Source organism: Rattus norvegicus, chromosome 11 (assembly GCF_036323735.1).
Source record: "Rattus norvegicus strain BN/NHsdMcwi chromosome 11, GRCr8, whole genome shotgun sequence".
Classification (NCBI taxonomy): domain Eukaryota; kingdom Metazoa; phylum Chordata; class Mammalia; order Rodentia; family Muridae; genus Rattus; species Rattus norvegicus.
The window spans coordinates 11,061,259-11,205,437 of NC_086029.1; positions in this window are offsets into that span (position 1 = coordinate 11,061,259).

The following is a 144,179-nucleotide window of genomic DNA, read 5'->3' on the forward strand; positions in this document are numbered from 1 at the left end:
CTCTTGTAATATGTGTATTTTTAAAGATTTATAAAAATTTGGTGAGCCGAATCTGAGTAACATGGTGAATTCGGTTAGTTCCCAATAGGCCGCAGTAGTAATAAGTGGACTGTTCGGGATATAGAAAAATTTTCACGAATGGAATCAAAATTTCTAGGCGAATTCAGTGAGTTCCCAATGGGACATGCTTGTATGAGTTTGCTTTTCATTATCGAGCAACATTTTAAGGAACGGAATCCAAGTATCATGGTGAATTGAGTAGGTTCCCAATAGGATTCGCATGTAATAAGCTTGTTATTCAAGATAGAGCAACGTTTTAACGAACTGAAACACTGTTTCTTTGTGAATTCAGTTAGTTCCTAGTAGCCTGCTCTTGTAATATGTGTACTTTTAAAGATTTATAAAAATTTGGTGAGCCGAATCTGAGTAACATGGTGAATTCGGTTAGTTCCCAATAGGACGCAGTAGTAATAAGTGGACTGATCGGGATATAGAAAAATTTTCACGAATGGAATCAAAATTTCTAGGCGAATTCAGTGAGTTCCCAATGGGACATGCTTGTATGAGTTTGCTTTTCATTATCGAGCAACATTTTAAGGAACGGAATCCAAGTATCATGGTGAATTGAATAGGTTCCCAATAGGATTCGCATGTAATAAGCTTGTTATTCAAGATAGAGCAACGTTTTAACGAACTGAAACACTGTTTCTTTGTGAATTCAGTTAGTTCCTAGTAGCCTGCTCTTGTAATATGTGTACTTTTAAAGATTTATAAAAATTTGGTGAGCCGAATCTGAGTAACATGGTGAATTCGGTTAGTTCCCAATAGGCCGCAGTAGTTATAAGTGGACTGTTCGGGATATAGAAAAATTTTCACGAATGGATTCAAAATTTCTAGGCGAATTCAGTGAGTTCCCAATGGGACATGCTTGTATGAGTTTGCTTTTCATTATCGAGCAACATTTTAAGGAACAGAATCCAAGTATCATGGTGAATTGAGTAGGTTCCCAATAGGATTCGCATGTAATAAGCTTGTTATTCAATATAGAGCAACGTTTTAACGAACTGAAACACTGTTTCTTTGTGAATTCAGTTAGTTCCTAGTAGCCTGCTCTTGTAATATGTGTACTTTTAAAGATTTATAAAAATTTGGTGAGCCGAATCTTAGTAACATGGTGAATTCGGTTAGTTCCCAATAGGCCGCAGTAGTAATAAGTGGACTGTTCGGGATATAGAAAAATTTTCACGAATGGAATCATCATTTCTAGTCGAATTCAGTGAGTTCCCAATGGGACATGCTTGTATGAGTTTGCTTTTCTTTATCGAGCAACATTTTAAGGAACGGAATCCAAGTATCATGGTGAATTGAATAGGTTCCCAATAGGATTCGCATGTAATCAGCTTGTTATTCAAGATAGAGCAACGTTTTAACGAACTGAAACACTGTTTCCTTGTGAATTCAGTTAGTTCCTAGTAGCCTGCTCTTGTAATATGTGTACTTTTAAAGATTTATAAAAATTTGGTGAGCCGAATCTGAGTAACATGGTGAATTCGGTTAGTTCCCAATAGGCCGCAGTAGTAATAAGTGGACTGTTCGGGATATAGAAAAATTTTCACGAATGGAATCAACATTTCTAGGCGAATTCAGTGAGTTCCCAATGGGACATGCTTGTATGAGTTTGCTTTTCATTATCGAGCAACATTTTAAGGAACGGAATCCAAGTATCATGGTGAATTGAGTAGGTTCCCAATAGGATTCGCATGTAATAAGCTTGTTATTCAAGATAGAGCAACGTTTTAACGAACTGAAACACTGTTTCTTTGTGAATTCAGTTAGTTCCTAGTAGCCTGCTCTTGTAATATGTGTACTTTTAAAGATTTATAAAAATTTGGTGAGCCGAATCTGAGTAACATGGTGAATTCGGTTAGTTCCCAATAGGACGCAGTAGTAATAAGTGGACTGTTCGGGATATAGAAAAATTTTCACGAATGGAATCAAAATTTCTAGGCGAATTCAGTGAGTTCCCAATGGGACATGCTTGTATGAGTTTGCTCTTCAATATCGAGCAACATTTTAAGGAACGGAATCCAAGTATCATGGTGAATTGAGTAGGTTCCCAATAGGATTCGCATGTAATAAGCTTGTTATCAAGATAGAGCAACGTTTTAACGTACTGAAACACTGTTTCTTTGTGAATTCAGTTAGTTCCTAGTAGCCTGCTCTTGTAATATGTGTACTTTTAAAGATTTATAAAAATTTGGTTGGCCGAATCTGAGTAACATGGTGAATTCGGTTAGTTCCCAATAGGCCGCAGTAGTAATAAGTGGACTGTTCGGGATATAGAAAAATTTTCACGAATGGAATCAAAATTTCTAGGCGAATTCAGTGAGTTCCCAATGGGACATGCTTGTATGAGTTTGCTTTTCATTATCGAGCAACATTTTAAGGAACGGAATCCAAGTATCATGGTGAATTGAGTAGGTTCCCAATAGGATTCGCATGTAATAAGCTTGTTATTCAAGATAGAGCAACGTTTAAACGAACTGAAACACTGTTTCTTTGTGAATTCAGTTAGTTCCTAGTAGCCACCTCTTGTAATATGTGTACTTTTAAAGATTTATAAAAATTTGGTGAGCCGAATCTGAGTAACATGGTGAATTCGGTTAGTTCCCAATAGGCCGCAGTAGTTATAAGTGGACTGTTCGGGATATAGAAAAATTTTCACGAATGGATTCAAAATTTCTAGGCGAATTCAGTGAGTTCCCAATGGGACATGCTTGTATGAGTTTGCTTTTCATTATCGAGCAACATTTTAAGGAACAGAATCCAAGTATCATGGTGAATTGAGTAGGTTCCCAATAGGATTCGCATGTAATAAGCTTGTTATTCAATATAGAGCAACGTTTTAACGAACTGAAACACTGTTTCTTTGTGAATTCAGTTAGTTCCTAGTAGCCTGCTCTTGTAATATGTGTACTTTTAAAGATTTATAAAAATTTGGTGAGCCGAATCTTAGTAACATGGTGAATTCGGTTAGTTCCCAATAGGCCGCAGTAGTAATAAGTGGACTGTTCGGGATATAGAAAAATTTTCACGAATGGAATCATCATTTCTAGTCGAATTCAGTGAGTTCCCAATGGGACATGCTTGTATGAGTTTGCTTTTCTTTATCGAGCAACATTTTAAGGAACGGAATCCAAGTATCATGGTGAATTGAATAGGTTCCCAATAGGATTCGCATGTAATCAGCTTGTTATTCAAGATAGAGCAACGTTTTAACGAACTGAAACACTGTTTCCTTGTGAATTCAGTTAGTTCCTAGTAGCCTGCTCTTGTAATATGTGTACTTTTAAAGATTTATAAAAATTTGGTGAGCCGAATCTGAGTAACATGGTGAATTCGGTTAGTTCCCAATAGGCCGCAGTAGTAATAAGTGGACTGTTCGGGATATAGAAAAATTTTCACGAATGGAATCAACATTTCTAGGCGAATTCAGTGAGTTCCCAATGGGACATGCTTGTATGAGTTTGCTTTTCATTATCGAGCAACATTTTAAGGAACGGAATCCAAGTATCATGGTGAATTGAGTAGGTTCCCAATAGGATTCGCATGTAATAAGCTTGTTATTCAAGATAGAGCAACGTTTTAACGAACTGAAACACTGTTTCTTTGTGAATTCAGTTAGTTCCTAGTAGCCTGCTCTTGTAATATGTGTACTTTTAAAGATTTATAAAAATTTGGTGAGCCGAATCTGAGTAACATGGTGAATTCGGTTAGTTCCCAATAGGACGCAGTAGTAATAAGTGGACTGTTCGGGATATAGAAAAATTTTCACGAATGGAATCAAAATTTCTAGGCGAATTCAGTGAGTTCCCAATGGGACATGCTTGTATGAGTTTGCTCTTCAATATCGAGCAACATTTTAAGGAACGGAATCCAAGTATCATGGTGAATTGAGTAGGTTCCCAATAGGATTCGCATGTAATAAGCTTGTTATCAAGATAGAGCAACGTTTTAACGTACTGAAACACTGTTTCTTTGTGAATTCAGTTAGTTCCTAGTAGCCTGCTCTTGTAATATGTGTACTTTTAAAGATTTATAAAAATTTGGTTGGCCGAATCTGAGTAACATGGTGAATTCGGTTAGTTCCCAATAGGCCGCAGTAGTAATAAGTGGACTGTTCGGGATATAGAAAAATTTTCACGAATGGAATCAAAATTTCTAGGCGAATTCAGTGAGTTCCCAATGGGACATGCTTGTATGAGTTTGCTTTTCATTATCGAGCAACATTTTAAGGAACGGAATCCAAGTATCATGGTGAATTGAGTAGGTTCCCAATAGGATTCGCATGTAATAAGCTTGTTATTCAAGATAGAGCAACGTTTAAACGAACTGAAACACTGTTTCTTTGTGAATTCAGTTAGTTCCTAGTAGCCACCTCTTGTAATATGTGTACTTTTAAAGATTTATAAAAATTTGGTGAGCCGAATCTGAGTAACATGGTGAATTCGGTTAGTTCCCAATAGGCCGCAGTAGTTATAAGTGGACTGTTCGGGATATAGAAAAATTTTCACGAATGGAATCAAAATTTCTAGGCGAATTCTGTGAGTTCCCAATGGGACATGCTTGTATGAGTTTGCTTTTCAATATCGAGCAACATTTTAAGGAACGGAATCCAACTATCATGGTGAATTGAGTAGGTTCCCAATAGGATTCGCATGTAATAAGCTTGTTATTCAAGATAGAGCAACGTTTTAACGAACTGAAACACTGTTTCTTTGTGAATTCAGTTAGTTCCTAGTAGCCTGCTCTTGTAATATGTGTACTTTTAAAGATTTATAAAAATTTGGTGAGCCGAATCTGAGTAACATGGTGAATTCGGTTAATTCCCAATAGGCCGCAGTAGTAATAAGTGGACTGTTCGGGATATAGAAAAATTTTCACGAATGGAATCAACATTTCTAGGCGAATTCAGTGAGTTCCCAATGGGACATGCTTGTATGAGTTTGCTTTTCATTATCGAGCAACATTTTAAGGAACGGAATCCAAGTATCATGGTGAATTGAGTAGGTTCCCAATAGGATTCGCATGTAATAAGCTTGTTATTCAAGATAGAGCAACGTTTTAACGAACTGAAACACTGTTTCTTTGTGAATTCAGTTAGTTCCTAGTAGCCTGCTCTTGTAATATGTGTACTTTTAAAGATTTATAAAAATTTGGTGAGCCGAATCTGAGTAACATGGTGAATTCGGTTAGTTCCCAATAGGACGCAGTAGTAATAAGTGGACTGTTCGGGATATAGAAAAATTTTCACGAATGGAATCATCATTTCTAGTCGAATTCAGTGAGTTCCCAATGGGACATGCTTGTATGAGTTTGCTTTTCATTATCGAGCAACATTTTAAGGAACGGAATCCAAGTATCATGGTGAATTGAGTAGGTTCCCAATAGGATTCGCATGTAATAAGCTTGTTATTCAAGATAGAGCAACGTTTTAACGAACTGAAACACTGTTTCTTTGTGAATTCAGTTAGTTCCTAGTAGCCTGCTCTTGTAATATGTGTACTTTTAAAGATTTATAAAAATTTGGTGAGCCGAATCTGAGTAACATGGTGAATTCGGTTAGTTCCCAATAGGCCGCAGTAGTAATAAGTGGACTGTTCGGGATATAGAAAAATTTTCACGAATGGAATCAACATTTCTAGGCGAATTCAGTGAGTTCCCAATGGGACATGCTTGTATGAGTTTGCTTTTCATTATCGAGCAACATTTTAAGGAACGGAATCCAAGTATCATGGTGAATTGAGTAGGTTCCCAATAGGATTCGCATGTAATCAGCTTGTTATTCAAGATAGAGCAACGTTTTAACGAACTGAAACACTGTTTCTTTGTGAATTCAGTTAGTTCCTAGTAGCCTGCTCTTGTAATATGTGTACTTTTAAAGATTTATAAAAATTTGGTGAGCCGAATCTGAGTAACATGGTGAATTCGGTTAGTTCCCAATAGGACGCAGTAGTAATAAGTGGACTGTTTGGGATATAGAAAAATTTTCACGAATGGAATCAAAATTTCTAAGCGAATTCAGTGAGTTCCCAATGGGACATGCTTGTATGAGTTTGCTCTTCAATATCGAGCAACATTTTAAGGAACGGAATCCAAGTATCATGGTGAATTGAGTAGGTTCCCAATAGGATTCGCATGTAATAAGCTTGTTATTCAAGATAGAGCAACGTTTTAACGTACTGAAACACTGTTTCTTTGTGAATTCAGTTAGTTCCTAGTAGCCTGCTCTTGTAATATGTGTACTTTTAAAGATTTATAAAAATTTGGTGAGCCGAATCTGAGTAACATGGTGAATTCGGTTAGTTCCCAATAGGCCGCAGTAGTAATAAGTGGACTGTTCGGGATATAGAAAAATTTTCACGAATGGAATCAAAATTTCTAGGCGAATTCAGTGAGTTCCCAATGGGACATGCTTGTATGAGTTTGCTTTTCATTATCGAGCAACATTTTAAGGAACGGAATCCAAGTATCATGGTGAATTGTGTAGGTTCCCAAAAGGATTCGCATGTAATAAGCTTGTTATTCAAGATAGAGCAACGTTTAAACGAACTGAAACACTGTTTCTTTGTGAATTCAGTTAGTTCCTAGTAGCCACCTCTTGTAATATGTGTACTTTTAAAGATTTATAAAAATTTGGTGAGCCGAATCTGAGTAACATGGTGAATTCGGTTAGTTCCCAATAGGCCGCAGTAGTTATAAGTGGACTGTTCGGGATATAGAAAAATTTTCACGAATGGAATCAAAATTTCTAGGCGAATTCAGTGAGTTCCCATTGGGACATGCTTGTATGAGTTTGCTTTTCAATATCGAGCAACATTTTAAGGAACGGAATCCAACTATCATGGTGAATTGAGTAGGTTCCCAATAGGATTCGCATGTAATAAGCTTGTTATTCAAGATAGAGCAACGTTTTAACGAACTGAAACACTGTTTCTTTGTGAATTCAGTTAGTTCCTAGTAGCCTGCTCTTGTAATATGTGTACTTTTAAAGATTTATAAAAATTTGGTGAGCCGAATCTGAGTAACATGGTGAATTCGGTTAGTTCCCAATAGGCCGCAGTAGTAATAAGTGGACTGTTCGGGATATAGAAAAATTTTCACGAATGGAATCAAAATTTCTAGGCGAATTCAGTGAGTTCCCAATGGGACATGCTTGTATGAGTTTGCTTTTCAATATCGAGCAACATTTTAAGGAACGGAATCCAAGTATCATGGTGAATTGAATAGGTTCCCAATAGGATTCGCATGTAATAAGCTTGTTATTCAAGATAGAGCAAAGTTTTAACGAACTGAAACACTGTTTCTTTTTGAATTCTGTTAGTTCCTAGTAGCCTGCTCTTGTAATTTGTGTACTTTTAAAGATTTATAAAAATTTGGTGAGCCGAATCTGAGTAACATGGTGAATTCGGTTTGTTCCCAATAGGCCGCAGTAGTAATAAGTGGACTGTTCGGGATATAGAAAAATTTTCACGAATGGAGTCAAAATTTCTAGGCGAATTCAGTGAGTTCCCAATGGGACATGCTTGTATGAGTTTGCTTTTCAATATCGAGCAACATTTTAAGGAACGGAATCCAAGTATCATGGTGAATTGAGTAGGTTCAAAATAGGATTCGCATGTAATAAGCTTGTTATTCAAGATAGAGCAATGTTTTAACGAACTGAAACACTGTTTCTTTGTGAATATACTTAGTTCCTAGTAGCCTGCTCTTGTAATATGTGTACTTTTAAAGATTTATAAAAATTTGGTGAGCCGAATCTGAGTAACATGGTGAAGTCGGTTAGTTCCCAATAGGCCGCAATAGTAATAAGTGGACTGTTCGGGATATAGAAAAATTTTCACGAATGGAATCAAAATTTCTAGGCGAATTCAGTGAGTTCCCAATGGGACATGCTTGTATGAGTTTGCTCTTCAATATCGAGCAACATTTTAAGGAACGGAATCCAAGTATCATGGTGAATTGAGTAGGTTCCCAATAGGATTCGCATGTAATAAGCTTGTTATTCAAGATAGAGCAACGTTTTAACGTACTGAAACACTGTTTCTTTGTGAATTCAGTTAGTTCCTAGTAGCCTGCTCTTGTAATATGTGTACTTTTAAAGATTTATAAAAATTTGGTGAGCCGAATCTGAGTAACATGGTGAATTCGGTTAGTTCCCAATAGGCCGCAGTAGTAATAAGTGGACTGTTCGGGATATAGAAAAATTTTCACGAATGGAATCAAAATTTCTACGCGAATTCAGTGAGTTCCCAATGGGACATGCTTGTATGAGTTTGCTTTTCATTATCGAGCAACATTTTAAGGAACGGAATCCAAGTATCATGGTGAATTGAGTAGGTTCCCAATAGGATTCGCATGTAATAAGCTTGTTATTCAAGATAGAGCAACGTTTAAACGAACTGAAACACTGTTTCTTTGTGAATTCAGTTAGTTCCTAGTAGCCTGCTCTTGTAATATGTGTACTTTTAAAGATTTATAAAAATTTGGTGAGCCGAATCTGAGTAACATGGTGAATTCGGTTAGTTCCCAATAGGCCGCAGTAGTTATAAGTGGACTGTTCGGGATATAGAAAAATTTTCACGAATGGAATCAAAATCTCTAGGCGAATTCAGTGAGTTCCCAATGGGACATGCTTGTATGAGTTTGCTTTTCAATATCGAGCAACATTTTAAGGAACGGAATCCAAGTATCATGGTGAATTGAGTAGGTGCAAAATAGGATTCGCATGTAATAAGCTTGTTATTCAAGATAGAGCAACGTTTTAACGAACTGAAACACTGTTTCTTTGTGAATTCAGTTAGTTCCTAGTAGCCTGCTCTTGTAATATGTGTACTTTTAAAGATTTATAAAAATTTGGTGAGCCGAATCTGAGTAACATGGTGAATTCGGTTAGTTCCCAATAGGCCGCAGTAGTAATAAGTGGACTGTTCGGGATATAGAAAAATTTTCACGAATGGAATCAGAATTTCTAGGCGAATTCAGTGAGTTCCCAATGGGACATGCTTGCATGAGTTTGCTTTTCATTATCGAGCAACATTTTAAGGAACGGAATCCAAGTATCATGGTGAATTGAGTAGGTTCCCAATAGGATTCGCATGTAATAAGCTTGTTATTCAAGATAGAGCAACGTTTAAACGAACTGAAACACTGTTCCTTTGTGAATTCAGTTAGTTCCTAGTATCCTGCTCTTGTAATATGTGTACTTTTAAAGATTTATAAAAATATGGTGAGCCGAATCTGAGTAACATGGTGAATTCGGTTTGTTCCCAATAGGCCGCAGTAGTAATAAGTGGACTGTTCGGGATATAGAAAAATTTTCACGAATGGAGTCAAAATTTCTAGGCGAATTCAGTGAGTGCCCAATGGGACATGCTTGTATGAGTTTGCTTTTCAATATCGAGCAACATTTTAAGGAACGGAATCCAAGTATCATGGTTAATTGTGTAGGTGCAAAATAGGATTCGCATGTAATAAGCTTGTTATTCAAGATAGAGCAACGTTTTAACGAACTGAAACACTGTTTCTTTGTGAATTCAGTTAGTTCCTAGTAGCCTGCTCTTGTAATATGTGTACTTTTAAAGATTTATAAAAATTTGCTGAGCCGAATCTGAGTAACATGGTGAATTCGGTTAGTTCCCAATAGGCCGCAGTAGTTATAAGTGGACTGTTCGGGTTATAGAAAAATTTTCACTAATGGAATCAAAATTTCTAGGCGAATTCAGTGATTTCCAATGGGACATGCTTGTATGAGTTTGCTTTTCATTATCGAGCAACATTTTAAGGAATGGAATCCAAGTATCATGGTGAATTGAGTAGGTTCCCAATAGGATTCGCATGTAATAAGCTTGTTATTCAAGATAGAGCAACGTTCTAACGAACTGAAACACTGTTTCTTTGTGAATTCAGTTAGTTCCTAGTAGCCTGCTCTTGTAATATGTGTACTTTTAAAGATTTATAAACATTTGGTGAGCCGAATCTGAGTAACATGGTGAATTCGGTTAGTTCCCAATAGGCCGCAGTAGTAATAAGTGGACTGTTCGGGATATAGAAAAATTTTCACGAATGGAATCAAAATTTCTAGGCGAATTCAGTGAGTGCCCAATGGACATGCTTGTATGAGTTTGCTTTTCAATATCGAGCAACATTTTAAGGAACGGAATCCAAGTATCATGGTGAATTGAGTAGGTTCCCAATAGGATTCGCATGTAATAAGCTTGTTATTCAAGATAGAGCAACGTTTTAACGAACTGAAACACTGTTTCTTTGTGAATTCAGTTAGTTCCTAGTAGCCTGCTCTTGTAATATGTGTACTTTTAAAGATTTATAAAAATTTGGTGAGCCGAATCTGAGTAACATGGTGAATTCGGTTAGTTCCCAATAGGCCGCAGTAGTTATAAGTGGACTGTTCGGGATATAGAAAAATTTTCACGAATGGAATCAAAATTTCTAGGCGAATTCAGTGAGTTCCCAATGGGACATGCTTGTATGAGTTTGCTTTTCATTATCGAGCTACATTTTAAGGAATGGAATCCAAGTATCATGGTGAATTGAGTAGGTTCCCAATAGGATTCGCATGTAATAAGCTTGTTATTCAAGATAGAGCAACGTTTTAACGAACTGAAACACTGTTCCTTTGTGAATTCAGTTAGTTCCTAGTAGCCTGCTCTTGTAATATGTGTACTTTTAAAGATTTATAAACATTTGGTGAGCCGAATCTGAGTAACATGGTGAATTCGGTTAGTTCCCAATAGGCCGCAGTAGTAATAAGTGGACTGTTCGGGATATAGAAAAATTTTCACGAATGGAATCAAAATTTCTAGACGAATTCAGTGAGTGCCCAATGGACATGCTTGTATGAGTTTGCTTTTCAATATCGAGCAACATTTTAATGAACGGAATCCAAGTATCATGGTGAATTGAGTAGGTGCAAAATAGGATTCGCATGTAATAAGCTTGTTATTCAAGATAGAGCAACGTTTTAACGAACTGAAACACTGTTTCTTTGTGAATTCAGTTAGTTCCTAGTCGCCTGCTCTTGTAATATGTGTACTTTTAAAGATTTATAAAAATTTGGTGAGCCGAATCTGAGTAACATGGTGAATTCGGTTAGTTCCCAATAGGCCGCAGTAGTTATAAGTGGACTATTCGGGATATAGAAAAATTTTCACGAATGGAATCAAAATTTCTAGGCGAATTCAGTGATTTCCAATGGGACATGCTTGTATGAGTTTGCTTTTCATTATCGAGCAACATTTTAAGGAACGGAATCCAAGTATCATGGCGAATTGTGTAGGTTCCCAATAGGATTCGCATGTAATAAGCTTGTAATTCAAGATAGAGCAACGTTCTAACGAACTGAAACACTGATTCTTTGTGAATTCAGTTAGTTCCTAGTAGCCTGCTCTTGTAATATGTGTACTTTTAAAGATTTATAAAAATTTGGTGAGCCGAATCTGAGTAACATGGTGAATTCGGTTAGTTCCCAATAGGCCGCAGTAGTAATAAGTGGACTGTTCGGGATATAGAAAAATTTTCACGAATGGAATCAAAATTTCTAGGCGAATTCAGTGAGTTCCCAATGGGACATGCTTGTATGAGTTTGATCTTCAATATCGAGCAACATTTTAAGGAACGGAATCCAAGTATCATGGTGAATTGAGTAGGTTCCCAATAGGATTCGCATGTAATAAGCTTGTTATTCAAGATAGAGCAACGTTTTAACGAACTGAAACACTGTTTCTTTGTGAATTCAGTTAGTTCCTAGTAGCCTGCTCTTGTAATATGTGTACTTTTAAAGATTTATAAAAATTTGGTGAGCCGAATCTGAGTAACATGGTGAATTCTGTTACTTCCCAATAGGCCGCAGTAGTTATAAGTGGACTGTTCGGGATATAGAAAAATTTTCACGAATGGAGTCAAAATTTCTAGGCGAATTCAGTGAGTTCCCAATGGGACATGCTTGTATGAGTTTGCTTTTCAATATCGAGCAACATTTTAAGGAACGGAATCCAAGTATCATGGTGAATTGAGTAGGTTCCCAATAGGATTCGCATGTAATAAGCTTGTTATTCAAGATAGAGCAACGTTTTAACGAACTGAAACACTGTTTCTTTGTGAATTCAGTTAGTTCCTAGTAGCCTGCTCTTGTAATATGTGTACTTTTAAAGATTTATAAAAATTTGGTGAGCCGAATCTGAGTAACATGGTGAATTCGGTTAGTTCCCAATAGGCCGCAGTAGTTATAAGTGGACTGTTCGGGATATAGAAAAATTTTCACGAATGGAATCAAAATTTCTAGGCGAATTCAGTGAGTTCCCAATGGGACATGCTTGTATGAGTTTGCTTTTCATTATCGAGCAACATTTTAAGGAATGGAATCCAAGTATCATGGTGAATTGAGTAGGTTCCCAATAGGATTCGCATGTAATAAGCTTGTTATTCAAGATAGAGCAACGTTTTAACGAACTGAAACACTGTTTCTTTGTGAATTCAGTTAGTTCCTAGTAGCCTGCTCTTGTAATATGTGTACTTTTAAAGATTTATAAACATTTGGTGAGCCGAATCTGAGTAACATGGTGAATTCGGTTAGTTCCCAATAGGCCGCAGTAGTAATAAGTGGACTGTTCGGGATATAGAAAAATTTTCACGAATGGAATCAAAATTTCTAGGCGAATTCAGTGAGTGCCCAATGGACATGCTTGTATGAGTTTGCTTTTCAATATCGAGCAACATTTTAAGGAACGGAATCCAAGTATCATGGTGAATTGAGTAGGTTCCCAATAGGATTCGCATGTAATAAGCTTGTTATTCAAGATAGAGCAACGTTTTAACGAACTGAAACACTGTTTCTTTGTGAATTCAGTTAATTCCTAGTAGCCTGCTCTTGTAATATGTGTACTTTTAAAGATTTATAAAAATTTGGTGAGCCGAATCTGAGTAACATGGTGAATTCGGTTAGTTCCCAATAGGCCGCAGTAGTTATAAGTGGACTGTTCGGGATATAGAAAAATTTTCACGAATGGAATCAAAATTTCTAGGCGAATTCAGTGAGTTCCCAATGGGACATGCTTGTATGAGTTTGCTTTTCATTATCGAGCAACATTTTAAGGAATGGAATCCAAGTATCATGGTGAATTGAGTAGGTGCAAAATAGGATTCGCATGTAATAAGTTTGTTATTCAAGATAGAGCAACGTTTTAACGAACTGAAACACTGTTCCTTTGTGAATTCAGTTAGTTCCTAGTAGCCTGCTCTTGTAATATGTGTACTTTTAAAGATTTATAAACATTTGGTGAGCCGAATCTGAGTAACATGGTGAATTCGGTTAGTTCCCAATAGGCCGCAGTAGTAATAAGTGGACTGTTCGGGATATAGAAAAATTTTCACGAATGGAATCAAAATTTCTAGGCGAATTCAGTGAGTGCCCAATGGACATGCTTGTATGAGTTTGCTTTTCAATATCGAGCAACATTTTAAGGAACGGAATCCAAGTATCATGGTGAATTGAGTAGGTTCCCAATAGGATTCGCATGTAATAAGCTTGTTATTCAAGATAGAGCAACGTTTTAACGAACTGAAACACTGTTTCTTTGTGAATTCAGTTAGTTCCTAGTAGCCTGCTCTTGTAATATGTGTACTTTTAAAGATTTATAAAAATTTGGTGAGCCGAATCTGAGTAACATGGTGAATTCGGTTAGTTCCCAATAGGCCGCAGTAGTTATAAGTGGACTGTTCGGGATATAGAAAAATTTTCACGAATGGAATCAAAATTTCTAGGCGAATTCAGTGAGTTCCCAATGGGACATGCTTGTATGAGTTTGCTTTTCATTATCGAGCAACATTTTAAGGAATGGAATCCAAGTATCATGGTGAATTGAGTAGGTTCCCAATAGGATTCGCATGTAATAAGCTTGTTATTCAAGATAGAGCAACGTTTTAACGAACTGAAACACTGTTTCTTTGTGAATTCAGTTAGTTCCTAGTAGCCTGCTCTTGTAATATGTGTACTTTTAAAGATTTATAAACATTTGGTGAGCCGAATCTGAGTAACATGGTGAATTCGGTTAGTTCCCAATAGGCCGCAGTAGTAATAAGTGGACTGTTCGGGATATAGAAAAATTTTCACGAATGGAATCAAAATTTCTAGGCGAATTCAGTGAGTGCCCAATGGACATGCTTGTATGAGTTTGCTTTTCAATATCGAGCAACATTTTAAGGAACGGAATCCAAGTATCATGGTGAATTGAGTAGGTTCCCAATAGGATTCGCATGTAATAAGCTTGTTATTCAAGATAGAGCAACGTTTTAACGAACTGAAACACTGTTTCTTTGTGAATTCAGTTAATTCCTAGTAGCCTGCTCTTGTAATATGTGTACTTTTAATGATTTATAAAAATTTGTTGAGCCGAATCTGAGTAACATGGTGAATTCGGTTAGTTCCCAATAGGCCGCAGTAGTTATAAGTGGACTGTTCGGGATATAGAAAAATTTTCACGAATGGAATCAAAATTTCTAGGCGAATTCAGTGAGTTCCCAATGGGACATGCTTGTATGAGTTTGCTTTTCATTATCGAGCAACATTTTAAGGAATGGAATCCAAGTATCATGGTGAATTGAGTAGGTGCAAAATAGGATTCGCATGTAATAAGTTTGTTATTCAAGATAGAGCAACGTTTTAACGAACTGAAACACTGTTCCTTTGTGAATTCAGTTAGTTCCTAGTAGCCTGCTCTTGTAATATGTGTACTTTTAAAGATTTATAAACATTTGGTGAGCCGAATCTGAGTAACATGGTGAATTCGGTTAGTTCCCAATAGGCCGCAGTAGTAATAAGTGGACTGTTCGGGATATAGAAAAATTTTCACGAATGGAATCAAAATTTCTAGGCGAATTCAGTGAGTGCCCAATGGACATGCTTGTATGAGTTTGCTTTTCAATATCGAGCAACATTTTAAGGAACGGAATCCAAGTATCATGGTGAATTGAGTAGGTTCCCAATAGGATTCGCATGTAATAAGCTTGTTATTCAAGATAGAGCAACGTTTTAACGAACTGAAACACTGTTACTTTGTGAATTCAGTTAGTTCCTAGTAGCCTGCTCTTGTAATATGTGTACTTTTAAAGATTTATAAAAATTTGGTGAGCCGAATCTGAGTAACATGGTGAATTCGGTTAGTTCCCAATAGGCCGCAGTAGTAATAAGTGGACTGTTCGGGATATAGAAAAATTTTCACGAATGGAATCAAAATTTCTAGGCGAATTCAGTGAGTTCCCAATGGGACCTGCTTGTATGAGTTTGCTTTTCAATATCGAGCAACATTTTAATGAACGGAATCCAAGTATCATGGTGAATTGAGTAGGTGCAAAATAGGATTCGCATGTAATAAGCTTGTTATTCAAGATAGAGCAACGTTTTAACGAACTGAAACACTGTTTCTTTGTGAATTCAGTTAGTTCCTAGTAGCCTGCTCTTGTAATATGTGTACTTTTAAAGATTTATAAAAATTTGGTGAGCCGAATCTGAGTAACATGGTGAATTCGTTTAGTTCCCAATAGGCCGCAGTAGTAATAAGTGGACTGTTCGGGATATAGAAAAATTTTCACGAATGGAATCAAAATTTCTAGGCGAATTCAGTGAGTTCCCAATGGGACATGCTTGTATGAGTTTGATTTTCATTATCGAGCAACATTTTAAGGAACGGAATCCAAGTATCATGGCGAATTGTGTAGGTTCCCAATAGGATTCGCATGTAATAAGCTTGTAATTCAAGATAGAGCAACGTTCTAACGAACTGAAACACTGATTCTTTGTGAATTCAGTTAGTTCCTAGAGGCCTGCTCTTGTAATATGTGTACTTTTAAAGATTTATAAAAATTTGGTGAGCCGAATCTGAGTAACATGGTGAATTCGGTTAGTTCCCAATAGGCCGCAGTAGTAATAAGTGGACTGTTCGGGATATAGAAAAATTTTCACGAATGGAATCAAAATTTCTAGGCGAATTCAGTGAGTTCCCAATGGGACATGCTTGTATGAGTTTGCTCTTCAATATCGAGCAACATTTTAAGGAACGGAATCCAAGTTTCATGGTGAATTGAGTAGGTTCCCAATAGGATTCGCATGTAATAAGCTTGTTATTCAAGATAGAGCAACGTTTTAACGAACTGAAACACTGTTTCTTTGTGAATTCAGTTAGTTCCTAGTAGCCTGCTCTTGTAATATGTGTACTTTTAAAGATTTATAAAAATTTGGTGAGCCGAATCTGAGTAACATGGTGAATTCGGTAAGTTCCCAATAGGCCGCAGTAGTAATAAGTGGACTGTTCGGGATATAGAAAAATTTTCACGAATGGAATCAAAATTTCTAGGCGAATTCAGTGAGTTCCCAATGGGACATGCTTGTATGAGTTTGCTTTTCATTATCGAACAACATTTTAAGGAACGGAATCCAAGTATCATGGTGAATTGAGTAGGTTCCCAATAGGATTCGCATGTAATAAGCTTGTTATTCAAGATAGAGCAACGTTTTAACGAACTGAAACACTGTTTCTTTGTGAATTCAGTTAGTTCCTAGTAGCCTGCTCTTGTAATATGTGTACTTTTAAAGATTTATAAAAATTTGGTGAGCCGAATCTGAGTAACATGGTGAATTCGGTTAGTTCCCAATAGGCCGCAGTAGTTATAAGTGGACTGTTCGGGATATAGAAAAATTTTCACGAATGGAATCAAAATTTCTAGGCGAATTCAGTGAGTTCCCAATGGGACATGCTTGTATGAGTTTGCTTTTCATTATCGAGCAACATTTTAAGGAATGGAATCCAAGTATCATGGTGAATTGAGTAGGTTCCCAATAGGATTCGCATGTAATAAGCTTGTTATTCAAGATTTAGCAACGTTTTAACGAACTGAAACACTGTTTCTTTGTGAATTCAGTTAGTTCCTAGTAGCCTGCTCTTGTAATATGTGTACTTTTAAAGATTTATAAAAATTTGGTGAGCCGAATCTGAGTAACATGGTGAATTCGGTTAGTTCCCAATAGGCCGCAGTAGTTATAAGTGGACTGTTCGGGACATAGAAAAATTTTCACGAATGGAATCAAAATTTCTAGGCGAATTCAGTGAGTTCCCAATGGGACATGCTTGTATGAGTTTGATTTTCATTATCGAGCAACATTTTAAGGAACGGAATCCAAGTATCATGGCGAATTGTGTAGGTTCCCAATAGGATTCGCATGTAATAAGCTTGTAATTCAAGATAGAGCAACGTTCTAACGAACTGAAACACTGATTCTTTGTGAATTCAGTTAGTTCCTAGTAGCCTGCTCTTGTAATATGTGTACTTTTAAAGATTTATAAAAATTTGGTGAGCCGAATCTGAGTAACATGGTGAATTCGGTTAGTTCCCAATAGGCCGCAGTAGTAATAAGTGGACTGTTCGGGATATAGAAAAATTTTCACGAATGGAATCAAAATTTCTAGGCGAATTCAGTGAGTTCCCAATGGGACATGCTTGTATGAGTTTGCTCTTCAATATCGAGCAACATTTTAAGGAACGGAATCCAAGTTTCATGGTGAATTGAGTAGGTTCCCAATAGGATTCGCATGTAATAAGCTTGTTATTCAAGATAGAGCAACGTTTTAACGAACTGAAACACTGTTTCTTTGTGAATTCAGTTAGTTCCTAGTAGCCTGCTCTTGTAATATGTGTACTTTTAAAGATTTATAAAAATTTGGTGAGCCGAATCTGAGTAACATGGTGAATTCGTTTAGTTCCCAATAGGCCGCAGTAGTAATAAGTGGACTGTTCGGGATATAGAAAAATTTTCACGAATGGAATCAAAATTTCTAGGCGAATTCAGTGAGTTCCCAATGGGACATGCTTGTATGAGTTTGCTTTTCATTATCGAACAACATTTTAAGGAACGGAATCCAAGTATCATGGTGAATTGAGTAGGTTCCCAATAGGATTCGCATGTAATAAGCTTGTTATTCAAGATAGAGCAACGTTTTAACGAACTGAAACACTGTTTCTTTGTGAATTCAGTTAGTTCCTAGTAGCCTGCTCTTGTAATATGTGTACTTTTAAAGATTTATAAAAATTTGGTGAGCCGAATCTGAGTAACATGGTGAATTCGGTTAGTTCCCAATAGGCCGCAGTAGTTATAAGTGGACTGTTCGGGATATAGAAAAATTTTCACGAATGGAATCAAAATTTCTAGGCGAATTCAGTGAGTTCCCAATGGGACATGCTTGTATGAGTTTGCTTTTCATTATCGAGCAACATTTTAAGGAATGGAATCCAAGTATCATGGTGAATTGAGTAGGTTCCCAATAGGATTCGCATGTAATAAGCTTGTTATTCAAGATTTAGCAACGTTTTAACGAACTGAAACACTGTTTCTTTGTGAATTCAGTTAGTTCCCAGTAGCCTGCTCTTGTAATATGTGTACTTTTAAAGATTTATAAAAATTTGGTGAGCCGAATCTGAGTAACATGGTGAATTCGGTTAGTTCCCAATAGGCCGCAGTAGTAATAAGTGGACTGTTCGGGATATAGAAAAATTTTCACGAATGGAATCAAAATTTCTAGGCGAATTCAGTGAGTTCCCAATGGGACATGCTTGTATGAGTTTGCTTTTCAATATCGAGCAACATTTTAGTGAACGGAATCCAAGTATCATGGTGAATTGAGTAGGTGCAAAATAGGATTCGCATGTAATAAGCTTGTTATTCAAGATAGAGCAACGTTTTAACGAACTGAAACACTGTTTCTTTGTGAATTCAGTTAGTTCCTAGTAGCCTGCTCTTGTAATATGTGTACTTTTAAAGATTTATAAAAATTTGGTGAGCCGAATCTGAGTAACATGGTGAATTCGGTTAGTTCCCAATAGGCCGCAGTAGTTATAAGTGGACTGTTCGGGATATAGAAAAATTTTCACGAATGGAATCAAAATTTCTAGGCGAATTCAGTGAGTTCCCAATGGGACATGCTTGTATGAGTTTGCTTTTCAATATCGAGCAACATTTTAAGGAACGGAATCCAAGTATCATGGCGAATTGTGTAGGTTCCCAATAGGATTCGCATGTAATAAGCTTGTAATTCAAGATAGAGCAATGTTCTAACGAACTGAAACACTGATTCTTTGTGAATTCAGTTAGTTCCTAGTAGCCTGCTCTTCTAATATGTGTACTTTTAAAGATTTATAAAAATTTGGTGAGCCGAATCTGAGTAACATGGTGAATTCGGTTAGTTCCCAATAGGCCGCAGTAGTACTAAGTGGACTGTTCGGGATATAGAAAAATTTTCACGAATGGAATCAAAATTTCTAGGCGAATTCAGTGAGTTCCCAATGGGACATGCTTGTATGAGTTTGCTTTTCATTATCGAACAACATTTTAAGGAACGGAATCCAAGTATCATGGTGAATTGAGTAGGTTCCCAATAGGATTCGCATGTAATAAGCTTGTTATTCAAGATAGAGCAACGTTTTAACGAACTGAAACACTGTTTCTTTGTGAATTCAGTTAGTTCCTAGTAGCCTGCTCTTGTAATATGTGTACTTTTAAAGATTTATAAAAATTTGGTGAGCCGAATCTGAGTAACATGGTGAATTCGGTTAGTTCCCAATAGGCCGCAGTAGTTATAAGTGGACTGTTCGGGATATAGAAAAATTTTCACGAATGGAATCAAAATTTCTAGGCGAATTCAGTGAGTTCCCAATGGGACATGCTTGTATGAGTTTGCTTTTCATTATCGAGCAACATTTTAAGGAATGGAATCCAAGTATCATGGTGAATTGAGTAGGTTCCCAATAGGATTCGCATGTAATAAGCTTGTTATTCAAGATTTAGCAACGTTTTAACGAACTGAAACACTGTTTCTTTGTGAATTCAGTTAGTTCCTAGTAGCCTGCTCTTGTAATATGTGTACTTTTAAAGATTTATAAAAATTTGGTGAGCCGAATCTGAGTAACATGGTGAATTCGGTTAGTTCCCAATAGGCCGCAGTAGTTATAAGTGGACTGTTCGGGACATAGAAAAATTTTCACGAATGGAATCAAAATTTCTAGGCGAATTCAGTGAGTTCCCAATGGGACATGCTTGTATGAGTTTGATTTTCATTATCGAGCAACATTTTAAGGAACGGAATCCAAGTATCATGGCGAATTGTGTAGGTTCCCAATAGGATTCGCATGTAATAAGCTTGTAATTCAAGATAGAGCAACGTTCTAACGAACTGAAACACTGATTCTTTGTGAATTCAGTTAGTTCCTAGTAGCCTGCTCTTGTAATATGTGTACTTTTAAAGATTTATAAAAATTTGGTGAGCCGAATCTGAGTAACATGGTGAATTCGGTTAGTTCCCAATAGGCCGCAGTAGTAATAAGTGGACTGTTCGGGATATAGAAAAATTTTCACGAATGGAATCAAAATTTCTAGGCGAATTCAGTGAGTTCCCAATGGGACATGCTTGTATGAGTTTGCTCTTCAATATCGAGCAACATTTTAAGGAACGGAATCCAAGTTTCATGGTGAATTGAGTAGGTTCCCAATAGGATTCGCATGTAATAAGCTTGTTATTCAAGATAGAGCAACGTTTTAACGAACTGAAACACTGTTTCTTTGTGAATTCAGTTAGTTCCTAGTAGCCTGCTCTTGTAATATGTGTACTTTTAAAGATTTATAAAAATTTGGTGAGCCGAATCTGAGTAACATGGTGAATTCGTTTAGTTCCCAATAGGCCGCAGTAGTAATAAGTGGACTGTTCGGGATATAGAAAAATTTTCACGAATGGAATCAAAATTTCTAGGCGAATTCAGTGAGTTCCCAATGGGACATGCTTGTATGAGTTTGCTTTTCATTATCGAACAACATTTTAAGGAACGGAATCCAAGTATCATGGTGAATTGAGTAGGTTCCCAATAGGATTCGCATGTAATAAGCTTGTTATTCAAGATAGAGCAACGTTTTAACGAACTGAAACACTGTTTCTTTGTGAATTCAGTTAGTTCCTAGTAGCCTGCTCTTGTAATATGTGTACTTTTAAAGATTTATAAAAATTTGGTGAGCCGAATCTGAGTAACATGGTGAATTCGGTTAGTTCCCAATAGGCCGCAGTAGTTATAAGTGGACTGTTCGGGATATAGAAAAATTTTCACGAATGGAATCAAAATTTCTAGGCGAATTCAGTGAGTTCCCAATGGGACATGCTTGTATGAGTTTGCTTTTCATTATCGAGCAACATTTTAAGGAATGGAATCCAAGTATCATGGTGAATTGAGTAGGTTCCCAATAGGATTCGCATGTAATAAGCTTGTTATTCAAGATTTAGCAACGTTTTAACGAACTGAAACACTGTTTCTTTGTGAATTCAGTTAGTTCCCAGTAGCCTGCTCTTGTAATATGTGTACTTTTAAAGATTTATAAAAATTTGGTGAGCCGAATCTGAGTAACATGGTGAATTCGGTTAGTTCCCAATAGGCCGCAGTAGTAATAAGTGGACTGTTCGGGATATAGAAAAATTTTCACGAATGGAATCAAAATTTCTAGGCGAATTCAGTGAGTTCCCAATGGGACATGCTTGTATGAGTTTGCTTTTCAATATCGAGCAACATTTTAGTGAACGGAATCCAAGTATCATGGTGAATTGAGTAGGTGCAAAATAGGATTCGCATGTAATAAGCTTGTTATTCAAGATAGAGCAACGTTTTAAGGAACTGAAACACTGTTTCTTTGTGAATTCAGTTAGTTCCTAGTAGCCTGCTCTTGTAATATGTGTACTTTTAAAGATTTATAAAAATTTGGTGAGCCGAATCTGAGTAACATGGTGAATTCGGTTAGTTCCCAATAGGCCGCAGTAGTTATAAGTGGACTGTTCGGGATATAGAAAAATTTTCACGAATGGAATCAAAATTTCTAGGCGAATTCAGTGAGTTCCCAATGGGACATGCTTGTATGAGTTTGCTTTTCATTATCGAGCAACATTTTAAGGAACGGAATCCAAGTATCATGGCGAATTGTGTAGGTTCCCAATAGGATTCGCATGTAATAAGCTTGTAATTCAAGATAGAGCAATGTTCTAACGAACTGAAACACTGATTCTTTGTGAATTCAGTTAGTTCCTAGTAGCCTGCTCTTCTAATATGTGTACTTTTAAAGATTTATAAAAATTTGGTGAGCCGACTCTGAGTAACATGGTGAATTCGGTTAGTTCCCAATAGGCCGCAGTAGTACTAAGTGGACTGTTCGGGATATAGAAAAATTTTCACGAATGGAATCAAAATTTCTAGGCGAATTCAGTGAGTTCCCAATGGGACATGCTTGTATGAGTTTGCTCTTCAATATCGAGCAACATTTTAAGGAACGGAATCCAAGTATCATGGTGAATTGAGTAGGTTCCCAATAGGATTCGCATGTAATAAGCTTGTTATTCAAGATAGAGCAACGTTTTAACGAAATGAAACACTGTTTCTTTGTGAATTCAGTTAGTTCCTAGTAGCCTGCTCTTGTAATATGTTTACTTTTAAAGATTTATAAAAATTTGGTGAGCCGAATCTGAGTAACATGGTGAATTCGGTTAGTTCCCAATAGGCCGCAGTAGTAATAAGTGGACTGTTCGGGATATAGAAAAATTTTCACGAATGGAATCAAAATTTCTAGGCGAATTCAGTGAGTTCCCAATGGGACATGCTTGTATGAGTTTGCTTTTCATTATCGAACAACATTTTAAGGAACGGAATCCAAGTATCATGGTGAATTGAGTAGGTTCCCAATAGGATTCGCATGTAATAAGCTTGTTATTCAAGATAGAGCAACATTTTAACGAACTGAAACACTGTTTCTTTGTGAATTCAGTTAGTTCCTAGTAGCCTGCTCTTGTAATATGTGTACTTTTAAAGATTTATAAAAATTTGGTGAGCCGAATCTGAGTAACATGGTGAATTCGGTTAGTTCCCAATAGGCCGCAGTAGTTATAAGTGGACTGTTCGGGATATAGAAAAATTTTCACGAATGGAATCAAAATTTCTAGGCGAATTCAGTGAGTTCCCAATGGGACATGCTTGTATGAGTTTGCTTTTCATTATCGAGCAACATTTTAAAGAACGGAATCCAAGTATCATGGTGAATTGAGTAGGTTCCCAATAGGATTCGCATGTAATAAGCTTGTTATTCAAGATAGAGCAACGTTTTAACGAACTGAAACACTGTTTCTTTGTGAATTCAGTTAGTTCCTAGTAGCCTGCTCTTGTAATATGTGTACTTTTAAAGATTTATAAAAATTTGGTGAGCCGAATCTGAGTAACATGGTGAATTCGGTTAGTTCCCAATAGGCCGCAGTAGTAATAAGTGGACTGTTCGGGATATAGAAAAATTTTCACGAATGGAATCAAAATTTCTAGGCGAATTCAGTGAGTTCCCAATGGGACATGCTTGTATGAGTTTGCTCTTCAATTTCGAGCAAAATTTTAAGGAACGGAATCCAAGTATCATGGTGAATTGAGTAGGTTCCCAATAGGATTCGCATGTAATAAGCTTGTTATTCAAGATAGAGCAACGTTTTAACGAACTGAAACACTGTTTCTTTGTGAATTCAGTTAGTTCCTAGTAGCCTGCTCTTGTAATATGTGTACTTTTAAAGATTTATAAAAATTTGGTGAGCCGAATCTGAGTAACATGGTGAATTCGGTTAGTTCCCAATAGGCCGCAGTAGTTATAAGTGGACTGTTCGGGATATAGAAAAATTTTCACTAATGGAATCAAAATTTCTAGGCGAATTCAGTGAGTTCCCAATGGGACATGCTTGTATGAGTTTGCTTTTCATTATCGAGCAACAATTTAAGGAACGGAATCCAAGTATCATGGTGAATTGAGTAGGTTCCCAATAGGATTCGCATGTAATAAGCTTGTTATTCAAGATAGAGCAACGTTTTAACGAACTGAAACACTGTTTCTTTGTGAATTCAGTTAGTTCCTAGTAGCCTGCTCTTGTAATATGTGTACTTTTAAAGATTTATAAACATTTGGTGAGCCGAATCTGAGTAACATGGTGAATTCGGTTAGTTCCCAATAGGCCGCAGTAGTAATAAGTGGACTGTTCGGGATATAGAAAAATTTTCACGAATGGAATCAAAATTTCTAGGCGAATTCAGTGAGTGCCCAATGGACATGCTTGTATGAGTTTGCTTTTCAATATCGAGCAACATTTTAAGGAACGGAATCCAAGTATCATGGTGAATTGAGTAGGTTCCCAATAGGATTCGCATGTAATAAGCTTGTTATTCAAGATAGAGCAACGTTTTAACGAACTGAAACACTGTTTCTTTGTGAATTCAGTTAGTTCCTAGTAGCCTGCTCTTGTAATATGTGTACTTTTAAAGATTTATAAAAATTTGGTGAGCCGAATCTGAGTAACATGGTGAATTCGGTTAGTTCCCAATAGGCCGCAGTAGTAATAAGTGGACTGTTCGGGATATAGAAAAATTTTCACGAATGGAATCAAAATTTCTAGGCGAATTCAGTGAGTTCCCAATGGGACATGCTTGTATGAGTTTGCTCTTCAATATCGAGCAAAATTTTAAGGAACGGAATCCAAGTATCATGGTGAATTGAGTAGGTTCCCAATAGGATTCGCATGTAATAAGCTTGTTATTCAAGATAGAGCAACGTTTTAACGAACTGAAACACTGTTTCTTTGTGAATTCAGTTCGTTCCTAGTAGCCTGCTCTTGTAATATGTGTACTTTTAAAGATTTATAAAAATTTGGTGAGCCGAATCTGAGTAACATGGTGAAGTCGGTTAGTTCCCAATAGGCCGCAGTAGTAATAAGTGGACTGTTCGGGATATAGAAAAATTTTCACGAATGGAATCAAAATTTCTAGGCGAATTCAGTGAGTTCCCAATGGACATGCTTGTATGAGTTTGCTTTTCAATATCGAGCAACATTTTAAGGAACGGAATCCAAGTATCATGGTGAATTGAGTAGGTTCCCAATAGGATTCGCATGTTTAATAAGCTTGTTATTCAAGATAGAGCAACGTTTTAACGAACTGAAACACTGTTTCTTTGTGAATTCAGTTAGTTCCTAGTAGCCTGCTCTTGTAATATGTGTACTTTTAAAGATTTATAAAAATTTGGTGAGCCGAATCTGAGTAACATGGTGAATTCGGTTAGATCCCTATAGGCCGCAGTAGTTATAAGTGGACTGTTCCGATATAGAAAAATTTTCACGAATAGAATCAAAATTTCTAGGGGAATTCAGTGAATTCCCAATGGGACATGCTTGTATGAGTTTGCTTTTCAATATCGAGCAACATTTTAAGGAACGGAATCCAAGTATCATGGTTAATTGAGTAGGTGCAAAATAGGATTCCCATGTAATAAGCTTGTTATTCAAGATAGAGCAACGTTTTAACGAACTGAAACACTGTTTCTTTCTGAATTCAGTTAGTTCCTAGTAGCCTGCTCTTGTAATATGTGTACTTTTAAAGATTTATAAAAATTTGGTGAGCCGAATCTGAGTAACATGGTGAAGTCGGTTAGTTCCCAATAGGCCGCAGTAGTAATTAATAAGTGGACTGTTCGGGATATAGAAAAATTTTCACGAATGGAATCAAAATTTCTAGGCGAATTCAGTGAGTTCCCAATGGGACATGCTTGTATGAGTTTGCTTTTCATTATCGAGCAACATTTTAAGGAACGGAATCCAAGTATCATGGTGAATTGAGTAGGTTCCCAATAGGATTCGCATGTAATAAGCTTGTTATTCAAGATAGAGCAACGTTTAAACGAACTGAAACACTGTTTCTTTGTGAATTCAGTTAGTTCCTAGTAGCCTGCTCTTGTAATATGTGTACTTTTAAAGATTTATAAAAATTTGGTGAGCCGAATCTGAGTAACATGGTGAATTCGGTTAGATCCCTATAGGCCGCAGTAGTTATTAGTGGACTGTTCCGATATAGAAAAATATTCACGAATAGAATCAAAATTTCTAGGGGAATTCAGTGAATTCCCAATGGGACATGCTTGTATGAGATTGCTTTTCAATATCGAGCAACATTTTAAGGAACGGAATCCAAGTATCATGGTTAATTGAGTAGGTGCAAAATAGGATTCACATGTAATAAGCTTGTTATTCAAGATAGAGCAACGTTTTAACGAACTGAAACACTGTTTCTTTGTGAATTCAGTTAGTTCCTAGTAGCCTGCTCTTGTAATATGTGTACTTTTAAAGATTTATAAAAATTTGGTGAGCCGAATCTGAGTAACATTGTGAATTCGGTTAGTTCCCAATAGGCCGCAGTAGTAATTAATAAGTGGACTGTTCGGGATATAGAAAAATTTTCACGAATGGAATCAAAATTTCTAGGCGAATTCAGTGAGTTCCCAATGGGACATGCTTGTATGAGTTTGCTTTTCATTATCGAGCAACATTTTAAGGAACGGAATCCAAGTATCATGGTGAATTGAGTAGGTTCCCAATAGGATTCGCATGTAATAAGCTTGTTATTCAAGATAGAGAAACGTTTTAACGAACTGAAACACTGTTTCTTTGTGAAATCAGTTAGTTCCTAGTAGCCTGCTCTTGTAATATGTGTACTTTTACAGATTTATAAAAATTTGGTGAGCCGAATCTGAGTAACATGGTGAATTCGGTTAGTTCCCAATAGGACGCAGTAGTAATAAGTGGACTGTTGGGGATATAGAAAAATTTTCACGAATGGAATCAAAATTTCTAGGCGAATTCAGTGAGTTCCCAATGGGACATGCTTGTATGAGTTTGCTCTTCAATATCGAGCAACATTTTAAGGAACGGAATCCAAGTATCATGGTGAATTGAGTAGGTTCCCAATAGGATTGGCATGTAATAAGCTTGTTATTCAAGATAGAGCAACGTTTTAACGAACTGAAACACTGTTTCTTTGTGAATTCAGTTAGTTCCTAGGAGCCTGCTCTTGTAATATGTGTACTATTAAAGATTTATAAAAATTTGGTGAGCCGAATCTGAGTAACATGGTGAATTCGGTTAGTTCCCAATAGGCCGCAGTAGTAATAAGTGGACTGTTCGGGATATAGAAAAATTTTCACGAATGGAATCAACATTTCTAGGCGAATTGAGTGAGTTCCCAATGGGACATGCTTGTATGAGTTTGCTTTTCATTATCGAGCAACATTTTAAGGAACGGAATCCAAGTATCATGGTGAATTGAGTAGGTTCCCAATAGGATTCGCATGTAATAAGCTTGTTATTCAAGATAGAGCAACGTTTTAACGAACTGAAACACTGTTTCTTTGTGAATTCAGTTAGTTCCTAGTAGCCTGCTCTTGTAATATGTGTACTTTTAAAGATTTATAAAAATTTGGTGAGCCGAATCTGAGTAACATGGTGAATTCGGTTAGTTCCCAATAGGCCGCAGTAGTAATAAGTGGACTGTTCGGGATATAGAAAAATTTTCACGAATGGAATCAAAATTTCTAGGCGAATTCAGTGAGTTCCCAATGGGACATGCTTGTATGAGTTTGCTTTTCAATATCGAGCAACATTTTAAGGAACGGAATCCAAGTATCATGGTGAATTGAGTAGGTTCCCAATAGGATTCCCATGTAATAAGCTTGTTATTCAAGATAGAGCAACGTTTTAACGAACTGAAACACTGTTTCTTTGTGAATTCAGTTAGTTCCTAGTAGCCTGCTCTTGTAATATGTGTACTTTTAAAGATTTATAAAAATTTGGTGAGCCGAATCTGAGTAACATGGTGAATTCGGTTTGTTCCCAATAGGCCGCAGTAGTAATAAGTGGACTGTTCGGGATATAGAAAAATTTTCACGAATGGAATCAAAATTTCTAGGCCAATTCAGTGAGTTCCCAATGGGACATGCTTGTATGAGTTTGCTTTTCAATATCGAGCAACATTTTAAGGAACGGAATCCAAGTATCATGGTGAATTGAGTAGGTTCAAAATAGGATTCGCATGTAATAAGCTTGTTATTCAAGATAGAGCAACGTTTTAACGAACTGAAACACTGTTTCTTTGTGAATTCAGTTAGTTCCTAGTAGCCTGCTCTTGTAATATGTGTACTTTTAAAGATTTATAAAAATTTGGTGAGCCGAATCTGAGTAACTTGGTGAATTCGGTTAGTTCCCAATATGCCGCAGTAGTTATAAGTGGACTGTTCGGGATATAAAAAATTTTCACGAATGGAATCAAAATTTCTAGGCGAATTCAGTGAGTTCCCAATGGGACATGCTTGTATAAGCTTGCTTTTCATTATCGAGCAACATTTTAAGGAACGGAATCCAAGTATCATGGTGAATTGAGTAGGTTCCCAATAGGATCGCATGTAATAAGCTTGTTATTCAAGATAGAGCAACGTTTTAACGAACTGAAACACTGTTTCTTTGTGAATTCAGCTAGTTCCGAGTAGCCTGCTCTTGTAATATGTGTACTTTTAAAGATTTATAAAAATTTGGTGAGCCGAATCTGAATGACATGGTGAATTCGGTTAGTTCCCAATAGGCCGCAGTAGTTATAAGTGGACTGTTCGGGATATAGAAAAATTTTCACGAATGGAATCAAAATTTCTAGGCGAATTCAGTGAGTTCCCAATGGGACATGCTTGTATGAGTTTGCTTTTCATTATCGAGCAACATTTTAAGGAACGGAATCCAAGTATCATGGTGAATTGAGTAGGTTCCCAATAGGATTCGCATGTAATAAGCTTGTTATTCAAGATAGAGCAACGTTTTAACGAACTGAAACACTGTTTCTTTGTGAATTCAGTTAGTTCCTATTAGCCTGCTCCTGTAATATGTGTACTTTTAAAGATTTATAAAAATTTGGTGAGCCGAATCTGAGTAACATGGTGAATTCGGTTAGTTCCCAATAGGCCGCAGTAGTAATAAGTGGACTGTTAGGGATATAGAAAAATTTTCACGAATGGAATCAAAATTTCTAGGCGAATTCAGTGAGTTCCCAATGGGACATGCTTGTATGAGCTTGCTTTTCATTATCGAGCAACATTTTAAGGAACGGAATCCAAGTATCATGGTGAATTGAGTAGGTTCCCAATAGGATTCGCATGTAATAAGCTTGTTATTCAAGATAGAGCAACGTTTTAACGAACTGAAACACTGTTTCTTTGTGAATTCAGCTAGTTCCTAGTAGCCTGCTCTTGTAATATGTGTACTTTTAAAGATTTACAAAAATTTGGTGAGCCGAATCTGAGTAACATGGTGAATTCGGTTAGTTCCCAATAGGCCGCAGTATTAATAAGTGGACTGTTCGGGATATAGAAAAATTTTCACGAATGGAATCAAAATTTCTAGGCGAATTCAGTGAGTTCCCAATGGGACATGCTTGTATGAGTTTGCTCTTCAATATCGAGCAACATTTTAAGGAACGGAATCCAAGTATCATGGTGAATTGAGTAGGTTCCCAATAGGATTCGCATGTAATAAGCTTGTTATTCAAGATAGAGCAACGTTTTAACGAACTGAAACACTGTTTCTTTGTGAATTCAGTTAGTTCCTAGTAGCCTGCTCTTGTAATATGTGTACTTTTAAAGATTTATAAAAATTTGGTGAGCCGAATCTGAGTAACATGGTGAATTCGGTTAATTCCCAATAGGCCGCAGTAGTAATAAGTGGACTGTTCGGGATATAGAAAAATTTTCACGAATGGAATCAACATTTCTAGGCGAATTCAGTGAGTTCCCAATGGGACATGCTTGTATGAGTTTGCTTTTCATTATCGAGCAACATTTTAAGGAACGGAATCCAAGTATCATGGTGAATTGAGTAGGTTCCCAATAGGATTCGCATGTAATAAGCTTGTTATTCAAGATAGAGCAACGTTTTAACGAACTGAAACACTGTTTCTTTGTGAATTCAGTTAGTTCCTAGTAGCCTGCTCTTGTAATATGTGTATTTTTAAAGATTTATAAAAATTTGGTGAGCCGAATCTGAGTAACATGGTGAATTCGGTTAGTTCCCAATAGGCCGCAGTAGTAATAAGTGGACTGTTCGGGATATAGAAAAATTTTCACGAATGGAATGAAAATTTCTAGGCGAATTCAGTGAGTTCCCAATGGGACATGCTTGTATGAGTTTGCTTTTCAATATCGAGCAACAGTTTAAGGAACGGAATCCAAGTATCATGGTGAATTGAGTAGGTTCAAAATAGGATTCGCATGTAATAAGCTTGTTATTCAAGATAGAGCAACGTTTTAACGAACTGAAACACTGTTTCTTTGTGCATTCAGTTAGTTCCTAGTAGCCTGCTCTTGTAATATGTGTACTTTTAAAGATTTATAAAAATTTGGTGAGCCGAATCTGAGTAACTTGGTGAATTCGGTTAGTTCCCAATAGGCCGCAGTAGTTATAAGTGGACTGTTCGGGATATAAAAAATTTTCACGAATGGAATCAAAATTTCTAGGCGAATTCATTGAGTTCCCAATGGGACATGCTTGTATAAGCTTGCTTTTCATTATCGAGCAACATTTTAAGGAACGGAATCCAAGTATCATGGTGAATTGAGTAGGTTCCCAATAGGATTCGCATGTAATAAGCTTGTTATTCAAGATAGAGCAACGTTTTAACGAACTTAAACACTGTTTCTTTGTGAATTCAGCTAGTTCCTAGTAGCCTGCTCTTGTAATATGTGTACTTTTAAAGATTTATAAAAATTTGGTGAGCCGAATCTGAATGACATGGTGAATTCGGTTAGTTCCCAATAGGCCGCAGTAGTAATAAGTGGACTGTTCGGGATATAGAAAAATTTTCACGAATGGAATCAAAATTTCTAGGCGAATTCAGTGAGTTCCCAATGGGACATGCTTGTATGAGTTTGCTTTTCAATATCGAGCAACATTTTAATGAACGGAATCCAAGTATCATGGTGAATTGAGTAGGTGCAAAATAGGATTCGCATGTAATAAGCTTGTTATTCAAGATAGAGCAACGTTTTAACGAACTGAAACACTGTTTCTTTGTGAATTCAGTTAGTTCCTAGTAGCCTGCTCTTGTAATATGTGTACTTTTAAAGATTTATAAAAATTTGGTGAGCCGAATCTGAGTAACATGGTGAATTCGGTTAGTTCCCAATAGGCCGCAGTAGTTATAAGTGGACTGTTCGGGATATAGAAAAATTTTCACGAATGGAATCAAAATTTCTAGGCGAATTCAGTGAGTTCCCAATGGGACATGCTTGTATGAGTTTGCTTTTCATTATCGAGCAACATTTTAAGGAACGGAATCCAAGTATCATGGCGAATTGTGTAGGTTCCCAATAGGATTCGCATGTAATAAGCTTGTAATTCAAGATAGAGCAACGTTCTAACGAACTGAAACACTGATTCTTTGTGAATTCAGTTAGTTCCTAGTAGCCTGCTCTTGTAATATGTGTACTTTTAAAGATTTATAAAAATTTGGTGAGCCGAATCTGAGTAACATGGTGAATTCGGTTAGTTCCCAATAGGCCGCAGTAGTACTAAGTGGACTGTTCGGGATATAGAAAAATTTTCACGAATGGAATCAAAATTTCTAGGCGAATTCAGTGAGTTCCCAATGGGACATGCTTGTATGAGTTTGCTCTTCAATATCGAGCAACATTTTAAGGAACGGAATCCAAGTATCATGGTGAATTGAGTAGGTTCCCAATAGGATTCGCATGTAATAAGCTTGTTATTCAAGATAGAGCAACGTTTTAACGAAATGAAACACTGTTTCTTTGTGAATTCAGTTAGTTCCTAGTAGCCTGCTCTTGTAATATGTTTACTTTTAAAGATTTATAAAAATTTGGTGAGCCGAATCTGAGTAACATGGTGAATTCGGTTAGTTCCCAATAGGCCGCAGTAGTAATAAGTGGACTGTTCGGGATATAGAAAAATTTTCACGAATGGAATCAAAATTTCTAGGCGAATTCAGTGAGTTCCCAATGGGACATGCTTGTATGAGTTTGCTTTTCATTATCGAACAACATTTTAAGGAACGGAATCCAAGTATCATGGTGAATTGAGTAGGTTCCCAATAGGATTCGCATGTAATAAGCTTGTTATTCAAGATAGAGCAACATTTTAACGAACTGAAACACTGTTTCTTTGTGAATTCAGTTAGTTCCTAGTAGCCTGCTCTTGTAATATGTGTACTTTTAAAGATTTATAAAAATTTGGTGAGCCGAATCTGAGTAACATGGTGAATTCGGTTAGTTCCCAATAGGCCGCAGTAGTTATAAGTGGACTGTTCGGGATATAGAAAAATTTTCACGAATGGAATCAAAATTTCTAGGCGAATTCAGTGAGTTCCCAATGGGACATGCTTGTATGAGTTTGCTTTTCATTATCGAGCAACATTTTAAAGAACGGAATCCAAGTATCATGGTGAATTGAGTAGGTTCCCAATAGGATTCGCATGTAATAAGCTTGTTATTCAAGATAGAGCAACGTTTTAACGAACTGAAACACTGTTTCTTTGTGAATTCAGTTAGTTCCTAGTAGCCTGCTCTTGTAATATGTGTACTTTTAAAGATTTATAAAAATTTGGTGAGCCGAATCTGAGTAACATGGTGAATTCGGTTAGTTCCCAATAGGCCGCAGTAGTAATAAGTGGACTGTTCGGGATATAGAAAAATTTTCACGAATGGAATCAAAATTTCTAGGCGAATTCAGTGAGTTCCCAATGGGACATGCTTGTATGAGTTTGCTCTTCAATTTCGAGCAAAATTTTAAGGAACGGAATCCAAGTATCATGGTGAATTGAGTAGGTTCCCAATAGGATTCGCATGTAATAAGCTTGTTATTCAAGATAGAGCAACGTTTTAACGAACTGAAAAACTGTTTCTTTGTGAATTCAGTTCGTTCCTAGTAGCCTGCTCTTGTAATATGTGTACTTTTAAAGATTTATAATAATTTGGTGAGCCGAATCTGAGTAACATGGTGAAGTCGGTTAGTTCCCAATAGGCCGCAGTAGTAATAAGTGGACTGTTCGGGATATAGAAAAATTTTCACGAATGGAATCAAAATTTCTAGGCGAATTCAGTGAGTTCCCAATGGGACATGCTTGTATGAGTTTGCTTTTCAATATCGAGCAAAATTTTAAGGGATGGAATCCAAGTATCATGGTTAATTTAGTAGGTGCAAAATAGGATTCGCATGTAATAAGCTTGTTATTCAAGATAGAGCAACGTTTTAACGAACTGAAACACTGTTTCTTTGTGAATTCAGTTAGTTCCTAGTAGCCTGCTCTTGTAATATGTGTACTTTTAAAGATTTATAAAAATTTGGTGAGCCGAATCTGAGTAACATGGTGAATTCGGTTAGTTCCCAATAGGCCGCAGTAGTTATAAGTGGACTGTTCGGGATATAGAAAAATTTTCACTAATGGAATCAAAATTTCTAGGCGAATTCAGTGAGTTCCCAATGGGACATGCTTGTATGAGTTTGCTTTTCATTATCGAGCAACAATTTAAGGAACGGAATCCAAGTATCATGGTGAATTGAGTAGGTTCCCAATAGGATTCGCATGTAATAAGCTTGTTATTCAAGATAGAGCAACGTTTTAACGAACTGAAACACTGTTTCTTTGTGAATTCAGTTAGTTCCTAGTAGCCTGCTCTTGTAATATGTGTACTTTTAAAGATTTATAAACATTTGGTGAGCCGAATCTGAGTAACATGGTGAATTCGGTTAGTTCCCAATAGGCCGCAGTAGTAATAAGTGGACTGTTCGGGATATAGAAAAATTTTCACGAATGGAATCAAAATTTCTAGGCGAATTCAGTGAGTGCCCAATGGACATGCTTGTATGAGTTTGCTTTTCAATATCGAGCAACATTTTAAGGAACGGAATCCAAGTATCATGGTGAATTGAGTAGGTTCCCAATAGGATTCGCATGTAATAAGCTTGTTATTCAAGATAGAGCAACGTTTTAACGAACTGAAACACTGTTTCTTTGTGAATTCAGTTAGTTCCTAGTAGCCTGCTCTTGTAATATGTGTACTTTTAAAGACTTATAAAAATTTGGTGAGCCGAATCTGAGTAACATGGTGAATTCGGTTAGTTCCCAATAGGCCGCAGTAGTTATAAGTGGACTGTTCGGGATATAGAAAAATTTTCACGAATGGAATCAAAATTTCTAGGCGAATTCAGTGAGTTCCCAATGGGACATGCTTGTATGAGTTTGCTTTTCATTATCGAGCAACATTTTAAAGAACGGAATCCAAGTATCATGGTGAATTGAGTAGGTTCCCAATAGGATTCGCATGTAATAAGCTTGTTATTCAAGATAGAGCAACGTTTTAACGAACTGAAACACTGTTTCTTTGTGAATTCAGTTAGTTCCTAGTAGCCTGCTCTTGTAATATGTGTACTTTTAAAGATTTATAAAAATTTGGTGAGCCGAATCTGAGTAACATGGTGAATTCGGTTAGTTCCCAATAGGCCGCAGTAGTAATAAGTGGACTGTTCGGGATATAGAAAAATTTTCACGAATGGAATCAAAATTTCTAGGCGAATTCAGTGAGTTCCCAATGGGACATGCTTATATGAGTTTGCTCTTCAATTTCGAGCAAAATTTTAAGGAACGGAATCCAAGTATCATGGTGAATTGAGTAGGTTCCCAATAGGATTCGCATGTAATAAGCTTGTTATTCAAGATAGAGCAACGTTTTAACGAACTGAAAAACTGTTTCTTTGTGAATTCAGTTCGTTCCTAGTAGCCTGCTCTTGTAATATGTGTACTTTTAAAGATTTATAAAAATTTGGTGAGCCGAATCTGAGTAACATGGTGAAGTCGGTTAGTTCCCAATAGGCCGCAGTAGTAATAAGTGGACTGTTCGGGATATAGAAAAATTTTCACGAATGGAATCAAAATTTCTAGGCGAATTCAGTGAGTTCCCAATGGGACATGCTTGTATGAGTTTGCTTTTCAATATCGAGCAACATTTTAAGGAACGGAATCCAAGTATCATGGTTAATTTAGTAGGTGCAAAATAGGATTCGCATGTAATAAGCTTGTTATTCAAGATAGAGCAACGTTTTAACGAACTGAAACACTGTTTCTTTGTGAATTCAGTTAGTTCCTAGTAGCCTGCTCTTGTAATATGTGTACTTTTAAAGATTTATAAAAATTTGGTGAGCCGAATCTGAGTAACATGGTGAATTCGGTTAGTTCCCAATAGGCCGCAGTAGTTATAAGTGGACTGTTCGGGATATAGAAAAATTTTCACTAATGGAATCAAAATTTCTAGGCGAATTCAGTGAGTTCCCAATGGGACATGCTTGTATGAGTTTGCTTTTCATTATCGAGCAACAATTTAAGGAACGGAATCCAAGTATCATGGTGAATTGAGTAGGTTCCCAATAGGATTCGCATGTAATAAGCTTGTTATTCAAGATAGAGCAACGTTTTAACGAACTGAAACACTGTTTCTTTGTGAATTCAGTTAGTTCCTAGTAGCCTGCTCTTGTAATATGTGTACTTTTAAAGATTTATAAACATTTGGTGAGCCGAATCTGAGTAACATGGTGAATTCGGTTAGTTCCCAATAGGCCGCAGTAGTAATAAGTGGACTGTTCGGGATATAGAAAAATTTTCACGAATGGAATCAAAATTTCTAGGCGAATTCAGTGAGTTCCCAATGGGACATGCTTGTATGAGTTTGCTTTTCATTATCGAACAACATTTTAAGGAACGGAATCCAAGTATCATGGTGAATTGAGTAGGTTCCCAATAGGATTCGCATGTAATAAGCTTGTTATTCAAGATAGAGCAACATTTTAACGAACTGAAACACTGTTTCTTTGTGAATTCAGTTAGTTCCTAGTAGCCTGCTCTTGTAATATGTGTACTTTTAAAGATTTATAAAAATTTGGTGAGCCGAATCTGAGTAACATGGTGAATTCGGTTAGTTCCCAATAGGCCGCAGTAGTTATAAGTGGACTGTTCGGGATATAGAAAAATTTTCACGAATGGAATCAAAATTTCTAGGCGAATTCAGTGAGTTCCCAATGGGACATGCTTGTATGAGTTTGCTTTTCATTATCGAGCAACATTTTAAAGAAGGGAATCCAAGTATCATGGTGAATTGAGTAGGTTCCCAATAGGATTCGCATGTAATAAGCTTGTTATTCAAGATAGAGCAACGTTTTAACGAACTGAAACACTGTTTCTTTGTGAATTCAGTTAGTTCCTAGTAGCCTGCTCTTGTAATATGTGTACTTTTAAAGATTTATAAAAATTTGGTGAGCCGAATCTGAGTAACATGGTGAATTCGGTTAGTTCCCAATAGGCCGCAGTAGTAATAAGTGGACTGTTCGGGATATAGAAAAATTTTCACGAATGGAATCAAAATTTCTAGGCGAATTCAGTGAGTTCCCAATGGGACATGCTTGTATGAGTTTGCTCTTCAATTTCGAGCAAAATTTTAAGGAACGGAATCCAAGTATCATGGTGAATTGAGTAGGTTCCCAATAGGATTCGCATGTAATAAGCTTGTTATTCAAGATAGAGCAACGTTTTAACGAACTGAAAAACTGTTTCTTTGTGAATTCAGTTCGTTCCTAGTAGCCTGCTCTTGTAATATGTGTACTTTTAAAGATTTATAATAATTTGGTGAGCCGAATCTGAGTAACATGGTGAAGTCGGTTAGTTCCCAATAGGCCGCAGTAGTAATAAGTGGACTGTTCGGGATATAGAAAAATTTTCACGAATGGAATCAAAATTTCTAGGCGAATTCAGTGAGTTCCCAATGGGACATGCTTGTATGAGTTTGCTTTTCAATATCGAGCAACATTTTAAGGGATGGAATCCAAGTATCATGGTTAATTTAGTAGGTGCAAAATAGGATTCGCATGTAATAAGCTTGTTATTCAAGATAGAGCAACGTTTTAACGAACTGAAACACTGTTTCTTTGTGAATTCAGTTAGTTCCTAGTAGCCTGCTCTTGTAATATGTGTACTTTTAAAGATTTATAAAAATTTGGTGAGCCGAATCTGAGTAACATGGTGAATTCGGTTAGTTCCCAATAGGCCGCAGTAGTTATAAGTGGACTGTTCGGGATATAGAAAAATTTTCACTAATGGAATCAAAATTTCTAGGCGAATTCAGTGAGTTCCCAATGGGACATGCTTGTATGAGTTTGCTTTTCATTATCGAGCAACAATTTAAGGAACGGAATCCAAGTATCATGGTGAATTGAGTAGGTTCCCAATAGGATTCGCATGTAATAAGCTTGTTATTCAAGATAGAGCAACGTTTTAACGAACTGAAACACTGTTTCTTTGTGAATTCAGTTAGTTCCTAGTAGCCTGCTCTTGTAATATGTGTACTTTTAAAGATTTATAAACATTTGGTGAGCCGAATCTGAGTAACATGGTGAATTCGGTTAGTTCCCAATAGGCCGCAGTAGTAATAAGTGGACTGTTCGGGATATAGAAAAATTTTCACGAATGGAATCAAAATTTCTAGGCGAATTCAGTGAGTGCCCAATGGACATGCTTGTATGAGTTTGCTTTTCAATATCGAGCAACATTTTAAGGAACGGAATCCAAGTATCATGGTGAATTGAGTAGGTTCCCAATAGGATTCGCATGTAATAAGCTTGTTATTCAAGATAGAGCAACGTTTTAACGAACTGAAACACTGTTTCTTTGTGAATTCAGTTAGTTCCTAGTAGCCTGCTCTTGTAATATGTGTACTTTTAAAGACTTATAAAAATTTGGTGAGCCGAATCTGAGTAACATGGTGAATTCGGTTAGTTCCCAATAGGCCGCAGTAGTTATAAGTGGACTGTTCGGGATATAGAAAAATTTTCACGAATGGAATCAAAATTTCTAGGCGAATTCAGTGAGTTCCCAATGGGACATGCTTGTATGAGTTTGCTTTTCATTATCGAGCAACATTTTAAAGAACGGAATCCAAGTATCATGGTGAATTGAGTAGGTTCCCAATAGGATTCGCATGTAATAAGCTTGTTATTCAAGATAGAGCAACGTTTTAACGAACTGAAACACTGTTTCTTTGTGAATTCAGTTAGTTCCTAGTAGCCTGCTCTTGTAATATGTGTACTTTTAAAGATTTATAAAAATTTGGTGAGCCGAATCTGAGTAACATGGTGAATTCGGTTAGTTCCCAATAGGCCGCAGTAGTAATAAGTGGACTGTTCGGGATATAGAAAAATTTTCACGAATGGAATCAAAATTTCTAGGCGAATTCAGTGAGTTCCCAATGGGACATGCTTATATGAGTTTGCTCTTCAATTTCGAGCAAAATTTTAAGGAACGGAATCCAAGTATCATGGTGAATTGAGTAGGTTCCCAATAGGATTCGCATGTAATAAGCTTGTTATTCAAGATAGAGCAACGTTTTAACGAACTGAAAAACTGTTTCTTTGTGAATTCAGTTCGTTCCTAGTAGCCTGCTCTTGTAATATGTGTACTTTTAAAGATTTATAAAAATTTGGTGAGCCGAATCTGAGTAACATGGTGAAGTCGGTTAGTTCCCAATAGGCCGCAGTAGTAATAAGTGGACTGTTCGGGATATAGAAAAATTTTCACGAATGGAATCAAAATTTCTAGGCGAATTCAGTGAGTTCCCAATGGGACATGCTTGTATGAGTTTGCTTTTCAATATCGAGCAACATTTTAAGGAACGGAATCCAAGTATCATGGTTAATTTAGTAGGTGCAAAATAGGATTCGCATGTAATAAGCTTGTTATTCAAGATAGAGCAACGTTTTAACGAACTGAAACACTGTTTCTTTGTGAATTCAGTTAGTTCCTAGTAGCCTGCTCTTGTAATATGTGTACTTTTAAAGATTTATAAAAATTTGGTGAGCCGAATCTGAGTAACATGGTGAATTCGGTTAGTTCCCAATAGGCCGCAGTAGTTATAAGTGGACTGTTCGGGATATAGAAAAATTTTCACTAATGGAATCAAAATTTCTAGGCGAATTCAGTGAGTTCCCAATGGGACATGCTTGTATGAGTTTGCTTTTCATTATCGAGCAACAATTTAAGGAACGGAATCCAAGTATCATGGTGAATTGAGTAGGTTCCCAATAGGATTCGCATGTAATAAGCTTGTTATTCAAGATAGAGCAACGTTTTAACGAACTGAAACACTGTTTCTTTGTGAATTCAGTTAGTTCCTAGTAGCCTGCTCTTGTAATATGTGTACTTTTAAAGATTTATAAACATTTGGTGAGCCGAATCTGAGTAACATGGTGAATTCGGTTAGTTCCCAATAGGCCGCAGTAGTAATAAGTGGACTGTTCGGGATATAGAAAAATTTTCACGAATGGAATCAAAATTTCTAGGCGAATTCAGTGAGTGCCCAATGGACATGCTTTTATGAGTTTGATTTTCAATATCGAGCAACATTTTAAGGAACGGAATCCAAGTATCATGGTGAATTGAGTAGGTTCCCAATAGGATTCGCATGTAATAAGCTTGTTATTCAAGATAGAGCAACGTTTTAACGAACTGAAACACTGTTTCTTTGTGAATTCAGTTAGTTCCTAGTAGCCTGCTCTTGTAATATGTGTACTTTTAAAGATTTATAAAAATTTGGTGAGCCGAATCTGAGTAACATGGTGAATTCGGTTAGTTCCCAATAGGCCGCAGTAGTAATAAGTGGACTGTTCGGGATATAGAAAAATTTTCACGAATGGAATCAAAATTTCTAGGCGAATTCAGTGAGTTCCCAATGGGACATGCTTGTATGAGTTTGCTCTTCAATATCGAGCAAAATTTTAAGGAACGGAATCCAAGTATCATGGTGAATTGAGTAGGTTCCCAATAGGATTCGCATGTAATAAGCTTGTTATTCAAGATAGAGCAACGTTTTAACGAACTGAAACACTGTTTCTTTGTGAATTCAGTTCGTTCCTAGTAGCCTGCTCTTGTAATATGTGTACTTTTAAAGATTTATAAAAATTTGGTGAGCCGAATCTGAGTAACATGGTGAAGTCGGTTAGTTCCCAATAGGCCGCAGTAGTAATAAGTGGACTGTTCGGGATATAGAAAAATTTTCACGAATGGAATCAAAATTTCTAGGCGAATTCAGTGAGTTCCCAATGGACATGCTTGTATGAGTTTGCTTTTCAATATCGAGCAACATTTTAAGGAACGGAATCCAAGTATCATGGTGAATTGAGTAGGTTCCCAATAGGATTCGCATGTAATAAGCTTGTTATTCAAGATAGAGCAACGTTTTAACGAACTGAAACACTGTTTCTTTGTGAATTCAGTTAGTTCCTAGTAGCCTGCTCTTGTAATATGTGTACTTTTAAAGATTTATAAAAATTTGGTGAGCCGAATCTGAGTAACATGGTGAATTCGGTTAGATCCCTATAGGCCGCAGTAGTTATAAGTGGACTGTTCCGATATAGAAAAATTTTCACGAATAGAATCAAAATTTCTAGGGGAATTCAGTGAATTCCCAATGGGACATGCTTGTATGAGTTTGCTTTTCAATATCGAGCAACATTTTAAGGAACGGAATCCAAGTATCATGGTTAATTGAGTAGGTGCAAAATAGGATTCCCATGTAATAAGCTTGTTATTCAAGATAGAGCAACGTTTTAACGAACTGAAACACTGTTTCTTTCTGAATTCAGTTAGTTCCTAGTAGCCTGCTCTTGTAATATGTGTACTTTTAAAGATTTATAAAAATTTGGTGAGCCGAATCTGAGTAACATGGTGAAGTCGGTTAGTTCCCAATAGGCCGCAGTAGTAATTAATAAGTGGACTGTTCGGGATATAGAAAAATTTTCACGAATGGAATCAAAATTTCTAGGCGAATTCAGTGAGTTCCCAATGGGACATGCTTGTATGAGTTTGCTTTTCATTATCGAGCAACATTTTAAGGAACGGAATCCAAGTATCATGGTGAATTGAGTAGGTTCCCAATAGGATTCGCATGTAATAAGCTTGTTATTCAAGATAGAGCAACGTTTTAACGAACTGAAACACTGTTTCTTTGTGAATTCAGTTAGTTCCTAGTAGCCTGCTCTTGTAATATGTGTACTTTTAAAGATTTATAAAAATTTGGTGAGCCGAATCTGAGTAACATGGTGAATTCGGTTAGATCCCTATAGGCCGCAGTAGTTATTAGTGGACAGTTCCGATATAGAAAAATATTCACGAATAGAATCAAAATTTCTAGGGGAATTCAGTGAATTCCCAATGGGACATGCTTGTATGAGATTGCTTTTCAATATCGAGCAACATTTTAAGGAACGGAATCCAAGTATCATGGTTAATTGAGTAGGTGCAAAATAGGATTCACATGTAATAAGCTTGTTATTCAAGATAGAGCAACGTTTTAACGAACTGAAACACTGTTTCTTTGTGAATTCAGTTAGTTCCTAGTAGCCTGCTCTTGTAATATGTGTACTTTTAAAGATTTATAAAAATTTGGTGAGCCGAATCTGAGTAACATTGTGAATTCGGTTAGTTCCCAATAGGCCGCAGTAGTAATTAATAAGTGGACTGTTCGGGATATAGAAAAATTTTCACGAATGAATCAAAATTTCTAGGCGAATTCAGTGAGTTCCCAATGGGACATGCTTGTATGAGTTTGCTTTTCATTATCGAGCAACATTTTAAGGAACGGAATCCAAGTATCATGGTGAATTGAGTAGGTTCCCAATAGGAGTCGCATGTAATAAGCTTGTTATTCAAGATAGAGAAACGTTTTAACGAACTGAAACACTGTTTCTTTGTGAATTCAGTTAGTTCCTAGTAGCCTGCTCTTGTAATATGTGTACTTTTACAGATTTATAAAAATTTGGTGAGCCGAATCTGAGTAACATGGTGAATTCGGTTAGTTCCCAATAGGACGCAGTAGTAATAAGTGGACTGTTGGGGATATAGAAAAATTTTCACGAATGGAATCAAAATTTCTAGGCGAATTCAGTGAGTTCCCAATGGGACATGCTTGTATGAGTTTGCTCTTCAATATCGAGCAACATTTTAAGGAACGGAATCCAAGTATCATGGTGAATTGTGTAGGTTCCCAATAGGATTGGCATGTAATAAGCTTGTTATTCAAGATAGAGCAACGTTTTAACGAACTGAAACACTGTTTCTTTGTGAATTCAGTTAGTTCCTAGGAGCCTGCTCTTGTAATATGTGTACTTTTAAAGATTTATAAAAATTTGGTGAGCCGAATCTGAGTAACATGGTGAATTCGGTTAGTTCCCAATAGGCCGCAGTAGTAATAAGTGGACTGTTCGGGATATAGAAAAATTTTCACGAATGGAATCAAAATTTCTAGGCGAATTCATGAGTTCCCAATGGGACATGCTTGTATGAGTTTGCTTTTCATTATCGAGCAACATTTTAAGGAACGGAATCCAAGTATCATGGTGAATTAAGTAGGTTCCCAATAGGATTCGCATGTAATAAGCTTGTTATTCAAGATAGAGCAACGTTTTAACGAACTGAAACACTGTATCTTTGTGAATTCAGTTAGTTCCTAGTAGCATGCTCTTGTAATATGTGTACTTTTAAAGATTTATAAAAATTTGGTGAGCCGAATCTGAGTAACATGGTGAATTCGGTTAGTTCCCAATAGGCCGCAGTAGTTATAAGAGGACTGTTCGGGTTATAGAAAAATTTTCACAAATGGAATCAAAATTTCTAGGCGAATTCAGTGAGTTCCCAATGGGACATGCTTGTATGAGTTTGCTTTTCAATATCGAGCAACATTTTAAGGAACGGAATCCAAGTATCATGGTGAATTGAATAGGTTCCCAATAGGATTCGCATGTAATAAGCTTGTAATTCAAGATAGAGCAACGTTTTAACGAACTGAAACACTGATTCTTTGTGAATTCAGTTAGGTCCTAGTAGCCTGCTCTTGTAATATGTGTACTTTTAAAGATTTATAAAAATTTGGTGAGCCGAATCTGAGTAACATGGTGAATTCGGTTAGTTCCCAATAGGCCGCAGTAGTAATAAGTGGACTGTTCGGGATATAGAAAAATTTTCACGAATGGAATCAAAATTTCTAGGCGAATTCACTGTGTTCCCAATGGGACATGCTTGTATGAGTTTGCTCTTCAATATCGAGCAACATTTTAAGGAACGGAATCCAAGTATCATGGTGAATTGAGTAGGTTCCCAATAGGATTCGCATGTAATAAGCTTGTTATTCAAGATAGAGCAACGTTTTAACGAACTGAAAGACTGTTTCTTTGTGAATTCAGTTAGTTCCTAGTAGCCTGCTCTTGTAATATGTGTACTATTAAAGATTTATAAAAATTTGGTGAGCCGAATCTGAGTAACATGGTGAATTCGGTTAGTTCCCAATAGGCCGCAGTAGTAATAAGTGGACTGTTCGGGATATAGAAAAATTTTCACGAATGGAATCAACATTTCTAGGCGAATTGAGTGAGTTCCCAATGGGACATGCTTGTATGAGTTTGCTTTTCATTATCGAGCAACATTTTAAGGAACGGAATCCAAGTATCATGGTGAATTGAGTAGGTTCCCAATAGGATTCGCATGTAATAAGCTTGTTATTCAAGATAGAGCAACGTTTTAACGAACTGAAACACTGTTTCTTTGTGAATTCAGTTAGTTCCTAGTAGCCTGCTCTTGTAATATGTGTACTTTTAAAGATTTATAAAAATTTGGTGAGCCGAATCTGAGTAACATGGTGAATTCGGTTAGTTCCCAATAGGCCGCAGTAGTAATAAGTGGACTGTTCGGGATATAGAAAAATTTTCACGAATGGAATCAAAATTTCTAGGCGAATTCAGTGAGTTCCCAATGGGACATGCTTGTATGAGTTTGCTTTTCAATATCGAGCAACATTTTAAGGAACGGAATCCAAGTATCATGGTGAATTGAGTAGGTTCCCAATAGGATTCGCATGTAATAAGCTTGTTATTCAAGATAGAGCAACGTTTTAACGAACTGAAACACTGTTTCTTTGTGAATTCAGTTAGTTCCTAGTAGCCTGCTCTTGTAATATGTGTACTTTTAAAGATTTATAAAAATTTGGTGAGCCGAATCTGAGTAACATGGTGAATTCGGTTTGTTCCCAATAGGCCGCAGTAGTAATAAGTGGACTGTTCGGGATATAGAAAAATTTTCACGAATGGAATCAAAATTTCTAGGCCAATTCAGTGAGTTCCCAATGGGACATGCTTGTATGAGTTTGCTTTTCAATATCGAGCAACATTTTAAGGAACGGAATCCAAGTATCATGGTGAATTGAGTAGGTTCAAAATAGGATTCGCATGTAATAAGCTTGTTATTCAAGATAGAGCAACGTTTTAACGAACTGAAACACTGTTTCTTTGTGAATTCAGTTAGTTCCTAGTAGCCTGCTCTTGTAATATGTGTACTTTTAAAGATTTATAAAAATTTGGTGAGCCGAATCTGAGTAACTTGGTGAATTCGGTTAGTTCCCAATATGCCGCAGTAGTTATAAGTGGACTGTTCGGGATATAAAAAATTTTCACGAATGGAATCAAAATTTCTAGGCGAATTCAGTGAGTTCCCAATGGGACATGCTTGTATGAGTTTGCTTTTCATTATCGAGCAACATTTTAAGGAACGGAATCCAAGTATCATGGTGAATTGAGTAGGTTCCCAATAGGATTCGCATGTAATAAGCTTGTTATTCAAGATAGAGCAACGTTTTAACGAACTGAAACACTGTTTCTTTGTGAATTCAGTTAGTTCCTAGTAGCCTGCTCCTGTAATATGTGTACTTTTAAAGATTTATAAAAATTTGGTGAGCCGAATCTGAGTAACATGGTGAATTCGGTTAGTTCCCAATAGGCCGCAGTAGTAATAAGTGGACTGTTAGGGATATAGAAAAATTTTCACGAATGGAATCAAAATTTCTAGGCGAATTCAGTGAGTTCCCAATGGGACATGCTTGTATGAGCTTGCTTTTCATTATCGAGCAACATTTTAAGGAACGGAATCCAAGTATCATGGTGAATTGAGTAGGTTCCCAATAGGATTCGCATGTAATAAGCTTGTTATTCAAGATAGAGCAACGTTTTAACGAACTGAAACACTGTTTCTTTGTGAATTCAGTTAGTTCCTAGTAGCCTGCTCTTGTAATATGTGTACTTTTAAAGATTTACAAAAATTTGGTGAGCCGAATCTGAGTAACATGGTGAATTCGGTTAGTTCCCAATAGGCCGCAGTATTAATAAGTGGACTGTTCGGGATATAGAAAAATTTTCACGAATGGAATCAAAATTTCTAGGCGAATTCAGTGAGTTCCCAATGGGACATGCTTGTATGAGTTTGCTCTTCAATATCGAGCAACATTTTAAGGAACGGAATCCAAGTATCATGGTGAATTGAGTAGGTTCCCAATAGGATTCGCATGTAATAAGCTTGTTATTCAAGATAGAGCAACGTTTTAACGAACTGAAACACTGTTTCTTTGTGAATTCAGTTAGTTCCTAGTAGCCTGCTCTTGTAATATGTGTACTTTTAAAGATTTATAAAAATTTGGTGAGCCGAATCTGAGTAACATGGTGAATTCGGTTAATTCCCAATAGGCCGCAGTAGTAATAAGTGGACTGTTCGGGATATAGAAAAATTTTCACGAATGGAATCAACATTTCTAGGCGAATTCAGTGAGTTCCCAATGGGACATGCTTGTATGAGTTTGCTTTTCATTATCGAGCAACATTTTAAGGAACGGAATCCAAGTATCATGGTGAATTGAGTAGGTTCCCAATAGGATTCGCATGTAATAAGCTTGTTTTTCAAGATAGAGCAACGTTTTAACGAACTGAAACACTGTTTCTTTGTGAATTCAGTTAGTTCCTAGTAGCCTGCTCTTGTAATATGTGTATTTTTAAAGATTTATAAAAATTTGGTGAGCCGAATCTGAGTAACATGGTGAATTCGGTTAGTTCCCAATAGGCCGCAGTAGTAATAAGTGGACTGTTCGGGATATAGAAAAATTTTCACGAATGGAATGAAAATTTCTAGGCGAATTCAGTGAGTTCCCAATGGGACATGCTTGTATGAGTTTGCTTTTCAATATCGAGCAACAGTTTAAGGAACGGAATCCAAGTATCATGGTGAATTGAGTAGGTTCAAAATAGGATTCGCATGTAATAAGCTTCTTATTCAAGATAGAGCAACGTTTTAACGAACTGAAACACTGTTTCTTTGTGAATTCAGTTAGTTCCTAGTAGCCTGCTCTTGTAATATGTGTACTTTTAAAGATTTATAAAAATTTGGTGAGCCGAATCTGAGTAACTTGGTGAATTCGGTTAGTTCCCAATAGGCCGCAGTAGTTATAAGTGGACTGTTCGGGATATAAAAAATTTTCACGAATGGAATCAAAATTTCTAGGCGAATTCATTGAGTTCCCAATGGGACATGCTTGTATAAGCTTGCTTTTCATTATCGAGCAACATTTTAAGGAACGGAATCCAAGTATCATGGTGAATTGAGTAGGTTCCCAATAGGATTCGCATGTAATAAGCTTGTTATTCAAGATAGAGCAACGTTTTAACGAACTTAAACACTGTTTCTTTGTGAATTCAGCTAGTTCCTAGTAGCCTGCTCTTGTAATATGTGTACTTTTAAAGATTTATAAAAATTTGGTGAGCCGAATCTGAATGACATGGTGAATTCGGTTAGTTCCCAATAGGCCGCAGTAGTTATAAGTGGACTGTTCGGGATATAGAAAAATTTTCACAAATGGAATCAAAATTTCTAGGCGAATTCAGTGAGTTCCCAATGGGACATGCTTGTATGAGTTTGCTTTTCATTATCGAGCAACATTTTAAGGAACGGAATCCAAGTATCATGGTGAATTGAGTAGGTTCCCAATAGGATTCGCATGTAATAAGCTTGTTATTCAAGATAGAGCAACGTTTTAACGAACTGAAACACTGTTTCTTTGTGAATTCAGTTAGTTCCTAGTAGCCTGCTCCTGTAATATGTGTACTTTTAAAGATTTATAAAAATTTGGTGAGCCGAATCTGAGTAACATGGTGAATTCGGTTAGTTCCCAATAGGCCGCAGTAGTAATAAGTGGACTGTTAGGGATATAGAAAAATTTTCACGAATGGAATCAAAATTTCTAGGCGAATTCAGTGAGTTCCCAATGGGACATGCTTGTATGAGTTTGCTTTTCATTATCGAGCAACATTTTAAGGAATGGAATCCAAGTATCATGGTGAATTGAGTAGGTTCCCAATAGGATTCGCATGTAATAAGCTTGTTATTCAAGATAGAGCAACGTTTTAACGAACTGAAACACTGTTCCTTTGTGAATTCAGTTAGTTCCTAGTAGCCTGCTCTTGTAATATGTGTACTTTTAAAGATTTATAAAAATTTGGTGAGCCGAATCTGAGTAACATGGTGAATTCGGTTAGTTCCCAATAGGCCGCAGTAGTAATAAGTGGACTGTTCGGGATATAGAAAAATTTTCACGAATGGAATCAAAATTTCTAGGCGAATTCAGTGAGTTCCCAATGGGACATGCTTGTATGAGTTTGCTCTTCAATATCGAGCAACATTTTAAGGAACGGAATCCAAGTATCATGGTGAATTGAGTAGGTTCCCAATAGGATTCGCATGTAATAAGCTTGTTATTCAAGACAGAGCAACGTTTTAACGAACTGAAACACTGTTTCTTTGTGAATTCAGTTAGTTCCTAGTAGCCTGCTCTTGTAATATGTGTACTTTTAAAGATTTATAAAAATTTGGTGAGCCGAATCTGAGTAACATGGTGAATTCGGTTAGTTCCCAATAGGCCGCAGTAGTAATAAGTGGACTGTTCGGGATATAGAAAAATTTTCACGAATGGAATCAACATTTCTAGGCGAATTCAGTGAGTTCCCAATGGGACATGCTTGTATGAGTTTGCTTTTCATTATCGAGCAACATTTTAAGGAACGGAATCCAAGTATCATGGTGAATTGAGTAGGTTCCCAATAGGATTCGCATGTAATAAGCTTGTTATTCAAGATAGAGCAACGTTTTAACGAACTGAAACACTGTTTCTTTGTGAATTCAGTTAGTTCCTAGTAGCCTGCTCTGGTAATATGTGTATTTTTAAAGATTTATAAAAATTTGGTGAGCCGAATCTGAGTAACATGGTGAATTCGGTTAGTTCCCAATAGGCCGCAGTAGTAATAAGTGGACTGTTCGGGATATAGAAAAATTTTCACGAATGGAATCAAAATTTCTAGGCGAATTCAGTGAGTTCCCAATGGGACATGCTTGTATGAGTTTGCTTTTCAATATCGAGCAACAGTTTAAGGAACGGAATCCAAGTATCATGGTGAATTGAGTAGGTTCAAAATAGGATTCGCATGTAATAAGCTTGTTATTCAAGATAGAGCAACGTTTTAACGAACTGAAACACTGTTTCTTTGTGAATTCAGTTAGTTCCTAGTAGCCTGCTCTTGTAATATGTGTACTTTTAAAGATTTATAAAAATTTGGTGAGCCGAATCTGAGTAACATGGTGAATTCGGTTAGTTCCCAATAGGCCGCAGTAGTTATAAGTGGACTGTTCGGGATATAAAAAATTTTCACGAATGGAATCAAAATTTCTAGGCGAATTCAGTGAGTTCCCAATGGGACATGCTTGTATGAGCTTGCTTTTCATTATCGAGCAACATTTTAAGGAACGGAATCCAAGTATCATGGTGAATTGAGTAGGTTCCCAATAGGATCGCATGTAATAAGCTTGTTATTCAAGATAGAGCAACGTTTTAACGAACTGAAACACTGTTTCTTTGTGAATTCAGCTAGTTCCTAGTAGCCTGCTCTTGTAATATGTGTACTTTTAAAGATTTATAAAAATTTGGTGAGCCGAATCTGAGTAACATGGTGAATTCGGTTAGTTCCCAATAGGCCGCAGTAGTTATAAGTGGACTGTTCGGGATATAGAAAATTTTTCACGAATGGAATCAAAATTTCTAGGCGAATTCAGTGAGTTCCCAATGGGACATGCTTGTATGAGTTTGCTTTTCATTTTCGAGCAACATTTTAAGGAACGGAATCCAAGTATCATGGTGAATTGAGTAGGTTCCCAATAGGATTCGCATGTAATAAGCTTGTTATTCAAGATAGAGCAACGTTTTAACGAACTGAAACACTGTTTCTTTGTGAATTCAGTTAGTTCCTAGTAGCCTGCTCTTGTAATATGTGTACTTTTAAAGATTTATAAAAATTTGGTGAGCCGAATCTGAGTAACATGGTGAATTCGGTTAGTTCCCAATAGGCCGCAGTAGTTATAAGTGGACTGTTCGGGATATAGAAAAATTTTCACGAATGGAATCAAAATTTCTAGGCGAATTCAGTGAGTTCCCAATGGGACATGCTTGTATGAGTTTGCTTTCAATATCGAGCAACATTTTAAGGAACGGAATCCAAGTATCATGGTGAATTGAGTAGGTTCCCAATAGGATTCGCATGTAATAAGCTTGTTATTCAAGATAGAGCAACGTTTTAACGAACTGAAACACTGTTTCTTTGTGAATTCAGTTAGTTCCTAGTAGCCTGCTCTTGTAATATGTGTACTTTTAAAGATTTATAAAAATTTGGTGAGCCGAATCTGAGTAACATGGTGAATTCGGTTAGTTCCCAATAGGCCGCAGTAGTAATAAGTGGACTGTTCGGGATATAGAAAAATTTTCACGAATGGAATCAAAATTTCTAGGCGAATTCAGTGAGGTCCCAATGGGACATGCTTGTATGAGTTTGCTTTTCATTTTCGAGCAACATTTTAAGGAACGGAATCCAAGTATCATGGTGAATTGAGTAGGTTCAAAATAGGATTTGCATGTAATAAGCTTGTTATTCAAGATAGAGCAACGTTTTAACGAACTGAAACACTGTTTCTTTGTGAATTCAGTTAGTTCCTAGTAGCCTGCTCTTGTAATATGTGTACTTTTAAAGATTTATAAAAATTTGGTGAGCCGAATCTGAGTAACATGGTGAATACGGTTAGTTCCCAATAGGCCGCAGTAGTTATAAGTGGACTGTTCGGGATATGAAAAATTTTCACGAATGGAATCAAAATTTCTAGGCGAATTCAGTGAGTTCCCAATGGGACGTGCTTGTATGAGCTTGCTTTTCATTATCGAGCAACATTTTAAGGAACGGAATCCAAGTATCATGGTGAATTGAGTAGGTTCCCAATAGGATTCGCATGTAATAAGCTTGTTATTCAAGATAGAGCAACGTTTTAACGAACTGAAACACTGTTCCTTTGTGAATTCAGTTAGTTCCTAGTAGCCTGCTCTTGTAATATGTGTACTTTTAAAGATTTATAAAAATTTGGTGAGCCGAATCTGAGTAACATGGTGAATTCGGTTAGTTCCCAATAGGCCGCAGTAGTAATAAGTGGACTGTTCGGGATATAGAAAAATTTTCACGAATGGAATCAAAATTTCTAGGCGAATTCAGTGAGTTCCCAATGGGACATGCTTGTATGAGTTTGCTCTTCAATATCGAGCAACATTTTAAGGAACGGAATCCAAGTATCATGGTGAATTGAGTAGGTTCCCAATAGGATTCGCATGTAATAAGCTTGTTATTCAAGATAGAGCAACGTTTTAACGAACTGAAACACTGTTTCTTTGTGAATTCAGTTAGTTCCTAGTAGCCTGCTCCTGTAATATGTGTACTTTTAAAGATTTATAAAAATTTGGTGAGCCGAATCTGAGTAACATGGTGAATTCGGTTAGTTCCCAATAGGCCGCAGTAGTAATAAGTGGACTGTTAGGGATATAGAAAAATTTTCACGAATGGAATCAAAATTTCTAGGCGAATTCAGTGAGTTCCCAATGGGACATGCTTGTATGAGTTTGCTTTTCATTATCGAGCAACATTTTAAGGAATGGAATCCAAGTATCATGGTGAATTGAGTAGGTTCCCAATAGGATTCGCATGTAATAAGCTTGTTATTCAAGATAGAGCAACGTTTTAACGAACTGAAACACTGTTCCTTTGTGAATTCAGTTAGTTCCTAGTAGCCTGCTCTTGTAATATGTGTACTTTTAAAGATTTATAAAAATTTGGTGAGCCGAATCTGAGTAACATGGTGAATTCGGTTAGTTCCCAATAGGCCGCAGTAGTAATAAGTGGACTGTTCGGGATATAGAAAAATTTTCACGAATGGAATCAAAATTTCTAGGCGAATTCAGTGAGTTCCCAATGGGACATGCTTGTATGAGTTTGCTCTTCAATATCGAGCAACATTTTAAGGAACGGAATCCAAGTATCATGGTGAATTGAGTAGGTTCCCAATAGGATTCGCATGTAATAAGCTTGTTATTCAAGACAGAGCAACGTTTTAACGAACTGAAACACTGTTTCTTTGTGAATTCAGTTAGTTCCTAGTAGCCTGCTCTTGTAATATGTGTACTTTTAAAGATTTATAAAAATTTGGTGAGCCGAATCTGAGTAACATGGTGAATTCGGTTAGTTCCCAATAGGCCGCAGTAGTAATAAGTGGACTGTTCGGGATATAGAAAAATTTTCACGAATGGAATCAACATTTCTAGGCGAATTCAGTGAGTTCCCAATGGGACATGCTTGTATGAGTTTGCTTTTCATTATCGAGCAACATTTTAAGGAACGGAATCCAAGTATCATGGTGAATTGAGTAGGTTCCCAATAGGATTCGCATGTAATAAGCTTGTTATTCAAGATAGAGCAACGTTTTAACGAACTGAAACACTGTTTCTTTGTGAATTCAGTTAGTTCCTAGTAGCCTGCTCTGGTAATATGTGTATTTTTAAAGATTTATAAAAATTTGGTGAGCCGAATCTGAGTAACATGGTGAATTCGGTTAGTTCCCAATAGGCCGCAGTAGTAATAAGTGGACTGTTCGGGATATAGAAAAATTTTCACGAATGGAATCAAAATTTCTAGGCGAATTCAGTGAGTTCCCAATGGGACATGCTTGTATGAGTTTGCTTTTCAATATCGAGCAACAGTTTAAGGAACGGAATCCAAGTATCATGGTGAATTGAGTAGGTTCAAAATAGGATTCGCATGTAATAAGCTTGTTATTCAAGATAGAGCAACGTTTTAACGAACTGAAACACTGTTTCTTTGTGAATTCAGTTAGTTCCTAGTAGCCTGCTCTTGTAATATGTGTACTTTTAAAGATTTATAAAAATTTGGTGAGCCGAATCTGAGTAACATGGTGAATTCGGTTAGTTCCCAATAGGCCGCAGTAGTTATAAGTGGACTGTTCGGGATATAAAAAATTTTCACGAATGGAATCAAAATTTCTAGGCGAATTCAGTGAGTTCCCAATGGGACATGCTTGTATGAGCTTGCTTTTCATTATCGAGCAACATTTTAAGGAACGGAATCCAAGTATCATGGTGAATTGAGTAGGTTCCCAATAGGATCGCATGTAATAAGCTTGTTATTCAAGATAGAGCAACGTTTTAACGAACTGAAACACTGTTTCTTTGTGAATTCAGCTAGTTCCTAGTAGCCTGCTCTTGTAATATGTGTACTTTTAAAGATTTATAAAAATTTGGTGAGCCGAATCTGAGTAACATGGTGAATTCGGTTAGTTCCCAATAGGCCGCAGTAGTTATAAGTGGACTGTTCGGGATATAGAAAATTTTTCACGAATGGAATCAAAATTTCTAGGCGAATTCAGTGAGTTCCCAATGGGACATGCTTGTATGAGTTTGCTTTTCATTTTCGAGCAACATTTTAAGGAACGGAATCCAAGTATCATGGTGAATTGAGTAGGTTCCCAATAGGATTCGCATGTAATAAGCTTGTTATTCAAGATAGAGCAACGTTTTAACGAACTGAAACACTGTTTCTTTGTGAATTCAGTTAGTTCCTAGTAGCCTGCTCTTGTAATATGTGTACTTTTAAAGATTTATAAAAATTTGGTGAGCCGAATCTGAGTAACATGGTGAATTCGGTTAGTTCCCAATAGGCCGCAGTAGTTATAAGTGGACTGTTCGGGATATAGAAAAATTTTCACGAATGGAATCAAAATTTCTAGGCGAATTCAGTGAGTTCCCAATGGGACATGCTTGTATGAGTTTGCTTTCAATATCGAGCAACATTTTAAGGAACGGAATCCAAGTATCATGGTGAATTGAGTAGGTTCCCAATAGGATTCGCATGTAATAAGCTTGTTATTCAAGATAGAGCAACGTTTTAACGAACTGAAACACTGTTTCTTTGTGAATTCAGTTAGTTCCTAGTAGCCTGCTCTTGTAATATGTGTACTTTTAAAGATTTATAAAAATTTGGTGAGCCGAATCTGAGTAACATGGTGAATTCGGTTAGTTCCCAATAGGCCGCAGTAGTAATAAGTGGACTGTTCGGGATATAGAAAAATTTTCACGAATGGAATCAAAATTTCTAGGCGAATTCAGTGAGGTCCCAATGGGACATGCTTGTATGAGTTTGCTTTTCATTTTCGAGCAACATTTTAAGGAACGGAATCCAAGTATCATGGTGAATTGAGTAGGTTCAAAATAGGATTTGCATGTAATAAGCTTGTTATTCAAGATAGAGCAACGTTTTAACGAACTGAAACACTGTTTCTTTGTGAATTCAGTTAGTTCCTAGTAGCCTGCTCTTGTAATATGTGTACTTTTAAAGATTTATAAAAATTTGGTGAGCCGAATCTGAGTAACATGGTGAATACGGTTAGTTCCCAATAGGCCGCAGTAGTTATAAGTGGACTGTTCGGGATATGAAAAATTTTCACGAATGGAATCAAAATTTCTAGGCGAATTCAGTGAGTTCCCAATGGGACGTGCTTGTATGAGCTTGCTTTTCATTATCGAGCAACATTTTAAGGAACGGAATCCAAGTATCATGGTGAATTGAGTAGGTTCCCAATAGGATTCGCATGTAATAAGCTTGTTATTCAAGATAGAGCAACGTTTTAACGAACTGAAACACTGTTCCTTTGTGAATTCAGTTAGTTCCTAGTAGCCTGCTCTTGTAATATGTGTACTTTTAAAGATTTATAAAAATTTGGTGAGCCGAATCTGAGTAACATGGTGAATTCGGTTAGTTCCCAATAGGCCGCAGTAGTAATAAGTGGACTGTTCGGGATATAGAAAAATTTTCACGAATGGAATCAAAATTTCTAGGCGAATTCAGTGAGTTCCCAATGGGACATGCTTGTATGAGTTTGCTCTTCAATATCGAGCAACATTTTAAGGAACGGAATCCAAGTATCATGGTGAATTGAGTAGGTTCCCAATAGGATTCGCATGTAATAAGCTTGTTATTCAAGATAGAGCAACGTTTTAACGAACTGAAACACTGTTTCTTTGTGAATTCAGTTAGTTCCTAGTAGCCTGCTCCTGTAATATGTGTACTTTTAAAGATTTATAAAAATTTGGTGAGCCGAATCTGAGTAACATGGTGAATTCGGTTAGTTCCCAATAGGCCGCAGTAGTAATAAGTGGACTGTTAGGGATATAGAAAAATTTTCACGAATGGAATCAAAATTTCTAGGCGAATTCAGTGAGTTCCCAATGGGACATGCTTGTATGAGTTTGCTTTTCATTATCGAGCAACATTTTAAGGAATGGAATCCAAGTATCATGGTGAATTGAGTAGGTTCCCAATAGGATTCGCATGTAATAAGCTTGTTATTCAAGATAGAGCAACGTTTTAACGAACTGAAACACTGTTCCTTTGTGAATTCAGTTAGTTCCTAGTAGCCTGCTCTTGTAATATGTGTACTTTTAAAGATTTATAAAAATTTGGTGAGCCGAATCTGAGTAACATGGTGAATTCGGTTAGTTCCCAATAGGCCGCAGTAGTAATAAGTGGACTGTTCGGGATATAGAAAAATTTTCACGAATGGAATCAAAATTTCTAGGCGAATTCAGTGAGTTCCCAATGGGACATGCTTGTATGAGTTTGCTCTTCAATATCGAGCAACATTTTAAGGAACGGAATCCAAGTATCATGGTGAATTGAGTAGGTTCCCAATAGGATTCGCATGTAATAAGCTTGTTATTCAAGACAGAGCAACGTTTTAACGAACTGAAACACTGTTTCTTTGTGAATTCAGTTAGTTCCTAGTAGCCTGCTCTTGTAATATGTGTACTTTTAAAGATTTATAAAAATTTGGTGAGCCGAATCTGAGTAACATGGTGAATTCGGTTAGTTCCCAATAGGCCGCAGTAGTAATAAGTGGACTGTTCGGGATATAGAAAAATTTTCACGAATGGAATCAACATTTCTAGGCGAATTCAGTGAGTTCCCAATGGGACATGCTTGTATGAGTTTGCTTTTCATTATCGAGCAACATTTTAAGGAACGGAATCCAAGTATCATGGTGAATTGAGTAGGTTCCCAATAGGATTCGCATGTAATAAGCTTGTTATTCAAGATAGAGCAACGTTTTAACGAACTGAAACACTGTTTCTTTGTGAATTCAGTTAGTTCCTAGTAGCCTGCTCTGGTAATATGTGTATTTTTAAAGATTTATAAAAATTTGGTGAGCCGAATCTGAGTAACATGGTGAATTCGGTTAGTTCCCAATAGGCCGCAGTAGTAATAAGTGGACTGTTCGGGATATAGAAAAATTTTCACGAATGGAATCAAAATTTCTAGGCGAATTCAGTGAGTTCCCAATGGGACATGCTTGTATGAGTTTGCTTTTCAATATCGAGCAACAGTTTAAGGAACGGAATCCAAGTATCATGGTGAATTGAGTAGGTTCAAAATAGGATTCGCATGTAATAAGCTTGTTATTCAAGATAGAGCAACGTTTTAACGAACTGAAACACTGTTTCTTTGTGAATTCAGTTAGTTCCTAGTAGCCTGCTCTTGTAATATGTGTACTTTTAAAGATTTATAAAAATTTGGTGAGCCGAATCTGAGTAACATGGTGAATTCGGTTAGTTCCCAATAGGCCGCAGTAGTTATAAGTGGACTGTTCGGGATATAAAAAATTTTCACGAATGGAATCAAAATTTCTAGGCGAATTCAGTGAGTTCCCAATGGGACATGCTTGTATGAGCTTGCTTTTCATTATCGAGCAACATTTTAAGGAACGGAATCCAAGTATCATGGTGAATTGAGTAGGTTCCCAATAGGATCGCATGTAATAAGCTTGTTATTCAAGATAGAGCAACGTTTTAACGAACTGAAACACTGTTTCTTTGTGAATTCAGCTAGTTCCTAGTAGCCTGCTCTTGTAATATGTGTACTTTTAAAGATTTATAAAAATTTGGGGAGCCGAATCTGAGTAACATGGTGAATTCGGTTAGTTCCCAATAGGCCGCAGTAGTTATAAGTGGACTGTTCGGGATATAGAAAATTTTTCACGAATGGAATCAAAATTTCTAGGCGAATTCAGTGAGTTCCCAATGGGACATGCTTGTATGAGTTTGCTTTTCATTTTCGAGCAACATTTTAAGGAACGGAATCCAAGTATCATGGTGAATTGAGTAGGTTCCCAATAGGATTCGCATGTAATAAGCTTGTTATTCAAGATAGAGCAACGTTTTAACGAACTGAAACACTGTTTCTTTGTGAATTCAGTTAGTTCCTAGTAGCCTGCTCTTGTAATATGTGTACTTTTAAAGATTTATAAAAATTTGGTGAGCCGAATCTGAGTAACATGGTGAATTCGGTTAGTTCCCAATAGGCCGCAGTAGTTATAAGTGGACTGTTCGGGATATAGAAAAATTTTCACGAATGGAATCAAAATTTCTAGGCGAATTCAGTGAGTTCCCAATGGGACATGCTTGTATGAGTTTGCTTTCAATATCGAGCAACATTTTAAGGAACGGAATCCAAGTATCATGGTGAATTGAGTAGGTTCCCAATAGGATTCGCATGTAATAAGCTTGTTATTCAAGATAGAGCAACGTTTTAACGAACTGAAACACTGTTTCTTTGTGAATTCAGTTAGTTCCTAGTAGCCTGCTCTTGTAATATGTGTACTTTTAAAGATTTATAAAAATTTGGTGAGCCGAATCTGAGTAACATGGTGAATTCGGTTAGTTCCCAATAGGCCGCAGTAGTAATAAGTGGACTGTTCGGGATATAGAAAAATTTTCACGAATGGAATCAAAATTTCTAGGCGAATTCAGTGAGGTCCCAATGGGACATGCTTGTATGAGTTTGCTTTTCAATATCGAGCAACATTTTAAGGAACGGAATCCAAGTATCATGGTGAATTGAGTAGGTTCAAAATAGGATTTGCATGTAATAAGCTTGTTATTCAAGATAGAGCAACGTTTTAACGAACTGAAACACTGTTTCTTTGTGAATTCAGTTAGTTCCTAGTAGCCTGCTCTTGTAATATGTGTACTTTTAAAGATTTATAAAAATTTGGTGAGCCGAATCTGAGTAACATGGTGAATACGGTTAGTTCCCAATAGGCCGCAGTAGTTATAAGTGGACTGTTCGGGATATGAAAAATTTTCACGAATGGAATCAAAATTTCTAGGCGAATTCAGTGAGTTCCCAATGGGACGTGCTTGTATGAGCTTGCTTTTCATTATCGAGCAACATTTTAAGGAACGGAATCCAAGTATCATGGTGAATTGAGTAGGTTCCCAATAGGATTCGCATGTAATAAGCTTGTTATTCAAGATAGAGCAACGTTTTAACGAACTGAAACACTGTTTCTTTGTGAATTCAGTTAGTTCCTAGTAGCCTGCTCCTGTAATATGTGTACTTTTAAAGATTTATAAAAATTTGGTGAGCCGAATCTGAGTAACATGGTGAATTCGGTTAGTTCCCAATAGGCCGCAGTAGTAATAAGTGGACTTTAGGGATATAGAAAAATTTTCACGAATGGAATCAAAATTTCTAGGCGAATTCAGTGAGTTCCCAATGGGACATGCTTGTATGAGCTTGCTTTTCATTATCGAGCAACATTTTAAGGAACGGAATCCAAGTATCATGGTGAATTGAGTAGGTTCCCAATAGGATTCGCATGTAATAAGCTTGTTATTCAAGATAGAGCAACGTTTTAACGAACTGAAACACTGTTTCTTTGTGAATTCAGTTAGTTCCTAGTAGCCTGCTCTTGTAATATGTGTACTTTTAAAGATTTATAAAGATTTGGTGAGCCGAATCTGAGTAACATGGTGAATTCGGTTAGTTCCCAATAGGCCGCAGTAGTAATAAGTGGACTGTTCGGGATATAGAAAAATTTTCACGAATGGAATCAAAATTTCTAGGCGAATTCAGTGAGTTCCCAATGGGACATGCTTGTATGAGTTTGCTCTTCAATATCGAGCAACATTTTAAGGAACGGAATCCAAGTATCATGGTGAATTGAGTAGGTTCCCAATAGGATTCGCATGTAATAAGCTTGTTATTCAAGATAGAGCAACGTTTTAACGAACTGAAACACTGTTTCTTTGTGAATTCAGTTAGTTCCTAGTAGCCTGCTCTTGTAATATGTGTACTTTTAAAGATTTATAAAAATTTGGTGAGCCGAATCTGAGTAACATGGTGAATTCGGTTAGTTCCCAATAGGCCGCAGTAGTAATAAGTGGACTGTTCGGGATATAGAAAAATTTTCACGAATGGAATCAACATTTCTAGGCGAATTCAGTGAGTTCCCAATGGGACATGCTTGTATGAGTTTGCTTTTCATTTTCGAGCAACATTTTAAGGAACGGAATCCAAGTATCATGGTGAATTGAGTAGGTTCCCAATAGGATTCGCATGTAATAAGCTTGTTATTCAAGATAGAGCAACGTTTTAACGAACTGAAACACTGTTTCTTTGTGAATTCAGTTAGTTCCTAGTAGCCTGCTCTTGTAATATGTGTATTTTTAAAGATTTATAAAAATTTGGTGGCCGAATCTGAGTAACATGGTGAATTCGGTTAGTTCCCAATAGTCCGCAGTAGTAATAAGTGGACTGTTCGGGATATAGAAAAATTTTCACGAATGGAATCAAAATTTCTAGGCGAATTCAGTGAGTTCCCAATGGGACATGCTTGTATGAGTTTGCTTTTCAATATCGAGCAACAGTTTAAGGAACGGAATCCAAGTATCATGGTGAATTGAGTAGGTTCAAAATAGGATTCGCATGTAATAAGCTTGTTATTCAAGATAGAGCAACGTTTTAACGAACTGAAACACTGTTTCTTTGTGAATTCAGTTAGGTCCTAGTAGCCTGCTCTTGTAATATGTGTACTTTTAAAGATTTATAAAAATTTGGTGAGCCGAATCTGAGTAACATGGTGAATTCGGTTAGTTCCCAATAGGCCGCAGTAGTTATAAGTGGACTGTTCGGGATATAAAAAATTTTCACGAATTGAATCAAAATTTCTAGGCGAATTCAGTGAGTTCCCAATGGGACATGCTTGTATGAGCTTGCTTTTCATTATCGAGCAACATTTTAAGGAACGGAATCCAAGTATCATGGTGAATTGAGTAGGTTCCCAATAGGATCGCATGTAATAAGCTTGTTATTCAAGATAGAGCAACGTTTTAACGAACTGAAACACTGTTTCTTTGTGAATTCAGCTAGTTCCTAGTAGCCTGCTCTTGTAATATGTGTACTTTTAAAGATTTATAAAAATTTGGTGAGCCGAATCTGAGTAACATGGTGAATTCGGTTAGTTCCCAATAGGCCGCAGTAGTTATAAGTGGACTGTTCGGGATATAGAAAAATTTTCACGAATGGAATCAAAATTTCTAGGCGAATTCAGTGAGTTCCCAATGGGACATGCTTGTATGAGTTTGCTTTTCATTTTCGAGCAACATTTTAAGGAACGGAATCCAAGTATCATGGTGAATTGAGTAGGTTCCCAATAGGATTCGCATGTAATAAGCTTGTTATTCATGATAGAGCAAAGTTTTAACGAACTGAAACACTGTTTCTTTGTGAATTCAGTTAGTTCCTAGTAGCCTGCTCTTGTAATATGTGTACTTTTAAAGATTTATAAAAATTTGGTGAGCCGAATCTGAGTAACATGGTGAATTCGGTTAGTTCCCAAGGCCGCAGTAGTTATAAGTGGACTGTTCGGGATATAGAAAAATTTTCACGAATGGAATCAAAATTTCTAGGCGAATTCAGTGAGTTCCCAATGGGACATGCTTGTATGAGTTTGCTTTTCATTATCGAGCAACATTTTAAGGAACAGAATCCAAGTATCATGGTGAATTGAGTAGGATCCCAATAGGATTCGCATGTAATAAGCTTGTTATTCATGATAGAGCAAAGTTTTAACGAACTGAAACACTGTTTCTTTGTGAATTCAGTTAGTTCCTAGTAGCCTGCTCTTGTAATATGTGTACTTTTAAAGATTTATAAAAATTTGGTGAGCCGAATCTGAGTAACATGGTGAATTCGGTTAGTTCCCAAGGCCGCAGTAGTTATAAGTGGACTGTTCGGGATATAGAAAAATTTTCACGAATGGAATCAAAATTTCTAGGCAAATTCAGTGAGTTCCCAATGGGACATGCTTGTATGAGTTTGCTTTTCAATATCGAGCAACATTTTAAGGAACGGAATCCAAGTATCATGGTGAATTGAGTAGGTTCCCAATAGGATTCGCATGTAATAAGCTTGTTATTCAAGATAGAGCAATGTTTTAACGAACTGAAACACTGTTTCTTTGAGAATTCAGTTAGTTCCTAGTAGCCTGCTCTTGTAATATGTGTACTTTTAAAGATTTATAAAAATTTGGTGAGCCGAATCTGAGTAACATGGTGAATTCGGTTAGTTCCCAATAGGCCGCAGTAGTAATAAGTGGACTGTTCGGGATATAGAAAAATTTTCACGAATGGAATCAAAATTTCTAGGCGAATTCAGTGAGTTCCCAATGGGACATGCTTGTATGAGTTTGCTTTTCAATATCGAGCAACATTTTAAGGAACGGAATCCAAGTATCATGGTGAATTGAGTAGGTTCCCAATAGGATTCGCATGTAATAAGCTTGTTATTCAAGATAGAGCAATGTTTTAACGAACTGAAACACTGTTTCTTTGAGAATTCAGTTAGTTCCTAGTAGCCTGCTCTTGTAATATGTGTACTTTTAAAGATTTATAAAAATTTGGTGAGCCGAATCTGAGTAACATGGTGAATTCGGTTAGTTCCCAGTAGGCCGCAGTAGTAATAAATGGACTGTTCGGGATATAGAAAAATTTTCACGAATGGAATCAAAATTTCTAGGCGAATTCAGTGAGTTCCCAATGGGACATGCTTTTATGAGATTGCTTTTCAATATCGAGCAACATTTTAAGGAACGGAATCCAAGTATCATGGTGAATTGAGTAGGTTCAAAATAGGAATCGCATGTAATAAGCTTGTTATTCAAGATAGAGCAACGTTTTAACGAACTGAAACACTGTTTCTTTGTGAATTCAGTTAGTTCCTAGTAGCCTGTTCTTGTAATATGTGTACTTTTAAAGATTTATAAAAATTTGGTGAGCCGAATCTGAGTAACATGGTGAATTCGGTTTGTTCCCAATAGGCCGCAGTAGTAATAAGTGGACTGTTCGGGATATAGAAAAATTTTCACGAATGGAATGAAAATTTCTAGGCGAATTCAGTGAGTTCCCAATGGGACATGCTTGTATGAGTTTGCTTTTCAATATCGAGCAACATTTTAAGGAACGGAATCCAAGTATCATGGTGAATTGAGTAGGTTCAAGATAGGATTCGCATGTAATAAGCTTGTTATTCAAGATAGAGCAACGTTTTAACGAACTGAAACACTGTTTCTTTGTGAATTCAGTTAGTTCCTAGTAGCCTGCTCTTGTAATATGTGTACTTTTAAAGATTTATAAAAATTTGGTGAGCCGAATCTGAGTAACTTGGTGAATTCGGTTAGTTCCCAATATGCCGCAGTAGTTATAAGTGGACTGTTCGGGATATAAAAAATTTTCACGAATGGAATCAAAATTTCTAGGCGAATTCAGTGAGTTCCCAATGGGACATGCTTGTATAAGCTTGCTTTTCATTATCGAGCAACATTTTAAGGAACGGAATCCAAGTATCATGGGGAATTGAGTAGGTTCCCAATAGGATCGCATGTAATAAGCTTGTTATTCAAGATAGAGCAACGTTTTAACGAACTGAAACACTGTTTCTTTGTGAATTCAGCTAGTTCCTAGTAGCCTGCTCTTGTAATATGTGTACTTTTAAAGATTTATAAAAATTTGGTGAGCCGAATCTGAGTAACATGGTGAATTCGGTTAGTTCCCAATAGGCCGCAGTAGTAATAAGTGGACTGTTCGGGATATAGAAAAATTTTCACGAATGGAATCAAAATTTCTAGGCGAATTCAGTGAGTTCCCAATGGGACATGCTTGTATGAGTTTGCTTTTCAATATCGAGCAACATTTTAAGGAACGGAATCCAAGTATCCTGGTGAATTGAGTAGGTTCCCAATAGGATTCGCATGTAATAAGCTTGGTATTCAAGATAGAGCAACGTTTTAACGAACTGAAACACTGTTTCTTTGTGAATTCAGTTAGGTCCTAGTAGCCTGCTCTTGTAATATGTGTACTTTTAAAGATTTATAAAAATTTGGTGAGCCGAATCTGAGTAACATGGTGAATTCGGTTAGTTCCCAATAGGCCGCAGTAGTAATAAGTGGACTGTTCGGGATTTAGAAAAATTTTCACGAATGGAATCAAAATTTCTAGGCGAATTCAGTGAGTTCCCAAAGGGACATGCTTGTATGAGTTTGCTTTTCAATATCGAGCAACATTTTAAGGAACGGAACCAAGTATCATGGTGAATTGAGTAGGTTCCCAATAGGATTCGCATGTAATAAGCTTGTTATTCAAGATAGAGCAACGTTTTAACGAACTGAAACACTGTTTCTTTGTGAATTCAGTTAGTTCCTAGTAGCCTGCTCTTGTAATATGTGTACTTTTAAAGATTTATAAAAATTTGGTGAGCCGAATCTGAGTAACATGGTCAATTCGGTTTGTTCCCAATAGGCCGCAGTAGTAATAAGTGGACTGTTCGGGTTATAGAAAAATTTTCACGAATGGAATCAAAATTTCTAGGCGAATTCAGTGAGTTCCCAATGGGACATGCTTGTATGAGTTTGCTTTTCAATATCGAGCAACATTTTAAGGAACGGAATCCAAGTATCATGGTGAATTGAGTAGGTACAAAATAGGATTCGCATGTAATAAGCTTGTTATTCAAGATAGAGCAACGTTTTAACGAACTGAAAAACTTTTTCTTTGTGAATTCAGTTAGTTCCTAGTAGCCTGCTCTTGTAATATGTGTACTTTTAAAGATTTATAAAAATTTGGTGAGCCGAATCTGAGTAACATGGTGAATTCGGTTAGTTCCCAATAGGCCGCAGTAGTAATAAGTGGACTGTTCGGGATATAAAAAATTTTCACGAATGGAATCAAAATTTCTAGGCGAATTCAGTGAGTTCCCAATGGGACATGCTTGTATGAGCTTGCTTTTCATTATCGAGCAACATTTTAAGGAACAGAATCCAAGTATCATGGTGAATTGAGTAGGTTCCCAATAGGATCGCATGTAATAAGCTTGTTATTCAAGATAGAGCAACGTTTTAACAAACTGAAACACTGTTTCTTTGTGAATTCAGTTAGTTCATAGTAGCCTGCTCTTGTAATATGTGTACTTTTAAAGATTTATAAAAATTTGGTGAGCCGAATCTGAGTAACATGGTGAATTCGGTTAGTTCCCAATAGGCCGCAGTAGTTATAAGTGGACTGTTCGGGATATAGAAAAATTTTCACGAATGGAATCAAAATTTCTAGGCGAATTCAGTGAGTTCCCAATGGGACATGCTTGTATGAGTTTGCTCTTCAATATCGAGCAACATTTTAAGGAACGGAATCCAAGTATCATGGTGAATTGAGTAGGTTCCCAATAGGATTCGCATGTAATAAGCTTGTTATTCAAGATAGAGCAACGTTTTAACGAACTGAAACACTGTTTCTTTGTGAATTCAGTTAGTTCCTAGTAGCCTGCTCTTGTAATATGTGTACTTTTAAAGATTTATAAAAATTTGGTGAGCCGAATCTGAGTAACATGGTGAATTCGGTTAGTTCCCAATAGGCCGCAGTAGTAATAAGTGGACTGTTCGGGATTTAGAAAAATTTTCACGAATGGAATCAAAATTTCTAGGCGAATTCAGTGAGTTCCCAAAGGGACATGCTTGTATGAGTTTGCTTTTCAATATCGAGCAACATTTTAAGGAACGGAACCAAGTATCATGGTGAATTGAGTAGGTTCCCAATAGGATTCGCATGTAATAAGCTTGTTATTCAAGATAGAGCAACGTTTTAACGAACTGAAACACTGTTTCTTTGTGAATTCAGTTAGTTCCTAGTAGCCTGCTCTTGTAATATGTGTACTTTTAAAGATTTATAAAAATTTGGTGAGCCGAATCTGAGTAACATGGTCAATTCGGTTTGTTCCCAATAGGCCGCAGTAGTAATAAGTGGACTGTTCGGGTTATAGAAAAATTTTCACGAATGGAATCAAAATTTCTAGGCGAATTCAGTGAGTTCCCAATGGGACATGCTTGTATGAGTTTGCTTTTCAATATCGAGCAACATTTTAAGGAACGGAATCCAAGTATCATGGTGAATTGAGTAGGTACAAAATAGGATTCGCATGTAATAAGCTTGTTATTCAAGATAGAGCAACGTTTTAACGAACTGAAAAACTTTTTCTTTGTGAATTCAGTTAGTTCCTAGTAGCCTGCTCTTGTAATATGTGTACTTTTAAAGATTTATAAAAATTTGGTGAGCCGAATCTGAGTAACATGGTGAATTCGGTTAGTTCCCAATAGGCCGCAGTAGTTATAAGTGGACTGTTCGGGATATAAAAAATTTTCACGAATGGAATCAAAATTTCTAGGCGAATTCAGTGAGTTCCCAATGGGACATGCTTGTATGAGCTTGCTTTTCATTATCGAGCAACATTTTAAGGAACAGAATCCAAGTATCATGGTGAATTGAGTAGGTTCCCAATAGGATCGCATGTAATAAGCTTGTTATTCAAGATAGAGCAACGTTTTAACAAACTGAAACACTGTTTCTTTGTGAATTCAGTTAGTTCATAGTAGCCTGCTCTTGTAATATGTGTACTTTTAAAGATTTATAAAAATTTGGTGAGCCGAATCTGAGTAACATGGTGAATTCGGTTAGTTCCCAATAGGCCGCAGTAGTTATAAGTGGACTGTTCGGGATATAGAAAAATTTTCACGAATGGAATCAAAATTTCTAGGCGAATTCAGTGAGTTCCCAATGGGACATGCTTGTATGAGTTTGCTCTTCAATATCGAGCAACATTTTAAGGAACGGAATCCAAGTATCATGGTGAATTGAGTAGGTTCCCAATAGGATTCGCATGTAATAAGCTTGTTATTCAAGATAGAGCAACGTTTTAACGAACTGAAACACTGTTTCTTTGTGAATTCAGTTAGTTCCTAGTAGCCTGCTCTTGTAATATGTGTACTTTTAAAGATTTATAAAAATTTGGTGAGCCGAATCTGAGTAACATGGTGAATTCGGTTAGTTCCCAATAGGCCCCAGTAGTAATAAGTGGACTGTTCGGGATATAGAAAAATTTTAAGGAATGGAATCAAAATTTCTAGGCGAATTGAGTGAGTTCCCAATGGGACATGCTTGTATGAGTTTGCTTTTCATTATCGAGCAACATTTTAAGGAACGGAATCCAAGTATCATGATGAATTGAGTAGGTTCCCAATAGGATTCGCATGTAATAAGCTTGTTATTCAAGATAGAGCAACGTTTTAACGAACTGAAACACTGTTTCTTTGTGAATTCAGTTAGTTCCTAGTAGCCTGCTCTTGTAATATGTGTACTTTTAAAGATTTATAAAAATTTGGTGAGCATAATCTGAGTAACATGGGGAATTCGGTTAGTTCCCAAGGCCGCAGTAGTTATAAGTGGACTGTTCGGGATATAGAAAAATTTTCACGAATGGAATCAAAATTTCTAGGCAAATTCAGTGAGTTCCCAATGGGACATGCTTGTATGAGTTTGCTTTTCAATATCGAGCAACATTTTAAGGAACGGAATCCAAGTATCATGGTGAATTGAGTAGGTTCCCAATAGGATTCGCATGTAATAAGCTTGTTATTCAAGATAGAGCAATGTTTTAACGAACTGAAACACTGTTTCTTTGAGAATTCAGTTACTTCCTAGTAGCCTGCTCTTGTAATATGTGTACTTTTAAAGATTTATAAAAATTTGGTGAGCCGAATCTGAGTAACATGGTGAATTCGTTTAGTTCCCAAGGCCGCAGTAGTTATAAGTGGACGGTTCGGGATATAAAAAATTTTCACGAATGGAATCAAAATTTCTAGGCGAATTCAGTGAGTTCCCAATGGGACATGCTTGTATGAGCTTGCTTTTCATTATCGAGCAACATTTTAAGGAACGGAATCCAAGTATCATGGTGAACTGTGTAGGTTCCCAATAGGATTCACATGTAATAAGCTTGTTATTCAAGATAGAGCAACGTTTTAACGAACTGAAACACTGTTTCTTTGTGAATTCAGTTAGTTCCTAGTAGCCTGCTCTAGTAATATGTGTACTTTTAAAGATTTATAAAAATTTGGTGAGCCGAATCTGAGTAACATGGTGAATTCGGTTAGTTCCCAGTAGGCCGCAGTAGTAATAAATGGACTGTTCGGGATATAGAAAAATTTTCACGAATGGAATCAAAATTTCTAGGCGAATTCAGTGAGTTCCCAATGGGACATGCTTGTATGAGTTTGCTCTTCAATATCGAGCAACATTTTAAGGAACGGAATCCAAGTATCATGGTGAATTGAGTAGGTTCCCAATAGGATTCGCATGTAATAAGCTTGTTATTCAAGATAGAGCAACGTTTTAACGAACTGAAACACTGTTTCTTTGTGAATTCAGTTAGTTCCTAGTAGCCTGCTCTTGTAATATGTGTACTTTTAAAGATTTATAAAAATTTGGTGAGCCGAATCTGAGTAACATGGTGAATTCGGTTAGTTCCCAATAGGCCGCAGTAGTAATAAGTGGACTGTTCGGGATTTAGAAAAATTTTCACGAATGGAATCAAAATTTCTAGGCGAATTCAGTGAGTTCCCAAAGGGACATGCTTGTATGAGTTTGCTTTTCAATATCGAGCAACATTTTAAGGAACGGAACCAAGTATCATGGTGAATTGAGTAGGTTCCCAATAGGATTCGCATGTAATAAGCTTGTTATTCAAGATAGAGCAACGTTTTAACGAACTGAAACACTGTTTCTTTGTGAATTCAGTTAGTTCCTAGTAGCCTGCTCTTGTAATATGTGTACTTTTAAAGATTTATAAAAATTTGGTGAGCCGAATCTGAGTAACATGGTCAATTCGGTTTGTTCCCAATAGGCCGCAGTAGTAATAAGTGGACTGTTCGGGTTATAGAAAAATTTTCACGAATGGAATCAAAATTTCTAGGCGAATTCAGTGAGTTCCCAATGGGACATGCTTGTATGAGTTTGCTTTTCAATATCGAGCAACATTTTAAGGAACGGAATCCAAGTATCATGGTGAATTCAGTAGGTACAAAATAGGATTCGCATGTAATAAGCTTGTTATTCAAGATAGAGCAACGTTTTAACGAACTGAAAAACTTTTTCTTTGTGAATTCAGTTAGTTCCTAGTAGCCTGCTCTTGTAATATGTGTACTTTTAAAGATTTATAAAAATTTGGTGAGCCGAATCTGAGTAACATGGTGAATTCGGTTAGTTCCCAATAGGCCGCAGTAGTAATAAGTGGACTGTTCGGGATATAAAAAATTTTCACGAATGGAATCAAAATTTCTAGGCGAATTCAGTGAGTTCCCAATGGGACATGCTTGTATGAGCTTGCTTTTCATTATCGAGCAACATTTTAAGGAACAGAATCCAAGTATCATGGTGAATTGAGTAGGTTCCCAATAGGATCGCATGTAATAAGCTTGTTATTCAAGATAGAGCAACGTTTTAACAAACTGAAACACTGTTTCTTTGTGAATTCAGTTAGTTCATAGTAGCCTGCTCTTGTAATATGTGTACTTTTAAAGATTTATAAAAATTTGGTGAGCCGAATCTGAGTAACATGGTGAATTCGGTTAGTTCCCAATAGGCCGCAGTAGTTATAAGTGGACTGTTCGGGATATAGAAAAATTTTCACGAATGGAATCAAAATTTCTAGGCGAATTCAGTGAGTTCCCAATGGGACATGCTTGTATGAGTTTGCTCTTCAATATCGAGCAACATTTTAAGGAACGGAATCCAAGTATCATGGTGAATTGAGTAGGTTCCCAATAGGATTCGCATGTAATAAGCTTGTTATTCAAGATAGAGCAACGTTTTAACGAACTGAAACACTGTTTCTTTGTGAATTCAGTTAGTTCCTAGTAGCCTGCTCTTGTAATATGTGTACTTTTAAAGATTTATAAAAATTTGGTGAGCCGAATCTGAGTAACATGGTGAATTCGGTTAGTTCCCAATAGGCCGCAGTAGTAATAAGTGGACTGTTCGGGATTTAGAAAAATTTTCACGAATGGAATCAAAATTTCTAGGCGAATTCAGTGAGTTCCCAAAGGGACATGCTTGTATGAGTTTGCTTTTCAATATCGAGCAACATTTTAAGGAACGGAACCAAGTATCATGGTGAATTGAGTAGGTTCCCAATAGGATTCGCATGTAATAAGCTTGTTATTCAAGATAGAGCAACGTTTTAACGAACTGAAACACTGTTTCTTTGTGAATTCAGTTAGTTCCTAGTAGCCTGCTCTTGTAATATGTGTACTTTTAAAGATTTATAAAAATTTGGTGAGCCGAATCTGAGTAACATGGTCAATTCGGTTTGTTCCCAATAGGCCGCAGTAGTAATAAGTGGACTGTTCGGGTTATAGAAAAATTTTCACGAATGGAATCAAAATTTCTAGGCGAATTCAGTGAGTTCCCAATGGGACATGCTTGTATGAGTTTGCTTTTCAATATCGAGCAACATTTTAAGGAACGGAATCCAAGTATCATGGTGAATTGAGTAGGTACAAAATAGGATTCGCATGTAATAAGCTTGTTATTCAAGATAGAGCAACGTTTTAACGAACTGAAAAACTTTTTCTTTGTGAATTCAGTTAGTTCCTAGTAGCCTGCTCTTGTAATATGTGTACTTTTAAAGATTTATAAAAATTTGGTGAGCCGAATCTGAGTAACATGGTGAATTCGGTTAGTTCCCAATAGGCCGCAGTAGTTATAAGTGGACTGTTCGGGATATAAAAAATTTTCACGAATGGAATCAAAATTTCTAGGCGAATTCAGTGAGTTCCCAATGGGACATGCTTGTATGAGCTTGCTTTTCATTATCGAGCAACATTTTAAGGAACAGAATCCAAGTATCATGGTGAATTGAGTAGGTTCCCAATAGGATCGCATGTAATAAGCTTGTTATTCAAGATAGAGCAACGTTTTAACAAACTGAAACACTGTTTCTTTGTGAATTCAGTTAGTTCATAGTAGCCTGCTCTTGTAATATGTGTACTTTTAAAGATTTATAAAAATTTGGTGAGCCGAATCTGAGTAACATGGTGAATTCGGTTAGTTCCCAATAGGCCGCAGTAGTTATAAGTGGACTGTTCGGGATATAGAAAAATTTTCACGAATGGAATCAAAATTTCTAGGCGAATTCAGTGAGTTCCCAATGGGACATGCTTGTATGAGTTTGCTCTTCAATATCGAGCAACATTTTAAGGAACGGAATCCAAGTATCATGGTGAATTGAGTAGGTTCCCAATAGGATTCGCATGTAATAAGCTTGTTATTCAAGATAGAGCAACGTTTTAACGAACTGAAACACTGTTTCTTTGTGAATTCAGTTAGTTCCTAGTAGCCTGCTCTTGTAATATGTGTACTTTTAAAGATTTATAAAAATTTGGTGAGCCGAATCTGAGTAACATGGTGAATTCGGTTAGTTCCCAATAGGCCCCAGTAGTAATAAGTGGACTGTTCGGGATATAGAAAAATTTTAAGGAATGGAATCAAAATTTCTAGGCGAATTGAGTGAGTTCCCAATGGGACATGCTTGTATGAGTTTGCTTTTCATTATCGAGCAACATTTTAAGGAACGGAATCCAAGTATCATGATGAATTGAGTAGGTTCCCAATAGGATTCGCATGTAATAAGCTTGTTATTCAAGATAGAGCAACGTTTTAACGAACTGAAACACTGTTTCTTTGTGAATTCAGTTAGTTCCTAGTAGCCTGCTCTTGTAATATGTGTACTTTTAAAGATTTATAAAAATTTGGTGAGCATAATCTGAGTAACATGGGGAATTCGGTTAGTTCCCAAGGCCGCAGTAGTTATAAGTGGACTGTTCGGGATATAGAAAAATTTTCACGAATGGAATCAAAATTTCTAGGCAAATTCAGTGAGTTCCCAATGGGACATGCTTGTATGAGTTTGCTTTTCAATATCGAGCAACATTTTAAGGAACGGAATCCAAGTATCATGGTGAATTGAGTAGGTTCCCAATAGGATTCGCATGTAATAAGCTTGTTATTCAAGATAGAGCAATGTTTTAACGAACTGAAACACTGTTTCTTTGAGAATTCAGTTACTTCCTAGTAGCCTGCTCTTGTAATATGTGTACTTTTAAAGATTTATAAAAATTTGGTGAGCCGAATCTGAGTAACATGGTGAATTCGTTTAGTTCCCAAGGCCGCAGTAGTTATAAGTGGACGGTTCGGGATATAAAAAATTTTCACGAATGGAATCAAAATTTCTAGGCGAATTCAGTGAGTTCCCAATGGGACATGCTTGTATGAGCTTGCTTTTCATTATCGAGCAACATTTTAAGGAACGGAATCCAAGTATCATGGTGAACTGTGTAGGTTCCCAATAGGATTCGCATGTAATAAGCTTGTTATTCAAGATAGAGCAACGTTTTAACGAACTGAAACACTGTTTCTTTGTGAATTCAGTTAGTTCCTAGTAGCCTGCTCTAGTAATATGTGTACTTTTAAAGATTTATAAAAATTTGGTGAGCCGAATCTGAGTAACATGGTGAATTCGGTTAGTTCCCAGTAGGCCGCAGTAGTAATAAATGGACTGTTCGGGATATAGAAAAATTTTCACGAATGGAATCAAAATTTCTAGGCGAATTCAGTGAGTTCCCAATGGGACATGCTTGTATGAGTTTGCTCTTCAATATCGAGCAACATTTTAAGGAACGGAATCCAAGTATCATGGTGAATTGAGTAGGTTCCCAATAGGATTCGCATGTAATAAGCTTGTTATTCAAGATAGAGCAACGTTTTAACGAACTGAAACACTGTTTCTTTGTGAATTCAGTTAGTTCCTAGTAGCCTGCTCTTGTAAGATGTGTACTTTTAAAGATTTATAAAAATTTGGTGAGCCGAATCTGAGTAACATGGTGAATTCGGTTAGTTCCCAATAGGCCGCAGTAGTAATAAGTGGACTGTTCGGGATATAGAAAAATTTTCAGGAATGGAATCAAAATTTCTAGGCGAATTGAGTGAGTTCCCAATGGGACATGCTTGTATGAGTTTGCTTTTCAATATCGAGCAACATTTTAAGGAACGGAATCCAAGTATCATGGTGAATTGAGTAGGTTCCCAATAGGATTCGCATGTAATAAGCTTGTTATTCAAGATAGAGCAATGTTTTAACGAACTGAAACACTGTTTCTTTGAGAATTCAGTTACTTCCTAGTAGCCTGCTCTTGTAATATGTGTACTTTTAAAGATTTATAAAAATTTGGTGAGCCGAATCTGAGTAACATGGTGAATTCGGTTAGTTCCCAATAGGCCGCAGTAGTAATAAGTGGAATGTTCGGGATATAGAAAAATTTTCACGAATGGAATCAAAAGTTCTAGGCGAATTCAGTGAGTTCCCAATGGGACATGCTTTTATGAGTTTGCTTTTCAATATCGAGAAACATTTTAAGGAACGGAATCCAAGTATCATGGTGAATTGAGTAGGTTCAAAATAGGAATCGCATGTAATAAGCTTGTTATTCAAGATAGAGCAACGTTTTAACGAACTGAAACACTGTTTCTTTGTGAATTCAGTTAGTTCCTAGTAGCCTGTTCTTGTTTGCACTGTTTTTTTTTTTTTTTTTTTTTTTTTTTTGGTTCTTTTTTTCGGAGCTGGGGACCGAACCCAGGGCCTTGTGCTTCCTAGGTAAGCGCTCTACCACTGAGCTAAATCCCCAGCCCCGATGACCTGTTCTTGTAATATGTGTACTTTTAAAGATTTATAAAAATTTGGTGAGCCGAATCTGAGTAACATGGTGAATTCGGTTTGTTCCCAATTGGCCGCAGTAGTAATAAGAGGACTGTTCGGGATATAGAAAAATTTTCACGAATGGAATCAAAATTTCTATGCGAATTCAGTGAGGTCCCAATGGGACATGCTTGTATGAGTTTGCTTTTCAATATCGAGCAACATTTTAAGGAACGGAATCCAAGTACAATGGTGAATTGAGTAGGTTCAAAATAGGATTCGCATGTAATAAGCTTGTTATTCAAGATAGAGCAACGTTTTAACGAACTGAAACACTGTTTCTTTGTGAATTCAGTTTTTCCTAGTAGCCTGCTCTTGTAATATGTGTACTTTTAAAGATTTATAAAAATTTGGTGAGCCGAATCTGAGTAACATGGTGAATCGGTTAGTTCCCAATAGGCCGCAGTAGTTATAAGTGGACGGTTCGGGATATAAAAGAATTTTCACGAATGGAATCAAAATTTCTAGGCGAATTCAGTGAGTTCCCAATGGGACATGCTTGTATGAGCTTGCTTTTCATTATCGAGCAACATTTTAAGGAACGGAATCCAAGTATCATGGTGAATTGTGTAGGTTCCCAATAGGATTCGCATGTAATAAGCTTGTTATTCAAGATAGAGCAACGTTTTAACGAACTGAAACACTGTTTCTTTGTGAATTCAGTTAGTTCCTAGTAGCCTGCTCTAGTAATATGTGTACTTTTAAAGATTTATAAAAATTTGGTGAGCCGAATCTGAGTAACATGGTGAATTCGGTTAGTTCCCAGTAGGCCGCAGTAGTAATAAATGGACTTTTCGGTATATAGAAAAATTTTCACGAATGGAATCAAAATTTCTAGGCGAATTCAGTGAGTTCCCAATGGGACATGCTTGTATGAGTTTGCTCTTCAATATCGAGCAACATTTTAAGGAACGGAATCCAAGTATCATGGTGAATTGAGTAGATTCCCAATAGGATTCGCATGTAATAAGCTTGTTATTCAAGATAGAGCAACGTTTTAACGAACTGAAACACTGTTTCTTTGTGAATTCAGTTAGTTCCTAGTAGCCTGCTCTTGTAATATGTGTACTTTTAAAGATTTATAAAAATTTGGTGAGCCGAATCTGAGTAACATGGTGAATTCGGTTAGTTCCCAATAGGCCGCAGTAGTAATAAGTGGACTGTTCGGGATATAGAAAAATTTTCACGAATGGAATCAACATTTCTAGGCGAATTGAGTGAGTTCCCAATGGGACATGCTTGTATGAGTTTGCTTTTCATTATCGAGCAACATTTTAAGGAACGGAATCCAAGTATCATGATGAATTGAGTAGGTTCCCAATAGGATTCGCATGTAATAAGCTTGTTATTCAAGATAGAGCAACGTTTTAACGAACTGAAACACTGTTTCTTTGTGAATTCAGTTAGTTCCTAGTAGCCTGCTCTTGTAATATGTGTACTTTTAAAGATTTATAAAAATTTGGTGAGCATAATCTGAGTAACATGGTGAATTCGGTTAGTTCCCAAGGCCGCAGTAGTTATAAGTGGACTGTTCGGGATATAGAAAAATTTTCACGAATGGAATCAAAATTTCTAGGCGAATTCAGTGAGTTCCCATGGGACATGCTTTTATGAGTTTGCTTTTCAATATCGAGCAACATTTTAAGGAACGGAATCCAAGTATCATGGTGAATTGAGTAGGTTCAAAATAGGAATCGCATGTAATAAGCTTGTTATTCAAGATAGAGCAACGTTTTAACGAACTGAAACACTGTTTCTTCGTGAATTCAGTTAGTTCCTAGTAGCCTGCTCTTGTAATATGTGTACTTTTAAAGATTTATAAAAATTTGGTGAGCCGAATCTGAGTAACATGGTGAATTCGGTTTGTTCCCAATAGGCCGCAGTAGTAATAAGTGGACTGTTCGGGATATAGAAAAATTTTCACGAATGGAATCAAAATTTCTAGGCGAATTCAGTGAGGTCCCAATGGGACATGCTTGTATGAGTTTGCTTTTCAATATCAAGCAACATTTTAAGGAACGGAATCCAAGTATCATGGTGAATTGAGTAGGTTCAAAATAGGAATCGCATGTAATAAGCTTGTTATTCAAGATAGAGCAACGTTTTAACGAACTGAAACACTGTTTCTTTGTGAATTCAGTTAGTTCCTAGTAGCCTGCTCTTGTAATATGTGTACTTTTAAAGATTTATAAAAATTTGGTGAGCCGAATCTGAGTAACATGGTGAATTCGGTTTGTTCCCAATAGGCCGCAGTAGTAATAAGTGGACTGTTCGGGATATAAAAAATTTTCACGAATGGAATCAAAATTTCTAGGCGAATTCAGTGAGTTCCCAATGGGACATGCTTGTATGAGCTTGCTTTTCATTATCGAGCAACATTTTAAGGAACGGAATCCAAGTATCATGGTGAATTGAGTAGGTTCCCAATAGGATCGCATGTAATAAGCTTGTTATTCAAGATAGAGCAACGTTTTAACGAACTGAAACACTGTTTCTTTGTGAATTCAGTTAGTTCCTAGTAGCCTGCTCTTGTAATATGTGTACTTTTAAAGATTTATAAAAATTTGGTGAGCCGAATCTGAGTAACATGGTGAATTCGGTTTGTTCCCAATTGGCCGCAGTAGTAATAAGAGGACTGTTCGGGATATAGAAAAATTTTCACGAATGGAATCAAAATTTCTATGCGAATTCAGTGAGGTCCCAATGGGACATGCTTGTATGAGTTTGCTTTTCAATATCGAGCAACCTTTTAAGGAACGGAATCCAAGTACAATGGTGAATTGAGTAGGTTCAAAATAGGATTCGCATGTAATAAGCTTGTTATTCAAGATAGAGCAACGTTTTAACGAACTGAAACACTGTTTTTTTGTGAATTCAGTTAGTTCCTAGTAGCCTGCTCTTGTAATATGTGTACTTTTAAAGATTTATAAAAATTTGGTGAGCCGAATCTGAGTAACATGGTGAATCGGTTAGTTCCCAATAGGCCGCAGTAGTTATAAGTGGACGGTTCGGGATATAAAAAATTTTCACGAATGGAATCAAAATTTCTAGGCGAATTCAGTGAGTTCCCAATGGGACATGCTTGTATGAGCTTGCTTTTCATTATCGAGCAACATTTTAAGGAACGGAATCCAAGTATCATGGTGAATTGTGTAGGTTCCCAATAGGATTCGCATGTAATAAGCTTGTTATTCAAGATAGAGCAACGTTTTAACGAACTGAAACACTGTTTCTTTGTGAATTCAGTTAGTTCCTAGTAGCCTGCTCTAGTAATATGTGTACTTTTAAAGATTTATAAAAATTTGGTGAGCCGAATCTGAGTAACATGGTGAATTCGGTTAGTTCCCAGTAGGCCGCAGTAGTAATAAATGGACTGTTCGGTATATAGAAAAATTTTCACGAATGGAATCCAAATTTCTAGGCGAATTCAGTGAGTTCCCAATGGGACATGCTTGTATGAGTTTGCTCTTCAATATCGAGCAACATTTTAAGGAACGGAATCCAAGTATCATGGTGAATTGAGTAGATTCCCAATAGGATTCGCATGTAATAAGCTTGTTATTCAAGATAGAGCAACGTTTTAACGAACTGAAACACTGTTTCTTTGTGAATTCAGTTAGTTCCTAGTAGCCTGCTCTTGTAATATGTGTACTTTTAAAGATTTATAAAAATTTGGTGAGCCGAATCTGAGTAACATGGTGAATTCGGTTAGTTCCCAATAGGCCGCAGTAGTAATAAGTGGACTGTTCGGGATATAGAAAAATTTTCACGAATGGAATCAACATTTCTAGGCGAATTGAGTGAGTTCCCAATGGGACATGCTTGTATGAGTTTGCTTTTCATTATCGAGCAACATTTTAAGGAACGGAATCCAAGTATCATGATGAATTGAGTAGGTTCCCAAAAGGATTCGCATGTAATAAGCTTGTTATTCAAGATAGAGCAACGTTTTAACGAACTGAAACACTGTTTCTTTGTGAATTCAGTTAGTTCCTAGTAGCCTGCTCTTGTAATATGTGTACTTTTAAAGATTTATAAAAATTTGGTGAGCATAATCTGAGTAACATGGTGAATTCGGTTAGTTCCCAAGGCCGCAGTAGTTATAAGTGGACTGTTCGGGATATAGAAAAATTTTCACGAATGGAATCAAAATTTCTAGGCAAATTCAGTGAGTTCCCAATGGGACATGCTTGTATGAGTTTGCTTTTCAATATCGAGCAACATTTTAAGGAACGGAATCCAAGTATCATGGTGAATTGAGTAGGTTCCCAATAGGATTCGCATGTAATAAGCTTGTTATTCAAGATAGAGCAATGTTTTAACGAACTGAAACACTGTTTCTTTGAGAATTCAGTTAGTTCCTAGTAGCCTGCTCTTGTAATATGTGTACTTTTAAAGATTTATAAAAATTTGGTGAGCCGAATCTGAGTAACATGGTGAATTCGGTTAGTTCCCAATAGGCCGCAGTAGTAATAAGTGGACTGTTCGGGATATAGAAAAATTTTCACGAATGGAATCAAAATTTCTAGGCGAATTCAGTGAGTTCCCATGGGACATGCTTTTATGAGTTTGCTTTTCAATATCGAGCAACATTTTAAGGAACGGAATCCAAGTATCATGGTGAATTGAGTAGGTTCAAAATAGGAATCGCATGTAATAAGCTTGTTATTCAAGATAGAGCAACGTTTTAACGAACTGAAACACTGTTTCTTTGTGAATTCAGTTAGTTCCTAGTAGCCTGCTCTTGTAATATGTGTACTTTTAAAGATTTATAAAAATTTGGTGAGCCGAATCTGAGTAACATGGTGAATTCGGTTTGTTCCCAATAGGCCGCAGTAGTAATAAGTGGACTGTTCGGGATATAGAAAAATTTTCACGAATGGAATCAAAATTTCTAGGCGAATTCAGTGAGGTCCCAATGGGACATGCTTGTATGAGTTTGCTTTTCAATATCAAGCAACATTTTAAGGAACGGAATCCAAGTATCATGGTGAATTGAGTAGGTTCAAAATAGGAATCACATGTAATAAGCTTGTTATTCAAGATAGAGCAACGTTTTAACGAACTGAAACACTGTGTCTTTGTGAATTCAGTTAGTTCCTAGTAGCCTGCTCTTGTAATATGTGTACTTTTAAAGATTTATAAAAATTTGGTGAGCCGAATCTGAGTAACATGGTGAATTCGGTTTGTTCCCAATAGGCCGCAGTAGTAATAAGTGGACTGTTCGGGATATAAAAAATTTTCACGAATGGAATCAAAATTTCTAGGCGAATTCAGTGAGTTCCCAATGGGACATGCTTGTATGAGCTTGCTTTTCATTATCGAGCAACATTTTAAGGAACGGAATCCAAGTATCATGGTGAATTGAGTAGGTTCCCAATAGGATCGCATGTAATAAGCTTGTTATTCAAGATAGAGCAACGTTTTAACGAACTGAAACACTGTTTCTTTGTGAATTCAGTTAGTTCCTAGTAGCCTGCTCTTGTAATATGTGTACTTTTAAAGATTTATAAAAATTTGGTGAGCCGAATCTGAGTAACATGGTGAATTCGGTTAGTTCCCAATAGGCCGCAGTAGTTATATGTGGACTGTTCGGGATATAGAAAAATTTTCACGAATGGAATCAAAATTTCTAGGCGAATTCAGTGAGTTCCCAATGGGACATGCTTGTATGAGTTTGCTTTTCATTATCGAGCAACATTTTAAGGAACGGAATCCAAGTATCATGGTGAATTGAGTAGGTTCCCAATAGGATTCGCATGTAATAAGCTTGTTATTCATGATAGAGCAACGTTTTAACGAACTGAAACACTGTTTCTTTGTGAATTCAGTTAGTTCCTAGTAGCCTGCTCTTGTAATATGTGTACTTTTAAAGATTTATAAAAATTTGGTGAGCCGAATCTGAGTAACATGGTGAATTCGTTTAGTTCCCAAGGCCGCAGTAGTTATAAGTGGACGGTTCGGGATATAAAAAATTTTCACGAATGGAATCAAAATTTCTAGGCGAATTCAGTGAGTTCCCAATGGGACATGCTTGTATGAGATTGCTTTTCATTATCGAGCAACATTTTAAGGAACGGAATCCAAGTATCATGGTGAACTGTGTAGGTTCCCAATAGGATTCGCATGTAATAAGCTTGTTATTCAAGATAGAGCAACGTTTTAACGAACTGAAACACTGTTTCTTTGTGAATTCAGTTAGTTCCTAGTAGCCTGCTCTAGTAATATGTGTACTTTTAAAGATTTATAAAAATTTGGTGAGCCGAATCTGAGTAACATGGTGAATTCGGTTAGTTCCCAGTAGGCCGCAGTAGTAATAAATGGACTGTTCGGAATATAGAAAAATTTTCACGAATGGAATCAAAATTTCTAGGCGAATTCAGTGAGTTCCCAATGGGACATGCTTGTATGAGTTTGCTCTTCAATATCGAGCAACATTTTAAGGAACGGAATCCAAGTATCATGGTGAATTGAGTAGGTTCCCAATAGGATTCGCATGTAATAAGCTTGTTATTCAAGATAGAGCAACGTTTTAACGAACTGAAACACTGTTTCTTTGTGAATTCAGTTAGTTCCTAGTAGCCTGCTCTTGTAATATGTGTACTTTTAAAGATTTATAAAAATTTGGTGAGCCGAATCTGAGTAACATGGTGAATTCGGTTAGTTCCCAATAGGCCGCAGTAGTAATAAGTGGACTGTTCGGGATATAGAAAAATTTTCAGGAATGGAATCAAAATTTCTAGGCGAATTGAGTGAGTTCCCAATGGGACATGCTTGTATGAGTTTGCTTTTCATTATCGAGCAACATTTTAAGGAACGGAATCCAAGTATCATGATGAATTGAGTAGGTTCCCAATAGGATTCGCATGTAATAAGCTTGTTATTCAAGATAGAGCAACGTTTTAACGAACTGAAACACTGTTTCTTTGTGAATTCAGTTAGTTCCTAGTAGCCTGCTCTTGTAATATGTGTACTTTTAAAGATTTATAAAAATTTGGTGAGCATAATCTGAGTAACATGGGGAATTCGGTTAGTTCCCAAGGCCGCAGTAGTTATAAGTGGACTGTTCGGGATATAGAAAAATTTTCACGAATGGAATCAAAATTTCTAGGCAAATTCAGTGAGTTCCCAATTGGACATGCTTGTATGAGTTTGCTTTTCAATATCGAGCAACATTTTAAGGAACGGAATCCAAGTATCATGGTGAATTGAGTAGGTTCCCAATAGGATTCGCATGTAATAAGCTTGTTATTCAAGATAGAGCAATGTTTTAACGAACTGAAACACTGTTTCTTTGAGAATTCAGTTACTTCCTAGTAGCCTGCTCTTGTAATATGTGTACTTTTAAAGATTTATAAAAATTTGGTGAGCCGAATCTGAGTAACATGGTGAATTCGGTTAGTTCCCAATAGGCCGCAGTAGTAATAAGTGGACTGTTCGGGATATAGAAAAATTTTCACGAATGGAATCAAAATTTCTAGGCGAATTCAGTGAGTTCCCAATGGGACATGCTTTTATGAGTTTGCTTTTCAATATCGAGCAACATTTTAAGGAACGGAATCCAAGTATCATGGTGAATTGAGTAGGTTCAAAATAGGAATCGCATGTAATAAGCTTGTTATTCAAGATAGAGCAACGTTTTAACGAACTGAAACACTGTTTCTTTGTGAATTCAGTTAGTTCCTAGTAGCCTGCTCTTGTAATATGTGTACTTTTAAAGATTTATAAAAATTTGGTGAGCCGAATCTGAGTAACATGGTGAATTCGGTTTGTTCCCAATAGGCCGCAGTAGTAATAAGTGGACTCTTCGGGATATAGAAAAATTTTCACGAATGGAATCAAAATTTCTAGGCGAATTCAGTGAGGTCCCAATGGGACATGCTTGTATGAGTTTGCTTTTCAATATCAAGCAACATTTTAAGGAACGGAATCCAAGTATCATGGTGAATTGAGTAGGTTCAAAATAGGATTCGCATGTAATAAGCTTGTTATTCAAGATAGAGCAACGTTTTAACGAACTGAAACACTGTTTCTTTGTGAATTCAGTTAGTTCCTAGTAGCCTGCTCTTGTAATATGTGTACTTTTAAAGATTTATAAAAATTTGGTGAGCCGAATCTGAGTAACAAGGTGAATCGGTTAGTTCCCATAGGCCGCAGTAGTTATAAGTGGACGGTTCGGGATATAAAAAATTTTCACGAATGGAATCAAAATTTCTAGGCGAATTCAGTGAGTTCCCAATGGGACATGCTTGTATGAGCTTGCTTTTCATTATCGAGCAACATTTTAAGGAACGGAATCCAAGTATCATGGTGAATTGTGTAGGTTCCCAATAGGATTCGCATGTAATAAGCTTGTTATTCAAGATAGAGCAACGTTTTAACGAACTGAAACACTGTTTCTTTGTGAATTCAGTTAGTTCCTAGTAGCCTGCTCTAGTAATATGTGTACTTTTAAAGATTTATAAAAATTTGGTGAGCCGAATCTGAGTAACATGGTGAATTCGGTTAGTTCCCAATAGGCCGCAGTAGTAATAAATGGACTGTTCGGGATATAGAAAAATTTTCACGAATGGAATCAAAATTTCTAGGCGAATTCAGTGAGTTCCCAATGGGACATGCTTGTATGAGTTTGCTCTTCAATATCGAGCAACATTTTAAGGAACGGAATCCAAGTATCATGGTGAATTGAGTAGGTTCCCAATAGGATTCGCATGTAATAAGCTTGTTATTCAAGATAGAGCAATGTTTTAACGAACTGAAACACTGTTTCTTTGTGAATTCAGTTAGTTCCTAGTAGCCTGCTCTTGTAATATGTGTACTTTTAAAGATTTATAAAAATTTGGTGAGCCGATTCTGAGTTACATGGTGAATTCGGTTTGTTCCCAATAGGCCGCAGTAGTAATAAATGGACTGTTCGGGATATAGAAAAATATTCACGAATGGAATCAAAATTTCTAGGCGAATTCAGTGAGTTCCCAATGGGACATGCTTGTATGAGTTTGCTTTTCAATATCGAGCAACATTTTAAGGAACGGAATCCAAGTATCATGGTGAATTGAGTAGGTTCCCAATAGGATTCGCATGTAATAAGCTTGTTATTCAAGATAGAGCAACGTTTTAACGAACTGAAACACTGTTTCTTTGTGAATTCAGTTAGTTCCTAGTAGCCTGCTCTTGTAATATGTGTACTTTTAAAGATTTATAAAAATTTGGTGAGCCGAATCTGAGTAACATGGTGAATTCGGTTAGTTCCCAATAGGCCGCAGTAGTAATAAGTGGACTGTTCGCGGTATAGAAAAATTTTCACGAATGGAATCAAAATTTCTAGGCGAATTCAGTGAGTTCCCAATGGGACATGCTTGTATGAGTTTGCTTTTCAATATCGAGCAACATTTTAAGGAACGGAATCCAAGTATCTTGGTGAATTGAGTAGGTTCAAAATAGGATTCGCATGCAATAAGCTTGTTATTCAAGATAGAGCAACGTTTTAACGAACTGAAACACTGTTTCTTTGTGAATTCAGTTAGTTCCTAGTAGCCTGCTCTAGTAATATGTGTACTTTTAAAGATTTATAAAAATTTGGTGAGCCGAATCTGAGTAACATGGTGAATTCGGTTAGTTCTCAATAGGCCGCAGTAGTAATAAATGGACTGTTCGGGATATAGAAAAATTTTCACGAATGGAATCAAAATTTCTAGGCGAATTCAGTGAGTTCCCAATGGGACATGCTTGTATGAGTTTGCTCTTCAATATCGAGCAACATTTTAAGGAACGGAATCCAAGTATCATGGTGAATTGAGTAGGTTCCCAATAGGATTCGCATGTAATAAGCTTGTTATTCAGGATAGAGCAACGTTTTAACGAACTGAAACACTGTTTCTTTGTGAATTCAGTTAGTTCCTAGTAGCCTGCTCTTGTAATATGTGTACTTTTAAAGATTTATAAAAATTTGGTGAGCCGAATCTGAGTAACATGGTGAATTCGGTTAGTTCCCAATAGGCCGCAGTAGTAATAAGTGGACTGTTCGGGATATAGAAAAATTTTCAGGAATGGAATCAAAATTTCTAGGCGAATTGAGTGAGTTCCCAATGGGACATGCTTGTATGAGTTTGCTTTTCATTATCGAGCAACATTTTAAGGAACGGAATCCAAGTATCATGGTGAATTGAGTAGGTTCCCAACAGGATTCGCATGTAATAAGCTTGTTATTCAAGATAGAGCAACGTTTTAACGAACTGAAACACTGTTTCTTTGTGAATTCAGTTAGTTCCTAGTAGCCTGCTCTTGTAATATGTGTACTTTTAAAGATTTATAAAAATTTGGTGAGCCGAATCTGAGTAACATGGTGAATTCGGTTAGTTCCCAATAGGCCGCAGTAGTTATAAGTGGACTGTTCGGGATATAGAAAAATTTTCACGAATGGAATCAAAATTTCTAGGCGAATTCAGTGAGTTCCCAATGGGACATGCTTGTATGAGTTTGCTTTTCAATATCGAGCAACATTTTAAGGAACGGAATCCAAGTATCATGGTGAATTGAGTAGGTTCCCAATAGGATTCGCATGTAAAAAGCTTGTTATTCAAGATAGAGCAACGTTTTAACGAACTGAAACACTGTTTCTTTGTGAATTCAGTTAGTTCCTAGTAGCCTGCTCTTGTAATATGTGTACTTTTAAAGATTTATAAAAATTTGGTGAGCCGAATCTGAGTAACATGGTGAATTCGGTTAGTTCCCAATAGGCCGCAGTAGTAATAAGTGGATTGTTCGGGATATAAAAAAATATTCACGAATGGAATCAAAATTTCTAGGCGAATTCAGTGAGTTCCCAATGGGACATGCTTGTATGAGTTTGCTTTTCAATATCGAGCAACATTTTAAGGAACGGAATCCAAGTATCATGGTGAATTGAGTAGGTTCCCAATAGGATTCGCATGTAATAAGCTTGTTATTCAAGATAGAGCAACGTTTTAACGAACTGAAACACTGTTTCTTTGTGAATTCAGTTAGTTCCTAGTAGCCTGCTCTTGTAATATGTGTACTTTTAAAGATTTATAAAACTTTGGTGAGCCGAATCTGAGTAACATGGTGAATTCGGTTTGTTCCCAATAGGCCGCAGTAGTAATAAGTGGACTGTTCGGGATATAGAAAAATTTTCACGAATAGAATCAAAATTTCTAGGCGAATTCAGTGAGTTCCCAATGGGACATGCTTGTATGAGTTTGCTTTTCATTATCGAGCAACATTTTAAGGAACGGAATCCAAGTATCGTGGTGAATTGAGTAGGTTCCCAATAGGATTCGCATGTAATAAGCTTGTAATTCAAGATACAGCAACGTTTTAACGAACTGAAACACTGTTTCTTTGTGAATTCAGTTAGTTCCTAGTAGCCTGCACTTGTAATATGTGTACTTTTAAAGATTTATAAAAATTTGGTGAGCCGAATCTGAGTAACATGGTGAATTCGGTTAGTTCCCAATAGGCCGTAGTAGTAATAAGTGGACTGTTCGGGATATAGAAAACTTTTCACGAATGGAATCAAAATTTCTAGGCGAATTCAGTGAGTTCCCAATGGGACATGCTTGTATGAGTTTGCTCTTCAATATCGAGCAACATTTTAAGGAACGGAATCCAAGTATCATGGTGAATTGAGTAGGTGCAAAATAGGATTCGCATGTAAAAGCTTGTTATTCAAGATAGAGCAACGTTTTAACGAACTGAAACACTGTTTCTTTGTGAATTCAGTTAGTTTCTAGTAGCCTGCTCTTGTAATATGTGTACTTTTAAAGATTTATAAAAATTTGGTGAGCCGAATCTGAGTAACATGGTGAATTCGGTTAGTTCCCAATAGGCCGCAGTAGTAATAAGTGGACTGTTCGGGATATAGAAAAATTTTCACGAATGGAATCAAAATTTCTAGGCGAATTCAGTGAGTTCCCAAAGGGACATGCTTGTATGAGTTTGCTTTTCATTATCGAGCAACATTTTAAGGAACGGAATCCAAGTATCATGGTGAATTGAGTAGGTTCCCAATAGGATTCGCATGTAATAAGCTTGTTATTCAAGATAGAGCAACGTTTTAACGAACTGAAACACTGTTTCTTTGTGAATTCAGTTAGTTCCTAGTAGCCTGCTCTTGTAATATGTGTACTTTTAAAGATTTATAAAAATTTGGTGAGCCGAATCTGAGTAACATGGTGAATTCGGTTAGTTCCCAATAGGCCGCAGTACTTATAAGTGGACTGTTCGGGATATAGAAAAATTTTCACGAATGGAATCAAAATTTCTAGGCGAATTCAGTGAGTTCCCAATGGGACATGCTTGTATGAGTTTGCTTTTCAATATCGAGCAACATTTTAAGGAACGGAATCCAAGTATCATGGTGAATTGAGTAGGTTCCCAATAGGATTCGCATGTAATAAGCTTGTTATTCAAGATAGAGCAACATTTTAACGAACTGAAACACTGTTTCTTTGTGAATTCAGTTAGTTCCTAGTAGCCTGCTCTTGTAATATGTGTACTTTTAAAGATTTATAAAAATTTGGTGAGCCGAATCTGAGTAACTTGGTGAATTCGGTTAGTTCCCAATAGGCCGCAGTAGTAATAAGTGGACTGTTCGGGATATAGAAAAATTTTCACGAATGGAGTCAAAATTTCTAGGCGAATTCAGTGAGTTCCCAATGGGACATGCTTGTATGAGTTTGCTTTTCAATATCGAGCAACATTTTAAGGAACGGAATCCAAGTATCATGGTGAATTGAGTAGGTTCCCAATAGCATTCGCATGTAATAAGCTTGTTATTCAAGATAGAGCAACGTTTTAACGAACTGAAACACTGTTTCTTTGTGAATTCACTTAGTTCCTAGTAGCCTGCTCTTGTAATATGTGTACTTTTAAAGATTTATAAAAATTTGGTGAGCCGAATCTGAGTAACATGGTGAATTCGGTTAGTTCCCAATAGGCCGCAGTAGTAATAAGTGGACTGTTCGGGATATAGAATAATTTTCACGAATGGAATCAAAATTTCTAGGCGAATTCAGTGAGTGCCCAATGGACATGCTTGTATGAGTTTGCTTTTCAATATCGAGCAACATTTTAAGGAACGGAATCCAAGTATCATGGTGAATTGAGTAGGTTCCCTATAGGATTCGCATGTAATAAGCTTGTTATTCAAGATAGAGCAACGTTTTAACGAACTGAAACACTGTTTCTTTGTGAATTCAGTTAGTTCCTAGTAGCCTGCTCTTGTAATATGTGTACTTTTAAAGATTTATAAAAATTTGGTGAGCCGAATCTGAGTAACATGGTGAATTCGGTTTGTTCCCAATAGACCGCAGTAGTAATAAGTGGACTGTTCGGGATATAGAAAAATTTTCACGAATGGAGTCAAAATTTCTAGGCGAATTCAGTGAGTTCCCAATGGGACATGCTTGTATGGGTTTGCTTTTCATTATCGAGCAACATTTTAAGGAACGGAATCCAAGTATCATGGTGAATTGAGTGGTGCAAAATAGGATTCGCATGTAATAAGCTTGTTATTCAAGATAGAGCAACGTTTTAACGAACTGAAACACTGTTTCTTTGTGAATTCACTTAGTTCCTAGTAGCCTGCTCTTGTAATATGTGTACTTTTAAAGATTTATAAAAATTTGGTGAGCCGAATCTGAGTAACATGGTGAATTCGGTTAGTTCCCAAAAGGCCGCAGTAGTTATAAGTGGACTGTTCGGGATATAGAAAAATTTTCACGAATGGAATCAAAATTTCTAGGCGAATTCAGTGAGTTCCCAATGGGACATGCTTGTATGAGTTTGCTTTTCATTATCGAGCAACATTTTAAGGAACGGAATCCAAGTATCATGGTGAATTGAGTAGGTTCCCAATAGGATTCGCATGTAATAAGCTTGTAATTCAAGATAGAGCAACGTTTTAACGAACTGAAACACTGTTTCTTTGTGAATTCAGTTAGTTCCTAGTAGCCTGCTCTTGTAATATGTGTACTTTTAAAGATTTATAAAAATTTGGTGAGCCGAAACTGAGTAACATGGTGAATTCGGTTAGTTCCCAATAGGCCGCAGTAGTAATAAGTGGACTGTTCGGGATATAGAAAAATTTTCACGAATGGAATCAACATTTCTAGGCGAATTGAGTGAGTTCCCAATGGGACATGCTTGTATGAGTTTGCTTTTCATTATCGAGCAACATTTTAAGGAACGGAATCCAAGTATCATGGTGAATTGAGTAGGTTCCCAATAGGATTCGCATGTAATAAGCTTGTTATTCAAGATAGAGCAACGTTTTAACGAACTGAAACACTGTTTCTTTGTGAATTCAGTTAGTTCCTAGTAGCCTGCTCTTGTAATATGTGTACTTTTAAAGATTTATAAAAATTTGGTGAGCCGAATCTGAGTAACATGGTGAATTCGGTTAGTTCCCAATAGGCCGCAGTAGTTATAAGTGGACTGTTCGGGATATAGAAAAATTTTCACGAATGGAATCAAAATTTCTAGGCGAATTCAGTGAGTTCCCAATGGGACATGCTTGTATGAGTTTGCTTTTCAATATCGAGCAACATTTTAAGGAACGGAATCCAAGTATCATGGTGAATTGAGTAGGTTCCCAATAGGATTCGCATGTAACAAGCTTGTTATTCAAGATAGAGCAACGTTTTAACGAACTGAAACACTGTTTCTTTGTGAATTCAGTTAGTTCCTACTAGCCTGCTCTTGTAATATGTGTACTTTTAAAGATTTATAAAACTTTGGTGAGCCGAATCTGAGTAACATGGTGAATTCGGTTTGTTCCCAATAGGCCGCAGTAGTAATAAGTGGACTGTTCGGGATATAGAAAAATTTTCACGAATAGAATCAAAATTTCTAGGCGAATTCAGTGAGTTCCCAATGGGACATGCTTGTATGAGTTTGCTTTTCATTATCGAGCAACATTTTAAGGAACGGAATCCAAGTATCATGGTGAATTGAGTAGGTTCCCAATAGGATTCGCATGTAATAAGCTTGTAATTCAAGATACAGCAACGTTTTAACGAACTGAAACACTGTTTCTTTGTGAATTCAGTTAGTTCCTAGTAGCCTGCACTTGTAATATGTGTACTTTTAAAGATTTATAAAAATTTGGTGAGCCGAATCTGAGTAACATGGTGAATTCGGTTAGTTCCCAATAGGCCGCAGTAGTAATAAGTGGACTGTTCGGGATATAGAAAACTTTTCACGAATGGAATCAAAATTTCTAGGCGAATTCAGTGAGTTCCCAATGGGACATGCTTGTATGAGTTTGCTCTTCAATATCGAGCAACATTTTAAGGAACGGAATCCAAGTATCATGGTGAATTGAGTAGGTGCAAAATAGGATTCACATGTAAAAGCTTGTTATTCAAGATAGAGCAACGTTTTAACGAACTGAAACACTGTTTCTTTGTGAATTCACTTAGTTTCTAGTAGCCTGCTCTTGTAATATGTGTACTTTTAAAGATTTATAAAAATTTGGTGAGCCGAATCTGAGTAACATGGTGAATTCGGTTAGTTCCCAATAGGCCGCAGTAGTAATAAGTGGACTGTTCGGGATATAGAAAAATTTTCACGAATGGAATCAAAATTTCTAGGCGAATTCAGTGAGTTCCCAATGGGACATGCTTGTATGAGTTTGCTCTTCAATATCGAGCAACATTTTAAGGAACGGAATCCAAGTATCATGGAGAATTGAGTAGGTTCCCAATAGGATTCGCATGTAATAAGCCTGTTATTCAAGATAGAGCAACGTTTTAACGAACTGAAACACTGTTTCTTTGTGAATTCAGTTCGTTCCTAGTAGCCTGCTCTTGTAATATGTGTACTTTTAAAGATTTATAAAAATTTGGTAAGCCGAATCTGCGTAACATGGTGAATTCGGTTAGTTCCCAATAGGCCGCAGTAGTAATAAGTGGACTGTTCGGGATATAGAAAAATTTTCACGAATGGAATCAACATTTCTAGGCGAATTGAGTGAGTTCCCAATGGGACATGCTTGTATGAGTTTGCTTTTCATTATCGAGCAACATTTTAAGGAACGGAATCCAAGTATCATGGTGAATTGAGTAGGTTCCCAATAGGATTCGCATGTAATAAGCTTGTTATTCAAGATAGAGCAACGTTTTAACGAACTGAAACACTGTTTCTTTGTGAATTCAGTTAGTTCCTAGTAGCCTGCTCTTGTAATATGTGTACTTTTAAAGATTTATAAAACTTTGGTGAGCCGAATCTGAGTAACATGGTGAATTCGGTTAGTTCCCAATAGGCCGCAGTAGTAATAAGTGGACTGTTCGGGATATAGAAAAATTTTCACGAATAGAATCAAAATTTCTAGGCGAATTCAGTGAGTTCCCAATGGGACATGCTTGTATGAGTTTGCTTTTCATTATCGAGCAACATTTTAAGGAACGGAATCCAAGTATCATGGTGAATTGAGTAGGTTCCCAATAGGATTCGCATGTAATAAGCTTGTAATTCAAGATACAGCAACGTTTTAACGAACTGAAACACTGTTTCTTTGTGAATTCAGTTAGTTCCTAGTAGCCTGCACTTGTAATATGTGTACTTTTAAAGATTTATAAAAATTTGGTGAGCCGAATCTGAGTAACATGGTGAATTCGGTTAGTTCCCAATAGGCCGCAGTAGTAATAAGTGGACTGTTCGGGATATAGAAAACTTTTCACGAATGGAATCAAAATTTCTAGGCGAATTCAGTGAGTTCCCAATGGGACATGCTTGTATGAGTTTGCTCTTCAATATCGAGCAACATTTTAAGGAACGGAATCCAAGTATCATGGTGAATTGAGTAGGTGCAAAATAGGATTCACATGTAAAAGCTTGTTATTCAAGATAGAGCAACGTTTTAACGAACTGAAACACTGTTTCTTTGTGAATTCACTTAGTTTCTAGTAGCCTGCTCTTGTAATATGTGTACTTTTAAAGATTTATAAAAATTTGGTGAGCCGAATCTGAGTAACATGGTGAATTCGGTTAGTTCCCAATAGGCCGCAGTAGTAATAAGTGGACTGTTCGGGATATAGAAAAATTTTCACGAATGGAATCAAAATTTCTAGGCGAATTCAGTGAGTTCCCAATGGGACATGCTTGTATGAGTTTGCTCTTCAATATCGAGCAACATTTTAGGAACGGAATCCAAGTATCATGGAGAATTGAGTAGGTTCCCAATAGGATTCGCATGTAATAAGCCTGTTATTCAAGATAGAGCAACGTTTTAACGAACTGAAACACTGTTTCTTTGTGAATTCAGTTCGTTCCTAGTAGCCTGCTCTTGTAATATGTGTACTTTTAAAGATTTATAAAAATTTGGTGAGCCGAATCTGAGTAACATGGTGAATTCGGTTAGTTCCCAATAGGCCGCAGTAGTAATAAGTGGACTGTTCGGGATATAGAAAAATTTTCACGAATGGAATCAAAATTTCTAGGCGAATTCAGTGAGTTCCCAAAGGGACATGCTTGTATGAGTTTGCTTTTCATTATCGAGCAACATTTTAAGGAACGGAATCCAAGTATCATGGTGAATTGAGTAGGTTCCCAATAGGATTCGCATGTAATAAGCTTGTTATTCAAGATAGAGCAACGTTTTAACGAACTGAAACACTGTTTCTTTGTGAATTCAGTTAGTTCCTAGTAGCCTGCTCTTGTAATATGTGTACTTTTAAAGATTTATAAAAATTTGGTGAGCCGAATCTGAGTAACATGGTGAATTCGGTTAGTTCCCAATAGGCCGCAGTAGTTATAGGTGGACTGTTCGGGATATAGAAAAATTTTCACGAATGGAATCAAAATTTCTAGGCGAATTCAGTGAGTTCCCAATGGGACATGCTAGTATGAGTTTGCTTTTCAATATCGAGCAACATTTTAAGGAACGGAATCCAAGTATCATGGTGAATTGAGTAGGTTCCCAATAGGATTCGCATGTAATAAGCTTGTTATTCAAGATAGAGCAACATTTTAACGAACTGAAACACTGTTTCTTTGTGAATTCAGTTAGTTCCTAGTAGCCTGCTCTTGTAATATGTGTACTTTTAAAGATTTATAAAAATTTGGTGAGCCGAATCTGAGTAACTTGGTGAATTCGGTTAGTTCCCAATAGGCCGCAGTAGTAATAAGTGGACTGTTCGGGATATAGAAAAATTTTCACGAATGGAATCAAAATTTCTAGGCGAATTCAGTGAGTTCCCAATGGGACATGCTTGTATGAGTTTGCTTTTCAATATCGAGCAACATTTTAAGGAACGGAATCCAAGTATCATGGTGAATTGAGTAGGTTCCCAATAGGATTCGCATGTAATAAGCTTGTTATTCAAGATAGAGCAACGTTTTAACGAACTGAAACACTGTTTCTTTGTGAATTCAGTTAGTTCCTAGTAGCCTGCTCTTGTAATATGTGTACTTTTAAAGATTTATAAAACTTTGGTGAGCCGAATCTGAGTAACATGGTGAATTCGGTTTGTTCCCAATAGGCCGCAGTAGTAATAAGTGGACTGTTCGGGATATAGAAAAATTTTCACGAATAGAATCAAAATTTCTAGGCGAATTCAGTGAGTTCCCAATGGGACATGCTTGTATGAGTTTGCTTTTCATTATCGAGCAACATTTTAAGGAACGGAATCCAAGTATCATGGTGAATTGAGTAGGTTCCCAATAGGATTCGCATGTAATAAGCTTGTAATTCAAGATACAGCAACGTTTTAACGAACTGAAACACTGTTTCTTTGTGAATTCAGTTAGTTCCTAGTAGCCTGCACTTGTAATATGTGTACTTTTAAAGATTTATAAAAATTTGGTGAGCCGAATCTGAGTAACATGGTGAATTCGGTTAGTTCCCAATAGGCCGTAGTAGTAATAAGTGGACTGTTCGGGATATAGAAAACTTTTCACGAATGGAATCAAAATTTCTAGGCGAATTCAGTGAGTTCCCAATGGGACATGCTTGTATGAGTTTGCTCTTCAATATCGAGCAACATTTTAAGGAACGGAATCCAAGTATCATGGTGAATTGAGTAGGTTCCCAATAGGATTCGCATGTAATAAGCTTGTTATTCAAGATAGAGCAACGTTTTAACGAACTGAAACACTGTTTCTTTGTGAATTCAGTTAGTTCCTAGTAGCCTGCTCTTGTAATATGTGTACTTTTAAAGATTTATAAAAATTTGGTGAGCCGAATCTGAGTAACATGGTGAATTCGGTTAGTTCCCAATAGGCCGCAGTAGTAATAAGTGGACTGTTCGGGATATAGAATAATTTTCACGAATGGAATCAAAATTTCTAGGCGAATTCAGTGAGTGCCCAATGGACATGCTTGTATGAGTTTGCTTTTCAATATCAAGCAACATTTTAAGGAACGGAATCCAAGTATCATGGTGAATTGAGTAGGTTCCCTATAGGATTCGCATGTAATAAGCTTGTTATTCAAGATAGAGCAACGTTTTAACGAACTGAAACACTGTTTCTTTGTGAATTCAGTTAGTTCCTAGTAGCCTGCTCTTGTAATATGTGTACTTTTAAAGATTTATAAAAATTTGGTGAGCCGAATCTGAGTAACATGGTGAATTCGGTTTGTTCCCAATAGACCGCAGTAGTAATAAGTGGACTGTTCGGGATATAGAAAAATTTTCACGAATGGAGTCAAAATTTCAAGGCGAATTCAGTGAGTTCCCAATGGGACATGCTTGTATGAGTTTGCTTTTCATTATCGAGCAACATTTTAAGGAACGGAATCCAAGTATCATGGTGAATTGAGTGGTGCAAAATAGGATTCGCATGTAATAAGCTTGTTATTCAAGATAGAGCAACGTTTTAACGAACTGAAACACTGTTTCTTTGTGAATTCACTTAGTTCCTAGTAGCCTGCTCTTGTAATATGTGTACTTTTAAAGATTTATAAAAATTTGGTGAGCCGAATCTGAGTAACATGGTGAATTCGGTTAGTTCCCAATAGGCCGCAGTAGTTATAGGTGGACTGTTCGGGATATAGAAAAATTTTCACGAATGGAATCAAAATTTCTAGGCGAATTCAGTGAGTTCCCAATGGGACATGCTTGTATGAGTTTGCTTTTCAATATCGAGCAACATTTTAAGGAACGGAATCCAAGTATCATGGTGAATTGAGTAGGTTCCCAATAGGATTCGCATGTAATAAGCTTGTTATTCAAGATAGAGCAACATTTTAACGAACTGAAACACTGTTTCTTTGTGAATTCAGTTAGTTCCTAGTAGCCTGCTCTTGTAATATGTGTACTTTTAAAGATTTATAAAAATTTGGTGAGCCGAATCTGAGTAACTTGGTGAATTCGGTTAGTTCCCAATAGGCCGCAGTAGTAATAAGTGGACTGTTCGGGATATAGAAAAATTTTCACGAATGGAATCAAAATTTCTAGGCGAATTCAGTGAGTTCCCAATGGGACATGCTTGTATGAGTTTGCTTTTCAATATCGAGCAACATTTTAAGGAACGGAATCCAAGTATCATGGTGAATTGAGTAGGTTCCCAATAGGATTCGCATGTAATAAGCTTGTTATTCAAGATAGAGCAACGTTTTAACGAACTGAAACACTGTTTCTTTGTGAATTCAGTTAGTTCCTAGTAGCCTGCTCTTGTAATATGTGTACTTTTAAAGATTTATAAAACTTTGGTGAGCCGAATCTGAGTAACATGGTGAATTCGGTTTGTTCCCAATAGGCCGCAGTAGTAATAAGTGGACTGTTCGGGATATAGAAAAATTTTCACGAATAGAATCAAAATTTCTAGGCGAATTCAGTGAGTTCCCAATGGGACATGCTTGTATGAGTTTGCTTTTCATTATCGAGCAACATTTTAAGGAACGGAATCCAAGTATCATGGTGAATTGAGTAGGTTCCCAATAGGATTCGCATGTAATAAGCTTGTAATTCAAGATACAGCAACGTTTTAACGAACTGAAACACTGTTTCTTTGTGAATTCAGTTAGTTCCTAGTAGCCTGCACTTGTAATATGTGTACTTTTAAAGATTTATAAAAATTTGGTGAGCCGAATCTGAGTAACATGGTGAATTCGGTTAGTTCCCAATAGGCCGTAGTAGTAATAAGTGGACTGTTCGGGATATAGAAAACTTTTCACGAATGGAATCAAAATTTCTAGGCGAATTCAGTGAGTTCCCAATGGGACATGCTTGTATGAGTTTGCTCTTCAATATCGAGCAACATTTTAAGGAACGGAATCCAAGTATCATGGTGAATTGAGTAGGTTCCCAATAGGATTCGCATGTAATAAGCTTGTTATTCAAGATAGAGCAACGTTTTAACGAACTGAAACAGTGTTTCTTTGTGAATTCAGTTAGTTCCTAGTAGCCTGCTCTTGTAATATGTGTACTTTTAAAGATTTATAAAAATTTGGTGAGCCGAATCTGAGTAACATGGTGAATTCGGTTAGTTCCCAATAGGCCGCAGTAGTAATAAGTGGACTGTTCGGGATATAGAATAATTTTCACGAATGGAATCAAAATTTCTAGGCGAATTCAGTGAGTGCCCAATGGACATGCTTGTATGAGTTTGCTTTTCAATATCAAGCAACATTTTAAGGAACGGAATCCAAGTATCATGGTGAATTGAGTAGGTTCCCTATAGGATTCGCATGTAATAAGCTTGTTATTCAAGATAGAGCAACGTTTTAACGAACTGAAACACTGTTTCTTTGTGAATTCAGTTAGTTCCTAGTAGCCTGCTCTTGTAATATGTGTACTTTTAAAGATTTATAAAAATTTGGTGAGCCGAATCTGAGTAACATGGTGAATTCGGTTTGTTCCCAATAGACCGCAGTAGTAATAAGTGGACTGTTCGGGATATAGAAAAATTTTCACGAATGGAGTCAAAATTTCAAGGCGAATTCAGTGAGTTCCCAATGGGACATGCTTGTATGAGTTTGCTTTTCATTATCGAGCAACATTTTAAGGAACGGAATCCAAGTATCATGGTGAATTGAGTGGTGCAAAATAGGATTCGCATGTAATAAGCTTGTTATTCAAGATAGAGCAACGTTTTAACGAACTGAAACACTGTTTCTTTGTGAATTCACTTAGTTCCTAGTAGCCTGCTCTTGTAATATGTGTACTTTTAAAGATTTATAAAAATTTGGTGAGCCGAATCTGAGTAACATGGTGAATTCGGTTAGTTCCCAATAGGCCGCAGTAGTTATAAGTGGACTGTTCGGGATATAGAAAAATTTTCACGAATGGAATCAAAATTTCTAGGCGAATTCAGTGAGTTCCCAATGGGACATGCTTGTATGAGTTTGCTTTTCATTATCGAGCAACATTTTAAGGAACGGAATCCAAGTATCATGGTGAATTGAGTAGGTTCCCAATAGGATTCGCATGTAATAAGCTTGTAATTCAAGATAGAGCAACGTTTTAACGAACTGAAACACTGTTTCTTTGTGAATTCAGTTAGTTCCTAGTAGCCTGCTCTTGTAATATGTGTACTTTTAAAGATTTATAAAAATTTGGTGAGCCGAATCTGAGTAACATGGTGAATTCGGTTAGTTCCCAATAGGCCGCAGTAGTAATAAGTGGACTGTTCGGGATATAGAAAAATTTTCACGAATGGAATCAAAATTTCTAGGCGAATTCAGTGAGTTCCCAATGGGACATGCTTGTATGAGTTTGCTCTTCAATATCGAGCAACATTTTAAGGAACGGAATCCAAGTATCATGGTGAATTGAGTAGGTTCCCAATAGGATTCGCATGTAATAAGCTTGTTATTCAAGATAGAGCAACGTTTTAACGAACTGAAACACTGTTTCTTTGTGAATTCAGTTAGTTCCTAGTAGCCTGCTCTTGTAATATGTGTACTTTTAAAGATTTATAAAAATTTGGTGAGCCGAATCTGAGTAACATGGTGAATTCGGTTAGTTCCCAATAGGCCGCAGTAGTAATAAGTGGACTGTTCGGGATATAGAAAAATTTTCACGAATGGAATCAAAATTTCTAGGCGAATTCAGTGAGTTCCCAATGGGACATGCTTGTATGAGTTTGCTTTTCATTATCGAGCAACATTTTAAGGAACGGAATCCAAGTATCATGGTGAATTGAGTAGGTTCCCAATAGGATTCGCATGTAATAAGCTTGTTATTCAAGATAGAGCAACGTTTTAACGAACTGAAACACTGTTTCTTTGTGAATTCAGTTAGTTCCTAGTAGCCTGCTCTTGTAATATGTGTACTTTTAAAGATTTATAAAAATTTGGTGAGCCGAATCTGAGTAACATGGTGAATTCGGTTAGTTCCCAATAGGCCGCAGTAGTTATAAGTGGACTGTTCGGGATATAGAAAAATTTTCACGAATGGAATCAAAATTTCTAGGCGAATTCAGTGAGTTCCCAATGGGACATGCTTGTATGAGTTTGCTTTTCAATATCGAGCAACATTTTAAGGAACGGAATCCAAGTATCATGGTGAATTGAGTAGGTTCCCAATAGGATTCGCATGTAATAAGCTTGTTATTCAAGATAGAGCAACATTTTAACGAACTGAAACACTGTTTCTTTGTGAATTCAGTTAGTTCCTAGTAGCCTGCTCTTGTAATATGTGTACTTTTAAAGATTTATAAAAATTTGGTGAGCCGAATCTGAGTAACTTGGTGAATTCGGTTAGTTCCCAATAGGCCGCAGTAGTAATAAGTGGACTGTTCGGGATATAGAAAAATTTTCACGAATGGAATCAAAATTTCTAGGAGAATTCAGTGAGTTCCCAATGGGACATGCTTGTATGAGTTTGCTTTTCAATATCGAGCAACATTTTAAGGAACGGAATCTAAGTATCATGGTGAATTGAGTGGGTTCCCAATAGGATTCGCATGTAATAAGCTTGTTATTCAAGATAGAGCAACGTTTTAACGAACTGAAACACTGTTTCTTTGTGAATTCAGTTAGTTCCTAGTAGCCTGCTCTTATAATATGTGTACTTTTAAAGATTTATAAAAATTTGGTGAGCCGAATCTGAGTAACATGTTTAATTCGGTTTGTTCCCAATAGGCCGCATTAGTAATAAGTGGACTGTTCGGGATATAGAAAAATTTTCACGAATGGAGTCAAAATTTCTAGGCGAATTCAGTGAGTTCCCAATGGGACATGCTTGTATGTGTTTGCTTTTCAATATCGAGCAACATTTTAAGGAACGGAATCCAAGTATCAAGGTGAATTGAGTAGGTGCAAAATAGGATTCGCATGTAATAAGCTTGTTATTCAAGATAGAGCAACGTTTTAACGAACTGACACACTGTTTCTTTGTGAATTCACTTAGTTCCTAGTAGCCTGCTCTTGTAATATGTGTACTTTTAAAGATTTATAAAAATATGGTGAGCCGAATCTGAGTAACATGGTGAAGTCGGTTAGTTCCCAATAGGCCGCAGTAGTAATAAGTGGACTGTTCGGGATATAGAAAAATTTTCACAAATGGAATCAAAATTTCTAGGCGAATTCTGTGAGTTCCCAATGGGACATGCTTGTTTGAGTTTGCTTTTCATTATCGAGTAACATTTTAAGGAACGGAATCCAAGTATCATGGTGAATTGAGTAGGTTCCCAATAGGATTCGCATGTAATAAGCTTGTTATTCAAGATAGAGCAACGTTTTAACGAACTGAAACACTGTTTCTTTGTGAATTCAGTTAGTTCCTAGTAGCCTGCTCTTGTAATATGTGTACTTTTAAAGATTTATAAAAATTTGGTGAGCCGAATCTGAGTAACATGGTGAATTCGGTTAGTTCCCAATAGGCCGCTGTAGTAATAAGTGGACTGTTCGGGATATAGAAAAATTTTCACGAATGGAATCAAAATTTCTTGGCGAATTCAGTGAGTGCCCAATGGACATGCTTGTATGGGTTTGCTCTTCAATATCGAGCAACATTTTAAGGAACGGAATCCTAGTATCATGGTGAATTGAGTAGGTTCCCTATAGGATTCGCATGTAATAAGCTTTTTATTCAAGATAGAGCAACGTTTTAACGAACTGAAACACTGTTTCTTTGTGAATTCAGTTAGTTCCTAGTAGCCTGCTCTTGTAATATGTGTACTCTTAAAGATTTATAAAAATTTGGTGAGCCGAATCTGAGTAACATGGTGAATTCGGTTTGTTCCCAATAGACCGCAGTAGTAATAAGTGGACTGTTCGGGATATAGAAAAATTTTCACGAATGGAGTCAAAATTTCTAGGCGAATTCAGTGAGTTCCCAATGGGACATGCTTGTATGAGTTTGCTTTTCATTATCGAGCAACATTTTAAGGAACGGAATCCAATTATCATGGTGAATTGAGTAGGTGCAAAATAGGATTCGCATGTAATAAGCTTGTTATTCAAGATAGAGCAACGTTTTAACGAACTGAAACACTGTTTCTTTGTGAATTCACTTAGTTCCTAGTAGCCTGCTCTTGTAATATGTGTACTTTTAAAGATTTATAAAAATTTGGTGAGCCGAATCTGAGTAACATGGTGAATTCGGTTAGTTCCCAATAGGCCGCAGTAGTTATAAGTGGACTGTTCGGGATATAGAAAAATTTTCACGAATGGAATCAAAATTTCTAGGCGAATTCAGTGACTTCCCAATGGGACATGCTTGTATGAGTTTGCTTTTCATTATCGAGCAACATTTTAAGGAACGGAATCCAAGTATCATGGTGAATTGAGTAGGTTCCCAATAGGATTCGCATGTAATAAGCTTGTAATTCAAGATAGAGCAACGTTTTAACGAACTGAAACACTGTTTCTTTGTGAATTCACTTAGTTCCTAGTAGCCTGCTCTTGTAATATGTGTACTTTTAAAGATTTATAAAAATTTGGTGAGCCGAATCTGAGTAACATGGTGAATTCGGTTAGTTCCCAATAGGCCGCAGTAGTTATAAGTGGACTGTTCGGGATATAGAAAAATTTTCACGAATGGAATCAAAATTTCTAGGCGAATTCAGTGAGTTCCCAATGGGACATGCTTGTATGAGTTTGCTTTTCAATATCGAGCAACATTTTAAGGAACGGAATCCAAGTATCATGGTGAATTGAGTAGGTTCCCAATAGGATTCGCATGTAATAAGCTTGTTATTCAAGATAGAGCAACATTTTAACGAACTGAAACACTGTTTCTTTGTGAATTCAGTTAGTTCCTAGTAGCCTGCTCTTGTAATATGTGTACTTTTAAAGATTTATAAAAATTTGGTGAGCCGAATCTGAGTAACTTGGTGAATTCGGTTAGTTCCCAATAGGCCGCAGTAGTAATAAGTGGACTGTTCGGGATATAGAAAAATTTTCACGAATGGAATCAAAATTTCTAGGAGAATTCAGTGAGTTCCCAATGGGACATGCTTGTATGAGTTTGCTTTTCAATATCGAGCAACATTTTAAGGAACGGAATCTAAGTATCATGGTGAATTGAGTGGGTTCCCAATAGGATTCGCATGTAATAAGCTTGTTATTCAAGATAGAGCAACGTTTTAACGAACTGAAACACTGTTTCTTTGTGAATTCAGTTAGTTCCTAGTAGCCTGCTCTTATAATATGTGTACTTTTAAAGATTTATAAAAATTTGGTGAGCCGAATCTGAGTAACATGTTTAATTCGGTTTGTTCCCAATAGGCCGCATTAGTAATAAGTGGACTGTTCGGGATATAGAAAAATTTTCACGAATGGAGTCAAAATTTCTAGGCGAATTCAGTGAGTTCCCAATGGGACATGCTTGTATGTGTTTGCTTTTCAATATCGAGCAACATTTTAAGGAACGGAATCCAAGTATCAAGGTGAATTGAGTAGGTGCAAAATAGGATTCGCATGTAATAAGCTTGTTATTCAAGATAGAGCAACGTTTTAACGAACTGACACACTGTTTCTTTGTGAATTCACTTAGTTCCTAGTAGCCTGCTCTTGTAATATGTGTACTTTTAAAGATTTATAAAAATATGGTGAGCCGAATCTGAGTAACATGGTGAAGTCGGTTAGTTCCCAATAGGCCGCAGTAGTAATAAGTGGACTGTTCGGGATATAGAAAAATTTTCACGAATGGAATCAAAATTTCTAGGCGAATTCTGTGAGTTCCCAATGGGACATGCTTGTTTGAGTTTGCTTTTCATTATCGAGTAACATTTTAAGGAACGGAATCCAAGTATCATGGTGAATTGAGTAGGTTCCCAATAGGATTCGCATGTAATAAGCTTGTTATTCAAGATAGAGCAACGTTTTAACGAACTGAAACACTGTTTCTTTGTGAATTCAGTTAGTTCCTAGTAGCCTGCTCTTGTAATATGTGTACTTTTAAAGATTTATAAAAATTTGGTGAGCCGAATCTGAGTAACATGGTGAATTCGGTTAGTTCCCAATAGGCCGCTGTAGTAATAAGTGGACTGTTCGGGATATAGAAAAATTTTCACGAATGGAATCAAAATTTCTTGGCGAATTCAGTGAGTGCCCAATGGACATGCTTGTATGGGTTTGCTCTTCAATATCGAGCAACATTTTAAGGAACGGAATCCTAGTATCATGGTGAATTGAGTAGGTTCCCTATAGGATTCGCATGTAATAAGCTTTTTATTCAAGATAGAGCAACGTTTTAACGAACTGAAACACTGTTTCTTTGTGAATTCAGTTAGTTCCTAGTAGCCTGCTCTTGTAATATGTGTACTCTTAAAGATTTATAAAAATTTGGTGAGCCGAATCTGAGTAACATGGTGAATTCGGTTTGTTCCCAATAGACCGCAGTAGTAATAAGTGGACTGTTCGGGATATAGAAAAATTTTCACGAATGGAGTCAAAATTTCTAGGCGAATTCAGTGAGTTCCCAATGGGACATGCTTGTATGAGTTTGCTTTTCATTATCGAGCAACATTTTAAGGAACGGAATCCAATTATCATGGTGAATTGAGTAGGTGCAAAATAGGATTCGCATGTAATAAGCTTGTTATTCAAGATAGAGCAACGTTTTAACGAACTGAAACACTGTTTCTTTGTGAATTCACTTAGTTCCTAGTAGCCTGCTCTTGTAATATGTGTACTTTTAAAGATTTATAAAAATTTGGTGAGCCGAATCTGAGTAACATGGTGAATTCGGTTAGTTCCCAATAGGCCGCAGTAGTTATAAGTGGACTGTTCGGGATATAGAAAAATTTTCACGAATGGAATCAAAATTTCTAGGCGATTTCAGTGACTTCCCAATGGGACATGCTTGTATGAGTTTGCTTTTCATTATCGAGCAACATTTTAAGGAACGGAATCCAAGTATCATGGTGAATTGAGTAGGTTCCCAATAGGATTCGCATGTAATAAGCTTGTAATTCAAGATAGAGCAACGTTTTAACGAACTGAAACACTGTTTCTTTGTGAATTCACTTAGTTCCTAGTAGCCTGCTCTTGTAATATGTGTACTTTTAAAGATTTATAAAAATTTGGTGAGCCGAATCTGAGTAACATGGTGAATTCGGTTAGTTCCCAATAGGCCGCAGTAGTAATAAGTGGACTGTTCGGGATATAGAAAAATTTTCACGAATGGAATCAAAATTTCTAGGCGAATTCAGTGAGTTCCCAATGGGACATGCTTGTATGAGTTTGCTCTTCAATATCGAGCAACATTTTAAGGAACGGAATCCAAGTATCATGGTGAATTGAGTAGGTTCCCAATAGGATTCGCATGTAATAAGCATGTTATTCAAGATAGAGCAACGTTTTAACGAACTGAAACACTGTTTCTTTGTGAATTCAGTTAGTTCCTAGTAGCCTGCTCTTGTAATATGTGTACTTTTAAAGATTTATAAAAATTTGGTGAGCCGAATCTGAGTAACATGGTGAATTCGGTTAGTTCCCAATAGGCCGCAGTAGTAATAAGTGGACTGTTCGGGATATAGAAAAATTTTCACGAATGGAATCAAAATTTCTAGGCGAATTCAGTGAGTTCCCAATGGGACATGCTTGTATGAGTTTGATTTTCATTATCGAGCAACATTTTAAGGAACGGAATCCAAGTATCATGGTGAATTGAGTAGGTTCCCAATAGGATTCGCATGTAATAAGCTTGTTATTCAAGATAGAGCAACGTTTTAACGAACTGAAACACTGTTTCTTTGTGAATTCAGTTAGTTCCTAGTAGCCTGCTCTTGTAATATGTGTACTTTTAAAGATTTATAAAAATTTGGTGAGCCGAATCTGAGTAACATGGTGAATTCGGTTAGTTCCCAATAGGCCGCAGTAGTTATAAGTGGACTGTTCGGGATATAGAAAAATTTTCACGAATGGAATCAAAATTTCTAGGCGAATTCAGTGAGTTCCCAATGGGACATGCTTGTATGAGTTTGCTTTTCATTATCGAGCAACATTTTAAAGAACGGAATCCAAGTATCATGGTGAATTGAGTAGGTTCCCAATAGGATTCGCATGTAATAAGCTTGTTATTCAAGATAGAGCAACGTTTTAACGAACTGAAACACTGTTTCTTTGTGAATTCAGTTAGTTCCTAGTAGCCTGCTCTTGTAATATGTGTACTTTTAAAGATTTATAAAAATTTGGTGAGCCGAATCTGAGTAACAAGGTGAATTCGGTTAGTTCCCAATAGGCCGCAGTAGTAATAAGTGGACTGTTCGGGATATAGAAAAATTTTCACGAATGGAATCAAAATTTCTAGGCGAATTCAGTGAGTTCCCAATGGGACATGCTTGTATGAGTTTGCTCTTCAATATCGAGCAACATTTTAAGGAACGGAATCCAAGTATCATGGAGAATTGAGTAGGTTCCCAATAGGATTCGCATGTAATAAGCTTGTTATTCAAGATAGAGCAACGTTTTAACGAACTGAAACACTGTTTCTTTGTGAATTCAGTTAGTTCCTAGTAGCCTGCTCTTGTAATATGTGTACTTTTAAAGATTTATAAAAATTTGGTGAGCCGAATCTGAGTAACATGGTGAATTCGGTTTGTTCCCAATAGGCCGCACTAGTAATAAGTGGACTGTTCGGGATATAGAAAAATTTTCACGAATGGAATCAAAATTTCTAGGCGAATTCAGTGAGTTCCCAATGGGACATGCTTGTATGAGTTTGCTTTTCAAAATCGAGCAACATTTTAAGGAACGGAATCCAAGTATCATGGTGAATTGAGTAGGTTACCAATAGGATTCGCATGTAATAAGCTTGTTATTCAAGATAGAGCAACGTTTTAACGAACTGAAACACTGTTTCTTTGTGAATTCAGTTAGTTCCTAGTAGCCTGCTCTTGTAATATGTGTACTTTTAAAGATTTATAAAAATTTGGTGAGCCGAATCTGAGTAACATGGTGAATTCGGTTTGTTCCCAATAGGCCGCAGTAGTAATAAGTGGACTGTTCGGGATATAGAAAAATTTTCACGAATGGAGTCAAAATTTCTAGGCAAATTCAGTGAGTTCCCAATGGGACATGCTTGTATGAGTTTGCTTTCAATATCGAGCAACATTGTAAGGAACGGAATCCAAGTATCATGGTTAATTGAGTAGGTTCCCAATAGGATTCGCATGTAATAAGCTTGTTATTCAAGATAGAGCAACGTTTTAACGAACTGAAACACTGTTTCTTTGTGAATTCAGTTAGTTCCTAGTAGCCTGCTCTTGTAATATGTGTACTTTTAAAGATTTATAAAAATTTGGTGAGCCGAATCTGAGTAACATGGTGAATTCGGTTAGTTCCCAAAAGGCCGCAGTAGTTATAAGTGGACTGTTCGGGATATAGAAAAATTTTCACGAATGGAATCAAAATTTCTAGGCGAATTCAGTGAGTTCCCAATGGGACATGCTTGTATGAGTTTGCTTTTCATTATCGAGCAACATTTTAAGGAATGGAATCCAAGTATCATGGTGAATTGAGTAGGTTCCCAATAGGATTCGCATATAATAAGCTTGTTATTCAAGATAGAGCAACATTTTAACGAACTGAAACACTGCTTCTTTGTGAATTCAGTTAGTTCCTAGTAGCCTGCTCTTGTAATATGTGTACTTTTAAAGATTTATAAAAATTTGGTGAGCCGAATCTGAGTAACATGGTGAATTCGGTTAGTTCCCAATAGGCCGCAGAGGTAATAAGTGGACTGTTCGGGATATAGAAAAATTTTCACGAATGGAATCAAAACTTCTAGGCGAATTCAGTGAGTGCCCAATGGACATGCTTGTATGAGTTTGCTTTTCAATATCGAGCAACATTTTAAGGAACGGAATCCAAGTATCATGGTGAATTGAGTAGGTGCAAAATAGGATTCGCATGTAATAAGCTTGTTATTCAAGATAGAGCAACGTTTTAACGAACTGAAACACTGTTTCTTTGTGAATTCAGTTAGTTCCTAGTAGCCTGCTCTTGTAATATGTGTACTTTTAAATATTTATAAAAATTTGGTGAGCCGAATCTGAGTAACATGGTGAATTCGGTTTGTTCCCAATAGGCCGCAGTAGTAATAAGTGGACTGCTCGGGATATAGAAAAATTTTCACGAATGGAGTCAAAATTTCTAGGCGAATTCAGTGAGTTCCCAATGGGACATGCTTGTATGAGTTTGCTTTTCAATATCGAGCAACATTTTAAGGAACGGAATCCAAGTATCTTGGTGAATTGAGTAGGTGCAAAATAGGATTCGCATGTAATAAGCTTGTTATTCAAGATAGAGCAACGTTTTAAAGAACTGAAACACTGTTTCTTTGTGAATTCAGTTAGTTCCTAGTAGCCTGCTCTTGTAATATGTGTACTTTTAAAGATTTATAAAAATTTGGTGAGCCGAATCTGAGTAACATGGTGAATTCGGTTAGTTCCCAATAGGCCGCAGTAGTAATAAGTGGACTGTTCGGGATATAGAAAAATTTTCACGAATGGAATCAAAATTTCTAGGCGAATTCAGTGAGTTCCCAATGGGACATGCTTGTATGAGTTTGCTTTTCATTATCGAGCAACATTTTAAGGAACGGAATCTAAGTATCATGGTGAATTGAGTAGGTTCCCAATAGGATTCGCATGTAATAAGCTTGTAATTCAAGATAGAGCAACGTTTTAACGAACTGAAACACTGTTTCTTTGTGAATTCACTTAGTTCCTAGTAGCCTGCTCTTGTAATATGTGTACTTTTAAAATTTATAAAAATTTGGTGAGCCGAATCTGAGTAACATGGTGAATTCGTTTAGTTCCCAATAGGCCGCAGTAGTAATGACTGTTCGGGATATAGAAAAATTTTCACGAATGGAATCAAAATTTCTAGGCGAATTCAGTGAGTTCCCAATGGGACATGCTTGTATGAGTTTGCTCTTCAATATCGAGCAACATTTTAAGGAACGGAATCCAAGTATCATGGTGAATTGAGTAGGTTCCCAATAGGATTCGCATGTAATAAGCTTGTTATTCAAGATAGAGCAACGTTTTAAAGAACTGAAACACTGTTTCTTTGTGAATTCAGTTAGTTCCTAGTAGCCTGCTCTTGTAATATGTGTACTTTTAAAGATTTATAAAAATTTGGTGAGCCGAATCTGAGTAACATGGTGAATTCGGTTAGTTCCCAATAGGCCGCAGTAGTAATAAGTGGACTGTTCGGGATATAGAAAAATTTTCACGAATGGAATCAAAATTTCTAGGCGAATTCAGTGAGTTCCCAATGGGACATGCTTGTATGAGTTTGCTTTTCATTATCGAGCAACATTTTAAGGAACGGAATCCAAGTATCATGGTGAATTGAGTAGGTTCCCAATAGGATTCGCATGTAATAAGCTTGTTATTCAAGATAGAGCAACGTTTTAACGAACTGAAACACTGTTTCTTTGTGAATTCAGTTAGTTCCTAGTAGCCTGCTCTTGTAATATGTGTACTTTTAAAGATTTATAAAAATTTGGTGAGCCGAATCTGAGTAACATGGTGAATTCGGTTAGTTCCCAATAGGCCCCAGTAGTTATAAGTGGACTGTTCGGGATATAGAAAAATTTTCACGAATGGAATCAAAATTTCTAGGCGAATTCAGTGAGTTCCCAATGGGACATGCTTGTATGAGTTTGCTTTTCATTATCGAACAACATTTTAAAGAACGGAATCCAAGTATCATGGTGAATTGAGTTGGTTCCCAATAGGATTCGCATGTAATAAGCTTGTTATTCAAGATAGAGCAACGTTTTAACGAACTGAAACACTGTTTCTTTGTGAATTCAGTTAGTTTCTAGTAGCCTGCTCTTGTAATATGTGTACTTTTAAAGATTTATAAAAATTTGGTGAGCCGAATCTGAGTAACATGGTGAATTCGGTTAGTTCCCAATAGGCCGCAGTAGTAATAAGTGGACTGTTCGGGATATAGAATAATTTTCACGAATGGAATCAAAATTTCTAGGCGAATTCAGTGAGTGCCCAATGGACATGCTTGTATGAGTTTGCTTTTCCATATCGAGCAACATTTTAAGGAACGGAATCCAAGTATCATGGTGAATTGAGTAGGTTCCCTATAGGATTCGCATGTAATAAGCTTGTTATTCAAGATAGAGCAACGTTTTAACGAACTGAAACACTGTTTCTTTGTGAATTCAGTTAGTTCCTAGTAGCCTGCTCTTGTAATATGTGTACTTTTAAAGATTTATAAAAATTTGGTGAGCCGAATCTGAGTAACATGGTGAATTCGGTTTGTTCCCAATAGACCGCAGTAGTAATAAGTGGACTGTTCGGGATATAGAAAAATTTTCACGAATGGAGTCAAAATTTCTAGGCGAATTCAGTGAGTTCCCAATGGGACATGCTTGTATGAGTTTGCTTTTCATTATCGAGCAACATTTTAAGGAACGGAATCCAAGTATCATGGTGAATTGAGTAGGTGCAAAATAGGATTCGCATGTAATAAGCTTGTTATTCAAGATAGAGCAACGTTTTAACGAACTGAAACACTGTTTCTTTGTGAATTCAGTTCGTTCCTAGTAGCCTGCTCTTGTAATATGTGTACTTTTAAAGATTTATAAAAATTTGGTGAGCCGAATCTGAGTAACATGGTGAATTCGGTTAGTTCCCAATAGGCCGCAGTAGTTATAAGTGGACTGTTCGGGATATAGAAAAATTTTCACGAATGGAATCAAAATTTCTAGGCGAATTCAGTGAGTTCCCAATGGGACATGCTTGTATGAGTTTGATTTTCATTATCGAGCAACATTTTAAGGAACGGAATCCAAGTATCATGGTGAATTGAGTAGGTTCCCAATAGGATTCGCATGTAATAAGCTTGTAATTCAAGATAGAGCAACGTTTTAACGAACTGAAACACTGTTTCTTTGTGAATTCAGTTAGTTCCTAGTAGCCTGCTCTTGTAATATGTGTACTTTTAAAGATTTATAAAAATTTGGTGAGCCGAATCTGAGTAACATGGTGAATTCGGTTAGTTCCCAATAGGCCGCAGTAGTTATAAGTGGACTGTTCGGGATATAGAAAAATTTTCACGAATGGAATCAAAATTTCTAGGCGAATTCAGTGAGTTCCCAATGGGACATGCTTGTATGAGTTTGCTTTTCATTATCGAACAACATTTTAAAGAACGGAATCCAAGTATCATGGTGAATTGAGTAGGTTCCCAATAGGATTCGCATGTAATAAGCTTGTTATTCAAGATAGAGCAACGTTTTAACGAACTGAAACACTGTTTCTTTGTGAATTCAGTTAGTTTCTAGTAGCCTGCTCTTGTAATATGTGTACTTTTAAAGATTTATAAAAATTTGGTGAGCCGAATCTGAGTAACATGGTGAATTCGGTTAGTTCCCAATAGGCCGCAGTAGTAATAAGTGGACTGTTCGGGATATAGAATAATTTTCACGAATGGAATCAAAATTTCTAGGCGAATTCAGTGAGTGCCCAATGGACATGCTTGTATGAGTTTGCTTTTCCATATCGAGCAACATTTTAAGGAACGGAATCCAAGTATCATGGTGAATTGAGTAGGTTCCCTATAGGATTCGCATGTAATAAGCTTGTTATTCAAGATAGAGCAACGTTTTAACGAACTGAAACACTGTTTCTTTGTGAATTCAGTTAGTTCCTAGTAGCCTGCTCTTGTAATATGTGTACTTTTAAAGATTTATAAAAATTTGGTGAGCCGAATCTGAGTAACATGGTGAATTCGGTTTGTTCCCAATAGACCGCAGTAGTAATAAGTGGACTGTTCGGGATATAGAAAAATTTTCACGAATGGAGTCAAAATTTCTAGGCGAATTCAGTGAGTTCCCAATGGGACATGCTTGTATGAGTTTGCTTTTCATTATCGAGCAACATTTTAAGGAACGGAATCCAAGTATCATGGTGAATTGAGTAGGTGCAAAATAGGATTCGCATGTAATAAGCTTGTTATTCAAGATAGAGCAACGTTTTAACGAACTGAAACACTGTTTCTTTGTGAAATCAGTTCGTTCCTAGTAGCCTGCTCTTGTAATATGTGTACTTTTAAAGATTTATAAAAATTTGGTGAGCCGAATCTGAGTAACATGGTGAATTCGGTTAGTTCCCAATAGGCCGCAGTAGTTATAAGTGGACTGTTCGGGATATAGAAAAATTTTCACGAATGGAATCAAAATTTCTAGGCGAATTCAGTGAGTTCCCAATGGGACATGCTTGTATGAGTTTGCTTTTCATTATCGAGCAACATTTTAAGGAACGGAATCCAAGTATCATGGTGAATTGAGTAGGTTCCCAATAGGATTCGCATGTAATAAGCTTGTAATTCAAGATAGAGCAACGTTTTAACGAACTGAAACACTGTTTCTTTGTGAATTCAGTTAGTTCCTAGTAGCCTGCTCTTGTAATATGTGTACTTTTAAAGATTTATAAAAATTTGGTGAGCCGAATCTGAGTAACATGGTGAATTCGGTTAGTTCCCAATAGGCCGCAGTAGTAATAAGTGGACTGTTCGGGATATAGAAAAATTTTCACGAATGGAATCAAAATTTCTAGGCGAATTCAGTGAGTTCCCAATGGGACATGCTTGTATGAGTTTGTTCTTCAATATCGAGCAACATTTTAAGGAACGGAATCCAAGTATCATGGTGAATTGAGTAGGTTCCCAATAGGATTCGCATGTAATAAGCTTGTTATTCAAGATAGAGCAACGTTTTAACGAAGTGAAACACTGTTTCTTTGTGAATTCAGTTAGTTCCTAGTAGCCTGCTCTTGTAATATGTGTACTTTTAAAGATTTATAAAAATTTGGTGAGCCGAATCTGAGTAACATGGTGAATTCGGTTAGTTCCCAATAGGCCACAGTAGTAATAAGTGGACTGTTCGGGATATAGAAAAATTTTCACGAATGGAATCAAAATTTCTAGGCGAATTCAGTGAGTTCCCAATGGGACATGCTTGTATGAGTTTGCTTTTCATTATCGAGCAACATTTTAAGGAACGGAATCCAAGTATCATGGTGAATTAAGTAGGTTCCCAATAGGATTCGCATGTAATAAGCTTGTTATTCAAGATAGAGCAACGTTTTAACGAACTGAAACACTGTTTCTTTGTGAATTCAGTTAGTTCCTAGTAGCCTGCTCTTGTAATATGTGTACTTTTAAAGATTTATAAAAATTTGGTGAGCCGAATCTGAGTAACATGGTGAATTCGGTTAGTTCCCAATAGGCCGCAGTAGTTATAAGTGGACTGTTCGGGATATAGAAAAATTTTCACGAATGGAATCAAAATTTCTAGGCGAATTCAGTGAGTTCCCAATGGGACATGCTTGTATGAGTTTGCTTTTCATTATCGAGCAACATATTAAAGAACGGAATCCAAGTATCATGGTGAATTGAGTAGGTTCCCAATAGGATTCGCATGTAATAAGCTTGTTATTCAAGATAGAGCAACGTTTTAACGAACTGAAACACTGTTTCTTTGTGAATTCAGTTAGTTTCTAGTAGCCTGCTCTTGTAATATGTGTACTTTTAAAGATTTATAAAAATTTGGTGAGCCGAATCTGAGTAACATGGTGAATTCGGTTAGTTCCCAATAGGCCGCAGTAGTAATAAGTGGACTGTTCGGGATATAGAAAAATTTTCACGAATGGAATCAAAATTTCTAGGCGAATTCAGTGAGTTCCCAATGGGACATGCTTGTATGAGTTTGCTCTTCAATATCGAGCAACATTTTAAGGAACGGAATCCAAGTATCATGGAGAATTGAGTAGGTTCCCAATAGGATTCGCATGTAATAAGCTTGTTATTCAAGATAGAGCAACGTTTTAACGAACTGAAACACTGTTTCTTTGTGAATTCAGTTCGTTCCTAGTAGCCTGCTCTTGTAATATGTGTACTTTTAAAGATTTATAAAAATTTGGTGAGCCGAATCTGAGTAACATGGTGAATTCGGTTAGTTCCCAATAGGCCGCAGTAGTTATAAGTGGACTGTTCGGGATATAGAAAAATTTTCACGAATGGAATCAAAATTTCTAGGCGAATTCAGTGAGTTCCCAATGGGACATGCTTGTATGAGTTTGCTTTTCATTATCGAGCAACATTTTAAAGAACGGAATCCAAGTATCATGGTGAATTGAGTAGGTTCCCAATAGGATTCGCATGTAATAAGCTTGTTATTCAAGATAGAGCAACGTTTTAACGAACTGAAACACTGTTTCTTTGTGAATTCAGTTAGTTTCTAGTAGCCTGCTCTTGTAATATGTGTACTTTTAAAGATTTATAAAAATTTGGTGAGCCGAATCTGAGTAACATGGTGAATTCGGTTAGTTCCCAATAGGCCGCAGTAGTAATAAGTGGACTGTTCGGGATATAGAAAAATTTTCACGAATGGAATCAAAATTTCTAGGCGAATTCAGTGAGTTCCCAATGGGACATGCTTGTATGAGTTTGCTCTTCAATATCGAGCAACATTTTAAGGAACGGAATCCAAGTATCATGGAGAATTGAGTAGGTTCCCAATAGGATTCGCATGTAATAAGCTTGTTATTCAAGATAGAGCAACGTTTTAACGAACTGAAACACTGTTTCTTTGTGAATTCAGTTCGTTCCTAGTAGCCTGCTCTTGTAATATGTGTACTTTTAAAGATTTATAAAAATTTGGTGAGCCGAATCTGAGTAACATGGTGAATTCGGTTAGTTCCCAATAGGCCGCAGTAGTAATAAGTGGACTGTTCGGGATATAGAAAAATTTTCACGAATGGAATCAAAATTTCTAGGCGAATTCAGTGAGTTCCCAATGGGACATGCTTGTATGAGTTTGCTTTTCATTATCGAGCAACATTTTAAGGAACGGAATCCAAGTATCATGGTGAATTGAGTAGGTTCCCAATAGGATTCGCATATAATAAGTTTGTTATTCAAGATAGAGCAACGTTTTAACGAACTGAAACACTGCTTCTTTGTGAATTCAGTTAGTTCCTAGTAGCCTGCTCTTGTAATATGTGTACTTTTAAAGATTTATAAAAATTTGGTGAGCCGAATCTGAGTAACATGGTGAATTCGGTTAGTTCCCAATAGGCCGCAGTAGTAATAAGTGGACTGTTCGGGATATAGAAAAATTTTCACGAATGGAATCAAAATTTCTAGGCGAATTCAGTGAGTTCCCAATGGGACATGCTTGTATGAGTTTGCTCTTCAATATCGAGCAACATTTTAAGGAACGGAATCCAAGTATCATGGAGAATTGAGTAGGTTCCCAATAGGATTCGCATGTAATAAGCTTGTTATTCAAGATAGAGCAACGTTTTAACGAACTGAAACACTGTTTCTTTGTGAATTCAGTTCGTTCCTAGTAGCCTGCTCTTGTAATATGTGTACTTTTAAAGATTTATAAAAATTTGGTGAGCCGAATCTGAGTAACATGGTGAATTCGGTTAGTTCCCAATAGGCCGCAGTAGTAATAAGTGGACTGTTCGGGATATAGAAAAATTTTCACGAATGGAATCAAAATTTCTAGGCGAATTCAGTGAGTTCCCAATGGGACATGCTTGTATGAGTTTGCTTTTCATTATCGAGCAACATTTTAAGGAACGGAATCCAAGTATCATGGTGAATTGAGTAGGTTCCCAATAGGATTCGCATATAATAAGTTTGTTATTCAAGATAGAGCAACGTTTTAACGAACTGAAACACTGCTTCTTTGTGAATTCAGTTAGTTCCTAGTAGCCTGCTCTTGTAATATGTGTACTTTTAAAGATTTATAAAAATTTGGTGAGCCGAATCTGAGTAACATGGTGAATTCGGTTAGTTCCCAATAGGCCGCAGTAGTTATAAGTGGACTGTTCGGGATATAGAAAAATTTTCACGAATGGAATCAAAATTTCTAGGCGAATTCAGTGAGTTCCCAATGGGACATGCTTGTATGAGTTTGCTTTTCATTATCGAACAACATTTTAAAGAACGGAATCCAAGTATCATGGTGAATTGAGTAGGTTCCCAATAGGATTCGCATGTAATAAGCTTGTTATTCAAGATAGAGCAACGTTTTAACGAACTGAAACACTGTTTCTTTGTGAACTCAGTTAGTTTCTAGTAGCCTGCTCTTGTAATATGTGTACTTTTAAAGATTTATAAAAATTTGGTGAGCCGAATCTGAGTAACATGGTGAATTCGGTTAGTTCCCAATAGGCCGCAGTAGTAATAAGTGGACTGTTCGGGATATAGAATAATTTTCACGAATGGAATCAAAATTTCTAGGCGAATTCAGTGAGTGCCCAATGGACATGCTTGTATGAGTTTGCTTTTCCATATCGAGCAACATTTTAAGGAACGGAATCCAAGTATCATGGTGAATTGAGTAGGTTCCCTATAGGATTCGCATGTAATAAGCTTGTTATTCAAGATAGAGCAACGTTTTAACGAACTGAAACACTGTTTCTTTGTGAAATCAGTTAGTTCCTAGTAGCCTGCTCTTGTAATATGTGTACTTTTAAAGATTTATAAAAATTTGGTGAGCCGAATCTGAGTAACATGGTGAATTCGGTTTGTTCCCAATAGACCGCAGTAGTAATAAGTGGACTGTTCGGGATATAGAAAAATTTTCACGAATGGAGTCAAAATTTCTAGGCGAATTCAGTGAGTTCCCAATGGGACATGCTTGTATGAGTTTGCTTTTCATTATCGAGCAACATTTTAAGGAACGGAATCCAAGTATCATGGTGAATTGAGTAGGTGCAAAATAGGATTCGCATGTAATAAGCTTGTTATTCAAGATAGAGCAACGTTTTAACGAACTGAAACACTGTTTCTTTGTGAAATCAGTTCGTTCCTAGTAGCCTGCTCTTGTAATATGTGTACTTTTAAAGATTTATAAAAATTTGGTGAGCCGAATCTGAGTAACATGGTGAATTCGGTTAGTTCCCAATAGGCCGCAGTAGTTATAAGTGGACTGTTCGGGATATAGAAAAATTTTCACGAATGGAATCAAAATTTCTAGGCGATTTCAGTGAGTTCCCAATGGGACATGCTTGTATGAGTTTGCTTTTCATTATCGAGCAACATTTTAAGGAACGGAATCCAAGTATCATGGTGAATTGAGTAGGTTCCCAATAGGATTCGCATGTAATAAGCTTGTAATTCAAGATAGAGCAACGTTTTAACGAACTGAAACACTGTTTCTTTGTGAATTCACTTAGTTCCTAGTAGCCTGCTCTTGTAATATGTGTACTTTTAAAGATTTATAAAAATTTGGTGAGCCGAATCTGAGTAACATGGTGAATTCGGTTAGTTCCCAATAGGCCGCAGTAGTAATAAGTGGACTGTTCGGGATATAGAAAAATTTTCACGAATGGAATCAAAATTTCTAGGCGAATTCAGTGAGTTCCCAATGGGACATGCTTGTATGAGTTTGCTTTTCATTATCGAGCAACATTTTAAGGAACGGAATCCAAGTATCATGGTGAATTAAGTAGGTTCCCAATAGGATTCGCATGTAATAAGCTTGTTATTCAAGATAGAGCAACGTTTTAACGAACTGAAACACTGTTTCTTTGTGAATTCAGTTAGTTCCTAGTAGCCTGCTCTTGTAATATGTGTACTTTTAAAGATTTATAAAAATTTGGTGAGCCGAATCTGAGTAACATGGTGAATTCGGTTAGTTCCCAATAGGCCGCAGTAGTTATAAGTGGACTGTTCGGGATATAGAAAAATTTTCACGAATGGAATCAAAATTTCTAGGCGAATTCAGTGAGTTCCCAATGGGACATGCTTGTATGAGTTTGCTTTTCATTATCGAGCAACATTTAAAGAACGGAATCCAAGTATCATGGTGAATTGAGTAGGTTCCCAATAGGATTCGCATGTAATAAGCTTGTTATTCAAGATAGAGCAACGTTTTAACGAACTGAAACACTGTTTCTTTGTGAATTCAGTTAGTTTCTAGTAGCCTGCTCTTGTAATATGTGTACTTTTAAAGATTTATAAAAATTTGGTGAGCCGAATCTGAGTAACATGGTGAATTCGGTTAGTTCCCAATAGGCCGCAGTAGTAATAAGTGGACTGTTCCGGATATAGAAAAATTTTCACGAATGGAATCAAAATTTCTAGGCGAATTCAGTGAGTTCCCAATGGGACATGCTTGTATGAGTTTGCTCTTCAATATCGAGCAACATTTTAAGGAACGGAATCCAAGTATCATGGAGAATTGAGTAGGTTCCCAATAGGATTCGCATGTAATAAGCTTGTTATTCAAGATAGAGCAACGTTTTAACGAACTGAAACACTGTTTCTTTGTGAATTCAGTTCGTTCCTAGTAGCCTGCTCTTGTAATATGTGTACTTTTAAAGATTTATAAAAATTTGGTGAGCCGAATCTGAGTAACATGGTGAATTCGGTTAGTTCCCAATAGGCCGCAGTAGTAATAAGTGGACTGTTCGGGATATAGAAAAATTTTCACGAATGGAATCAAAATTTCTAGGCGAATTCAGTGAGTGCCCAATGGACATGCTTGTATGAGTTTGCTTTTCAATATCGAGCAACATTTTAAGGAACGGAATCCAAGTATCATGGTGAATTGAGTAGGTTCCCTATAGGATTCGCATGTAATAAGCTTGTTATTCAAGATAGAGCAACGTTTTAACGAACTGAAACACTGTTTCTTTGTGAATTCAGTTAGTTCCTAGTAGCCTGCTCTTGTAATATGTGTACTTTTAAAGATTTATAAAAATTTGGTGAGCCGAATCTGAGTAACATGGTGAATTCGGTTTGTTCCCAATAGGCCGCAGTAGTAATAAGTGGACTGTTCGGGATATAGAAAAATTTTCACGAATGGAATGAAAATTTCTAGGCGATTTCAGTGAGTTCCCAATGGGACATGCTTGTATGAGTTTGCTTTTCAATATCGAGCAACATTTTAAGGAACGGAATCCAAGTATCTTGGTGAATTGAGTAGGTGCAAAATAGGATTCGCATGTAATAAGCTTGTTATTCAAGATAGAGCAACGTTTTAACGAACTGAAACACTGTTTCTTTGTGAATTCACTTAGTTCCTAGTAGCCTGCTCTTGTAATATGTGTACTTTTAAAGATTTATAAAAATTTGGTGAGCCGAATCTGAGTAACATGGTGAATTCGGTTGGTTCCCAATAGGCCGCAGTAGTTATAAGTGGACTGTTCGGGATATAGAAAAATTTTCACGAATGGAATCAAAATTTCTAGGCGAATTCAGTGAGTTCCCAATGGGACATGCTTGTATGAGTTTGCTTTTCATTATCGAGCAACATTTTAAGGAACGGAATCCAAGTATCCTGGTGAATTGAGTAGGATCCCATTAGGATTCGCATGTAATAAGCTTGTTATTCAAGATAGAGCAACGTTTTAACGAACTGAAACACTGTTTCTTTGTGAATTCAGTTAGTTCCTAGTAGCCTGCTCTTGTAATATGTGTACTTTTAAAGATTTATAAAAATTTGGTGAGCCGAATCTGAGTAACATGGTGAATTCGGTTAGTTCCCAATAGGCCGCAGTAGTAATAAGTGGACTGTTCGGGATATAGAAAAATTTTCACGAATGGAATCAAAATTTCTAGGCGAATTCAGTGAGTTCCCAATGGGACATGCTTGTATGAGTTTGCTCTTCAATATCGAGCAACATTTTAAGGAACGGAATCCAAGTATCATGGAGAATTGAGTAGGTTCCCAATAGGATTCGCATGTAATAAGCTTGTTATTCAAGATAGAGCAACGTTTTAACGAACTGAAACACTGTTTCTTTGTGAATTCAGTTCGTTCCTAGTAGCCTGCTCTTGTAATATGTGTACTTTTAAAGATTTATAAAAATTTGGTGAGCCGAATCTGAGTAACATGGTGAATTCGGTTAGTTCCCAATAGGCCGCAGTAGTTATAAGTGGACTGTTCGGGATATAGAAAAATTTTCACGAATGGAATCAAAATTTCTAGGCGAATTCAGTGAGTTCCCAATGGGACATGCTTGTATGAGTTTGCTTTTCATTATCGAGCAACATTTTAAAGAACGGAATCCAAGTATCATGGTGAATTGAGTAGGTTCCCAATAGGATTCGCATGTAATAAGCTTGTTATTCAAGATAGAGCAACGTTTTAACGAACTGAAACACTGTTTCTTTGTGAATTCAGTTAGTTTCTAGTAGCCTGCTCTTGTAATATGTGTACTTTTAAAGATTTATAAAAATTTGGTGAGCCGAATCTGAGTAACATGGTGAATTCGGTTAGTTCCCAATAGGCCGCAGTAGTAATAAGTGGACTGTTCGGGATATAGAAAAATTTTCACGAATGGAATCAAAATTTCTAGGCGAATTCAGTGAGTTCCCAATGGGACATGCTTGTATGAGTTTGCTCTTCAATATCGAGCAACATTTTAAGGAACGGAATCCAAGTATCATGGAGAATTGAGTAGGTTCCCAATAGGATTCGCATGTAATAAGCTTGTTATTCAAGATAGAGCAACGTTTTAACGAACTGAAACACTGTTTCTTTGTGAATTCAGTTCGTTCCTAGTAGCCTGCTCTTGTAATATGTGTACTTTTAAAGATTTATAAAAATTTGGTGAGCCGAATCTGAGTAACATGGTGAATTCGGTTAGTTCCCAATAGGCCGCAGTAGTAATAAGTGGACTGTTCGGGATATAGAAAAATTTTCACGAATGGAATCAAAATTTCTAGGCGAATTCAGTGAGTTCCCAATGGGACATGCTTGTATGAGTTTGCTTTTCATTATCGAGCAACATTTTAAGGAACGGAATCCAAGTATCATGGTGAATTGAGTAGGTTCCCAATAGGATTCGCATATAATAAGTTTGTTATTCAAGATAGAGCAACGTTTTAACGAACTGAAACACTGCTTCTTTGTGAATTCAGTTAGTTCCTAGTAGCCTGCTCTTGTAATATGTGTACTTTTAAAGATTTATAAAAATTTGGTGAGCCGAATCTGAGTAACATGGTGAATTCGGTTAGTTCCCAATAGGCCGCAGTAGTAATAAGTGGACTGTTCGGGATATAGAAAAATTTTCACGAATGGAATCAAAATTTCTAGGCGAATTCAGTGAGTGCCCAATGGACATGCTTGTATGAGTTTGCTTTTCAATATCGAGCAACATTTTAAGGAACGGAATCCAAGTATCATGGTGAATTGAGTAGGTTCCCTATAGGATTCGCATGTAATAAGCTTGTTATTCAAGATAGAGCAACGTTTTAACGAACTGAAACACTGTTTCTTTGTGAATTCAGTTAGTTCCTAGTAGCCTGCTCTTGTAATATGTGTACTTTTAAAGATTTATAAAAAATTTGGTGAGCCGAATCTGAGTAACATGGTGAATTCGGTTTGTTCCCAATAGGCCGCAGTAGTAATAAGTGGACTGTTCGGGATATAGAAAAATTTTCACGAATGGAATGAAAATTTCTAGGCGAATTCAGTGAGTTCCCAATGGGACATGCTTGTATGAGTTTGCTTTTCAATATCGAGCAACATTTTAAGGAACGGAATCCAAGTATCTTGGTGAATTGAGTAGGTGCAAAATAGGATTCGCATGTAATAAGCTTGTTATTCAAGATAGAGCAACGTTTTAACGAACTGAAACACTGTTTCTTTGTGAATTCAGTTAGTTCCTAGTAGCCTGCTCTTGTAATATGTGTACTTTTAAAGATTTATAAAAATTTGGTGAGCCGAATCTGAGTAACATGGTGAATTCGGTTGGTTCCCAATAGGCCGCAGTAGTTATAAGTGGACTGTTCGGGATATAGAAAAATTTTCACGAATGGAATCAAAATTTCTAGGCGAATTCAGTGAGTTCCCAATGGGACATGCTTGTATGAGTTTGCTTTTCATTATCGAGCAACATTTTAAGGAACGGAATCCAAGTATCCTGGTGAATTGAGTAGGATCCCAATAGGATTCGCATGTAATAAGCTTGTTATTCAAAATAGAGCAACGTTTTAACGAACTGAAACACTGTTTCTTTGTGAATTCAGTTAGTTCCTAGTAGCCTGCTCTTGTAATATGTGTACTTTTAAAGATTTATAAAAATTTGGTGAGCCGAATCTGAGTAACATGGTGAATTCGGTTAGTTCCCAATAGGCCGCAGTAGTTATAAGTGGACTGTTCGGGATATAGAAAAATTTTCACGAATGGAATCAAAATTTCTAGGCGAATTCAATGAGTTCCCAATGGGACATGCTTGTATGAGTTTGCTTTTCATTATCGAGCAACATTTTAAAGAACGGAATCCAAGTATCATGGTGAATTGAGTAGGTTCCCAATAGGATTCGCATGTAATAAGCTTGTTATTCAAGATAGAGCAACGTTTTAACGAACTGAAACACTGTTTCTTTGTGAATTCAGTTAGTTTCTAGTAGCCTGCTCTTGTAATATGTGTATTTTAAAGATTTATAAAAATTTGGTGAGCCGAATCTGAGTAACATGGTGAATTCGGTTAGTTCCCAATAGGCCGCAGTAGTAATAAGTGGACTGTTCGGGATATAGAAAAATTTTCACGAATGGAATCAAAATTTCTAGGCGAATTCAGTGAGTTCCCCATGGGCCATGCTTGTATGAGTTTGCTCTTCAATATCGAGCAACATTTTAAGGAACGGAATCCAAGTATCATGGAGAATTGAGTAGGTTCCCAATAGGATTCGCATGTAATAAGCTTGTTATTCAAGATAGAGCAACGTTTTAACGAACTGAAACACTGTTTCTTTGTGAATTCAGTTCGTTCCTAGTAGCCTGCTCTTGTAATATGTGTACTTTTAAAGATTTATAAAAATTTGGTGAGCCGAATCTGAGTAACATGGTGAATTCGGTTAGTTCCCAATAGGCCGCAGTAGTAATAAGTGAACTGTTCGGGATATAGAAAAATTTTAACGAATGGAATCAAAATTTCTAGGCGAATTCAGTGAGTTCCCAATGGGACATGCTTGTATGAGTTTGCTTTTCAAAATCGAGCAACATTTTAAGGAACGGAATCCAAGTATCATGGTGAATTGAGTAGGTTCCCAATAGGATTCGCATGTAATAAGCTTGTTATTCAAGATAGAGCAACGTTTTAACGAACTGAAACACTGTTTCTTTGTGAATTCAGTTAGTTCCTAGTAGCCTGCTCTTGTAATATGTGTACTTTTAAAGATATAAAAATTTGGTGAGCCGAATCTGAATAACATGGTGAATTCGGTTTGTTCCCAATAGGCCGCAGTAGTAATAAGTGGACTGTTCGGGATATAGAAAAATTTTCACGAATGGAGTCAAAATTTCTAGGCGAATTCAGTGAGTTCCCAATGCGACATGCTTGTATGAGTTTGCTTTTCAATATCGAGCAACATTTTAAGGAACGGAATCCAAGTATCATGGTGAATTGAGTAGGTTCCCAATAGGATTCGCATGTAATAAGCTTGTTATTCAAGATAGAGCAAAGTTTTAACGAACTGAAACACTGTTTCTTTGTGAATTCAGTTAGTTCCTAGTAGCCTGCTCTTGTAATATGTGTACTTTTAAAGATTTATAAAAATTTGGTGAGCCGAATCTGAGTAACATGGTGAATTCGGTTTGTTCCCAATAGGCCGCAGTAGTAATAAGTGGACTGTTCGGGATATAGAAAAATTTTCACGAATGGAGTCAAAATTTCTAGGCGAATTCAGTGAGTTCCCAATGGGACATGCTTGTATGAGTTTGCTTTTCAATATCGAGCAACATTTTAAGGAACGGAATCCAAGTATCTTGGTGAATTGAGTAGGTGCAAAATAGGATTCGCATGTAATAAGCTTGTTATTCAAGATAGAGCAACGTTTTAACGAACTGAAACACTGTTTCTTTGTGAATTCCCTTAGTTCCTAGTAGCCTGCTCTTGTAATATGTGTACTTTTAAAGATTTATAAAAATTTGGTGAGCCGAATCTGAGTAACATGGTGAATTCGGTTGGTTCCCAATAGGCCGCAGTAGTTATAAGTGGACTGTTCGGGATATAGAAAAATTTTCACGAATGGAATCAAAATTTCTAGGCGAATTCAGTGAGTTCCCAATGGGACATGCTTGTATGAGTTTGCTTTTCATTATCGAGCAACATTTTAAGGAACGGAATCCAAGTATCATGGTGAATTGAGTAGGATCCCAATAGGATTCGCATGTAATAAGCTTGTTATTCAAGATAGAGCAACGTTTTAACGAACTGAAACACTGTTTCTTTGTGAATTCAGTTAGTTCCTAGTAGCCTGCTCTTGTAATATGTGTACTTTTAAAGATTTATAAAAATTTGGTGAGCCGAATCTGAGTAACATGGTGAATTCGGTTAGTTCCCAATAGGCCGCAGTAGTTATAAGTGGACTGTTCGGGATATAGAAAAATTTTCACGAATGGAATCAAAATTTCTACGCGAATTCAGTGAGTTCCCAATGGGACATGCTTGTATGAGTTTGCTTTTCATTATCGAGCAACATTTTAAAGAACGGAATCCAAGTATCATGGTGAATTGAGTAGGTTCCCAATAGGATTCGCATGTAATAAGCTTGTTATTCAAGATAGAGCAACGTTTTAACGAACTGAAACACTGTTTCTTTGTGAATTCAGTTAGTTTCTAGTAGCCTGCTCTTGTAATATGTGTATTTTAAAGATTTATAAAAATTTGGTGAGCCGAATCTGAGTAACATGGTGAATTCGGTTAGTTCCCAATAGGCCGCAGTAGTAATAAGTGGACTGTTCGGGATATAGAAAAATTTTCACGAATGGAATCAAAATTTCTAGGCGAATTCAGTGAGTTCCCCATGGGACATGCTTGTATGAGTTTGCTCTTCAATATCGAGCAACATTTTAAGGAACGGAATCCAAGTATCATGGAGAATTGAGTAGGTTCCCAATAGGATTCGCATGTAATAAGCTTGTTATTCAAGATAGAGCAACGTTTTAACGAACTGAAACACTGTTTCTTTGTGAATTCAGTTCGTTCCTAGTAGCCTGCTCTTGTAATATGTGTACTTTTAAAGATTTATAAAAATTTGGTGAGCCGAATCTGAGTAACATGGTGAATTCGGTTAGTTCCCAATAGGCCGCAGTAGTAATAAGTGGACTGTTCGGGATATAGAAAAATTTTCACGAATGGAATCAAAATTTCTAGGCGAATTCAGTGAGTTCCCAATGGGACATGCTTGTATGAGTTTGCTTTTCAAAATCGAGCAACATTTTAAGGAACGGAATCCAAGTATCATGGTGAATTGAGTAGGTTCCCAATAGGATTCGCATGTAATAAGCTTGTTATTCAAGATAGAGCAACGTTTTAACGAACTGAAACACTGTTTCTTTGTGAATTCAGTTAGTTCCTAGTAGCCTGCTCTTGTAATATGTGTACTTTTAAAGATATAAAAATTTGGTGAGCCGAATCTGAGTAACATGGTGAATTCGGTTTGTTCCCAATAGGCCGCAGTAGTAATAAGTGGACTGTTCGGGATATAGAAAAATTTTCACGAATGGAGTCAAAATTTCTAGGCGAATTCAGTGAGTTCCCAATGCGACATGCTTGTATGAGTTTGCTTTTCAATATCGAGCAACATTTTAAGGAACGGAATCCAAGTATCATGGTGAATTGAGTAGGTTCCAATAGGATTCGCATGTAATAAGCTTGTTATTCAAGATAGAGCAAAGTTTTAACGAACTGAAACACTGTTTCTTTGTGAATTCACTTAGTTCCTAGTAGCCTGCTCTTGTAATATGTGTACTTTTAAAGATTTATAAAAATTTGGTGAGCCGAATCTGAGTAACATGGTGAATTCGGTTTGTTCCCAATAGGCCGCAGTAGTAATAAGTGGACTGTTCGGGATATAGAAAAATTTTCACGAATGGAGTCAAAATTTCTAGGCGAATTCAGTGAGTTCCCAATGGGACATGCTTGTATGAGTTTGCTTTTCAATATCGAGCAACATTTTAAGGAACGGAATCCAAGTATCTTGGTGAATTGAGTAGGTGCAAAATAGGATTCGCATGTAATAAGCTTGTTATTCAAGATAGAGCAACGTTTTAACGAACTGAAACACTGTTTCTTTGTGAATTCAGTTAGTTCCTAGTAGCCTGCTCTTGTAATATGTGTACTATTAAAGATTTATAAAAATTTGGTTAGGTGAATCTAAGTAACATGGTGAATTCGGTTAGTTCCCAATAGGCCGCAGTAGTAATAAGTGGACTGATCGGGATATAGAAAAATTTTCACGAATGGAATCAAAATTTCTAGGCGAATTCAGTGAGTTCCCAATGGGACATGCTTGTATGAGTTTGTTCTTCAATATCGAGCAACATTTTAAGGAACGGAATCCAAGTATCATGGTGAATTGAGTAGGTTCCCAATAGGATTCGCATGTAATAAGCTTGTTATTCAAGATAGAGCAAAGTTTTAACGAACTGAAACACTGTTTCTTTGTGAATTCACTTAGTTCCTAGTAGCCGGCTCTTGTAATATGTTTACTTTTAAAGATTTATAAAAATTTGGTGAGCCGAAGCTGAGTAACATGGTGAATTCGGTTAGTTCCCAATAGGCCGCAGTAGTAATAAGTGGACTGTTCGGGATATAGAAAAATTTTCACGAATGGAATCAAAATTTCTAGGCGAATTCAGTGAGTTCCCAATGGGACATGCTTGTATGAGTTTGCTTTTCAATATCGAGCAACATTTTAAGGAACGGAATCCAAGTATCTTGGTGAATTGAGTAGGTGCAAAATAGGATTCGCATGTAATAAGCTTGTTATTCAAGATAGAGCAACGTTTTAACGAACTGAAACACTGTTTCTTTGTGAATTCAGTTCGTTCCTAGTAGCCTGCTCTTGTAATATGTGTACTTTTAAAGATTTATAAAAATTTGGTGGGCCGAATCTGAGTAACATGGTGAATTCGGTTAGTTCCCAATAGGCCGCAGTAGTTATAAGTGGACTGTTCGGGATATAGAAAAATTTTCACGAATGGAATCAAAATTTCTAGGCGAATTCAGTGAGTTCCCAATGGGACATGCTTGTATGAGCTTGCTCTTCATTATCGAGCAACATTTTAAGGAACGGAATCCAAGTATCATGGTGAATTGAGTAGGTTCCCAATAGGATTCGCATGTAATAAGCTTGTTATTCAAGATAGAGCAACGTTTTAACGAACTGAAACACTGTTTCTTTGTGAATTCAGTTAGTTCCTAGTAGCCTGCTCTTGTAATATGTGTACTTTTAAAGATTTATAAAAATTTGGTGAGCCGATTCTGAGTAACATGGTGAATTCGGTTAGTTCCCAATAGGCCCCAGTAGTAATAAGTGGACTGTTCGGGATATAGAAAAATTTTCACGAATGGAATCAAAATTTCTAGGCGAATTCAGTGAGTTCCCAATGGGACATGCTTGTATGAGTTTGCTCTTCACTATCGAGCAACATTTTAAGGAACGGAATCCAAGTATCATGGTGAATTGAGTAGGTTCCCAATAGGATTCGCATGTAATAAGCTTGTTATTCAAGATAGAGCAACGTTTTAACGAACTGAAACACTGTTTCTTTGTGAATTCAGTTAGTTCCTAGTAGCCTGCTCTTGTAATATGTGTACTTTTAAAGATTTATAAAAATTTGGTGAGCCGAATCTGAGTAACATGGTGAATTCGCTTTGTTCCCAATAGGCTGCAGTAGTAATAAGTGGACTTTTCGGGATATAGAAAAATTTTCACGAATGGAGTCAAAATTTCTAGGCGAATTCAGTGAGTTCCCAATGGGACATGCTTGTATGAGTTTGCTTTTCAATATCGAGCAACATTTTAAAAAACGGAATCCAAGTATCATGGTGAATTGAGTAGGTGCAAAATAGGATTCGCATGTAATAAGCTTGTTATTCAAGATAGAGCAAAGTTTTAACGAACTGAAACACTGTTTCTTTGTGAATTCACTTAGTTCCTAGTAGCCTGCTCTTGTAATATGTGTACTTTTAAAGATTTATAAAAATTTGGTGAGCAAAATCTGAGTAACATGGTGAATTCGGTTAGTTCCCAATAGGCCGCAGTAGTTATAAGTGGACTGTTCGGGATATAGAAAAATTTTCACGAATGGAATCAAAATTTCTAGGCGAATTCAGTGAGTTCCCAATGGGACATGCTTGTATGAGTTTGCTTTTCATTATCGAGCAACATTTTAAGGAACGGAATCCAAGTATCATGGTGAATTGAGTAGGTTCCCAATAGGATTCGCATGTAATAAGCTTGTTATTCAAGATAGAGCAACGTTTTAACGAACTGAAACACTGTTTCTTTGTGAATTCAGTTAGTTCCTAGTAGCCTGCTCTTGTAATATGTGTACTTTTAAAGATTTATAAAAATTTGGTGAGCCGAATCTGAGTAACATGGTGAATTCGGTTAGTTCCCAATAGGCCGCAGTAGTTATAAGTGGACTGTTCGGGATATAGAAAAATTTTCACGAATGGAATCAAAATTTCTAGGCGAATTCAGTGAGTTCCCAATGGGACATGCTTGTATGAGTTTGCTCTTCATTATCGAGCAACATTTTAAGGAACGGAATCCAAGTATCATGGTGAATTGAGTAGGTTCCCAATAGGATTCGCATGTAATAAGCTTGTAATTCAAGATAGAGCAACGTTTTAACGAACTGACACACTGTTTCTTTGTGAATTCACTTAGTTCCTAGTAGCCTGCTCTTGTAATATGTGTACTTTTAAAGATTTATAAAAATTTGGTGAGCCGAATCTGAGTAACATGGTGAATTCGGTTAGTTCCCAATAGGCCGCAGTAGTAATAAGTGGACTGTTCGGGATATAGAAAAATTTTCACGAATGGAATCAAAATTTCTAGGCGAATTCAGTGAGTTCCCAATGGGACATGCTTGTATGAGTTTGCTCTTCAATATCGAGCAACATTTTAAGGAACGGAATCCAAGTATCATGGTGAATTGAGTAGGTTCCCAATAGGATTCGCATGTAATAAGCTTGTTATTCAAGATAGAGCAACGTTTTAACGAACTGAAACACTGTTTCTTTGTGAATTCAGTTAGTTCCTAGTAGCCTGCTCTTGTAATATGTGTACTTTTAAAGATTTATAAAAATTTGGTGAGCCGAATCTGAAAAAAAGGTGAATTCGGTTAGTTCCCAATAGGCCGCAGTAGTAATAAGTGGACTGTTCGGGATATAGAAAAATTTTCACGAATGGAATCAAAATTTCTAGGCGAATTCAGTGAGTTCCCAATGGGACATGCTTGTATGAGTTTGCTTTTCATTATCGAGCAACATTTTAAGGAACGGAATCCAAGTATCATGGTGAATTGAGTAGGTTCCAAATAGGATTCGCATGTAATAAGCTTATAATTCAAGATAGAGCAACGTTTTAACGAACTGACACACTGTTTCTTTGTGAATTCAGTTAGTTCCTAGTAGCCTGCTCTTGTAATATGTGTACTTTTAAAGATTTATAAAAATTTGGTGAGCCGAATCTGAGTAACATGGTGAATTCGGATGGTTCCCAATAGGCCGCAGTAGTTATAAGTGGACTGTTCGGGATATAGAAAAATTTTCACGAATGGAATCAAAATTTCTAGGCGAATTCAGTGAGTTCCCAATGGGACATGCTTGTATGAGTTTGCTTTTCATTATCGAGCAACATTTTAAAAAACGGAATCCAAGTATCATGGTGAATTGAGTAGGTTCCCAATAGGATTCGCATGTAATAAGCTTGTTATTCAAGATAGAGCAATGTTTTAACGAACTGAAACACTGTTTCTTTGTGAATTCAGTTAGTTTCTAGTAGCCTGCTCTTGTAATATGTGTACTTTTAAAGATTTATAAAAATTTGGTGAGCCGAATCTGAGTAACATGGTGAATTCGGTTAGTTCCCAATAGGCCGCAGTAGTAATAAGTGGACTGTTCGGGATATAGAAAAATTTTCACGAATGGAATCAAAAGTTCTAGGCGAATTCAGTGAGTTCCCAATGGGACATGCTTGTGTGAGTTTGCTCTTCAATATCGAGCAACATTTTAAGGAACGGAATCCAAGTATCATGGAGAATTGAGTAGGTTCCCAATAGGATTCGCATGTAATAAGCTTGTTATTCAAGATAGAGCAACGTTTTAACGAACTGAAACACTGTTTCTTTGTGAATTCAGTTAGTTCCTAGTAGCCTGCTCTTGTAATATGTGTACTTTTAAGGATTTATAAAAATTTGGTGAGCCGAATCTGAGTAACATGGTGAATTCGGTTTGTTCCCAATAGGCCGCAGTAGTAATAAGTGGACTGTTCGGGATATAGAAAAATTTTCACGAATGGAATCAAAATTTCTAGGCGAATTCAGTGAGTTCCCAATGGGACATGCTTGTATGAGTTTGCTTTTCAAAATCGAGCAACATTTTAAAGAACGGAATCCAAGTATCATGGTGAATTGAGTAGGTTCCCAATAGGATTCGCATGTAATAAGCTTGTTATTCAAGATAGAGCAACGTTTTAACGAACTGAAACACTGTTTCTTTGTGAATTCAGTTAGTTCCTAGTAGCCTGCTCTTGTAATATGTGTACTTTTAAAGATATAAAAATTTGGTGAGCCGAATCTGAGTAACATGGTGAATTCGGTTTGTTCCCAATAGGCCGCAGTAGTAATAAGTGGACTGTTCGGGATATAGAAAAATTTTCACGAATGGAGTCAAAATTTCTAGGCGAATTCAGTGAGTTCCCAATGCGACATGCTTGTATGAGTTTGCTTTTCAATATCGAGCAACATTTTAAGGAACGGAATCCAAGTATCATGGTGAATTGAGTAGGTTCCCAATAGGATTCGCATGTAATAAGCTTGTTATTCAAGATAGAGCAAAGTTTTAACGAACTGAAACACTGTTTCTTTGTGAATTCACTTAGTTCCTAGTAGCCTGCTCTTGTAATATGTGTACTTTTAAAGATTTATAAAAATTTGGTGAGCCGAATCTGAGTAACATGGTGAATTCGGTTTGTTCCCAATAGGCCGCAGTAGTAATAAGTGGACTGTTCGGGATATAGAAAAATTTTCACGAATGGAGTCAAAATTTCTAGGCGAATTCAGTGAGTTCCCAATGGGACATGCTTGTATGAGTTTGCTTTTCAATATCGAGCAACATTTTAAGGAACGGAATCCAAGTATCTTGGTAAATTGAGTAGGTGCAAAATAGGATTCGCATGTAATAAGCTTGTTATTCAAGATAGAGCAACGTTTTAACGAACTGAAACACTGTTTCTTTGTGAATTCAGTTAGTTCCTAGTAGCCTGCTCTTGTAATATGTGTACTATTAAAGATTTATAAAAATTTGGTTAGGTGAATCTAAGTAACACGGTGAATTCGGTTAGTTCCTAATAGGCCGCAGTAGTAATAAGTGGACTGATCGGGATATAGAAAAATTTTCACGAATGGAATCAAAATTTCTAGGCGAATTCAGTGAGTTCCCAATGGGACATGCTTGTATGAGTTTGTTCTTCAATATCGAGCACCATTTTAAGGAACGGAATCCAAGTATCATGGTGAATTGAGTAGGTTCCCAATAGGATTCGCATGTAATAAGCTTGTTATTCAAGATAGAGCAACGTTTTAACGAACTGAAACACTGTTTCTTTGTGAATTCAGTTAGTTCCTAGTAGCCGGCTCTTGTAATATGTGTACTTTTAAAGATTTATAAAAATTTGGTGAGCCGAATCTGAGTAACATGGTGAATTCGGTTAGTTCCCAATAGGCCGCAGTAGTAATAAGTGGACTGTTCGGGATATAGAAAAATTTTCACGAATGGAATCAAAATTTCTAGGCGAATTCAGTGAGTTCCCAATGGGACATGCTTGTATGAGTTTGCTTTTCAATATCGAGCAACATTTTAAGGAACGGAATCCAAGTATCTTGGTGAATTGAGTAGGTGCAAAATAGGATTCGCATGTAATAAGCTTGTTATTCAAGATAGAGCAACGTTTTAACGAACTGAAACACTGTTTCTTTGTGAATTCAGTTCGTTCCTAGTAGCCTGCTCTCGTAATATGTGTACTTTTAAAGATTTATAAAAATTTGTTGGGCCGAATCTGAGTAACATGGTGAATTCGGTTAGTTCCCAATAGGCCGCAGTAGTTATAAGTGGACTCTTCGGGATATAGAAAAATTTTCACGAATGGAATCAAAATTTCTAGGCGAATTCAGTGAGTTCCCAATGGGACATGCTTGTATGAGCTTGCTCTTCATTATCGAGCAACATTTTAAGGAACGGAATCCAAGTATCATGGTGAATTGAGTAGGTTCCCAATAGGATTCGCATGTAATAAGCTTGTTATTCAAGATAGAGCAACGTTTTAACGAACTGAAACACTGTTTCTTTGTGAATTCAGTTAGTTCCTAGTAGCCTGCTCTTGTAATATGTGTACTTTTAAAGATTTATAAAAATTTGGTGAGCCGATTCTGAGTAACATGGTGAATTCGGTTAGTTCCCAATAGGCCGCAGTAGTAATAAGTGGACTGTTCGGGATATAGAAAAATTTTCACGAATGGAATCAAAATTTCTAGGCGAATTCACTGAGTTCCCAATGGGACATGCTTGTATGAGTTTGCTCTTCACTATCGAGCAACATTTTAAGGAACGGAATCCAAGTATCATGGTGAATTGAGTAGGTTCCCAATAGGATTCGCATGTAATAAGCTTGTTATTCAAGATAGAGCAACGTTTTAACGAACTGAAACACTGTTTCTTTGTGAATTCAGTTAGTTCCTAGTAGCCTGCTCTTGTAATATGTGTACTTTTAAAGATTTATAAAAATTTGGTGAGCCGAATCTGAGTAACATGGTGAATTCGCTTTGTTCCAAATAGGCCGCAGTAGTAATAAGTGGACTTTTCGGGATATAGAAAAATTTTCACGAATGGAGTCAAAATTTCTAGGCGAATTCAGTGAGTTCCCAATGGGACATGCTTGTATGAGTTTGCTTTTCAATATCGAGCAACATTTTAAAAAACGGAATACAAGTATCATGGTGAATTGAGTAGGTGCAAAATAGGATTCGCATGTAATAAGCTTGTTATTCAAGATAGAGCAAAGTTTTAACGAACTGAAACACTGTTTCTTTGTGAATTCACTTAGTTCCTAGTAGCCTGCTCTTGTAATATGTGTACTTTTAAAGATTTATAAAAATTTGGTGAGCCGAATCTGAGTAACATGGTGAATTCGGTTAGTTCCCAATAGGCCGCAGTAGGTATAAGTGGACTGTTCGGGATATAGAAAAATTTTCACGAATGGAATCAAAATTTCTAGGCGAATTCAGTGAGTTCCCAATGGGACATGCTTGTATGAGTTTGCTTTTCATTATCGAGCAACATTTTAAGGAACGGAATCCAAGTATCATGGTGAATTGAGTAGGTTCCCAATAGGATTCGCATGTAATAAGCTTGTTATTCAAGATATAGCAACGTTTTAACGAACTGAAACACTGTTTCTTTGTGAATTCAGTTAGTTCCTAGTAGCCTGCTCTTGTAATATGTGTACTTTTAAAGATTTATAAAAATTTGGTGAGCCGAATCTGAGTAACATGGTGAATTCGGTTAGTTCCCAATAGGCCGCAGTAGTTATAAGTGGACTGTTCGGGATATAGAAAAATTTTCACGAATGGAATCAAAATTTCTAGGCGAATTCAGTGAGTTCCCAATGGGACATGCTTGTATGAGTTTGCTCTTCATTATCGAGCAACATTTTAAGGAACGGAATCCAAGTATCATGGTGAATTGAGTAGGTTCCCAATAGGATTCGCATGTAATAAGCTTGTAATTCAAGATATAGCAACGTTTTAACGAACTGACACACTGTTTCTTTGTGAATTCACTTAGTTCCTAGTAGCCTGCTCTTGTAATATGTGTACTTTTAAAGATTTATAAAAATTTGGTGAGCCGAATCTGAGTAACATGGTGAATTCGGTTAGTTCCCAATAGGCCGCAGTAGTAATAAGTGGACTGTTCGGGATATAGAAAAATTTTCACGAATGGAATCAAAATTTCTAGGCGAATTCAGTGAGTTCCCAATGGGACATGCTTGTATGAGTTTGCTCTTCAATATCGAGCAACATTTTAAGGAACGGAATCCAAGTATCATGGTGAATTGAGTAGGTTCCCAATAGGATTCGCATGTAATAAGCTTGTTATTCAAGATAGAGCAACGTTTTAACGAACTGAAACACTGTTTCTTTGTGAATTCAGTTAGTTCCTAGTAGCCTGCTCTTGTAATATGTGTACTTTTAAAGATTTATAAAAATTTGGTGAGCCGAATCTGAAAACATGGTGAATTCGGTTAGTTCCCAATAGGCCGCAGTAGTAATAAGTGGACTGTTCGGGATATAGAAAAATTTTCACGAATGGAATCAAAATTTCTAGGCGAATTCAGTGAGTTCCCAATGGGACATGCTTGTATGAGTTTGCTTTTCATTATCGAGCAACATTTTAAGGAACGGAATCCAAGTATCATGGTGAATTGAGTAGGTTCCCAATAGGATTCGCATGCAATAAGCTTGTAATTCAAGATAGAGCAACGTTTTAACGAACTGACACACTGTTTCTTTGTGAATTCAGTTAGTTCCTAGTAGCCTGCTCTTGTAATATGTGTACTTTTAAAGATTTATAAAAATTTGGTGAGCCGAATCTGAGTAACATGGTGAAGTCGGTTAGTTCCCAATAGGCCGCAGTAGTTATAAGTGGACTGTTCGGGATATAGAAAAATTTTCACGAATGGAATCAAAATTTCTAGGCGAATTCAGTGAGTTCCCAATGGGACATGCTTGTATGAGTTTGCTTTTCATTATCGAGCAACATTTTAAAAAACGGAATCCAAGTATCATGGTGAAATGAGTAGGTTCCCAATAGGATTCGCATGTAATAAGCTTGTTATTCAAGATAGAGCAATGTTTTAACGAACTGGAACACTGTTTCTTTGTGAATTCAGTTAGTTTCTAGTAGCCTGCTCTTGTAATATGTGTACTTTTAAAGATTTATAAAAATTTGGTGAGCCGAATCTGAGTAACATGGTGAATTCGGTTAGTTCCCAATAGGCCGCAGTAGTAATAAGTGGACTGTTCGGGATATAGAAAAATTTTCACGAATGGAATCAAAAGTTCTAGGCGAATTCAGTGAGTTCCCAATGGGACATGATTGTGTGAGTTTGCTCTTCAATATCGAGCAACATTTTAAGGAACGGAATCCAAGTATCATGGAGAATTGAGTAGGTTCCCAATAGGATTCGCATGTAATAAGCTTGTTATTCAAGATAGAGCAACGTTTTAACGAACTGAAACACTGTTTCTTTGTGAATTCAGTTAGTTCCTAGTAGCCTGCTCTTGTAATATGTGTACTTTTAAGGATTTATAAAAATTTGGTGAGCCGAATCTGAGTAACATGGTGAATTCGGTTTGTTCCCAATAGGCCGCAGTAGTAATAAGTGGACTGTTCGGGATATAGAAAAATTTTCACGAATGGAATCAAAATTTCTAGGCGAATTCAGTGAGTTCCCAATGGGACATGCTTGTATGAGTTTGCTTTTCATTATCGAGCAACATTTTAAGGAACGGAATCCAAGTATCATGGTGAATTGAGTAGGTTCCCAATAGGATTCGCATGTAATAAGCTTGTTATTCAAGATAGAGCAACGTTTTAACGAACTGAAACACTGTTTCTTTGTGAATTCAGTTAGTTCCTAGTAGCCTGCTCTTGTAATATGTGTACTTTTAAAGATTTATAAAAATTTGGTGAGCCGAATCTGAGTAACATGGTGAATTCGGTTAGTTCCCAATAGGCCGCAGTAGTTATAAGTGGACTGTTCGGGATATAGAAAAATTTTCACGAATGGAATCAAAATTTCTAGGCGAATTCAGTGAGTTCCCAATGGGACATGCTTGTATGAGTTTGCTTTTCAATATCGAGCAACATTTTAAGGAACGGAATCCAAGTATCATGGTGAATTGAATAGGTTCCCAATAGGATTCGCATGTAATAAGCTTGTAATTCAAGATAGAGCAACGTTTTAACGAACTGACACACTGTTTCTTTGTGAATTCACTTAGTTCCTAGTAGCCTGCTCTTGTAATATGTGTACTTTTAAAGATTTATAAAAATTTGGTGAGCCGAATCTGAGTAACATGGTGAATTCGGTTAGTTCCCAATAGGCCGCAGTAGTAATAAGTGGACTGTTCGGGATATAGAAAAATTTTCACGAATGGAATCAAAATTTCTAGGCGAATTCAGTGAGTTCCCAATGGGACATGCTTGTATGAGTTTGCTCTTCAATATCGAGCAACATTTTAAGGAACGGAATCCAAGTATCATGGTGAATTGAGTAGGTTCCCAATAGGATTCGCATGTAATAAGCTTGTTATTCAAGATAGAGCAACGTTTTAACGAACTGAAACACTGTTTCTTTGTGAATTCAGTTAGTTCCTAGTAGCCTGCTCTTGTAATATGTGTACTTTTAAAGATTTATAAAAATTTGGTGAGCCGAATCTGAAAACATGGTGAATTCGGTTAGTTCCCAATAGGCCGCAGTAGTAATAAGTGGACTGTTCGGGATATAGAAAAATTTTCACGAATGGAATCAAAATTTCTAGGCGAATTCAGTGAGTTCCCAATGGGACATGCTTGTATGAGTTTGCTTTTCATTATCGAGCAACATTTTAAGGAACGGAATCCAAGTATCATGGTGAATTGAGTAGGTTCCCAATAGGATTTGCATGTAATAAGCTTGTAATTCAAGATAGAGCAACGTTTTAACGAACTGAAACACTGTTTCTTTGTGAATTCAGTTAGTTCCTAGTAGCCTGCTCTTGTAATATGTGTACTTTTAAAGATTTATAAAAATTTGGTGAGCCGAATCTGAGTAACATGGTGAATTCGGTTAGTTCCCAATAGGCCGCAGTAGTTATAAGTGGACTGTTCGGGATATAGAAAAATTTTCACGAATGGAATCAAAATTTCTAGGCGAATTCAGTGAGTTCCCAATGGGACATGCTTGTATGAGTTTGCTTTTCATTATCGAGCAACATTTTAAGGAACGGAATCCAAGTATCATGGTGAATTGAGTAGGTTCCCAATAGGATTCGCATGTAATAAGCTTGTTATTCAAGATAGAGCAATGTTTTAACGAACTGGAACACTGTTTCTTTGTGAATTCAGTTAGTTTCTAGTAGCCTGCTCTTGTAATATGTGTACTTTTAAAGATTTATAAAAATTTGGTGAGCCGAATCTGAGTAACATGGTGAATTCGGTTAGTTCCCAATAGGCCGCAGTAGTAATAAGTGGACTGTTCGGGATATAGAAAAATTTTCACGAATGGAATCAAAAGTTCTAGGCGAATTCAGTGAGTTCCCAATGGGACATGATTGTGTGAGTTTGCTCTTCAATATCGAGCAACATTTTAAGGAACGGAATCCAAGTATCATGGAGAATTGAGTAGGTTCCCAATAGGATTCGCATGTAATAAGCTTGTTATTCAAGATAGAGCAACGTTTTAACGAACTGAAACACTGTTTCTTTGTGAATTCAGTTAGTTCCTAGTAGCCTGCTCTTGTAATATGTGTACTTTTAAGGATTTATAAAAATTTGGTGAGCCGAATCTGAGTAACATGGTGAATTCGGTTTGTTCCCAATAGGCCGCAGTAGTAATAAGTGGACTGTTCGGGATATAGAAAAATTTTCACGAATGGAATCAAAATTTCTAGGCGAATTCAGTGAGTTCCCAATGGGACATGCTTGTATGAGTTTGCTTTTCATTATCGAGCAACATTTTAAGGAACGGAATCCAAGTATCATGGTGAATTGAGTAGGTTCCCAATAGGATTCGCATGTAATAAGCTTGTTATTCAAGATAGAGCAACGTTTTAACGAACTGAAACACTGTTTCTTTGTGAATTCAGTTAGTTCCTAGTAGCCTGCTCTTGTAATATGTGTACTTTTAAAGATTTATAAAAATTTGGTGAGCCGAATCTGAGTAACATGGTGAATTCGGTTAGTTCCCAATAGGCCGCAGTAGTTATAAGTGGACTGTTCGGGATATAGAAAAATTTTCACGAATGGAATCAAAATTTCTAGGCGAATTCAGTGAGTTCCCAATGGGACATGCTTGTATGAGTTTGCTTTTCAATATCGAGCAACATTTTAAGGAACGGAATCCAAGTATCATGGTGAATTGAATAGGTTCCCAATAGGATTCGCATGTAATAAGCTTGTTATTCAAGATAGAGCAACGTTTTAACGAACTGAAACACTGTTTCTTTGTGAATTCAGTTAGTTCCTAGTAGCCTGCTCTTGTAATATGTGTACTTTTAAAGATTTATAAAAATTTGGTGAGCCGAATCTGAGTAACATGGTGAATTCGGTTAGTTCCCAATAGGCCGCAGTAGTTATAAGTGGACTGTTCGGGATATAGAAAAATTTTCACGAATGGAATCAAAATTTCTAGGCGAATTCAGTGAGTTCCCAATGGGACATGCTTGTATGAGTTTGCTTTTCAATATCGAGCAACATTTTAAGGAACGGAATCCAAGTATCATGGTGAATTGAATAGGTTCCCAATAGGATTCGCATGTAATAAGCTTGTTATTCAAGATAGAGCAACGTTTTAACGAACTGAAACACTGTTTCTTTGTGAATTCAGTTAGTTCCTAGTAGCCTGCTCTTGTAATATGTGTACTTTTAAAGATTTATAAAATTTGGTGAGCCGAATCTGAGTAACATGGTGAATTCGGTTAGTTCCCAATAGGCCGCAGTAGTTATAAGTGGACTGTTCGGGATATAGCAAAATTTTCACGAATGGAATCAAAATTTCTAGGCGAATTCAGTGAGTTCCCAATGGGACATGCTTGTATGAGCTTGCTCTTCATTATCGAGCAACATTTTAAGGAACGGAATCCAAGTATCATGGTGAATTGAGTAGGTTCCCAATAGGATTCGCATGTAATAAGCTTGTTATTCAAGATAGAGCAACGTTTTAACGAACTGAAACACTGTTTCTTTGTGAATTCAGTTAGTTCCTAGTAGCCTGCTCTTGTAATATGTGTACTTTTAAAGATTTATAAAAATTTGGTGAGCCGAATCTGAGTAACATGGTGAATTCGGTTAGTTCCCAATAGGCCGCAGTAGTTATAAGTGGACTGTTCGGGATATAGAAAAATTTTCACGAATGGAATCAAAATTTCTAGGCGAATTCAGTGAGTTCCCAATGGGACATGCTTGTATGAGTTTGCTTTTCATTATCGAGCAACATTTTAAGGAACGGAATCCAAGTATCATGGTGAATTGAGTAGGTTCCCAATAGGATTCGCATGTAATAAGCTTGTTATTCAAGATAGAGCAACGTTTTAACGAACTGAAACACTGTTTCTTTGTGAATTCAGTTAGTTCCTAGTAGCCTGCTCTTGTAATATGTGTACTTTTAAAGATTTAAAAAACTTGGTGAGCCGATTCTGAGGAACATGGTGAATTCGGTTAGTTCCCAATAGGCCGCAGTAGTAATAAGTCGACTGTTCGGAATATAGAAAAATTTTCACGAATGGAATCAAAATTTCTAGGCGAATTCAGTGAGTTCCCAATGGGACATGCTTGTATGAGTTTGCTCTTCACTATCGAGCAACATTTTAAGGAACGGAATCCAAGTATCATGGTGAATTGAGTAGGTTCCCAATAGGATTCGCATGTAATAAGCTTGTTATTCAAGATAGAGCAACGTTTTAAATAACTGAAACACTGTTTCTTTGTGAATTCAGTTCGTTCCTAGTAGCCTGCTCTTGTAATATGTGTACTTTTAAAGATTTATAAAAATTTGGTGAGCCGAATCTGAGTAACATGGTGAATTCGGTTTGTTCCCAATAGGCCGCAGTAGTAATAAGTGGACTGTTCGGGATATAGAAATATTTTCACGAATGGAGTCAAAATTTCTAGGCGAATTCAGTGAGTTCCCAATGGGACATGCTTGTATGAGTTTGCTTTTCAATATCGAGCAACATTTTAAGTAACGGAATCCAAGTATCATGGTGAATTGAGTAGGTGCAAAATAGGATTCGCATGTAATAAGCTTGTTATTCAAGATAGAGCAAAGTTTTAACGAACTGTAACACTGTTTCTTTGTGAATTCACTTAGTTCCTAGTAGCCTGCTCTTGTAATATGTGTACTTTTAAAGATTTATAAAAATTTGGTGAGCCGAATCTGAGTAACATGGTGAATTCGGTTAGTTCCCAATAGGCCGCAGTAGTTATAAGTGGACTGTTCGGGATATAGAAAAATTTTCACGAATGGAATCAAAATTTCTAGGCGAATTCAGTGAGTTCCCAATGGGACATGCTTGTATGAGTTTGCTCTTCTCTATCGAGCAACATTTTAAGGAACGGAATCCAAGTATCATGGTGATTTGAGTAGGTTCCCAATAGGATTCGCATGTAATAAGCTTGTTATTCAAGATAGAGCAACGTTTTAACGAACTGAAACACTGTTTCTTTGTGAATTCAGTTCGTTCCTAGTAGCCTGCTCTTGTAATATGTGTACTTTTAAAGATTTATAAAAATTTGGTGAGCCGAATCTGAGTAACATGGTGAATTCGGTTAGTTCCCAATAGGCCGCAGTAGTAATAAGTGGACTGTTCGGGATATAGAAAAATTTTCACGAATGGAATCAAAATTTCTAGGCGAATTCAGTGAGTTCCCAATGGGACATGCTTGTATGAGTTTGCTTTTCAATATCGAGCAACATTTTAAGGAACGGAATCCAAGTATCATGTTTAATTGAGTAGGTGCAAAATAGGATTCGCATGTAATAAGCTTGTTATTCAAGATAGAGCAACGTTTTAACGAACTGAAACACTGTTTCTTTGTGAATTCAGTTAGTTCCTAGTAGCCTGCTCTTGTAATATGTGTACTTTTAAAGATTTATAAAAATTTGGTGAGCCGAATCTGAGTAACATGGTGAATTCGGTTAGTTCCCAATAGGCCGCAGTAGTTATAAGTGGATTGTTCGGGATACAGAAAAATTTTCACGAATGGAATCAAAATTTCTAGGCGAATTCAGTGAGTTCCCAATGGGACATGCTTGTATGAGTTTGCTTTTCATTATCGAGCAACATTTTAAGGAATGGAATCCAAGTATCATGGTGAATTGAGTAGGTTCCCAATAGGATTCGCATGTAATAAGCTTGTTATTCAAGATAGAGCAACGTTTTAACGAACTGAAACACTGTTTCTTTGTGAATTCAGTTAGTTCCTAGTAGCCTGCTCTTGTAATATGTGTACTTTTAAAGATTTATATACATTTGGTGAGCCGAATCTGAGTAACATGGTGAATTCGGTTAGTTCCCAATAGGCCGCAGTAGTAATAAGTGGACTGTTCGGGATATAGAAAAATTTTCACGAATGGAATCAAAATTTCTAGGCGAATTCAGTGAGTGCCCAATGGACATGCTTGTATGAGTTTGCTTTTCAATATCGAGCAACATTTTAAGGAACGGAATCCAACTATCATGGTGAATTGTGTAGGTTCCCAATAGGATTCGCATGTAATAAGCTTGTTATTCAAGATAGAGCAACGTTTTAACGAACTGAAACACTGATTCTTTGTGAATTCAGTTAGTTCCTAGTAGCCTGCTCTTGTAATATGTGTACTTTTAAAGATTTATAAAAATTTGGTGAGCCGAATCTGAGTAACATGGTGAATTCGGTTAGTTCCCAATAGGCCGCAGTAGTAATAAGTTGACTGTTCGGGATATAGAAAAATTTTCACGAATGGAATCAAAATTTCTAGGCGAATTCAGTGAGTTCCCAATGGGACATGCTTGTATGAGTTTGCTTTTCATTATCGAGCAACATTTTAAGGAACGGAATCCAAGTATCATGGTGAATTGAGTAGGTTCCCAATAGCATTCGCATGTAATAAGCTTGTTATTCAAGATAGAGCAACGTTTTAACGAACTGAAACACTGTTTCTTTGTGAATTCAGTTAGTTCCTAGTAGCCTGATCTTGTAATATGTGTACTTTTAAAGATTTATAAAAATTTGGTGAGCCGAATCTGAGTAACATGGTGAATTCGGTTAGTTCCCAATAGGCCGCAGTAGTTATAAGTGGACTGTTCGGGATATAGAAAAATTTTCACGAATGGAGTCAAAATTTCTAGGCGAATTCAGTGAGTTCCCAATGGGACATGCTTGTATGAGTTTGCTTTTCAATATCGAGCAACATTTTAAGGAAAGGAATCCAAGTATCATGGTGAATTGAGTAGGTTCCCAATAGGATTCGCATGTAATAAGCTTGTTATTCAAGATAGAGCAACGTTTTAACGAACTGAAACACTGTTTCTTTGTGAATTCAGTTAGTTCCTAGTAGCCTGCTCTTGTAATATGTGTACTTTTAAAGATTTATAAAAATTTGGTGAGCCGAATCTGAGTAACATGGTGAATTCGGTTTGTTCCCAATAGGCCGCAGTAGTAATAAGTGGACTGTTCGGGATATAGAAAAATTTTCACGAATGGAGTCAAAATTTCTAGGCGAATTCAGTGAGTTCCCAATGGGACATGCTTGTATGAGTTTGCTTTTCAAAATCGAGCAACATTTTAAGGAACGGAATCCAGGTATCATGGTGAATTGAGTAGGTTCAAAATAGGATTCGCATGTAATAAGCTTGTTATTCAAGATAGAGCAACGTTTTAACGAACTGAAACACTGTTTCTTTGTGAATTCAGTTAGTTCCTAGTAGCCTGCTCTTGTAATATGTGTACTTTTAAAGATTTATAAACATTTGGTGAGCCGAATCTGAGTAACATGGTGAATTCGGTTAGTTCCCAATAGGCCGCAGTAGTAATAAGTGGACTGTTCGGGATATAGAAAAATTTTCACGAATGGAATCAAAATTTCTAGGCGAATTCAGTGAGTTCCCAATGGGACATGCTTGTATGAGTTTGCTTTTCATTATCGAGCAACATTTTAAGGAACGGAATCCAAGTATCATGGTGAATTGAGTAGGTTCCCAATAGGATTCGCATGTAATAAGCTTGTTATTCAAGATAGAGCAACGTTTTAACGAACTGAAACACTGTTTCTTTGTGAATTCAGTTAGTTCCTAGTAGCCTGCTCTTGTAATATGTGTACTTTTAAAGATTTATAAAAATTTGGTGAGCCGAATCTGAGTAACATGGTGAATTCGGTTAGTTCCCAATAGGCCGCAGTAGTTATAAGTGGACTGTTCGGGATTTAGAAACATTTTCACGAATGGAATCAAAATTTCTAGGCGAATTCAGTGAGTTCCCAATGGGACATGCTTGTATGAGTTTGCTTTTCATTATCGAGCAACATTTTAAAGATCGGAATCCAAGTATCATGGTGAATTGAGTAGGTTCCCAATAGGATTCGCATGTAATAAGCTTGTTATTCAAGATAGAGCAACGTTTTAACGAACTGAAACACTGTTTCTTTGTGAATTCAGTTAGTTCCTTGTAGCCTGCTCTTGTAATATGTGTACTTTTAAAGATTTATAAAAATTTGGTGAGCCGAATCTGAGTAACATGGTGAATTCGGTTTGTTCCCAATAGGCCGCAGTAGTAATAAGTGGACTGTTCGGGATATAGAAAAATTTTCACGAATGGAATCAAAATTTCTAGGCGAATTCAGTGAGTTCCCAATGGGACATGCTTGTATGAGTTTGCTCTTCAATATCGAGCAACATTTTAAGGAACGGAATCCAAGTATCATGGTGAATTGAGTAGGTTCCCAATAGGATTCGCATGTAATAAGATTGTTATTCAAGATAGAGCAACGTTTTAACGAACTGAAACACTGTTTCTTTGTGAATTCAGTTTGTTCCTAGTAGCCTGCTCTTGTAATATGTGTACTTTTAAAGATTTATGAAAATTTGGTGAGCCGAATCTGAGTAACATGGTGAATTCGGTTAGTTCCCAATAGGCCGCAGTAGTAATAAGTGGACTGTTCGGGATATAGAAAAATTTTCACGAATGGAATCAAAATTTCTAGGCGAATTCAGTGAGTTCCCAATGGGACATGCTTGTATGAGTTTGCTCTTCAATATCGAGCAACATTTTAAGGAACGGAATCCAAGTATCATGGTGAATTGAGTAGGTTCCCAATAGGATTCACATGTAATAAGTTTGTTATTCAAGATAGAGCAACGTTTTAACGAACTGAAACACTGTTTCTTTGTGAATTCAGTTAGTTCCTAGTAGCCTGCTCTTGTAATATGTGTACTTTTAAAGATTTATAAAAATTTGGTGAGCCGAATCTGAGTAACATGGTGGTCGGTTAGTTCCCAATAGGCCGCAGTAGTAATAAGTGGACTGTTCGTGATATAGAAAAATTTTCACGAATGGAATCAAAATTTCTAGGCGAATTTAGTGAGTTCCCAATGGGACATGCTTGTATGAGTTTGCTTTTCATTATCGAGCAACATTTTAAGGAACGGAATCCAAGTATCATGGTGAATTGAGTAGGTTCCCAATAGGATTCGCATGTAATAAGCTTGTTATTCAAGATAGAGCAACGTTTTAACGAACTGAAACACTGTTTCCTTGTGAATTCAGTTAGTTCCTAGTAGCCTGCTCTGGTAATATGTGTACTTTTAAAGATTTATAAAAATTTGGTGAGCCGAATCTGAGTAACATGGTGAAGTCGGTTAGTTCCCAATAGGCCGCAGTAGTTATAAGTGGACTGTTCGGGATATAGAAACATTTTCACGAATGGAATCAAAATTTCTAGGCGAATTCAGTGAGTTCCCAATGGGACATGCTTGTATGAGTTTGCTTTTCATTATCGAGCAACATTTTAAAGAACGGAATCCAAGTATCATGGTGAATTGAGTAGGTTCCCAATAGGATTCGCATGTAATAAGCTTGTTATTCAAGATAGAGCAACGTTTTAACGAACTGAAACACTGTTTCCTTGTGAATTCAGTTAGTTCCTAGTAGCCTGCTCTGGTAATATGTGTACTTTTAAAGATTTATAAAAATTTGGTGAGCCGAATCTGAGTAACATGGTGAATTCGGTTAGTTCCCAATAGGCCGCAGTAGTTATAAGTGGACTGTTCGGGATATGGAAACATTTTCACGAATGGAATCAAAATTTCTAGGCGAATTCAGTGAGTTCCCAATGGGACATGCTTGTATGAGTTTGCTTTTCATTATCGAGCAACATTTTAAAGAACGGAATCCAAGTATCATGGTGAATTGAGTAGGTTCCCAATAGGATTCGCATGTAATAAGCTTGTTATTCAAGATAGAGCAACGTTTTAACGAACTGAAACACTGTTTCTTTGTGAATTCAGTTAGTTCCTAGTAGCCTGCTCTTGTAATATGTGTACTTTTAAAGATTTATATACATTTGGTGAGCCGAATCTGAGTAACATGGTGAATTCGGTTAGTTCCCAATAGGCCGCAGTAGTAATAAGTGGACTGTTCGGGATATAGAAAAATTTTCACGAATGGAATCAAAATTTCTAGGCGAATTCAGTGAGTGCCCAATGGACATGCTTGTATGAGTTTGCTTTTCAATATCGAGCAACATTTTAAGGAACGGAATCCAACTATCATGGTGAATTGTGTAGGTTCCCAATAGGATTCGCATGTAATAAGCTTGTTATTCAAGATAGAGCAACGTTTTAACGAACTGAAACACTGATTCTTTGTGAATTCAGTTAGTTCCTAGTAGCCTGCTCTTGTAATATGTGTACTTTTAAAGATTTATAAAAATTTGGTGAGCCGAATCTGAGTAACATGGTGAATTCGGTTAGTTCCCAATAGGCCTCAGTAGTAATAAGTTGACTGTTCGGGATATAGAAAAATTTTCACGAATGGAATCAAAATTTCTAGGCGAATTCAGTGAGTTCCCAATGGGACATGCTTGTATGAGTTTGCTTTTCATTATCGAGCAACATTTTAAGGAACGGAATCCAAGTATCATGGTGAATTGAGTAGGTTCCCAATAGCATTCGCATGTAATAAGCTTGTTATTCAAGATAGAGCAACGTTTTAACGAACTGAAACACTGTTTCTTTGTGAATTCAGTTAGTTCCTAGTAGCCTGATCTTGTAATATGTGTACTTTTAAAGATTTATAAAAATTTGGTGAGCCGAATCTGAGTAACATGGTGAATTCGGTTAGTTCCCAATAGGCCGCAGTAGTTATAAGTGGACTGTTCGGGATATAGAAAAATTTTCACGAATGGAGTCAAAATTTCTAGGCGAATTCAGTGAGTTCCCAATGGGACATGCTTGTATGAGTTTGCTTTTCAATATCGAGCAACATTTTAAGGAACGGAATCCAAGTATCATGGTGAATTGAGTAGGTTCCCAATAGGATTCGCATGTAATAAGCTTGTTATTCAAGATAGAGCAACGTTTTAACGAACTGAAACACTGTTTCTTTGTGAATTCAGTTAGTTCCTAGTAGCCTGCTCTTGTAATATGTGTACTTTTAAAGATTTATAAAAATTTGGTGAGCCGAATCTGAGTAACATGGTGAAGTCGGTTAGTTCCCAATAGGCCGCAGTAGTAATAAGTGGACTGTTCGGGATATAGAAAAATTTTAACGAATGGAATCAAAATTTCTAGGCGAATTCAGTGAGTTCCCAATGGGACATGCTTGTATGAGTTTGCTTTTCATTATCGAGCAACATTTTAAGGAACGGAATCCAAGTATCATGGTGAATTGAATAGGTTCCCAATAGGATTCGCATGTAATAAGCTTGTTATTCAAGATAGAGCAACGTTTTAACGAACTGAAACACTGTTTCTTTGTGAATTCAGTTAGTTCCTAGTAGCCTGCTCTTGTAATATGTGTACTTTTAAAGATTTATAAAAATTTGGTGAGCCGAATCTGAGTAACATGGTGAATTCGGTTTGTTCCCAATAGGCCGCAGTAGTAATAAGTGGACTGTTCGGGATATAGAAAAATTTTCACGAATGGAGTCAAAATTTCTAGGCGAATTCAGTGAGTTCCCAATGGGACATGCTTGTATGAGTTTGCTTTTCAAAATCGAGCAACATTTTAAGGAACGGAATCCAAGTATCATGGTGAATTGAGTAGGTTCAAAATAGGATTCGCATGTAATAAGCTTGTTATTCAAGATAGAGCAACGTTTTAACGAACTGAAACACTGTTTCTTTGTGAATTCACTTAGTTCCTAGTAGCCTGCTCTTGTAATATGTGTACTTTTAAAGATTTATAAAAATTTGGTGAGCCGAATCTGAGTAACATGGTGAAGTCGGTTAGTTCCCAATAGGCCGCAGTAGTAATAAGTGGACTGTTCGGGATATAGAAAAATTTTCACGAATGGAATCAAAATTTCTAGGCGAATTCAGTGAGTTCCCAATGGGACATGCTTGTATGAGTTTGCTTTTCAATATCGAGCAACATTTTAAGGAACGGAATCCAAGTATCATGGTGAATTGAGTAGGTTCCCAATAGGATTCGCATGTAATAAGCTTGTTATTCAAGATAGAGCAACGTTTTAACGAACTGAAACACTGTTTCTTTGTGAATTCAGTTAGTTCCTAGTAGCCTGCTCTTGTAATATGTGTACTTTTAAAGATTTATAAAAATTTGGTGAGCCGAATCTGAGTAACATGGTGAATTCGGTTAGTTCCCAATAGGCCGCAGTAGTAATAAGTGGACTGTTCGGGATATAGAAAAATTTTCACGAATGGAATCAAAATTTCTAGGCGAATTCAGTGAGTTCCCAATGGGACATGCTTGTATGAGTTTGCTCTTCAATATCGAGCAAAATTTTAAGGAACGGAATCCAAGTATCATGGTGAATTGAGTAGGTTCCCAATAGGATTCGCATGTAATAAGCTTGTTATTCAAGATAGAGCAACGTTTTAACGAACTGAAACACTGTTTCTTTGTGAATTCAGTTAGTTCCTAGTAGCCTGCTCTTGTAATATGTGTACTTTTAAAGATTTATAAACATTTGGTGAGCCGAATCTGAGTAACATGGTGAATTCGGTTAGTTCCCAATAGGCCGCAGTAGTAATAAGTGGACTGTTCGGGATATAGAAAAATTTTCACGAATGGAATCAAAATTTCTAGGCGAATTCAGTGAGTTCCCAATGGGACATGCTTGTATGAGTTTGCTTTTCATTATCGAGCAACATTTTAAGGAACGGAATCCAAGTATCATGGTGAATTGAGTAGGTTCCCAATAGGATTCGCATGTAATAAGCTTGTTATTCAAGATAGAGCAACGTTTTAACGAACTGAAACACTGTTTCTTTGTGAATTCAGTTAGTTCCTAGTAGCCTGCTCTTGTAATATGTGTACTTTTAAAGATTTATAAAAATTTGGTGAGCCGAATCTGAGTAACATGGTGAATTCGGTTAGTTCCCAATAGGCCGCAGTAGTTATAAGTGGACTGTTCGGGATTTAGAAACATTTTCACGAATGGAATCAAAATTTCTAGGCGAATTCAGTGAGTTCCCAATGGGACATGCTTGTATGAGTTTGTTTTTCATTATCGAGCAACATTTTAAA